The 144,179-nt window shown below is 42.0% G+C and overlaps 3 protein-coding genes and 2 non-coding genes across 6 annotated transcripts; 4 read left to right on the top strand and 1 right to left on the bottom strand.

Moving 5' to 3' along the window:
- Positions 1 to 66,017: 66,017 nt before the first annotated feature.
- On the bottom strand, positions 66,018 to 107,973 carry USP12 (ubiquitin specific peptidase 12). The gene is made up of 9 exons (XM_068930185.1): positions 107,676 to 107,973; positions 90,571 to 90,651; positions 83,170 to 83,383; positions 79,468 to 79,694; positions 74,412 to 74,488; positions 74,101 to 74,184; positions 71,079 to 71,276; positions 69,186 to 69,264; positions 66,018 to 67,100 (listed from the first exon to the last, which is right to left on the bottom strand). The coding sequence occupies exons 1-9, from the start codon at positions 107,721 to 107,723 to the stop codon at positions 66,999 to 67,001; spliced, it is 1,110 nt and encodes a 369-aa protein (XP_068786286.1). The 5' UTR covers positions 107,724 to 107,973; the 3' UTR covers positions 66,018 to 66,998.
- Positions 107,974 to 126,186: 18,213 nt separating this feature from the next.
- On the top strand, positions 126,187 to 131,233 carry RPL21 (ribosomal protein L21). Of its 2 annotated transcripts, none has more exons than XM_068930183.1 (6): positions 126,187 to 126,383; positions 127,414 to 127,494; positions 128,121 to 128,182; positions 128,759 to 128,871; positions 129,528 to 129,678; positions 131,098 to 131,233. In XM_068930183.1, the coding sequence occupies exons 2-6, from the start codon at positions 127,428 to 127,430 to the stop codon at positions 131,185 to 131,187; spliced, it is 483 nt and encodes a 160-aa protein (XP_068786284.1). In that variant the 5' UTR covers positions 126,187 to 126,383; positions 127,414 to 127,427; the 3' UTR covers positions 131,188 to 131,233. The 2 variants fall into 2 exon arrangements, with proteins under 2 accessions (XP_068786284.1, XP_068786285.1); XM_068930184.1 differs by having other exon boundaries at positions 126,202 to 126,401.
- Positions 128,480 to 128,556, top strand: LOC138065871 (small nucleolar RNA SNORD102). The gene has a single exon (XR_011138916.1). It is a non-coding gene; the product is annotated as a small nucleolar RNA SNORD102 (small nucleolar RNA).
- LOC138065884 (small nucleolar RNA SNORA27) lies at positions 128,918 to 129,051 on the top strand. The gene has a single exon (XR_011138929.1). It is a non-coding gene; the product is annotated as a small nucleolar RNA SNORA27 (small nucleolar RNA).
- An 8,148-nt stretch (positions 131,234 to 139,381) lies between the features above and the next one.
- On the top strand, positions 139,382 to 141,534 carry RASL11A (RAS like family 11 member A). Its single transcript, XM_068930182.1, has 4 exons — positions 139,382 to 139,714; positions 139,790 to 139,846; positions 139,923 to 140,002; positions 140,642 to 141,534. Exons 1-4 carry the CDS (start codon positions 139,594 to 139,596, stop codon positions 141,092 to 141,094), a joined length of 711 nt encoding a protein of 236 aa, XP_068786283.1. The 5' UTR covers positions 139,382 to 139,593; the 3' UTR covers positions 141,095 to 141,534.
- The last annotated feature ends 2,645 nt before the right edge of the window (positions 141,535 to 144,179 follow it).

The raw sequence follows: 144,179 nt of genomic DNA, 5'->3' as shown, positions 1-144,179 counted from the left end.
CAGCCACGGCCCTGCGGTGCGTTTCAGCACTGTGCCTGCTTTAAAGGGGTATAATACTGAAAAACCCGAGTGAGCAAGCTGGCTGGGTTTGCACTTGAAAGGTGTGCGGTGGCCCTTTGTGCACGAAGGTGGCAGAAAGGAGGAGGGCAGAGCTGGAGGTGCTGGCGTGGCCCCGGGGGAGCCGCTCTGCGGAGCCCCAGCGGGGCGGCTCTCTCCGCAGGATGGCAGCATCCGCCCGCCCGTGAGCATCAGGCACCGAGCATCGCTCCGCCAGAAACGATCTCACTGCCACTGCTCTTTAATCTCTGTTTTTCCTTCAAAGGTAAATGTTTTATTAGGGGGAAAAAAAAAAGATTTCACCTGCATGTTTTGTCATCTACTGATAGAGCACAATTTAAAGCGCTCTGCAAAAAGGGACTGTGTAGTTCAGCTGTCAGCTACTGTAGTATTCTGCATGTTAAAATTCAGGGCAAACAACTGGAAAAGGCTTCCTTTTTATGCAGTCAAGAGCTAATTGCAGGCTCTGACTGGCATTAATGTTCCCTTCGTTGTTATGCTTTTTTTTTTATTACACCTGCATTTATTTTGTGCTACAGTGAATTTCAGTAACTTCCAATGATGTTATAGAAATAACATCAAATATGCCATTGTCCTTGTCTAAACACTATAAATCTCTCTTACTGGCTCACATGGTAGAGCTGCTGGATTGCAAAGCATTTGGCGCAAGGCTCAGACTCCCAAAGCTTTCATGTTGGCTAACGCTTAAGTGAGTTGTCCCTTTTTGACAGTAAGAGCATTTGTCTTGAGATGAAGACATTTACCTTTAGGTGTCTCCCCATGCACTGTTTAATGTACCCCACAGTCAGCACAGCTCTAGCTACACCAAGCAGCTGAGCTGAGTGAGCGGTTCAGGTACTAGCCTGCTCACTTTGGGGTGGGCTGCCTTCCTCCACTGACTATAAGGGGAGCTTACAGACTTAGTTTGCCTGTAGCAACCTGTAGGCAGACAGCTAAAATTAGGGGATTTAAGTGTAAATTGACCCCCTCCTCCCATGAGGCTATCTCAGGACAGGGTTGTGTCATGTTTTTTACATCCAAGCAGGGCAGGGTTGGGCAGGGATGCTCCCGCACTTGATGCACGGTGTGCAGGTCTTTCCTAGGAGCTGCTATCCCTGGTGCCACACATGACGTAAAATACCAGGCAAAGCTTTTTTCTTTCACAGGTAAGCCTGCACCAGGCAGATAGGCAAAGTCCAGCTGCAGGAACCCAGCAGCTCCCCAGCCACTAGGGATGGTACAGAGCTGAGAGAAGACAACACGGTGCTGCCAGGTTAGCATTGAACCGAAAGTGGGCGCTACTCAGCCAGGTTTCCTAATTAATTCAGAATATGAGAGCGGGAGAAGGGTCATAGAGGCTCAGCCCAAGGCTCCATCCTGCCACCTCCTGCCTCCAGCAGATACTGTAAGGGGTAGATGCCCAGGGAAGACTAAGAGCAGGCCAGTGCAACGTAGCGCTGCCCTCTCCCAGCCTCTGTTATATTTTAGCTTGGGGAATGAGGGTGAGGTAGGTCTCATCATTTCTTTGGTCCTAGTTTGAGCTATTCCACAGCTTCCTGCAAGAGCCAAGGGGAAGCACTAGGCACTTTCACAGGATGACTTGTCTGATCTGAATGTTAAAAATTCAAGTTGTCACCCAAAATAAGGTGATAACTCAGATGCAGAGGTTTCCATTTGGCACATACAAAACCAGGTGAGATGGATCCCATCCTTACTGAATTTAGGGCTCAAAAAAGGCACCTGCTTCTGGTGGCTACTCTGTTTTGTGCTGCATGGTTCTCTGTCATTGCTGCTCGTTGATATTTTTTAATATTATATGTATTTCAATGACAAAGTGTGCACAATGTTATGTTTAAAGGATCACAGAGAACGATGAATGCCAAGAAAATAGTAGAAGTAATAGGTAGCTGTTCTTAGAAAATGGGATCTGATGCTTCCTTGAAAATTTAATTATCATAATCATTGAAATTCAAACAGGATATCAGAGAAAATTTGAAATGACATAGCAAAGGGCACTGAACATGCTTCAGCTTTTTTATCATAAGCTACCTGTTGAGTCACGGTGATCAAAATTGAAATCTGTTCTCATTTGCATGACTGACTTTGAATGTCATTCTTTCCTCTTTGTATTTGCGAAACACTTTTGAGGCATTTTAGACCCCCTTGCCTACTGAAGAGACAAGCCAGATAATTCCAAAAATGGTAGCTGCAAACCACAAATTACATGTAGATTGTAATGGTTTGCGGTATTACTGTGCTGCTTCCTAAGACCATGGACTGATTTAGGGGAAAGCTGGGCCAAAGCTGGGCCACCAGCAGACTTATCCTCCCTCTTTCTAATCTCTCCCTCGTTCTTCCATAACAGTTTTTGTCTGATTCCTGTGTCTCTGCTTCAGATGGGCCTTGTACACTGGCCCACTACTTTATTTGCATCTAGGCCTGGAGCATAAGCATCTTAATCTAGGCTGGGGGGGTTGTGTTTCTTCGGAGGGTGCCTCGTACACTGGTAACAGAAAATAGAGAACAATTATCGTCAGTTTATCAAATCCGCTACATAAAAACTGCAGTATTTCCCTACTGTATTGTACTCATTGGTATGTCACTGCAACGCTCCCTTCCAGAGGGCAGAGCACAGCTCAGAGCACTTGTTAGTCCCTGTAACTAGCCAGTGAGGAGCAGCTAGAAACAAATGATTCCCTCTGAAGTAGGTGAAGGGGAGATATGATTTGTTATTGTAATAACAAAGATTTATAAAGGCTTCACTGTGCATAGAGGGCAGTATTATGAGACACAGCAAGGCATTAGTGCAGAAGTTCCCTGTGCAATGTTCCCCCGTCCGTGCACTCAGGGCTTTGGGCATTTCCAGCAGCCCCCGTGCAAGGCAGGGGGATGCAATGATTTCTCTGCCACCAACAGACTCAGCCAGCAGCCCCTGAGCAGGGCAGGGAGTGCCGCTGGTGCTGGCCCTTGGCACTCACCTGTTTGCTCTCTTCCTTCCTCTTCTGCTTCGTGCCCTTGAAAGCTGAGCCAGGCCAAAACCTCCGGCTCTATAGATGCTCTTTCCAATCACGTAATATAAAGCAAGGTTCTGCTGGGAGAACACTCTTATACCTGTCTCTGAGCTAGCTGCATTGCTCCAGTTTTCCTAACCTGATGGCAGTGATATAGAGCTAGAAAGAAATCGCATATGAATTCAGTTACTGGGAGCAAAGGGCAGCCTGCCCCTGAGAGATGTGAGCCCTTGGCAGGGCCAGTGTGGTGGCTCCCTGTCCTGGGGACGGCTGCGGTGGCCACGTTCTCCCCCAGCTTCCTTTAGCTCAGGGGCCGGAGCGCGCAGCTTCATTTCTCAAATGGCTAATGCTGCCTAAAAGTAGGTGCCGAGACAGGACAATGGAATATTATTCATTGCCTGCCTGAGCAGCGGTGCAGGGCTATCTTTTCTCTGATATGCAGAATGTTTTTGACCTGTATTATAACCTCTGGTTTGAACTTAGAGGTAAGTATGGTCATATTAGCACTGCGCCAAAGCTCAAAACCAGCTAGTGGCAGCAGTGATGCAGCATTTCACAAGGACAGATGAGGCTGTATTACCCGGGCAGCCGGGTCTGACAGACCTCACTCTCACTCTGGTCCAGGTGGGCCCCGGGGCAGGGGACAGCATAAAACCTGATGAAGTCATATTGTCAGAAGCACGAATAGAGCTAATTCCAGATACTTGTGTTTACAGCCACACCAGTAAATTTAATTATCACTTTACTGGGCTTTAAGTGAGCTGTAAGACTAATCTAAATTTAACTTGCATTGCAGGGTCGACAGCCTCTTTACAAGCTTCCTCAACAGGCAAGTGTCAAATTAGGGCTATATCGATAGATAAAGGAAAAAATAAAGCCATTGATGGCCGTAGATTTCCCAGCTGATATCTTTATGCTCTGCTATAAAAGCCTATCACCGTTAATTTAAAGAAAGTGAAGACTATTGACATCTCTATCAAACACTAATCATTAGGAAACAACTTGAACTAAATACAATTTGAACCAAATAATGTGCACGTTTTATTGAGGAGTAGCAACAAGCAAACAGACAGCAAAACCTTCTGGTATTTACACTTCCAGATAATGTGAGTCATTAGTTTAGGACCAGATCCTGTGAAAAGCATGTAGCTGGACTCCCTCGGGCTCTGGCAAGGCTGTGCCTCTGGAGACAGTCTTTTCCATGGAGAAGCATTGCCAGCCCCGGAGCTGTGGCGTGGAGGTGCGTAGGCTTTGTTTTATAACACATTTGTAAGAACGCATTGCTCTGAGTGTAAATCCTTCCCAGTGCGGAGACGACTGTATCCAGCCACCTGCACAGAGGGGTGCAGGAGAGCCTGGGGGCGGCGGGCAGCTTTCACCACCGCCACCTGGCAGCGGCAGCAGACCTTTGTGCTCCATAAAGGAACTAACTTTGGCAAAATCCTGCCCGTGGACTTTTGCACTGCTGCCATTGCCGACCTGGTGAAGAGGATTTTCCGGGTCACAAGGTCTGTGAAATAAATCAGAAGCAGAGCTCTGCTAGTGCATCCCCCATGCTTTGGAAGGCTGCTCTGTTGTGGGCAAAAGCATCATGAGGACCCCCCCCCCCAGCCCTCAGTTGGAGGATCCCACGCAGCTCCCCATCTCCTGGCCCTCTGACCTGGCACTGCACAGGACCCCTTCCCACCTTGCCATGTGCAGCGGGTTCCAATGTCTCCGCACAGGATCCACCGGACCAGGTCGATTCCCTCAAACATCACACAAGGAAGGGGGCAGCCCTTGTCATGGCTGCGTACAGTCATCCTTGCATTTTGCTCATCCTGTTTTCTCTGTCCTGGTCGTTTCATTAGCAGACAGGATCCACGCTAAGTCACATGTCTAGTCCAAGCTAGATGTCTAACCTCCCTGCATAGTCAATGGAGAGAGATAGGTTCCTCCAGGGGGTTATTAAACCTGGTCTCACAGGATTTGCCCTCAGGAGATGCCTGCCTTTCTCAGAGCACTCAGATGACTAGCTTAAGGCTAAACACCTATATTTTATTTGACTAAAGTTAGCCATCTAATGAGATCAATCTTCCTTACCTGTGGAGAACACTACCTGACAGACATGAACTATACAGGTCCTAGAAATAAATTCTCTCTTTTGGCCCTCTTTACAAATACTCCTGTATAAGAAGATATCTAAGTCTAGCAATGCAGCATACCCAAACTAAACATCATACATTTCTTCACACCACCCCTTTACCACAAATCATTCCTACTTGCTGTACTCGTGCCATAAGTTCCTTCCCTTTGCAGAGCTTATGGGCCACTTCTGAATCTCATTTGCTGCTTATCTAGGGGGGCTAGACAGAAAAGAGATGTTGTTGCAGTCCTGGAGCTTTGCTGAAGGGCAAATCTTGTCCACCCAGGGTATTTGAAAAAGCTGAGGTAAGAGGGAGCTCCCTGTTTTCTTCCTTCTAGTTATCTGCAAATTCAAAAGGCAAGCAGCACTTGTTGGAAGCAATGTCCTTTGAGTGAACTCTATGCTCTGCATCTATTTGCATTGCTGAGAAATGCTTCTTATCTTTTGGACTTTCAAACCACCCAGCTTAAAGAAATACTGGAGTGAAATTATAGCTGCTGATGATTAAAGTACTATATTTAGGCTTCACTGTAGTTTAAACACTGGCTTATGAACTCCGAAATATTTTTTTATGCAAACTCCATCCACCCCCACAAAACAGAGAGTTTAGATACCTTATTTGCTGCATTGACTTCAACAAAATACAGAACAATTTTGATTGTATGTTACTCTTAGGGGGTAGCCTGAAAACTAGAATTCACCAGGGGAATACAAATAGTCAAAGAAACTGGCCAGTGAGAATATCCTAGCTGTAAACTTCATGGCTTGCCTACTGATTTTTCTATTTATGAAGAACCATTTGGCTTCAATTAGCTTTCAGGTCGTTGGGGTTTTTTTCCAGCAAGACCCCACAAAATTTCAGTCATGTGAGACACACCACCCAAGGTGAAGTGCCTCAGTGGAAATCCAGCTTTGAAGGGATTTAGTCCTGGGTCTCAAGTAAATATTTTAGGTAAAACAATGTGGATAAAGCCCTGCTGAGCCAGCTGACCTTGAGGAAGTCAGACGTTGTGATTGTCTGAACTTCACTTATCTCAAGTCCTCTGTTATTTGATGTGGGATTATATTGTCCACCTTAAACTGAGAGATGGGATTCTGTGTTCCCCAGTCAATCTAAGGTGCATGACCCACTGTCCACAGCTAAATTTGGAAAGGCAAGCAACCCACTTCTGTATAACAAAGTGTTTTAGAGATGTAAATTGTTGTATGATCGAGGCTGTATGATTAAGGTTCATATACAATTATGAAGATGGAGAAGTATACAGAGGAAAGAAAGCTGGGATCATTTTGGGCAGAAGCTGAGCTGAGAGGTAGTTGGGGAGGCAGCGTGAGCCCTCCCAGGAGCTCACAGAGGCTTCCGAAGGGCTACAAAGTTGGTTAGGGCACTAGAGCAGCTCTCCTCTGAAGAAAGGCTGAGAGAGCTGGGCCTGTTTAGACTGCAGAAGAGAAGACTCAGAGGGGATCTCATCAGTGTATACAAATATCTAAATGGAGGGTGTCAAGAGTCTTCTCAGTGATGCCTAGGGACAGGACAAGAGGCACTGAGCACAAACTGAAACACAGGAAGTTCTGTCTGAACATGAGAAAAAACTTCTTTCCTATGAGGGTGACAGAGCACTGGCACAGGTTGCCCAGAGAGGTTGTGGAGTCTCCTTCCCTGGAGATATTCAAAACCCACCTGGACACGATCCTGTGCAACGTGCTGTAGATGATCCTGCTTGAGCAGGGGAGTTGGACTACATGATCTCCAGAGGTCCCTTTGAACCTTGGCCATTCTGGGATTATATGATTCATGCCTCAGGGATCCTCCTGAAGGCTCTATGAGTGCTACCAAAGAGCAGAATAGCTATTTTAGGCAATTCTATGATGACTATTTAGCAGTCGCCTCTTAAAAGCCTGTTGACTCTTCCCTCCATCACAGGAATTTGGAGATTAACAGCATCCCATGCTTCTCTCTATCCCAGCTGTCCACAGGTAAGCCCAGCAGAAGAGCAACCTTCTCGGTGACCCTGTTCCTGGGAGACGCACTGGATCCATCTATACTAGTATATCAGATGGCCCATGGCGAGTTCTCTGACCCTGAGAGCAAGTATCATGGCCTGCCCTGAGTCCATACAGCTGAACTCTCTTGCTGCCCTCCAAATACAGCTGTCACATCCACAGTGCCTACTGGGAATTGTCCCTGGGCCACACTGTGTCTTGAACCTTGCTTGGGTGCTCTCTGGGAGGGTGATGGTGGGCAGTCACACAGTATGGACATTTGTTGGCTTTGTACTCAAGCCGTGGGCCTATTTAGCTCACTAGTACAGACTTAGTCTATGCAGCAACTCTGTCACTGGCTATCACCCAGTGGAAAGGGAAAGACACATCTGCCCCAGACTTCCAGCATGCTGATTTTTTCCCTTCTCCCAGGCGGATGGAGCCATGCACACCTATTTCAGCCCGTTCCCCACAAGCTGCTTTTGGAAGCCTTGAGACACCAGGTATTCCTCCTAATGCCCCAGCTCATGGTGGCAAGGGATTACATGATATTTTTAGTCTTCTGGTCATAGAGGAGAACATGAAAATGTAATCCAAGTGGTCCATAAAGAAATCAAAAGCATGGCTGCTTCTGCAGCTCCTGCTCAAAGGCCTGTGTTCTCCCCAGGATGTCTTAATATTCAAAAGCAAATATTTACGGAATCTGATTTTGAGAGTCTGGTTTTCAGTCACTTTGCATGACCATTTAATTATCTTGGAGCAGAAAAGACACTGTGAGAACCAGAGGTATCACAGGACTCGTTCACACAAGGAAGTTCATGCATAACAAGCAGAGGTGTGAGTTAACAGTCCCAACACCCATTTTGCACTAGAGGAGGAAGCTTCTCTTCTGCTTGCTGAGACAATCCACATGACAAGTTAATACACTGGAAACTCTTACTTGGAGTTACGGGGCTATAGCTTCCCCATGGAGACTGATCAGTCCCTCCCCATGCCTGGCTTAGTCCCAGTCTTCACTTGAAGACCAGAAATAGAAAAAAGGCAGCCATCTCTGTCTAATTTGCCCCACTCAGGAAAAAAAAAAAATAGAAAAAGCAACTCTTGCCTAGCAAATTCTTCCTTCTCCAGTAGTAAACATGTGTAAACTGGTGGTCCCCAGCCACCAGAAAAGTGTTAGGCTCTAAACCCTGCATCTACTTTCACTCTTCTGCATGCTCAGAGCTGTACTTAGATCTGCTACAACTTTTTCGGCCGTTGTCTGAAGTTGTGCCCGGACAGGGAACTACTGGAATGGTTTGGCCAGAATGGGGTTAGCTGCATGGCAGTGAATATGGCCCGTTATTCACCCAAGGCCAGGGCAGATGAAGGGAACCACCCAGCCGTTTCAGTTTGCTTTGCCTTTTAAGGTGAACCTCTGTCAAATGAATACTGCTATAACTGGACCCCCTTCATTTCACAGATGAAAACATGACAGTAAGTTGGCCACAGGTATCACAAAAAAGAAGAGTATCATCAGCTGTCAGGTCAGACTGAACACTAATAAGCACAAATTGGACAAGCCACGTATGCATTCCTAGGCTGAATGATGTGGCCAGCAGGTATACCAGTGGCAACACAGCTAATTACTTAAGTAAAGAGGGCAAACAGATATGAATCGGGCAAAGAACAAAACGTTTAGGCCAGCCAGTACTGCTAGACAGTTCTCTCCTGGGAATCATCAGTTGTGTGAGCACAGATTTGCAGCTCAGCAGGCCCATAAGCAGGTGAGATAAGAGATAACAGGACACAGGATCTAATCAATAACCCATTTACCACAGTAGTCTTCCTAGAATGGAAAGGCAGAACTGGAGCCTTGTTTGCGAATCATCAAACTCACAAAATGAAGCGCTTTCCCGTGGTGACCCACAGGGTAAGTTCCCTGCCTCCAATGCTCTACAGCTTCCTGGGCTTCAGCTAAACTTGGGGCTGCAGGTGGCCAGGCAACAGGAGACAAGTCTTGGTTTAAGGGTTCATTTTAGCCATCTTGCGAATTACAATTCAGAATAGCACTAAGTTGCATCTACCTGCCACCAGAGGATATCTTGCTGCCTCACAGTCCTCTAGTACTACCCCCATGTCAGAGATGTATTAAAGTGGCTTTTCACAGCCCTGGCATGAGGCAGAGGGAGGGTATATGACTTACACAAAGCTGGGCTATGACTTCAAATTGAGGATTATTTGGCTTGAATATCTAGGAAAATATGCCATTGCTGATTTAAGCTGGAGTTCCCAGTATTTCAAAAACACTACTGTACGTCTGGAGGGTTGCAGGCCTAACAGTCTGTTATGTCATACCACTGATTTCAAAGGTTAAATTTAATGACAAAGTGAATACTGAAGAACACTGAATAGATATTCCTAAATCCCTTTTCCTCCACAAAAATTTCTAATAAAACATTTTCATAAAAGCAGCAATAAAACAAACGGTATGTTATATTTATAATTAATTTTCAGCTTATGAAATCACCTCATGAATGAAATGTTTGTCTAATTTTTATGAGAGTCAAGAAGTGAGAAAAGATAATGCCAGTGAGAGGAGACCAGATTTATATAGTGTCTACTAGTTCTCTTTCATTCTCTGAGCAGCAGGAGGAGATTAATGATATTGTCACAACAACATTAATGATGTTGTAAAATCATAAGGACAAAGAGAGCGAGGATTTGATAAAAGTGAGATTTACAGCTGCATCAGTCAATTTAATTATCTTTTACTAGGCTTAAACTAAGCAGTAAGACTAATCTCCATTTGACATGTTTTACAGGGTCTGCAGGCGCTTTACAATCCTCCTCCATCCAGCAATGTCAAATTATGGCAATATTGATAAAAGAGAGGTGTAAATGGTTGTCTAGTCAATCCCAGAACCAGTTAATATCTTTTTTACTGCATTGTAAAAGCCTATTACTCTCAAGTTTTGGAGTGAAATTTGTAGACAGTAATCTGAGTTGATAATGTTTAGAAAACAAGTTCAGAGAAGATAAAGATCCACATCCACCTGCCTGCACTTGCTATAAAAGGCCATGCTGGCTTTCCCTGCAGAGGCTTTTGCTGCCTGCCTCCAGCCTCACAAACACCTGCCCAAAACGGTGCTGGTTCACCCTGTGCTTCTCCTTGTGTAACTCAGCTGGCTTCACTGGGAATAATCCTCTTTTACACTGCACATGAGGAGACTCAGGCCCAAATGGTATCAGGGCTCATGTATTATCACCAGTACGTAAGATCTTGGTAATGCCCAAGACCTGCTGCAAACAAATGGGAATAGAGAGTCCCAGCCCCCAGAGTCTTTTGGGGCCCATCAGCAACAAGAAACCTCATATGTCAGGGAAATCAGGCTATCGTTCCTCCGAGAGCTTTCTGCTAATTTGGACAGGCTGCTGATTTTGGCAGCTTGTGTAGCATTGCTGAAAGGACTGTGCGACAAAGCAGAGACTGGCCTGAACTACTCTGCCAGTATCATTTCTGACTGGTCCTTGGGGCAGGCCAGAAGCAGGAGCAGGGGCTGGTGGAGGCCCCTTGCTCTGGTGGGGAGGGGAAGCACCCATGGTTCTGCCCGTGCCACTCAGCCACACATGGGTGGCAACCGCACTATGCAGGTCCTTACCTCGATTTCCAGTAGCAGCAAACAAGCTAAGTAATTGGATTAAGTAATTGGATGCCAAATGCTAAGTGTATAATGGGATATTTGTCCTTATTAGTTCATGCAGAACGATGATAGATTACGCATGTTAATTTTCTGTGAGCTGTTTTTAAAAACCAAGTCCCTCAGGTACTTCAGGTCGATAGATTTGATTTTTTTACTCTCCATTACTTTGTGGAGTTACTTATACCTGCACAAAGCAGGTATAAAACTCAACCATTTCCGTCTGATAGACTGTTTTATGGCTGCTGAGCCCTGCCTTTCCACAAAGGTGTCTTGCTTTGAGCTACAGAGAAGCAAGCTTTTGGAATCCGGGACAGCAGAAAAATGTTTAAATTTCCAGCTTGTTTTTATCTGCAGTTTCCAGTGTAACTGAAGAAAATGTAACTTAAAAAACAGCCAACAGCTCCCAGCAAACTTCTGGCAAACTGGCATACTTCAAGCCCAGCTGGAGTCACTTGTTTGGTCAATTGTTTGGCCAAGTATTATTTGACACTCAGCAGCTCAATCTTTCATAATTAGCTCAGATTCTCTTTCTCTGTTCTCTAAGCAGAGCAACATCAGTCTCATCTATCAGCAGGTATGGCTTGCAGTGAAGAAATAGATTTGCTGAAATCTGCTGCAGGCACTGCACCTGAGAACTTAGTGTTGGAAATTTAGTTTCCATTTTACCTTCTTGATTTCATACTGTTGCCTGTATTCAGGGTGCTGTGGGCTAACGTATTGCTTTGAGCCATCATTTCTGCTGGTCAAACACTTCTGTATGGAGTTTTAGAGCTGTTATGGTCTTATTAATGCATTTTATGTGACATTTTTAGACCAAGCAGTTAGTCTTCCCATGAAACAAACTTCTGAATTCAGACCTGCCCTATGCTGTTGAAATATGGTTGCTCTGGTCATGAGCTGTTTAGAAAATCAACAAATTGAATAACTGAGCCAAGTGTTTCTACTATATCTTATTTTTAGCTGTCTCAAAATGTTTTTTACCGAAAATGAAATAATTCTCTGGAAAGAAACTAAAAATATTTCTCTTGTCAGGCATGGAAAAGAGACATAAAAATCTTTGATAATTTTCCCAGAAAGCTTACAGCAAAATTGCTAACAGAACTCCAGTCCTCTGACTTCTAGCTAGGTTTGACACATACTATGGCCCTGCCATAGTCTGTTTTCTTTAACTTGCTTCTTCGTCCTATGTTATCATGTGCATTATATGTACTCATGGTACCTATAATGCTGTCCCGACAGTGCCAAGCTGCCCCCTTGCACAACTGCTCTTAGGTGGTCCAGGGTGAGTGGGCCTGGGTCTGCTTTGACCCTCGGACCGCAGGATCCTGTCGCTCTCTGGTGGAGTGAGCCATGGTGGGAGCGAGATGCCAAGGAGGGCCCTGGAGGAGGGTTGCCCAGAGAGAGCTTCTGCCAGCACCTGCGGCTGCTGGACGCCTCCAGAGAGGCTCTCTCCTCAGACACCTGTCTGCAGATGGAAGCAAGCTGGTGTTCAGTAGTGGCTGGAGGGAGGGCTTGTGCACCAGAGCTTTAAAAAGTTGGGAAGTCTGCAACTCCAAAGCAGGTCCTATTAATCCAACCCTACCAATGATCCCCTCAGTGCTCCTCTGTCCAGGGGAGTCTCTGAAGGAGGGATTTCAAAGTGGTGACTTGCCCTAAACCAGTAACAATCCCAAACTTTACTGTTCAACGAATCTCCATAAGGCCTAGGGGGAAGGGGTGTAGAAATTGGCAGAAGGTCCAAGTAAGATCTTCAGGATTGAGCCCCCAGTCATAGAATTGCTCTGTCAATAATTCCTGCAATGTGCTTAGTGCAGGAAACAGGGAAAAAGTCAGTTCAGGATTCTTATCCACCAGATCTTATCGGAGTGGTAAATCTGGTCTTTGATCCTTTGTCAACAATGCACAAAGTTGGAGACAGCTGCCACCACCCCACTCAGCGATGCAGTCATCAGGGTCTCATAAAACATTTATGAAACCTGTAATAAACAGGCCTGATAAGGAGCAGGACGCTGGGTTTCTGGAGTCAGCAGCTTCTTGGGGAAGAATCCTCCTCCAACTCCAAGGCTCCTTTGTTTAAATAGCTAACACAAGCCACCAATTGCACCCTGCCATAAAAGCCGGGAGCAGGGAATTTTCACCAGCCCTAGTGACTGCTGAACTTGTCTGGAATGTACCAGCTTGCACCATTTGCCTTTCTGACTTGCCTATGCTAAAGAAGGAGGGAGAAGAGGGAAAAAAGAGATAAATGAATAAAATTCTAACTGAAGGAGGAAAGAGAAAGTTATCTACAAATGGACAGTGGGACTGTGTTCAAAATGAGGAAGAAATGGAACTTGGAGCTGAAATTTTTTTTTGTTTTATTCTTAGACTTGATGAATTTTATGAGATTCTCTGGCTTTGGTTCAGTGGCAGAGCCTCGGACAGAAAATAATGAAATTTAGCTGCTGTTCCCACCTTTGCCCGTTACTGGAATGATGACTGGACAAGTCACAGCCCTTCCCTCTGCCTTAGTTTCTTGAGACAGAAACTAAGTTGACCTGCCTTCTATGGATCCCTGTGCCTATGCCTTCTTGCATTCATCTTCTTTAGCGACTAAATCCCTAAGAGAAATTTAGGTGCCCCAAGCGTAGAGCTGGTGGCACAGCTCTACCTCTGTCACCCCAGCTCTACTCTGTGCCCCAAGAGTCCCTCCTGAGGCATATAAACCTCAAGAATATGGTCATACTGCCGTTGGTGCTGTGTAATAATTTCCACCTGCTTCAACAACATGGGACATATCTCAAAAGCAGGATGCCCTCATTCATACAACAATCTACCTGAGCCACTACACAAAGTAGATTTACCACTCTTGCTGCCACCCTTGATTAGCCACTGGGTTATTATTTCATGTTCCTTGGAACAGTATTAGCCTGGGAGAACCAACACTTTCCCAGCCTGGGAGAACTAACACTTTCCCAAACACAGGTCTCCTGGTCAGAGAACATATCCCACGGGCAGTGTACTGTGGCCACGCTCTTCTGGAGACTCAGAGAGTTTACTAGCCAGGGCCACTGCATGCCAGCTGGCCTCAGTGCCAGAACAGCTCCAGGCCATCTTAATTCACCAGGGCACTGATGACCTCCGTGATCTAATGCTAGGCTACAGTTAGACCATGATGTGCCCTTTATTTCTGACCCAATTAATTATTGGCGACATGGTTTCAAAAGGAAGCAGGAAGAGTGCCTTTTTTCCTCCTTGCTTCTTCTCCAGCATAGCCCAGATCTGGGTGGTTTGAGAGAGATTGTGGAGGGAAAAAAGAAGCTATATAGTGGCTGTCAGGTCCAGGAGACCAGGGAAAATTGTGCTCATACAGCTTTCACCAGATGCTAGTATGAAGCCAGGGATGGGGCCACTCCTTCTCCAGCTGGATTTTGAGGAGGAAACAGCAGCTGCTCATGCACACTGTGCACAGCTGGCCCTGCCAGTGGGTGCAAGGGGTGGGCTGGAGAGCACCTCTTGGCCTGTTGCCTCAATAGGCTCCTGCCTCCCACGTGGCTGTGTATCACCACAGCCAGAGTAGAGGGTTTCTGGGCATATTCAGCAACTGAACCTTAAGTGCCTGGAAACTTTACGTACCAAAGGTTATGTGGCTCATGATGTGTAGGGATGTTCAGGGAAAGGATATTCAGGCTGAGCTTAACCCCAGCATGGCCCATACGAAGCTGTTCCTCTGTCACCCCAGCTCTACTCTGTACCCTCCTTTCTCTGTTATTGGACACATCCTTTGCCTATGTGTTCATTGAGTCGGTACCCTGAGCATCATCTACTCAGATCTTTCTAGATCAGTCTGTGTTTAAATCCCACCATTTCTTCCTGTATTGTTTCTGTAAGATCTAGCCATTCCTTTACCTCCACACAGATATGCTATTCATCCATGCGCTCGCTAAGTTGAGGTTAGGTTCTCACAATTTCTTCTTCATTCAATAAAAGCCAGCATTGTCCTACTTACATGCAGTCAAATTGCTGCTGCAGGGAGTGTCTCTCCCAGCTTGCTCATTCACCCACATCTTCTCCATCTTTCTGCTGACAGTTCTCATGGCAAACATGAGCTGCTCGTATTCACATCTAAAGCCTGTTTGGACTTAGCTAATTGCTCCTAAAATGCTTCTTACCTATCAGTCCTGACTCTGCCCTGAGAATAATTCAAACACTCAAAAACTTAACAGCCTCAGAAAACTACTTCCACAACCCCTCCCTTTTTGCTTGGGGTTAGCTCCCTATAAACATTCAACTCATTTTCCTCTGAAGAACTATAACATTTTAAATCGTTGCTCAGCACTTTTTCATTGCCACCTTGTATTATTTGTCCATTCACTTTTTCTCACCTTGGTACAGACTGCTCTGTGCTAATGCAGTGCCTAATGCAGTGCCTAGCACAGTGCAGGTAGTGCCTAGCACAGTGCAGGTAGTCTGCAACTGGAATTCCAGACATGCCTATAACACAAGTAACAGTAACATCCTGTTACTATATCCTTTCTTTTTTCCTGGTGGCCATGAAAGGTTAACAGACACAGACACAGAAGAAAAGATAAACCCTGTTCTGCGTTGTGCTGATCCTCATAGAAATGGATAAGAAACCCCTTCAACCTTCTTTTCAGATGGTTAGAATAACTAATTACTTTTCTTAAGGAAAAAGATTGCTGAAATGATAATCAGATAGACTAGATAGAGCCAGATAGATAGACAGAGTCAAAACAGAAGCAAAGAACACAAAGAGATCCTTAACATTGCCTTTCCATTGACCTAAGTTGACATTAGTGAAGAATTCTAATGAACTTTGTTTTCCTGGCACTGGGAGGTATGTCTCAACAGAAATAGTTCTGGGCTCCCAGTATAAGAGAGACATGGAGTTACTGGACTGAGTCCAGCGGAGGGCTACTAAGGGGCTGGAGCATCTCTCATATAAGGAAAGGCTAAGAGAGCTGCGCTTCTTCAGCCTGGAGAAGAGAAGGCTCAGGGGGAATCTGATCAGTATGTATAAGTATCTGAAGGGCAAGTGTAGAGAGGATGGGGCAGACTCCTCAGTGGTGCCCACTGACAGGACGAGAGGCAATAGGTACAAACTGAAACTTGGGAAGTTCATCTGAAGCTAAGGAAAAACCTCTTAACTGTGAGGGTAACAGGTTGCCTAGAGAGGCTGTGGAGTCTCCATCCCTGGAGATATACAGAAGCCATCTGGACAGGGTCCTGAGTAACCTGTCCTAGTTGACCCTCCTTGAGCAGGGGGGGTGAACTGCGTGATCTCCAGAGATGCCTTCCAACCTCAACTATCCTGTGATTCTGTGATTCCGTGAAGCACCTGGATCAATTTCTCCTGCTCTGAGAGAAATAAGTTCTAGCTTCCCCTATTTTAGCCACAACTTATATTAAAAAGGAATAACACTCTGGTCAGTGTATCTTCAGTCCTCTACTGGCTCAGATAAGAAACTTTATTCTTTTAAGAACCAAATTTCTATTACACCTCTTTAAAAATTCTGTTTCATTTACATCTCAATAGCATATGGAGAATTCGCATTGTTTTTGTCCGCATTTTCTAGGAATGAAAGGAAAGGTTTTCATCTTATAGATTTCAGTATGGACTAAATCTGAGCACATACACTGCCGTCTGGATTAACACCAGAATTACGACTCCAGCTGACTTACTCCAGCCACTTGTCCTTCATCTGTCAATAAAGCCACTCTTTCTGTCATCACAGATAAGAAAATCTTTTAGTGAGGCAGAGCAGCTGTAGTAAATCCAAACTCACTTACATTTTCAGAAGGTGTATCTGAGAGAAATGAGAGCAGCCGCTTTAGGGCTATGCTCTCCCAGAAAGCCATAAGCGAATCTGAATTAAACTAGCATATGAGGAGTTGAAACCCTGTCCTGGTTTTACACTTGGAAGCCTAGCTTGTTATCTGCAGCAATGCCCCATGAATAATGGCGTATAACCAGTAAAAAATGAAATATATCACAGCGAAATCATTTCTAGGTATCAGTTTAACATAATAGCACATAAAAAGAAATGGATACACATAAAAAAAGGATGTATCAAAGTGTCAAGGGCACATTAGGGAGAGTAATATTTTTAGCTTTTTTGATTTGAGGTCAGATGAAAAAGTTGTGATTTTAGAGGTAGTTCCCAGTTAGAAAGGGAAACTGCTGATAGAAAATGGCATGTATGTGCTGCTGTACTGTTACTTACACGGGAGATTCAAAACCTTGCTTTCCTGAATGCAGGGGAACTGAGATGACAAAAGATAGCCTACATTCGCAATTCAAACACCCACTTCCAGTTAGCACCAAGATCAAGCCTTTCTCCCTTTAACGTCATGAGGCCACACTTCCATCGTGTATTCTGGCTATCTTTGGGGGTTTTTTCAACAAAGACAAGAAATATTACTTGGAACTCAGATACACATAATAATGGTGTAAATAGCTGGTAAATCACCTAACCTACATGCTTTTTTGTTTGTTTTTGGTTTGTGTGATGAAATATTCGTGAATTTAGGGTGCAAGTCACTATCGTTTCTGATATTTGATTTCATAAAGAAGCTTAAATCATATAGACTACACCCTACCATAACAAAATGTATTTACAGCTACATATTTATTTTATTGTGTGATCTCCATGAGATAAACAGCTGTGATTTTCTGACTGGTATCACTGTATTATTTACCTATTAAACTACTCAGAAATTTGGTGGTACAACCACATTTTCTGCCCCTGTAAATTCAGTTTTATTTCAGATGATTAAAAGCACTAATAATAACAAGAAATTGGTGTGGGAAGAATTCCAAACAACAGAAGTAGATACAAAGATACCTTAATTAGGTATATGTTATCAGTTGCTTGTAGCAATAAAGTACTAATTCAACCCTTGTGTATAACCACAAAAGAAAACTGTAATAAGTTTCAGATTTGGTAATAAAATGTTACTATATGTTTGATCAGGTGATAAAATAGCAAATATTTTTTAGAAATATATAAAATAAAAAAATGCTTCTAATCTAAAATTTTACTTTACATGCAACATTTTGAATAAAAGTTCGGCTGGTACCACAGAGCGGTCATTATTTTCCTGTTAGCTATGGTGATTGCCTGAAGTGACTGATGGTGGTGGCTATCCTGTGCATCACATTATTTAGGTGACCCAGTTTTCTTCCTTGCTTTGTTGCAGGTAAACTCAGGACAGAAGAGTCTCTGCTTGCTGCCATTGGATGCAATTGGTCAGTTAACTGATCAAACGCTGTCACTTTGTTGTACATAATTACTTGTGTGACTGTCCCTGTATCAGATTATGTTACTTTACTGAAAAAAAAAGGTCGTCCTTTGAATGTTCACATGTTATCTAACACCACTTGGAGGGATACAAGCAACGCACTTATTTTGTCGTGTGTTGGTTTACCAAAAATATCACAAACGTGGCATTTGGTCCACACAATTGCAAAGTCTAATGTCCACCTTCCAGCATGAGCAACCTTCTAGTGACCCTCAGTGGTCTGAAGGGGGCCCCAGGTCATGAAATCGTAGCTGAGCAGCTCTGCAGTGACTACCAAGCCTCATATAAGGAAAGGCCTTCGTAATCCCTGAAGCCCTTTTTCCCCTATCCAAATGAACAATATCTTCCTCTGTACAAGCCAAGAGCAAAGGGCTCTGCATGCACCCAGTTGTTTCGGTTCCAGGGCTTGCTCTCGGAGGAGAAAGAAGGGTTTGCATTAACTAATTTAAGGACGAGGACAGGAACCTCCCACTCTGAATAGCACGACTCCAACAAATCCACTGCAAGCAGGTGCTTCCGCTTCCATTGGGGAACTGTAGCATGGGGGACAAATGGGGAGGTAAATTATCTGCATGAAACATCCTGTGTACAGTAATGAGGAGATATGCATAATGAGCTGCATCAAGAGCAGGATGTCTAGAAAAATTAGGTAGGTACAAAAAAGTAGGTACAAATTCTTCACTGCACATCCCTACAGCATGTCTTCTGAATACTGCAGAAATGGGTGGTGCTAAGGCTGTAGTCCGGGGACTGCTGATGCATCCAAGGGAGCTCTGTGCACAGCAACTGCAACAAGAAGGACTCTTACCTAGGACTGGGCAATGATGGTATGGGTGTTTTCTGCATTATGACCAGGCAGTTTTAGAAAATGAAAGTGCTATGTGAGTAAGCATTTATAGGAGTCCTATAAACCAGAGGAGGGGAACCTATGCTATCTATTAGTCATTTCGTTAGTCTTTTCATCTCTTCTCCTCTCTCCCAGTTTAAAGAAAACTGCTACTGAAGTTTCCCTTATGCCTTCCTCCGTATCTTTCATTGGCTTCTAGACTTTTCCGCTACTAATTCATGCTCTTCTGCTTCTCTTTATGATCTTGCATTGTCTTGACAAGCCTTTAGCTCTGCTATCGTATTTTCTCCCTCTACATCCTTCATACTTGTCTCTAATTTATTTTTCTACACTAAATGCTGTGGGCTACATTTAGGCTTTCTGTTCAAAGACCTTCATTTAAGTGTCACCATGGAGTGAGGAAGGCAACAATGTCTGGCAGCCCTGGAGGGCAGTCTGGGCTGCTTGTCACTCTCTTGACCTTAGACACCTTTGTGATCACAATAACTGAGCTGGGCACATACATGAGGCAACACGAGTGCATCTCCATACATCGTGTACCAGGGTATATATATACCTGCAGTGCTCTCTTCTGAGGGGCACAGAAAAGCAGTATGCAACCTCTCTTTTGCACCCTGGGCCAGCCCCTCCACTAATAAAATTTACCTGTGGCATCACTGTGTCCATATGGATCAATACCAAGAGAGGAGCAAATCTGATTTTCCCATGCCCTCGGAAGTTTTAGTACAGTGCAGATCCTTTTCTGCTTTGCTTTGTGCTGGGAGGGACTCTGTGCCAAATCCTAGCAAAAGCTAAAGGCAAGGTTAAGGTATCAGGAATCAGTGTGGTATGTTGTTCAGCCAAACACTAGCACTTTTGTTCTGCTGTTGCACAGGATGAGGATTAGGAGATCAGGTCTAACCCAGGACTTGGTGTTACTGGAAAAAAACCCCAGCCCTCTCCTCCAGTCAGAAGAGGGGAACAGTCCTCACAGAGATATTTTCACAGGGACTTCATGTCTCCTGTCCCATAGGGGTGGACTGGACATTTTCCTTCAGAGAGGAGGGTTTCTAGCCTTTAGGAAGACCTCAGATCATGACAACTCACAGAGAAGTGCATGGCAGTTGAACGCCTTTGGTGCACACTAACACACTACTGTCCACTCATGGGACAGCTCCATTTTCAAGACCTAGGGAAGGCTTCAGTGATAGGTGGGGCAAAGTTTTCTACCTGTTGTGTCTCCACTGGACATGTTGCCTTTTCTTAGGCACCAGAGAGATGCTGGAAGTGGGCTTTTTTTATGTTCTGGAGTGTTCTTCATGAAACAGCTTTTAATTTGCCTGAATTGTTCTCTCCTGGGCACGTGGTGCATTCATACACTATTCACTGTAGTAAAATAAGCCTTTACTGAACATATATACTGTATATCTTAAGGATAACTGCCTAGGTAGTTGGTGAAAAGAAGTGGAACTACAAGCTAACTATGTTCATTATCCCTAATGAGTGAGGTTTGCTTGTTGCAAACTCCTGAGTAATGCGGAAGAAGCTTATAGATAAATGCAACTGAAGTGCTTCATCCCCCAAACTTTCAAAGGGTTTCCGACTATGCTTCCAGACAGCTGGCTGTAACTGATGAAGAGGCTTTTCTCAAAAGTGTGCTGTGTGTTCCTTGTACCAGTTAGTTCCACGTGGTTTCATACGCCACACAATTGTCAATTCTGTAAGCACTGGGATTGGAATTGGTGAGACACCAGGGATTCTCCTACTGTTTCACAGATGCATAAATTCAACAGAACCCTTACCTGCTCTCATGAAAACGTCACATCTTCTGTGTTTTGAAGAAAGAAGGATTACAGTAGATAGCATCCTGATTATAGCACATACTTTTCTGCAATGGTTTAGCCTCCTGGAAACAGATAAACCCCTTTAACAAGTTTCTGCCTTACTGAAGATAATGGGAGTTTTCACTATTAACCTTAGCAGAACCAGCATTTCATGGACTGTGCAACACCTTGTGCTCTCTGGAAGCTCCTACAGGAGTCTAATTAACATGAGCAGAAAGCAAGTTTGCTGAGTCTAACTAAACGATATGCTTGGTGTTGACACTGGGTTTACTGTCCATTACTACTCATTCATGCTTACCCATAACTCTGTGAATTATGTAGGCAGCAAGTAAGTCAATGGACCATAAAATCTGGATATATGGAGATAAGACAGAATCTCAGAAACTTTACTGGAGTGGTGGTGGAAAATAAGCACATGTCCATTTCTTAACACCTCTTGATAAACGTAAAAGCTCAAATTGAAAGATCACTGCCTACCATTTATCAGAGTAGAGGGAACATGCTCTTCTGTAGCCTCTCCCATGTTGGAAATAGCTGACTCTACACACTCCTTTTGACACCACAGAGATTCCTTCTGTGTAATACTACACATTAAGGATTTGTGCAGAGGGTGATTTTCATGACTTTTCAGTAGTGAAAAGAAGGAATCATTTTCTTTATTAATGTCCTCCTGAGAACGTGTTCCAAAGAGGAACTTCTTTGAATGGCTGCACGGTCCTGCTCTTGTGTCACAGGCTTCTTTGCCAAGCAAAGTTTTTGAGTTCCTAACTCCACTTCTTTAAATTTTTTTCCTTGTTTCACTTCCATGGGATTTGAAGGTGGAGAGTATACCCGGAGAGTCACTCACCAGAAAGGATATGCAGGAGCCAGTAAGACACTTGCTAATCAAAATGATTGATAGCATGCTTCTGATTCCTCTCATTTGAAATTATTTAGAATTTAGGAGAGTGGAAATAGGACGGTACTTAAGTTCAAAATGCAAGGCTTCAGCTGAGTATCAAAGGCTTCAGGAAAAGATTCCAGAGTCCTGAAAAGAGTAAGAAAATAAATGGACCTCTAGGAGAAATCTATTCAGTCTTGTGCTTGAGTCTTGTAAGATTTGAGCCTTCATGTGTTCAGATGCAGCAAGAGTTGCATTCTTTTTTTGAAATTAGCTGTAATACTCCTGGCAATTTCAATGATGGGGCAGAAGGGCTAAGGTGGGTATGAGCTACAGAGTACGTGTATGCAGGGCACATTACCAGGCACTGTTACACCTCTTCACGCACTTTTATATTAGTCCACTGAAGAGAGAAATAGACACATTTGTTGCACCGTGTCGTTTTACTTGCCTGCTCTTCTGTTCTGAATCCATGTTCTTGCAAACACAACTTCCATATGACTGTATTTTTACCCAAGGAAAATTCAGCAGGTTACTTCCTCTTCACCCCGCGTCCCCTGGGCCACCCACTCCCACTTGGCTGATAGAAGCAGGAGTTGCTCCATTTTCCCAAGAGGCCAAGAAGTACAAATGGGCAGTCCCACAACGTGCCGTATCACTGAGCTCTGAACTGCGGCCAGTTGGCTGTCTGTCAGCACGCAATCCAAACACTAGCCAAGGCTGTGCTGGCTGCAATAAACCCTTCAGGGCTGCAAAACAGGTCAGAGATCTCAAAGAATATAGCTCTGCTTCAGTAATGATTAACAGGGTGGTGGCAAAAGTCCCTGAGGCTTTGGCTGGGTCTATGTATGTGCATGTACACATGTGCACACACCAATGGGAAAGTTTATCTGTCCCAAGCCAGAAAAATCCTTTGCAGGAGTAAAGCCTCACTCATGGTGGGCTATTCACTCCATAGATATTAGGATTGAGCCTTCCTGATTTTCTCTGGATCAGCAGAGAGTTCCCAGCTGTTATATTTCAAACAAAGAACTGAAATAAGGATGAGTGACCAGACAGGTCGCCATCTCTCCAGCTTCTAACGAACACATATGCAAGCCCAGATTCCAGTTTCCAGTTCACAGATGTAAATCTGAAATTGGAAACTATTGGAGTTTTTTTTTAATTTACAGCCATTTTAAAGTAGAATCTGCAAATCTGACCTGAACTGATACAATAAAATCCTTTGAATGCTGTGTTAAGCACCAGTGCATATCCTAAAACCAAGTGATTACCTGTCTCATTGTTAATTTCCAAAGTGAAATAATGTACCAGTTACTTGTGGTTCCCATGTGAATGTTTATCTTGTCCTTAACTTATACTTGTTACATTTTAGAAACATAAAGCTTAGGAATTCTTGATATGTTTTACAAAGCACGCTATTACGCCTTCCTAGAAAATAGATGTTTAAAAAAAAATTTAACTGTGCTAGATAATCTGGCTACCCTTTGTATATAAAAGTGAGTGTATCTGTGTATACATACACTCATACAATGGATTTATAATGGTATATATGTGCTGTGTTGTTAGATGGGCAATTAGAAAGAATAACATTCATGAGCTATGAATAATTAAAAGTACCTCTTATCAATCTCCCTGTGCTCAATTATATCAAAAAACACTCCAAAAAGCAAAACACGGGGCAGATGATAGGAGTGTGGCGGAGACAAAATCCCCTTCTGACCCTTCTCAGTTTCCATTTGATTTGGAAATCAGCAAAAGAGACAGAGAGACATTACTGTGGTTCAAGCCTAGTTCTCTTCTGAATGATCAGAGACATTCCTACTAGTTCTTTCAGCTGAAATTGCCAAAGCATGGTTTTAATAGATTACCTACAAGCTACACGAGACACCCACTGACAGCCTTTGACAAGCGGTAGGCTCCGTACTGCGTTTCTGAGGCACCTAAAGCAACCACCAAAGTCTATGGGGAAGTAAGATCTGCAAGGAATGCCAGACCAGGGCCACTGTAATCACTGACCGTTTCCTTTCTTTGGCAGGATCTTGACTGGCAATCTGATCCTTGCAGGAGTTTCCTCTATCCCAAGCCAGTGTCAATACAGAACAAATGGCTAAAATGTAAATGTAGCCCACAAAACTCCTGAGTAAAAGTGGATAACATTCCTTGACCTTCCCACTCGTAAAGCTGCTTTACTTCCTCCTCTAAAATGAAGATTAGTTGTTATATAGTATTTACATTAGTTTATATGGCTACATCCTCAAGCCTTTTATTCAGCTAAGCAAGCCTGTGCCAAAGCCCAGGTGCAGGGCTGCAGAGGCAGTGGGAGTTGTGGCCTTCCGCAGGTCTCACCTGCTTTGGCATACGCTCCTGCTCACGTGCTGGAGGAGCCGTTGTGCAGCCCCTCACCCATAGACACCTCCTGGATGCACCTGTGCTGTCGAGTGGTGGCTTCAGTAGGGCTTCTCAGGCACACGTGTTCACTGGACTGGGACCTTAAGAACACATTCATCTAGTCTATGAGTAGACTAGCCATCTAAAAGTCAAGCAAATTGCCTCAGGAGAGCCATCAGCACCTCCAGAATCACTTCTACCCTATGAAAGCTCCTCCAAGGAGACTGGCTGAATTTCCTCTGGCAGTACTGGGGTCTTTCTCCTGGCCTCTGAGTGAGACTGGAAGGCTGAATCCAAAGAAATGCTTAGGCAATGATTGTTAGGCCAGATGAATTCATCCCCATGAAAGACCATTGCATTTAGCTCAGGCAAGGGGGCTGGGGGAACAAAAAGGCAGCTGAACCCAATTTCAGTATGAGAATATTTTGGTGCATATTGTTAGGTCTTCTTTTGCATGCATATGAAAGAAAAAGACAATAGCTGAAGAAGCAATCACTGGAATTCACTCTAGTTCTTCAAGTGCTTGCAGCAGTATAAAAAGCAACTGCTTAGAAAAAAAAAAGGATAATGTTGGTGTAACATGGAAAGGAAAAATAAGCCTCTCAAATTAATATAATGCAGGCACTCCATTTATTCTGCTCATTTTTAACAGAAATGCCAGGAAATTTCTTTATTCTGATGAAAGAATTTAAATACTGTAACAATTTTCTCTTTTAAATAAGCATTCTACAAGGGACCTGTTTTTTTAACAACTGCTTACTGATTTATCTCTGAGGAGATAAATAGTTTAATTTGCTTTATGGTAGTATTTAGATTAATTAGCTGGTGCTTGCATGGCACACTGAATACACAGAGCATTATACATGCTAATATCTTCTGCAGAAGTCATTGCATGCAGCTCAGTGCACCTTTTGGATATGTCATACCCAATGTTCTGAGCTCCGTTCTTTCCTTTGTCGAGGATCAAACAGATGTTTCGAACACTCTTAACTGACCACTTCATTGTTCTACAGTAATAACACTGGGAAAACGTAATGTTGCCTCAGATAGACGTTTTTCGCACATCTTTTTCACACATCCTGCATCTCTCCCTCGGTCTTTCATTATGATCTCTGAGAAGTGGCTGAATTATTTAATTATTTATTTCAGTTATTTGCTAATTTCTACTTTGATGTCAAAATATTTATTGATGATAGCACCTGGGGTGTTAGGTCCTGAAGTAAAAAGGATGTTGGGATCTTCCTGAAAGCAAGATTTTAAATCTTATCACGTCTGATTTTAGGGAACTATCCTCACAGCCTCATCCTTCCTTTCATAGCTGTACTTAATGTTTTCCCCTTGCTGCCTGTATTTTGCATTTTTCAGCCTCTTCATTTGCTTCTTAGCAACACATTTGCAAGGCAATAGGGCCTATATTTTTGTCATTAAGGCTCAATATTCAGCACATAAAGACACAAGCACACAGTTTTCAATCTAGCTTGTCTTTATGTCATGGTGGGGGAGGCAGCTAAGGAGGAAATAACAATGCATCAAGGTGCCAGAAGGATTCAAAGTTGGTAACCTAGGACCAGAAACAGTGAAACTACAGATGCATCTCTGGCCTGTCTAATTTCTACGGAGAATCTGAAATGGTGACCTTTCCCTCTGCCTTCCTCAGATGCCACTTCATAAGAGGCCCATAAATCAGTCAGCCAAGGGTCCAGGCGGAGGGTTTATCCAGCCAGATGCAGTGTCTACATTTGAGTCAGTCACCCTAGGCTTCCTTCTGTAGTCCATGAAGAAAAACAGTCCTGTCCAGGGTACAGCTGTTCCCTTCCTGGAGCACCGGCATTTGCAATGGCTCAGAAAAATTACCGCTTCAAAATGACCTTTTTCTCTTCAATTGCTCAAGTGCTGAATTTCTTCAAAAGGCCTGAAGTCTCCTCCCTTTCCAAATAACTCACTCACTGAAGGCCTTGGAGGTATGTTCAGGTCACTATCAGCTACTGGGGAATTCCGAGTGGATTCCCATTTCCCAGGCCATCACATTAACTACTAGATTTTAAACTATTCTGTCATAGCTCTCTTCTTCCTGTCTGATGCTGTTCCGTTTTGTACAGGTCAGAGCCAAAGGCCATAGGCTATACGTAGGGTGCACAAGGGACAAAAGGACTGTCTACATTGGTTACTAGTGCTTTCAGCAAAGAAGGAATGTGTCCCATGGTCCTGTTCCCTCCTCAGTATTTTATCCAAAGGCTGCTCAGTGAAAAATACGGAGTTATTAAAGTTGGATCTGGAACTGTTTCATTGCACCCTTTTTCTTTCTTTCTTTTCTTTCCTTTTTTCTTTTTCTTACCTCAATGGCAGGCAATATGGACCTTCTGGGAAGACAGAGTGGTGGTCTGGGAAGTCTTCAGGCAGGGAGTGCGTCTCCGTCCTCGGGCTGTGCCTTACCCACAGAACGGGGACAGCAGTGTCAGGTAGACATTAAAGGAAGGCATTGTTAGGGTTCGGTTTGTGGTTCCTTAACCCTTCTATGGCACTGGTTTCACGAATGTATGGTGTCTGGAAAGAAACCTAGGGAGCAGCTGTCTTTGCTAGCACAAGGAGGGAAAAGCTCTGCTATAGGTACAAAAGTGCTTCATTTTTTTCTCATTCCATCATGGCATGTTTCAATGACAGCCATTAAAGGAGAAAGTCACTCCCCCACGGACAATACAAAGAATCTGGGAGGACTTAGGGATCCCACATTAGTATGTATTCAGGCTGCCATGTCATACAGACAGTGAGACAAGACTTCATTTCACACAGCTGGAGATTTTTCCTCACATGGCCCAGGCCCTGCATGTAGCCCAGATATGGATCCAGCTACTGCGTATCAGTAGATGTTGTTGGTACTGTTTTTCTGTGCAGAGGGCTCCAGCCTCCACTCCTTGATACTTCCTGCAGCCCAAGAGCTGGGGCCATGGAGATGACAGGGAAAACAAGCAGCAGCACTGAGGAGTGGATATGGATGCTGCCTCTCCCATGTGCTTTACAGACCCCGCAGCTTGGCTTCTAAACTAGGAATTGTATGTCCACCCTTTCTTCACATGGCCCTGTACTGGGAACTTGAGGCAGGCACTTAATATTGCACTTATCTGCAAAGGCCAGCGCAGGCTCTTTGCATTTCATTGTAGACACTTGGCGTTTGCAGAGTGGTATGCAGAGGCTTAGCCCTTTGACTCAGATTGACCTCTGGTGTCTGGTTCAAGGGAGCCTTAGAAATGCGGTTTGTCGTTCTAAGGATGTGTCCAACTCCTCCCACCTTTAAATTGTCTCTTCCCCAGGGATTCAACTGATATTCTTGGGTGTTCAATACAGATAGATAGCTGTTTGAGACTTATTTTCCTTTGTCTGCCAGGAACAGAGAAATGTTGTATGAATTGCAGCAGCTTGTTGCTTGCTCCTAACACGATAGTACAGAACATTAAAGTGATCGCTATAGCCGAGCTGCCTTTTTTTGCTGCATCTTGCTGTTTTCCTAATGCATTTCAGTTACAGTGCTTCAGTCGCTTCCTTCTGTTAAAGCAATTGATGTAGCATTTCACATTCTTGTTTCTAGTGGTAATTTCAGGCTGTGACAGGGTGCTGTGTCCCTGTAAGGAAGAGAATTTGCTCACTCTCCAGACCTACAGATTCCTTCCTTCCGCTCTGGTGTCTACTATGGCCTGTCTGCTCTGCATTCACACTCCTTTGCACACAGACATGCTCTCTGTGCAACTTAGTGTTGTGGGGTTTATATACTTTCCAAAATTTCCTTTGGACTTAATGAATGGTACACATTGGCCTTACTTAGCATTTACACAGCATTATAGGCAGGAGACAGAGGATATGGCTTTACGGCTAGGGAAGATGTGGAGAAGGCTGACAAAGGTGATCAAAGGTACAGAATGGCTTCTGTGCATGGAAAAACTAGATAGAGAGGACTCTTTAGCCTGAAAAAAGAAAAAGGAAGTTATGCTAGAGGGTTATAAATTATAAATGACATCAAAAATGAAGAAGGAACTACTCATCAGCCTTTTTTAATACAAGAACTAAGGAGAATCAAACAAAAGCAGTAAGTGGCAATTTCAGGAAAAACAAAAAGAGATCTATCTTTATACAGTGTGGAATTTATACAGCTGCACAGTGTACAAATCTGTGGAGCTCCTTGTGACAGGATATTACAGATGCTAAAAATATACACTGGTTCCAAAATGCACTGGACAAACTCATGGAGGTTTAAATCCATGGAACTGTCTTAAATACAAAGATGCCAGAGGCCCTTGAGCCATAGAATGCTGGGTGATGGAAAAGGTTTTTTTTAAACATCTCCGTATGCTTGTTTGTTTCTTCTACTTTTCCTTGTGCTGCTCCTATTGGTCTTCTCCATTGTGGACGGGCATCAATGCAACCTTAACAAGGTTAAATATCCTGCTGGAGACTGCATGCATGCTGGGCTAGTTAGGTCTGACGTAGTATGCTCATTCTTACCTTCTCACCATCATCCTTGGGCCATCCTGGCTTAGTGACAAGCAGTGCTCAGTAATATTAGGGACTGGGTCAGATAACTCCCATCATACTTCAGCTTTGTATTTACAATTATCTGCAGGTAACCACGCTGTCGAACACCGGACAGGATCAAGCTGCATTCTGCAGCTGCTTGCCTGTCAAATGACTGGCTCCTTGAACCTGGAGACACTATGGAAGGGGAGGGGGAATACACTCCCCTCAACCTCTCCTCCCATCTCCTCATGCCAGGAAAAGGAAGTGCAAGGCTTTCACTACGTCATTTCATCTTTGCCTCTCCATCATCTGCTTTTCTCATCCACACTGTGTTCCAAAACAGCTATGCACATTGACAGATATGACACAGATAACACCCACTAGGCAGGCAGATTTTAGCACAAATGATCAGTGACTGGTATCAGGCAAGACAAAATTATCCTGGTTCTGCCCAATTAACTGAGCAGCTCAGAGCTACAGTGGTGTTTTCTTTCTTTCCCATTTCCCCTGACAGCTAATGCTCTTTGCAATACCAGCAAAATGTCAGCAACCCCATTATTATTTTACCCTAGCACCAGCCTATGATCATAAACTCTTAATCACTAAATCCACTTCAGTTTGGCCTCTATTGCTGGCTTCACAATCCCACTGTTTAATACAAATAATACAATGTAATTACTGTGTTGCCTGAACTATCCCTGTCAGGGCTTTCAGTGCAGCTGCCCCACAAATCACAGCAAAGCAGTCCAATAAATATTCAATAATAGTAAGTGTAGCTGCTCCCCACCAAAAGGAGCCTTGGGTGACATCAAGAAATGTGAGGACTCCATCTGAGCCAAGCAGGCTCATCTTCTAAAACATCATAGAAAAAAAAAAAAAGATTATGCAACAGGGAACAGGGAAGGAGGGATGAGACATGAGAGGGAAGTGAGACCTGCTGCTTGTCAAGTGACCAAAAGGGACAAGGTTGGAGCACAAATTGCCATGGCAACGAAGTTCGGAAGACCTCAGCTGTAGTCAGTACTGCCAGAGTGACGCTGTGCTTCTGTTTGATTTATTAATGCATTTGTTGAATTGATGTAGCCGAGTTGAACAGAAATCATAACTTTATTTTGAAGGGATATAAAACTCCTCTTAGCCTTCCTAAACAACCCACAACACATGTTGGCCCATAAAACAATTTGTACTCTCTCATTCATTTCGGGCATGGGACAGACAGCCCAGTAGGCAGGCAGATATAAATCTATGGAGCCAGGTTTGCTCCATTCAGGATTAGGCCTGCTTCTAGGTCTGGACCTTTCTGTTTTTTTACTGCAATACTGGCCACCCAAGCTGGCAAGTGGAGCTGTCAATATCATTGCTTCACTGTAGGGCAAGACCCTCTGCTTTTAGTTCCTTTTGACCAATGTGCTACTTTTGACACTGTCCTACCTGGGGTGCTCCCCGGCAAAGGAGGCGAAGTGGTGGTAAGGAACATTCAAGGCTGCCTCAGGAACTGCACTCAGCCTTGTGAGACCTGGGCCTCATGAAGCTGGCTTGCCTACAGACCTGTCTTGCAACTGACTTACTGCAGTATTGGGGAAGACGACTCCTGACTGAAGCTCTTCCTTCAGCTGCAGGGTTAATCAGAGCTCTCACTTGGTGAGAGCTTTGGTGTCCACATTCTTTGGTGTCCAAGAGGCCAAAAGCTCAGCTACAGCTGTTCACTCAGCAGAGTTACCTAAAACGGTCCCTGTCTCTACCTAGCTATCTACTTCCATGACATTTATAAAGATGTGATTCTCTTTGATAGCTCTATCCCACTGCTGGGATGGATTGAATTAGCATTTTACACTCAACACAGAGAGAGCACAGCCATCTCAAATGCTCTGCTCACACGAATCAAAATGAGGGTAATGGGTTGTTACCAAAAATTAACTTCCTAATTCGGAGATACATGAAGTGGAGCCTCATATGGGTCTGTTCTAGTTAGGTATCATTCAATATGGTCATTGATTATGGGTATGGTGCAATAAGGGACGCCATTATAAAACTGGCTTATGTCAGCAAGCCAGAAGAGCTTGGGAAGACAGATTATGGTGTGAAGTGATCTAGACTGACTGCAGAAAAAGTCTGAAATCAGAATGATGAAATACACTGAAAACAATATGCAAAGCTTAACACTTTTGAAGAAGACAACTGAGGGTGATATGGTAAGAGGCTCTAGGCAATTATCAGGTCATAAATAGTGACCATAGTCTCCATCTCTCCCAACAGGACTAAAGGAATCTGGGATCTGTGAAAACTGTGGGACATAGGAACACTTTCCAAGCTCTAGATCCAGCTGCCATGTCCCAGCTGCAGCCTGTGATGGGACCTGGGTACACCTTCCCTTCACCCTCCGATATTCTGGTTTTGGGAGGACGGTCAGGCACAAGGGACAGGGATGGAGATGTCCCATGTGCCAACAGCTCCCGCGGAGAACTGCTGGCCCCACTGCTTAGACCCAGCCTGGTGTGCAGCGAGGCTTCGCTGCAAAGCAAACTACCTTTTGATATTAGGACATCTTTTCCCAAGGTTACAGAAGACTTGCAGGAAATTGTTGAATCCAAGCATAGACCATATGTAGGCCCATGGAAGGCCTTTGAAAAACATGCTAGAGAACCTTCTCTCAGAAGTCATCCAAGCAGATGGGTTACACTAAGTTATCTCTTTCAGCCTATTACATTTGACCTCTGATTAGTAAAAGGCCAAAATTGGAGCTGTACTGTGGCCTGAAAAAGGTAGAAAAGGTAGAAAAGATTCTCATTAGTCATTTTAAGAGCAACCTCTAGGTACGTGCTACGTGTTACGTGCTGCTGCCCGGTTTATGGTCATATTAGATCCACGTATTTTGTTTGACAGGATATCACATCTGTGCATGTAGAAAAGCAGTATCTGGCTGGGTAGCATCTTCATATATTTTCTTCTTTTTTTCTTTCCAGAAAAGTAGCCTTTTATTTATAAAAAAAAAATCAACCCCCCCAAGCCCACTGCTCTCAACTTGCCTCTGACTTGAGGAAATGGTGATAAAGCTGGGAACTCATCTGTTAATTCTATCAGTGCTTGGAAACCAAATACCTTGAGGCCTTAAAAATTCCAGCATCAGATAGGCTAAATAGGCAAATAGATATTCATGAATGAGAAAGCTGGCAAGAGGCCAAATGTTTGGTATAAAAGTATTCCAAAAGAGATTGTCTTTAATAAGAAACAATTATAACATGTGACCATAGCAACAGCTAACAGAGATGCAGCATGGAAAAGGTAAATATTATCTTCAGCAGATGGATGTTTCCCTTGTCTTCTATTGAAATTGAATGCTGAAAGACTAATATCAACGACTTGTTCAGAAAATTCTTATCTCTGAACCCCCTGCACACAATTCCCCTGAGCCTCAGAAAAGCCTTTTTTCACTCTACAATGTGAATGCTATTTCACAGGGATGTATTTGTGTTAGTTTTTAGATAGCAAGCCTGGGAAATCTGCAGGACAGCAAGGCTCCCTCTTATTTGATCTCCTGGTGTTTCGTCTTTCCTTCCTCCTCAAGGAGATCCCCGCAGTTCACTCCTTCAAGTGGCTGTGAGCAGGGATTTGGTCCCTAAGTCTCTGCTTGTCATCTCCAAACTGGTGAGAAGCAGGGAGATTATGCAAACAGAAAAAGGGAATTCTATGAAAAATAAATAATACAGCTGCTTGTTTAGCTCAGTGTCACATTTGTTCCTTTTTGAATGAAAGAGAGTAGAGGAGTTTCTTTTCCTTCTGAGAACTGCAGCCATCAGCCATGGGGGAAAAACTGTCCACTATTTCCATACAAGTGGAGAAAAACTGTCCCATGGGCAAAATTAGGTCCTCCAAGGCTTTGATTTCAGTATTTACTCCTCCCTTTTGATTCTCTGCATGAAGTATTTCCAGGTGACCCTGTGTGGGTCAATAAATAATACATCATCCTCTAATGAAAAAAACCTAACCACGTCAAAGGCGCCTTTCAGTCTGAGGCTGGCTGGAGTTTATCTCTTACCTTCAACTGGCAGTTTAGAAACATTACGACAATCAGATAAACAGAAATGAATAAGCACTTCGATGGTTCAATATCTCACTCCACAAGTGACAATAAAAACCTCATAACTTTTCAAATGGCACATTTATATGTGCTGCATGCAGAGGAAGGGAACTTGGCCCTAGGAAGTGGAATGGCAGTGTCTACTGTGCTGACCCCAAGGAAGTGGCACACACTAACCACACTCACGTAACACATGTGCAGCTTAAAGGGAGAGCCCACAAATGAGTTCTCAACAAATGGTTAGGTCTCACCCATAGAGACTGTGCCTCTACAGACAAAGCAGCCAGTGTTTTTCTTCTGCAAACCTCAGCAGGCTGCAGAAAGAAAGGCTTCCCTTGTTCGTACCATTTTACAGGTAGAAAAAATGAGGCAAACTTGTATTTGTGGCAGGATACGACCAGAATTCATGACTTGTGAACTTGTGAACTGCGATTCAGCTTCTGCATGGGTCCTGAATTTGTTCCTCCTTATGAGTTGCCTGATTTCCTACGAGACTTGCAATGGGAGTTTTATAAAATTTCAAGGAAAAATGCATAGCTGCTTCTAGTTGAAATGGGAGGTGGTGAGTTGTAATAGGCTACAGTTACCCCTGGTATAAGGAAGAGAGCAGCTCTGCTGCAGGAGATCTGCAACAGCTCTGACAGTGGTAAATTGCTTCTGTGTTACAGCTGTGTTGCACACAGACATGATGGTTTGAATCAGAGGATTTGAGTAAGTCACCACTCTCCAATAAGTGCTTCTAAGGATTAGTCAGGAAGTGTATTGGGCCAGTTCTTCTGCTGAAGTAACTTCACTGGCTTCAAGGGATCTACACCAGAAAGGTCCTCTGGCTGTATAATTGCTAATTTCCTTGCTAACCATCCTCAGTCAGAGTCATCATCTGTACTGAAGAAAACATTCTGCATGTTATATTGCAAAGACAGTGTTTTCCAAAGCACTCTTCAGGTTTAAGAGGCGGGAGGAGCTGGTAACTGGTTGAATGTCAATGGAGACTAGGATTTTCATGTTTAGACTCAGCGTCCAGATCTTCTCTTGCTAAGTGATGGTACGAGGGCAGCCGAAGGCCAAGACCAGGTTTCTGTCCTGTGGCCATTCATCAGCATTGATGGTCTGTCCATATCATACAAGTGTGTATGGCACATAATTTCGTGTTACAATATAGGATGTAGGGACTAATGATGAAATGTGAAGTGTCCTGGAGGTGGTATGTTATCGAGAGTCTCAAGTCCCGTATTTAACTGTGGAATATACTATATCAGCATAAATTTCCCTTACATGTTGCTGTCTGCGGACCTCGGCTCCGACGTGCCGGCGCACGTCTCTCGCATGGAAGAGGCGGTTCAATAAAGAAGGCCGCTAGCTTTTCGCTTCTCACTCGGATTTGTCACCGCAGATAATCGAGAGAGGTCACCTGTCATAGTAGTACCTCACAGGAAACCGAAAGGCTGCCGTGCCTCCCATAGCCGGGCACCATGTGCGCCCGGGGAGCTCATCTACCCTTTGGCCCGGGGTGTGGCGGGGAGGCGGGGGGGAACCAGCGCCAGCGCGTCCCACAGGGCACGGGGTGCACGAGGGAGCCGTCCTGCCCCACCGCAGGGGTGGCGTGTGTCACGCAAGGCCCGGTACAGCCTTTCGTGGGGCGAGGACGAGCCGCGCGCAGGCGGCACGCAGCGCCGAGCGCGCAGCGCCGAAACCCGCCTGATCGCAGCGTGCGGGGGCGCGTTGGGGAGGGTCGCAGCCGCGATGGGCTGTGGGTTTCAAGGTCAAGCCCAGGACGTCCCAAGCACCAGGGCACAGCATGGGTTTTTGTGAGGAAGCAGAATAAAAGCTGCGTTGCCCGGCTCCAGGGCAAACAGGTTTGCCCGCTGTGAAAGCAGAGCAACTCCCCTATGACTAAGCGAAACTTAAAAACAATCCGTTTAAACTGAGGCAGGGCACCGCTCTATGGCGACCCCGGCCCCGTCTTCTAAACCCTGTTAATATAACTGGGCCGGACATCGGTTTAAAATGCGTCAGCGCAATAAAGCGGGGCCTGTTCCCTCCCCGTCCCCCCCGGCCGCCGCCAGCCGCCCCCCGCCGGGCGGTGGCGCCCGCGGCCCAGTCAGGGCGGCGGGGGGCGGGAAGGCCGCGGCAGGCGCCCGGCGGCTGCGCGCCCGCGGCCCGCCAGGTGGCGCCGTCGCACCGCGCCGCCGCGGGAGGCGCCCGGGGCGGCGGCGCCTCAGGCGGCCTGGCCGCCCCGGCCCCGGCTCAAGGGGCGGGCGAGGACCCGCATGGCCCTCGGAGGCCTCTGAGGATTGGGGGGGTACCACAGCCTCAGGACGGGGGGATTGAAAGGGGTCTGGGGTTCCCCCCGGCCCGGCCTCCCTCAGCGCCCCGCGCAGTGCGGGCCGCGTGTGACCGTGGTCTCGGGTGGGCAGCAGGTCGGGTGGCTGGGGGAAGCCGTTTTGTTTCGTTAGTTACTTCTAGTGGTGCTCTGTGCTGCAGCGCAACTGGCCGGCCGTGGTTTTCGGGAAATACCAGCCTGCGCGCGTTCGTACTGGTCAGACTGCCTCTTGGCTGGTGGGGCTGCACCCGCGCAGCTGTCAGCGCAGCTTGCGAGGACTGACTTCTGCGCCGGCAAGCGAAAGCAAGGTTTTACTTCCTACTGGCTGCTTTATCCTGTTTTAGGTTAAATCTTATCAGTTGTGTTGGGCCTTTAAAGCTGCCTTTCAGGCCCAGAAATTGTAACAAAGGCTTTGTAGAATAGGGTAGCGGAAGCATTAGGAAATCACCCAAGACATAGGCAAAGCCTGGGATGGAGCCGGGTTGTCGCAGTCTGTTTTCTAGCCCTTGTGGCAAGGCGCAGCTTGCTGAAAGTACAGCCCTCCCTGCAAGGTGGCCGGTGGTGTCCCCCGAGCTGTGCTCAGGCTTTGTCTGGGGAAGGGCTGGGGGCACAGGCCAAAATGACACCAGGGAGCGAGCAGCCCGTGAAGCAGCATGGGCAGCCGCAGATCAGTGCTCGAGCCCGTGGCCTGTTTAATTTACTGCGTAGCTGCAGCTAGAGACTCGCCCTCAGTGAGGCACGTTCAGGCAACGGCCCTGCTAAAGGCTCCCTGTGCCAAAGTCATGCCATGCCGTGCATGCGCACGAGAACTGTTGGTCATCCTGAGCTCTGCACAAGGAGCTGGGAAGAAGCCAAGTGGCATCCCCTGCCCCCCGGGAGCTGGACCTTTGGAAGAAAAGACCTCGTCACTCATGACTCAGGAGTGGCTTGTGAGAGTTGGCCAAATTATATGTGCACACCCCAGTCCAAAAAGGGTGGTACCAGAGTGGGGGGAGTCTGGGGCCCACACGCCTTTCTCTCTTCCATTGAAAGATAGCTAGTGACAGGGTTGCTCCACTAGCTGTGCCTATACAAGTGAACTAGTTAATATATGAGTAAACTAAGCTGGGACAGAGGCCCAAGCACCGTTCTGCAGTTGTCCGTATTGTTGAAACACTGGTGTGTGCTCTGGCGTGGTCTGTCTAATAGCACAGGCCAGAACTGATCCAAATATGAACAGCATGAATGAGGTTATCCTACTTTGGCTCACTTTATTTATTAGCCTTAGCGCCTTCCCTACAAAGCTTGGGTCTCTCCTGAAGCCTGTAGAGACTGCAGAGACCCCCTGGAGCAATCTGCAGGGACGTTACACTTGACTGTTCTTTAATCTTCCCTGGCAGATGAATAGGAATTGCTTGTTAAGTGAGGTCAGCAAGCATAACAACCCACAGCTTTAATCAAGGGGGAAGATTAAATCTCTTTCATAAGCTTTATCCATACTCTGCAATTAAAGCAGGCCTCAGCTGTTACTTATGGTCCCCTGTTAAGGATCCATAGTGTCTCATATGCAGGGTACTTGTGGATAGGAGTTCTCACTGTCTCCACGTTATTCTTCCAGCCATGTGTTGGTGTCTTCCAGGTCATGTCGATGTATATCCCTCAAGCTCTCAGATACACCCACCCACCCCCTTTCCTCCATCCCCTTCAGGAAAAGCGGGAATTTCCTCTATCAACCCAGACAATTTCAAGCTGCTTGCAAGACAGTGCCTCTCTCCTATGTCTCTGTGTGGCCCTCCCCACAGCACCATGTTTTGAGAGAGCTGAGTGAGATGGCGTGGAAAGCTGCCAGCACCGCAGCTGCTTGCCAGGCCCTGGTAAAGTGGGAGGTGGCTGTGCCTTCCCTACCTAAGACACAAAGACCACGAAAGGCCTCAGACATGACTATGATATGTTATCTTTGCAGGTAGTCTGCCCCTTTCTGGAACGGGAGCTGTTTTATTTCTGTACTGTGCTGTATGTGATGTTTCTTCTGCTTTGCCTTCTGCCAGCCTGCTCTTTGGTAAACATGACATGGTGAGTTCTGGGGACAGTGCTACGAGACTGATGTTTCTGAGGTTAGGGGAGTTGACTGCAGTCCCTGGAGAAAGAGATGGGAAAGGAGAGGCAGGGAGAATAGGGATACCACAAAGCTCTTCTCTTGCATCCTTTTCTTTCCCTTCAGAATTTGGTCCAGGAAGATCTGCAGGGTTTTGCCATTTGTCTGAGATCTCTGGAAATCTCAGAATCCTTTCAAAAGTAGTTACTTTATCCTTTCTGTTGAATTACTTCTGAACCCTGTCTTAGTCTCTTTTGCTCCTTTTACCCCTTACCTTAGGAATGTCTGGGATTTGCAGGACGTGACATACAGGCAAGTTCTGTGTAGCACGTGTGCCTTGAATGTGGTGTTTCTGTTCATGGCTGATCTGTGCTGTAGCCTGACACATCATGAACATGCAGGGCATGTCAAGAACAGGCCTCTTGGCTTAGTTATGGGGCTTGGGACAGCCTTCCACCTGCCAGACACCTAGAAAAACTGGGTGACTGGGCAGCTCAATCAGGCAGAGCCATGCTTCAGAGATCATGTGCGAGGAGCATGTGTTAGACCTGAGGTCTGTGTCAGGTGGCTGGCCCTGTTGGCACAGAAAAGTTAGAGACGGTTACATGACATTTGCAGATAAAGTCTGTGAGCTGTTGAGCTCCCAGGCAACACGCTGTAAGGCACAGGCATGTGGCTATCCCAAAGTAGGGTGAAGGAACAGAGAGTGAGAAGATGATGGAAAGTATAGAGGCGATTTAGATGATGCCAGAGGGAAAGGGACAGATGGGAAGAAAGAAGCCTGTAAGACTGAGCACAGAGGTAACACGGACACGTGCACAGACACCCACACATATAAGTGCGCTCTGGCTGATTTGATGGTGAAGGAGGAGAGAAAGAGAATGCCAGCTTTTGCTGAAAGAGGGAGAAGAATGAGGAAGTAAGAGAAGGGGAAGAAGGAAAGTGTTGAGTCCAAAGGGGAAGACAAGAAATGTTTCTCAAAAGCGAACGCTGCTGACCAAGACTGCGCAGGCACAGAGAGGCCATGGGGAGGGCAGGAGGTGGGAATTTTGAAGTGAGGTGTCCTAGGGCTCAAGGAGGGAGTAGGTGGCTGCTGTTGACAGATCAGCTTCCCAAAAACTACTTTCTACTGTGAAATGTTTTTTTGGTTAAACAAAGGGTAATTTTGTCTGAGAGGAAGTGCCAGAATGCTGATATATAGGCCTGAAACACTCTTTTACAATGAACAGAGGTCCCCAAACTCCTTTCCAGGCTTTCCTGGCACAAAATTAGACCAACACAGCGAATGCAACTGCAAGTACGCAAGAGACCCATTTTTGTTCTCAGGAACTGGGAGTCTTTTCTTGAGAATCGTAAAAAATTATTGAAGAGAAAGCCTTTTAAATGTTATAATATATCTTCCTGCCAGTGCTGAATTATTCTTAGAGTGCATTCCTATAGCTTTATTTAGTTACATTTTAAAAGGCCAATAAAACAGATTCGCTGTATAATCCATCTTCCAGATAGCTCTGCTGATATTCAGCTTAAGTTTTAATTTGCAGCTCCCAGAGGTGTTTCTTATCCTCTTTGAAAAGATTTGAGCTTGTTTAAGCAAAAACAAAAATGAAATGTATAGACTCATAACTGGATTCTCAGTAATTTTGAATGTTAAATATTGGCAACATACTGCCATTTAAATTCGGTCTGATGCAAAAAGTAGCTAATGTACAATAACAGCTTTAAAAAAATATTCATTGTTACCAATGCAAACAATAGAAAAATAACCAAACAAAAGAATCAGTCATACTGTGACTCTCAGGTTGAGTTCTTCAGAGAATCACCCATTAGCATGGAGATTACCCTGTGTTTAGTACATTGTGTATCCTGGACTTTGAAAAGACCAAGAATAAATAGGCTTAAACTTGAATAAGTTTGGACTGGAAATCAGAAGGTTTAAGAGTGCTCTGAAATGCGAGAGTCTAGAGCGCAATCTTCCTGTATGAGTAGGAAGAGCAAAACCCAAGTTGTTTTAAGATGTAGCTTGAATGATTTATGGAAAGGATTATGGAATTCTGTCAGCCATGACAGCAGGGCACTTGTAGGCATCTGCTTCTGGATTCACTCAGATTTACTGATTAAAGAACTGGTTTAGTCAAATAAGGAATAAAATGAACAAGGAGTGTTTCACTCTCTTGGGAATTGCATGGAGGTCGCATTGGTAATGGAGAGGCTGGCATTCCCCAGGTGTTGTAATGCTCTTACCAATGCCTTCTCTGTAATTTCATACAGTTTTTATGAAAGTAAAGGGAGTAGTGTGTACAACCCCCTTCCTCCCTTTCTTCCTTCCGTCTTTGAGCGCGTGTCAGCAGTAATTCCACTTTACTTAACCCCCGAAGCCTCACATGAGGTTCCAGCAGGAATGTTGCATGCGGCTGCGTAGATGTGCAGCCAACAAGCTACCACAGAACCCGCAGAGGATGTCTGAGTGCTGGCACCAGTGCTTCCTGACCGTGAACCCCATGCCCGCTCCACCAACTGATGGCAGAGATATCACTGACTGCAGAGGAAATATTAAGACTAGCCAGTGCTGGGTCCCATTCCAATTTCCAAGAAAGGAGTGTGCTGTACTGATTTACAAGCTGTTCTTCATCTGCTTATCCCATCCAAGCCAGCTTGACCTCTTCTGCCCCTGCTGCCTCCAGTCTGTCTGTCTCTTAGTATCCCCCCCCCCACACACACACCCCTTTTATCCATGCCTAAACTTCTTACTGTCAGGCGTTCTAATGATGATATTATCCCTCCTTGCTTCCTCTGTGCCAATAGGAGAAACATCAAAAGTGCAGGACTGAGTGGTTTTCCGGCCTCTGGTCTGTGCCTCCATGGCACCGAGCAGCTGAAGGAAGCTATCACAGAGGAAGTCCTGCTCAGACTTTGACCTGTGGATGAGGCATGGGCCACTAACCCTCAGAGATGGTCTAGGTGCAGGATGGTCAATGCACCAGGGACATACCAGAGCAGAGCAGGCTCCTGTTCAGGCACCTGTAGATAAATTCTAAGAAGTCTCTGAAGAACATGTGAGAGTCGAGAAATCAGAGGCTTATAAATTGGACCAACATTGATGATTTGCGTTGTTATGAGCCCATAAACTCTACTGTTATGTCTTGCGGTGTACAAAACAGTCATCTGCAAAACATTTCCTCCTAATTTAGTTCTTGGAAATGGCTGAAACACCACAATGCTATTATTAATAATAAGCTCAAGGCAGACCACCTGTGTGGGAAGATTCAGTTAAATCAATGGCTACTTTGCAGTTGTAGTGTTAATGAGAGAGCCTTAGCATCATCTAGAACGTACTTTGAAGTGATATCTACAAGTCTGCTAGGTAAATCAGTGCCATAATGCTCACTTCATCCTTGCCATCCACTAGCAATGAGTCAGTAATAGCAATTACTGAAATAAAAAAACAACTTAACAACCTTTTATTAAGTCATCAAGAAACACATTTTCGTAAGCTGAGTCACCCCAGAATGACTGTCCTTCTGACTAAATAGGTTCTTATGCCACAGTCCCTGCTGTAGGATCCCCGCTCCTGAGATCTTTCTGCTGCCTAGTTCATTAGTGGTTTGTCCTTTGCTGGTTTCTGTGTGTAATGAAAACTGAGGTGAGGCTGAGTGAAAGATGTGTTTGCATTTAACACCAAACGTGGTACGATTTGCGGTCGTTGGTACCAATTGTGTGAGGGCCATTTTCTGGACAGGATTGGGAAAGGAACAACAGAAGGAAAATGAAACTAGTTCAATCCTATTTCTTTTTATATTTCTCCAAGATGAAACACAGCACAGTTATTAACTTCCCAATAGAAACAAGGTAAGGTGTCATAGCTTGATCTGTTGTCAGTGTAGTTTACTTCATCCCCTCACTAGTCATCTGAAGAGAGACCTGCCACAGCTCAAGACAGTCCTTCAAAGCAAGAGTGGGGTTTCCCCAGGTAGAGACACTTTCTGTCATGAGACTTTTATTTGTGTCTAAATTCATTAGCTTCGACTCTATGCTGACTTTTTCCAGGGTAGATATTGGATTCAGGTGGGCTTGTTTGGAACAGATGGAGCCAAAATTGCTCAGCTCCATTTCCAAGGATGAAATAAGGGGAACTACCATAGTTCTCAGCAGTACCACCTTCAGAAAACCTGTTCCTGGAGAAACTTTTGCAAGCCCTGAGGCTGCTAGTTGGCAAGACTTGCTTGCCAGGGAATCTGTACAGCTTTGGCCAGCTTCAAAATCTCATTTTGCACTTGTCTGGCAGAGCCATCTCAGGAGTCCCCATCTCCTTCCTCCCTGAGCCTGCTCTTTTTGGTCACATCTCAGCAAAGCTTCATCCCCCCCCGTACACACTCATGGCTCCCCCTTATCACCAGAGTCGCCATCCCACACAACTGGCCTTAAGCTTTGAGCCAGCAGCTTGTCCCCCTCCTAGGGACTCTTTGCCCTGACTGCTGCTGATACTTAAGGTGTCTAGAAGGAGTAAATGATCTCAGCGCTAAGCAGGGCTGCAAGCAGGGATATGAGGACAGCTCTGGGAATGAGGCGGAAGACTGGCTAGAGTGGCTGGAATTGGAAGACAACGGCAGGCAGTGCCAGAGAACTGGGGAAAACAGAGGCGTTGTTGGGGTGAGCTGCGCAGAGAAATTAAGTACCAAGAGCAACGTGATAGCTGCAGGATGCTGAGAAGGGATGAAGGGACCACTGGGCAGAACTGGGGGCTGCTGGCAGTTATTGGCTTGAACAGCCTTCAAGGTCATGTTTTCTAGCTTCTTAGTAGCCTTAGTGTTGTTTTGCCTGAATGTTTTTTGGTATATGTCATTTTTGCATAACAAATTTTCCGAAATGATCTTTTACAGTATTTCCTGTAAGGCTTATGGAGGGATAAGATGTACTTTCAACTATAGCATGCATTCAGGAGTGCTAGGATTCTCTCTGCATTTCTAAATTCCTCGAGCAGTGGCCAGATCAGGAGGGTTAGAGCTTTCGAAGAAATGATAGAAAAAATGGACTAACCTTGTTGTCACCCATAGAGAAAAAAGTATTAAAATAACATCATTAAAAGCTCCATTTACTGATTACACTTTATTTGTCGGTATATAGAAATGTAGAACTATTGTTTATATCAAATCCACAGCACTATGCTCTACTATTAATATTATATTATCATGTAAAGTGTATGACTGAAAGTTATCAGCAGCTAATGAGAGTCTTTTTCAAGGCAGAGAAATCTCCTTTTTCTCAATTTTTTAACCCATGCAATGAAAATATCAGCAGAGTCCCGCAGTTGTGTGAACATCTAATGTGCACTACTCAACCAGATCTGACTCGGTATCAGAGATTTAGAAGCCTTTGCTCATCTAAAAGTGCAGAAAGGCACTCGGTGCTGTTTGCAAAAACCATAAGAGACCCTGCTCCCATGGACATGTATATGATCATCATCTGTGTCTTTAAGTAAAAAATATCCTTGAAAACTAAGCCCTTGGGCATTATAGCACAAATGCCTGTTTATCTCTATTAATTCTGGTTATTCAGGAAGGTACAATTTGACCCACATTGCCTGTTTCAATATTGGAAGTGTTAGTTTCAGTACATGTGTTTTAACTGACAATTCTTTTATTATTATTTCCTGTGAGCAATAGCAATGATCATAGATGCATCCAGAGAGGGTAAAGTACTTTGCAGAATCATTATGCCTCACAACATAGAAAAAGGAGGCAAATAAGCAAATCATATTCAAGTCACAGAGCAAGTCATCCTTGTGCTGCAAATAGAGTACCTCCTCTGTGTCACTTTCCACTGCAAATCAATGACCAAGAGCCTCCTTTTTTTCGCACTACTGCTACAGCCCTGTGAAGTATCTTAGATGTGACCCTGGCTTGCTGAAGCTTTGTATCAAAAGGGAGAAGCAGAAGAGAGGCACTGTAGGATCCTGTTGTTGCCTGAATAGATGTATTTTATGTACTGTGGAGAAAAGGTCTGCTCTGAGAGTGGGGTAGGGGGTTTTGCTTTGGGGCAGAGCCTCTGGCACAGCCCTTAACTTTTCAGTTCCTTGTGACGTAGTGGAAGCCACTCTGAGTTAGGCACCTGGTTGAATCCTTGCAGCTGGGCTTCTGAGCCAGCCCTCAGGAACTGCTGAGAACAGGATGGTGGGAGCTCCCTGTGTCGGGAAGGTAGGGCCCTGACACACAGAAGAGGGATAGCTCAGGGTCTTTCCAGCCTTGAAACCTTCTGGACTTCTCTCTCAAAACAGAAGAAGAGATGGAGGGGGGTATGGCTGTTGGCTTTTAGCAGTATCTGGGTAATTTACGCACATTTTCTTTTGGGGATGGGAACTCATATGAGCTAAGTCCTCCTGGGTAAGTGGCCTATGCTTCCGGTTTCAGAGCGTGCCACGTACACTGGGGGAATCTTGTTCGGTGTCTCCCGCTGAAAGTGTTTTACTTTGCAGCAGAAACTTAAATATCACTAGGCTGGCAAGAAAGGCAAGAGGAAGCATAGCCCTCTCCCCTAGAACTTTGGTTGATTGCCTCAAAGAGATACGAGTGTAGCATTAACCTCAATGAAGTTGAAAGTATCTGTGAAATTTCAGGCAGTCTCCCCCAGTCCCACAACCTTGATCTTATGCCAGTTAAAAAAATTCTTTGGAAAGTTTGAGACTAATTAGTCAAGAGATCTGGGAAAATCAAAGGTTGCAAGCTACGAAGTGACTTCACATCTTGAACATTTCCTAACTCTGAAACAACTTGGTCAGGGAGCCACAAGCTATGTGACTTCTGAAGAGTTGCGGGCCTTGCCTGAGAACTGGGGGAACTAGGAGGTCATGGCAGAGCAGAAGGGCTGTGAGATCATTAAAGGTCATTTTAAAGGCACTGCAAACCTCAAGGCCACACGTTGGCCCTTGTGAATGGCATTGGGGGTTGCCTGAAGTGGGCCAAAGTATGAAGTGCCAAGTAGTTTTTAGGAATGCTGCATTGTGAAAGCACCTCTTATGGGCTCAGCTGTGAGGCGGCACAAAAGAGTGAAGCTGCGAAGGGGCACCAACACTTGTGGCATTGCCTGGAGGTCAGAAAGAAGACAACCTGGCGAAGGACGATGCAGAGCTGGCAGCCCACACAGGCAAACGAGCCCTAGCACCCAAAGGTTTAAGCTAAGGAAGGACTTCAAGTTGCTTATGTAATTTTTTGTAAGGTTTCGTTTCTCAACAGATCACACAATTAATAGTTTATTAAATTATGCACCAGGACTTCACTGGAGGAAAGTGTTTTCAGTGAGCCATCCTTAGAGAAAACTGTCCCTTTCTGTGAGCAGGTGGCACTGGACTTGTCCCTTTCCCACCCTGGTTACACACCTGGATTCCTTCACAGCATTTCTCTCTGCTTAATTCAGCCCAGGTCAAACAAATCTTAACTAGTGTGGGAGAGAGCTGGCAGGTCACTGAGTGTGTTAGGTAAAGCCCAGCATCGTGTAAATAAATCTCTGTTGTTGCTTAAATTAACAGTTTTTTTCTATATAAGCGAGAACTGTACATCTCCAATAGCTTGTCGTGAAATCACAGCCCCTCCTGTTTGTTTAATACAGTAGGGCTGCTTTAAGTCTGCATCTCACATGCTTCAGAGGAGCTGTGTATATTTACCCAAGGAAGGATCTGCTGTTTCTGCACGACTCTAGTGGGTGATTGTATTTCTGTACTGCTTCACTTTGTCTCCGTGGGCTGATTTGATGAGGAGAGGAGGCAGCAGCATGGGCAGAAGGGAGGCTCCAGCTCCCAAAACCTGGGAGAGCTTAATGTGGGGTTTTCCGTTCTCCAGAGGAATGAGGGGGGAGGTGGTGTGGGAGGATGAGGGAGGCACCCCTGCTGATAACCCCTGAAAGCCCAGCCCCAGCCCTTCTGCCCCTGCCTGCTGATGGCTGTTCCCCAGCCCTAGCCCCCTCAAATAGCCTTGGCCTGGCCCCACCATCTCTCCACACTCTCCTCCATCCCTGCTACCTATCTACTGCCTGCAACAGAGCTGAATTTGTCTGCACAGCTTTGAGCCAGCTCTGGCCTTTCTGAAGCTGCCGAGAAACCATTCCTAGCTGAATAGATGTGCTTATGAAAGTAAAACCTGGATCCCTAAGTGCCAGGAGACATAGCCACAGTTTGAACTCCAGTGGCTTGTGAGCAATGCATTTTGCACCTGCAGACAAGGTGACTCTGGGCTCAGAACCCAGAAAGCTCAAAGTAATATTTTCTGCAGAGCATCATATTCCTGAAACAAGTGCAGCACCCAGTCTTTGCTGATTCTTTTTCTTTCTGCTAGTGAAAATTATTATTTAAAAAACAGTTTTGAAAAATTCTAAGCAGATGAATGGAAGAAAAAACCTTCTACCCATGACATCAGCAAAACAGATACAAATAGAGAGATATCAAAGGATTGCTGCCTTCAGCTACACACTTCAAGTACTGCTGACGTCAATCTGGGGCACATTTGAGCCTCCTATGCTTTGCGTTTAGAAAGCTGAAGTACATTACATATAATTGGTTCCACCTACATGTAATTTATTGAGGGGAAAAGCAACAAGATGCAGATTTTCACCATGACTATAGGCACAAGGCATATTCCCGACACTAGTATTTTTCCGGCAAACTGGCCTTGGGAGAGTGCCCACAGGGGAGTGATCGTAGGAGCTGCCACAACTCCCAGCCACCACTCTGGTGCTTCCTCACCGAACCCAGAGGCCGAATTTGGTACATGCACGGGAGGGAGTGCATACCCAGAGCCAGCATGTACAACAGTTAGGGAGGGTGGTCCAACATCCACTTGCATTTTCAACCCAGGAGCTGAGCAGCTGGTATCGTGAACATTTCAGGTTGCACAAGAAAATAGGATACTGATGAAGAGAATCTTCCCTGTTATTTCACTGCTGCCCTGGTGCTGATCACACTAACACACGGACTCAGCTGGTTGCCAGGAGGCACCTGTGGTGGACACAGGAGCAAGGGAGAGGGCAAGCCCAGGGGAATTCAGAGCTTGGATCCCAGGTCCCTGTAATTCAGCTGATAACATTAGTAATGGAAAACATATATCGAAGGCCCTTTCTGATGAGATGTGTGATTACTGGCTTCGTCATTCTAGCAAGACAACAAATACTAATAATAAATACTATTACCACAGTATTTGCAGCTGCACGGCTGCCATCCCAGCAGTCAAGTCAGGATCCCATGCGAGCTATTGGGAGGAAGACAAGGAGCAGGGCAAGGGGCAGGCTGCCGTTCTGGCAGAAAGGAGCAGAGACTGCTGCTCTTAGCAAGAGTATTGCAGCAAGAGGCTTCATGCTAACACAGAGCTGACAAAAGCTCTGGCTTGCCAGTGCTTCCCCCCTCCTGGAAGGTCAGGACACAAATGTTTTCCACTGTTTCAGCACCTTGCAAAGCCTCCACCCACGTCCCTCCAGCAAATTTGTGTAACAAGAGTTCATCCGGTTCATTCTTTGTTGTGCTGTGCAGTACTCCCCCACATGGAGAGGTTAGTGCTAAAGGATTTCATAAAATTCTTCATGTTTATCTCCATATTTTGAAGAAGCAAATGCCCAGTTCTCCAAAGTGGTCCCAAAGATGTTATTCTCCTGGAGGGGTGGAGGATGCTGAAGCAGGCTGTAGGGAGGATAGCATAAGGACTCTATCTTCTCCCTGGTGGGCTGCTCCCTCTGGTTTAGTTGTAGCAGACTAGTCCACTTATGCTGTTTCATTTTAAGCTGTTCCTCCTCTTTCCTCTCTTCAGCTGCTCTTTCTCCCTTTGGAAGAGCACCCATGGCCTCTCTCTGCTCCCAACAGCAAGAAGCCTTTCACAGAGGAGGCGCAAGCGGGGGGGATTCAGGGAGCCAGCAGGGAATGCGTTGACTTTGCTGACAAGCAAGTGTTTGAGTGTTGTTTCTCTTTGTCTTTGTTGATTCTGTGATCACAAAACCCCCCCAGCTCTCCATGGTTATCTACAGTCTTCGGCTCTCCAGTGCACCCACACCAGCACAGACAGCTTCTCCTTCCCTTCACGCTCCCCTTTCAAGCAGCCTCGTATGAATGGGTGCTCCCTCACCCTTTGCATGCTCCAGCTCACTACAACTAGCTGAAGAGGAGGAGAACGGAGGTTAACACTGAGCTAGTTGTTGTGTTGATTGAACCTTTTGCTCCAAGTGCATCTTGTGACAACTGATGTCAGTCTCTAGCAGACCTGTAAAGAATGCTTTGTGTAATATGTACCAGTTCATCAGTACTGGGACTCTGTGAGCTTTGCTGAAGCTAGCAGGTGGTACAGGTAGGTTGGACCTTTAGAAATTAGGTCTTGTACTGTTTGACTGTATCTGAAAGTAAATTGGCCTGTATCTGAAGACACTAGGCAGAAGAGGGAGGAATAAAGTTACGTTTATGCTGAATCTGACCTCCTAAACCAAGCAGGATAATGTGAGAGGCGCAATGTAATATCTTTGCCTTAATCTTGCCTCCTACAGACTGAAATTTTAAAAAATGATTTGGAAAAGCTTCTTATAGGTCTCGCTGAATCATTTACTTGTCTATGCCTTAAAGTAAACATACTACTTGAGCTAATCTAAGTTGGATCTGACTGGCTCTTCAAGGAACTGAGGCACTTAGGATTCATACTTTCAGCATCTATCCTCTCTATGACTTCCCCAGCGGAACAAAATACACTCCTCGGTGGCACACACAGAGCAGGCAAAAAGACTCAAAAGCAGAGGTCTGAAAGTCCTGCCTTCTGAGCAGGGAGCTGCACCAAGCCAGGCAGTACAAGTGACCCAAGTCTACCATCCTTTTCAAAGGCTCAGGCCCTGCTGTAAGCCTGTGGGGCAATGCCCATGACCACGCTGGACTCAGGGTCAGACCAGACTGCCTGCAGCGGGACGGGGAGGCAAGCTGTGTGTCTGCCTGCATGCTCCTCCTGCTGAATGGGGCCATGGTACCAGAAATAACGCAACCATGCAGAAGGAAACCAAGAAAGGGGAAGTCTTCTCTCAACCTACTGGTTTTGTCCTCTCAGCTGGACATGTGGAGTCTGGTTCCTGGTCTTTTTATATAATTTTCACCTAACAGGTAGAAAGGACTCTGGGAGAGAGGCTACCATTGCCTTCAAAGCTGCTCCCACAAAGAAAACAACCAGCAAGCAAAGCCTCTTGAAGGGTGCAGCTCTGTGGCACCAGGTAAGAGTGCTTTGAGCTTGAAGCCCTCTTCATGGCCACCCCCAATGTCTTGGCGCTGCCTGGACAATCATTGGGTCCCTGGTGAGCGTGGGGGAGGCAGCCATGGAGCTGCTCAGGCTGGGATGCATGAAGGAGGCAGAGGGGCAAGTGCTGAGGAATCGAAAGGAGATGAACTTGTAGTGTCAAGCCAAGCAGATGACTGAGATCACACATTTTAAGGCTCCGTTCTCAGCATTTAACTGTCAGTGTTCCCAAATACAATACAGCAGAGCAGGGAATTAAACCTGAGGTCCTCTGGTGGCAACATGCCCTGTTGCAACTTTAGCTCTGCACAGAATTCACGTGAGAAGTGCCTCGCATTCACTGCCTGGACTCTGCGTGGCCTCAGCACCTGGTGTCCCCCAAGCCAGCACGCACGCTCCCACAGGGACCTTGTCAGGCTGCTGGGAAAGGGATACCCTAGCACTGCCCAGAACCTGGTGCACTTGCGTGGCCGGGAAGTCAGCACCAGCAGCTGCCTCTCCTCTGCTTGCTCCTGGTGCCTGGAGAACAAGGCCAGGGAAGTTGGGCTCACTGCCACCCCAGCTTTCCAGGCAGGAAAGCTTCATTCCTGCAAAAGCAGCCTGTTGGTCTGCAGCAAATCTGATCCATGCTCAGGTGATCTCAGGATCCTCTTTCAAGTTTTTCATTTAATTGCAGATCAACTGCATTTGTGCACGGGTTTCAGTATCACTGTCAGACCTGCTTGCAATTTAGCATTTTCAGTACAACCTGGCTCAAACTCTCACAGGAAAACACCACTGGCAGCTATGTGTAAAGTGCTGTCTGTGCTACCAGCATACCCACTGCTGCTTATATCAATCAAGGAGCCTTTTCTTGTTTTCTTTTCAGCGTTTCTACCTTTGAATAACAGGATCCTCTATATCCTGCTAACTTGCTACACATCAGTCGATTAGCTGAAACACTGGTTAACCACAAGGACCAGAGGCATCCCAGTGCTAGCATGCCCATCTAATAGCTAGACTGTTATTCCAGGTTCCCTCTGATTGTTGCCTGGAGAAGTTATCCTTCTTTTCCCGGTACTTCAGTGCAACTGTTGATTTTTCTAGAAGCATTCACTAAATGAGAGGGTCATATTTGTTCAAGTCAAAGAAGAAGAGGAAAGTTACCTTTGCTAACACCGACGTGCAATCTTCAAACTCATGGGGAGTGATGGAGAGCCCCATCCCCGGTCTCTGCAGTGCAGAGTTTGCCCTGAGCCCTGCTTCCCTCCCAGCCGGTGGCAGTGAGCCGAGGGGCTGTTTGTCTTTCACTTGCGTTAGTCAGACATATGCGTGGGGCTGACGTAACGGTTACTGAACCCACTAATGTAAACCATACCAGGAGGAGCCTCACAACATGGCAAGAGAAGATTTATGCCTGGAAGTCCAAGTAACTGCCTACTCCAAACAAGCAGACTGTGAAAGAGTGGGTGAATAATTCATAATATTACATGGAAAGATATTCATGGACGCAACTGCAAAATCTTTTCCATGGGTTTCTCATCAGCTCTAAAAATAAATGACTGCCTACTCAGTTCTTTTTGCCTTTGCCTTTGCAGCTGTAATATTTGCGGGCTTTTAATACATACATTTAGCCTCAAAACAGGAAGTGCAATTTAATGGGTTAGATGAGCTCCTAAAGAAATACAAACTATGGCCAGATTCAGCTGCTTCAGCTCTCTGCTCAGTGCAGCCAAGTAGGAAGCAGAGAGGGCTTTCAGCTTGGTGTTTCCCCAGGCAGTAAGGCTGCAAAAACAGAATTCAAACCTGGAATATGGTAAAGTGGTCTTGGAGATAGATGGAGCCATGTTATTGCACTTGGATACAGATGCTGACCTTTATTCCAGCTGCATCTTCCACAGCAGAGTGCTAGGAGATAAAGTCAGGTTTAAACTCCTGGGATATTTGCTTATACCAAGAGTATGTTTAGTTTAGGATGTTTTTTAAGGGAGTTAGTGACTAGCAGAGCATTACAAGGCAGACTAACTAGAACTAAGGCCCTAGCACTGGTACCAGAGCTAACATTTTAACATCTTATCTGGAATCAAAATCACCTGTGATTGTTTACTCCTGCCCCACCTATGACCACCCTCCCTGTGCTGAGTTTTAGGGGTCATTAGTGGAAGCTTCTCAGAAAAGACCCAATGTAAATGTAACGAGAGGCTGTAAATAATCAGTAAAAATGAGCACTGGTGTGTGTTTTGATAGAGCTACTGGGGGAGGAATTTTTTTTTAAAGAGAAGATATGAACTGGGATAGAAATAAAATGAGATTCAGCCTAGAAAAGCACAGTCCCCCCTTTACAGGGGGAATTGTGTTGTAATAAAAATCTGAATTATTTGAAGAGCTTGAGGGGCAGAAATTTTAAGGCGACATCCCTGGGATTTGGGGCTGAGTCACTGACACTTGGCACGAAGTTGCTTTTTCCACCTTCAGCTCTCAGATATGGTTTTCACACCCCAATATCTCAACACAAATGAAAAGTATGAAAACTTTAAAATAAATAACCAGTGGAAACATTAATTTGTGTCTCCTTCCTTTACTCATCTGCCAGCATGCATGAAGTTGGAGAAATATGGGGGTCTTCAAGACACCTGTCCCTTGCTCAGGTTTGGTTCAAAAGCTGGTGGAGAAACAGCAAGGAGGGAAGGCAGACAGGCAGACCGGGAGCACAAGATTCGGTCCCTTAGGACACACAGCAACAGCAGGGAGTGTGAGGCAGAAAATCCAGGGAAATCTTTTTCAAAGTTTGGTCTATCAGGTGATGAAACCTCTCTGCAGAGAGGATAAACCACTTGACGCAGCGTGTGGAGATGCTTCCCAAGGACAGCACAGGCATGGCAGGAGGGCAGCCGAGATCTGCATTTCTGAACCAGCAGGACACAGCAATTAGTCACAGGGGTCCAGCGTCCCACCAACACTCACTGCCTGAGGTAAAAAGCAGTCTGCTTGGCTCTTCAGACTCCCAGGCTAAGCATCGCTTACCAATCTGCCTGCACTTACTGATAAGGACTTTTTTCTCGCTTTTATAGGAAGTGTCAGGGACGAGGTAAATGCATTTGCCTCTAGTTACAGACCTGCCAAGCTGGACAACACAGTCCTCCAAGGCCCTTGGCTGGCCACAGCAAGGCTGGGGCCAGGGGGTCCTGAGCCCCTGTCATAGACAGTGATGCTGGGGGGAGGGGGGGTGCAACAGGCCCTTGGACCTCCTGTTAATCAGTGCCTCGCAGGGCACCCTTGCGGGCCAGACAGCTCCGTACCACCCTGCCGCGCTGGCTTGGGCAGCTCTGCTCCACTTGGCCTTCGGTACCTGCCTTTTCCCTTCGGTGACATGGAAGATGACAATGTGAGCTAGAAAAGAGAGGAAGATTTTCTAAACAGAAGCAGCCATTTTCCCTTCCCCTAAAATTTTAGCAATGAACATGGACTATTTTTACTCTTTGAAACCTCCCAGTCGCTATATTTGTCTCGTTAAAGCTACTATACATTGTAAATATGAGTCCCCAGATAACATGTACTCCACAAGAAATTTTAAAATCACGACATTGACATGTTGAGGATTTCTGACTTGGAGGAAGTTTCCAACATTTGTGTATTTGTTCCGAGCTGAAATGGAAAGGAAATAAAATCCAAATATCTAAATCTCTTCCAAGCTGGTAACATCCATTTTGCCCAATGCACCAACCACCAAAGCAAAACAAAAGGTTGCTTTAGCTAGGACCGGTGCCCAGCATCTTCATCCCACCTACAAATTAGAAAGTGCAGTGTGCTTGTCTCTGCTTGAATACCAGGTAATTAGCACATCCCTACAGTAATGCTGCACAGGCACCAGCTGGAGTGATAAATTACAGCTCAGGAGCTGATTTCCCAAACAAGCCGTGGCACGCACGCAGCCCAGGCTAGCGCTGGAGTCCGTCCAAGCAAGGAAGCGATGCTACTGACATTGGCTGTGGGGAAATAACAAGTGCAGTTTTCCGTAACTGTTTATGAAAAAGATAGCATTATATTTTTGTGTTTCCATGTAATTGGAATGAGTCCGCTTGACTTCACCAGAGACTGGTCTTAGACGTACAACAGCTTAAAATTGATGAGATTTGCCATAACTTTAGGTGATTTTAACTAAATGTCACTTTACTTATTCATCAAGGCAGATTTGTCAGAGGAAGAATACCGCATTTTGAATTATCACTGCAGAGAGGGGTGCTCACAACTGTGCTCGGATTTTTACTACCTAATTAGCAGCGTGCTGGAACTGCACCTCCTCTCATTACTTGCTATTATAGACTCAATTCATTTTGTAAAGAATTAGTGCAATGTTTATAAAACCCTTCCTTGCGAGTTCGCTTCTTGGGCTTTTTGCTTTGCTGTCCTGTTGGCTTCGAAGCCGTTCACCCTGGAGCTCACTGGCAGAGGGCAAGAGCCGAAGTTTTGTTCCCACAGGGAAGCAGGGGGCAGGGAGAAGCACCCTCCACGGTCACCTCCGAGGTTAGTCCGCTCGAGGGAGCGCTCACAGCACTGGCCTGGGGAGGCAGCTGGCCGCGTCCTCAGGAGTGGCAGCACCTCCCTTACGTGAGGCTCAGCTGGTCTTTCTCATCCCGTGAGCAATTGCTGCTCCGCGGGTGACTGGGAAGAAAAACACCTCTCTTCACCGAAAAACCAGTATGTAGAACTGGAGCACTGTTGGGACTTTAACGATTAACTATCCATCACAAGCACAAAGACGCATGCTTTTCAGGGATCCATCCCGCATCCATTCATTACTTGTAGTCTGACAAACAGATTCTCAGAACTGGTTGTATGCTTTTTGTTATGCAGAAAGTGGTCCCTTAACAAGCACTTTTTATCCTTGCGGAAGTCATGAGACAGGCTTGCTGTTAAAACCAGGAGCAGCAGTGAGACAGCTGTACACATAAAAGATATGGCAACACATGGAGTTTGTTTTATTGTGACTTTTCTTTCTTGCCTTAGCTGGCAGCTGGTGGGTTTCATGGGTGACATGATGAAATAGCCGTTGCGAGGGTTTCTGCAAGCTACTTGCCTTCTGGTGCGCTTCCCACTGGGGCAGCACCTGGAGCCTGTCAGCTGGAGCCGCAGCAGGGTGGACGGGGCGCTCCGGCCACTGAAGCTGCTTTGCCGGGAGCCCTCTGGAAGACCCTGGGCCTCTACTGCAATTGCAGAATTACAGAAGCAGAAAAATCCAGTGTTCCTACTGTGCAAGACAAAACATTACAATGGCAACAGTGTCTCATGAAGCCGAGAATTAGGAATCTCGTAGATTCCTAATTCCCATAGATCCTCCTCAGAGAAGGAAGAAAATAAAAGAATCAGGAATACTACTGAACTAGTATCACAACATAAAACATGCTGTTTCCATCACTGTCATAGGAAACACAAATAGGAATCTGACAATAGTTAGGAGCTCAACAGTATCGAATTCCTCCTATTGGAATGCCTCACATCTTCCACATAAAATGATTGTTATGACTGCCATGCCACAGAATAGAGGGCATCAGCCCCTCTGGGCTCATGCTGTCGCAACAGAAACTACTCATGCAGTTCCCCCTGCAAACTACGGATAAGATCATAACTCACTGGGAAATATAAACAGACAGGAGAGGTGCAAATTGAAAAAGAGAAAACGATGATCAGTATAATAAGCAGCACATTAGATGCCCCTGAATCCCTTGGCTCTGTTTAGGCATTATTTTACAGGTGAGTTTCAGGGATAATTTTGCTTAGGAAGAAGATAAGGAAAGAATCTTGCTGATGTGTTTAGTTTACACATGATTGATTTTTAAGCAGAGCTCTCATACTATGCATAAATGGAGATGTAGGAAAAAGTACAGTGAATTTGCTAGGAAGATTAAGGTAAAATTGTTGTTGAAGCAGGAGCACACAGAGACAAGCAGTAGACCACTGATAAACAGGAAGACTTATAAATAGAGCAAGTAGCTTTTGTATAGCACAATAAAAATATTGCACAGGAGACAAGGCTTCCAGGTACCAAAACAGCATAAGCAGTAGTGTCCTCTATGGTAAGCAACTTCAGCTCAGGCTCAGGCTGCAGGGTAACTTCCTGTTAGCTTAAGTCTGTGAAGCTTAAATAGCTTAAGTCTGTGAAGCAACTGCAGCTATCAAAGGTGGGAATCATAGGTCACAAAACAAATAGTGGGGTAAGAGGTAGTCTAGAATCTCTAATAGAAAGCTGAGTTTTTGATAAGCATCCCGCTGCTGAGCCCAGGCAAGGAGAGGCGAAGCACTTTCTCATTTGAGAGCAGAAGGAACAAGTATCAGACTGACACTGAAGGAGAGACAGAGGGGAAAAAAGAACAAACCAGGGCCTGGAGATGGTGGGAAGAATTGGGGCTGGGATCTGAGGCAAAGGATGAGGGAGGAGCGGAGAGTGCAACTGCATGGGCAGAAAGATCTGTCCTTAGAGGCAGGAAATGTTAGGAGATGGGGAGCAGGTCATAAGAAAACTGACACTTGCACACACAAAGCAACTGGGACCAGAGTCAGGGAGAGGGAGGTGAAGCCAAGCATGGGGAGGGAGAGACCAGGCAGCTAGGAGGGGAGGACACTGCTGGCTAAGACTGACCAGACACACGAATACCATGAGAAGGCTGAAGGCTGGAAAAGCAGTGAGAAGGGAAAGTGCTGAGTTCAAAAAAGGACCCTAGGAAGAAATACTAGGAAGAGAGACCCTCAATGAAGAGTCATATGTGATACCACTTAGAGGTGTCACACAGGAGTAGCTGGATGAAATTTATGGCTCTGTGATTTACAAGAGGTCACCTTATGTAATAACAGTTATTTGGCTTTAAAGCATTGAAAATGGACACCAGGCTCTTCCCAATGGTGCATGGTGGGGGGATGAGAGACAACAGGTATTAATTGAAGCAAGAGAGGTTCAAACTGGGCATAAAGAGAAACTTTATTTTACAGTGAGGACAGTGAAGTAGATGCACTGGTGCCCAGAGAGGTTGTGCAGTCTCTGCCTTGGGGGTTTTCAAGACCCAACTGGACGAAGCCCTGAGCAACCTGGTCTGACCTCAGAGCTGACCATTTTGTAGAGGAGTTTGGACTAGAGACCTCCTGGGGTCCCTTCACATCTGAATTGTCCTATGAGCATATGGAAACTCAGTTTTGGAAAGAGAATAGTTTCTGCACTAGCATTAACTGTCTCTGCTTAATTCCCCAGGGTTAAAAGCAAACAAGCAGTGGCATAGAAAAGCAACCCAAAAAATGGACCATCGGAAGGGAGGAGACTGGAGCAAAGAAGGGTTAAGTAAGAAACATCCTCCTCCAGCCTAGGGAATCAGGGTCACCTATTTTCTTCAGAAAATCTCTGTGAAGCCCACTCACCACCTCACACGGTTCATTGCTTTTCACACCAAACTGTTCAGAGAATAACCATCCTATTGCTTGCTGTATTAGCTCAAATTTCAGTTTTCTGGGGACAGATTTTAAAGTTTCTAGTCCTCCTAGGGACTGATATATTATCAACACAAAGGAATTCCTCTGCTTCCCCCTATTGTCTTTTATTAAAATCCAGAAATGAATGAATGTTATTACCCAAATGCATGTTATAAACCCAATCAATGTCACTAAGCTCGTAAAGTCAAGCATGCAAAGGGCAGAAATGGGAGGAATGCAACCTTAATCCTGTCTCTTCATGCATATGCAGTAACATCCACTGAAGCCACCATGGTATGTGAACACCTTGAACAATCACAGCCTGAAGATATTTACATGGCCTTAAACCTTCATGACTACCCAGTAGCTTGAGCGGGCTAAGGGCTCCACTTTTGCAGAGGAGGTAGCCCTTGAAACTCAAGAGCCCTATGATGCCTGGGCTCTGCACTGCTAAGCTGAGAGCTTAGATCTCAGCAGACTGGAACACTGAAACTCTTGGGATCTCCTGCCACCAAAGAGTCCACATAGCAAAGTTGCTCCAGAGTCCTAAAATCTGGGCTTCCCATAAATCTGTCAGATGAGCTGGCAGACAAGTAAACAGGTTGCTCTCTTAGCTCTACAGCTGTTTCACTAAATTGGTGAATGACATTTCCACAAAACGTTTCAGTTTTCATAAATCATCAATTTCTGACAAAATCATCTTTGCTGAAAAATTCCCACCCCGTTGTAGCTCTGCAGACACAAATGCAATATTGTTAAGTATTAATAGGAGCTGTCTCTCTTCCAAAAGTGCCAGACCCCACTCCTGTAAATTTTACCCCGGCCATTGCTAGTTTGGGTATCTCCATTACTGTAGGTTTCAGTCGAGAGAGAAAGGTTAAATTTGAGAAACTTCAGGCACATTCCATGAGAGCTCTGAAGACCATGAGTAGCCCATTGGATTTGAGCCAGTATCTTACGGGAAGCTAGCACTGGGATCAGAGCGCTGTGGTGCTATGTTTACTGCTTGGTAGGTGGCCCACTGCAGGCTCAACAAGCTGGAACTTCTTCAAAGCTCCCTCCTGCAATTCCATTGTTTGCCCAAGCAAATTGCTAGATTTTGCTTTTGACACCGAAAGAGAACAACATGTTTCAATAGAATTAGATTCCCTCTTCTCTCAGAGCTGCTTGTGCAGCCCTGTTTTAAAAGGCAAGCATCACTGGCATGAACTTTACTTTTCCTCACAACACCACTCTGAAACAAAGCATTCCTAACACAGAATTAGCCCTTAGTGAAATTCCAGGTGAAAAATACGTAATCAACATATTATACATGGAGTTGTCTTGGAAGGAGTGGTTTAACTAGTGTTCGAATTCTGCAGCGCAGTGCAGAATTCCTCCTCCTGCAAGATATGTATAGTTGCTTGTGGAGCCCAAGAAACAGGTCCAAAGTAACTGAAGTGACAGCAGAGTCTTTTAGTTTCTTTACTCTACGTTGCGTGGTAGTAACTAATCGTTAGTCCCAGGGTAAACTGTGAATTGCCTTTTCATGAAATCATGATTTTGGATAAATCTGTTCCATCTCAATAGTGTTTAATTTTGCCTTCTTCTTGAATAATATGGGCAACATTAATCATTGTTTCACAGTTTATAAAACTGAGTACACACATTGTGTACAGTAGCCAGTATTTGCCCTTGTTTAACAGTTCTAATCCAGCAACAGAAACACTAGATTTAGTTCCTATTCTCAGGGCTCTTTGAAAAGAGCATAAGATAGACATTAAGGAAAAGCCAATATTTACATCTAATAACCAAAGCATAATTAATCAAAAAAAAAAAATCCAGTCAGACAGCCATTTTGTAGCTCAGAATTGCACTTTATTAATCATCATCATAAATGTTTATTTCAGTATTTTTAATCAAAGGCATATACAATTTCACAAATTCCATGTATATTTTAATATAATTGCCATTTTTAAATTTAGTTAACGGGGGCTTCTCAAATACCATGTATTCTTATCAAAAACAAAGAGCCTCAGGTCAACTGAACAACAAACCAAAATAATAATACTTGGAGAAACGTGCTTAATTCACTCCCAAAGATCTAAAATTCTATACATAGGAGAGCTCTTAGTGAACTATGAATGAACTAATCTTAACTATGTTTGGCTTCATTCTTCAACTCAATTGCAGTTTGAAACTCATTCATTTGAATTTATAAAAGAATCTAAATTTATGGTGGAATCTTTTCTGCAAGCCCTGAACGCTGTCTGAAGGAGCCTAGATTAAATTCTTGTGAAAGATATGTGCAATTCAACTGAATGCAGTAAACTTTATAGCGAAGACTATTCAAAGACTGTTTTAAAAGACTATTTAAAGAAGATAGAACTTTTCTCCCACACTAAATATGTGAGAGCTGTTGCTGTTGGTATTTTTGTATGAATAGCATTAATCATCTATATACACAAATTTGTGCTAACATAGGTTTGAATATGCTTTGCTATTGTGCCATATTTAAAATATTCCTAAAGCTTTGACCATTGCTATTATTAGCTTATTATTCTAAGAAAACTGAAATAGGGTTTAAATGATGCAAAACTGTTTTCTTTTCAATTATATGGATTTTCAGTGCCATTACATGAGCCGGCTCCTTCGCCTTATGTGAAGCTAACGAAGATTTTTATTAATAAATCAGGCCAAAATTGTCAAGCCTATGTAAAAAGATAGGCTTCCAAACCTGTATTAGGTATCTACATAAAAATGACCTATTAACTTTCAAAAGACACTGAAAATATGCCCTTTTCATTTCAGGGGACTTTCATTGTTCAATGCTTAAAAAAAAAAAAAAAAAAAAAAAAACAGAAGGGTAGTTTTTTTAACTGATATTGAGACAATTAGTTTGAGGCACTTGAGTTTCAAAAATTTTTGTTTTAAATACATAGTCTGTCTTCCAGTATAAAAGTAACAGTTTGAAAACATCCATGTTTAGAGATAATGCAGAGTTTAAGCATTTGCATGCCTACATTCAACCTATATCTGCATAAAAATGTAAAAATGTTTTTCATTCCTCCTCACACTTTAGGAGAAACATCAAAGAACTGAGGAATCTGTATAAAAAAGCCTCCTCAAGTTGGCCGTTAGCAAGTCAGTGATCTACATATAATAATGTAGACATCCACAACAGACCAATCTGCCAAATAAATGGAATACTAATGTGACAGCTGACTTCTAATCTCCAGATCTTCCTTATTATAATTAAAAAACTAACAGCAGCAATGGGAAATCAACATTGATATAAGCAGACTTAGAACGTGAACTAACCAAAATTAATAATTTGCAAGTAGTATTTCAGGAAACTAATAACCACAAAACTTTAAACCAATTTTTAGGAAAGGTCATGAATATAACAACATTGTTGCCCAGTTTCTTCTTACTTATATATATATATACACACATTGTGCCACTAGGAGGTCATATCCTTTGAGAAGAATGTAGGCATGAATCTGCCTTCCACAAGGTTGATTGGAACTACTTTTTCCTTCTCTATAATGCCTGGAAAACCTCTCAGATATGTAACGGTGTCATTTTTTCCCCACATCTTTCCTTGCTTTTTTTTGGTAGTTGACTTTAAATGAAGAACATCTCCAGCCTCAAAATTCACATAGACTTTGCTTGCAAAATGGGAAAAATGCCTCACTACTATTCATTTTACCAGAAAATTAATTTGCACTGAATCAGCATCTCCAGGATGATGCTCAGGAAGAGCTGTTGCTTCTTAAGGATACAAGTGCTCTTAAGGACTATTTTAAAGGTTTGTTCTCTCAAATATTCAAGATCATAAACTTTCGGCACTCCTTGCTTCTGCAGGAATTACTTTTGCACTATCCCACCGGTGGTCCAGATCCACAAAGGTATTTAAAATATGTAACTCCTATTAAATTCAATGATAAATTGTATTTTTTAAATCTCTCTACATGCTGACCCCTGCAATCTTGCCCAGCCCTTGAGGGAACTAAACAGAAAACACAGTGCTCTTAGTTCTTACATAAATAGCCATGAAACATCAGGAAGTGCTTTCTATCCGTGCACTGCCAACAATGGAATTTGCAGTCAGACCATGGCTTAATGAGCTAATCTCCATGAACAGATGCTAAATGCCCCTCAGTTAGAAACCACCAAGCAGAGCAAGTTAGAACAAGGATTACTTGAATATAAAAAAAATGCAGAAGTCCTAGAACCTGCTGTACCTGCTGCACAGAAATAGAAGAGCGGATAATGTACTTAACATAGCCTTTTTCCCAATTTTACATCCAATTCTGCAAGGAACACTTAATAAGATAGATTTTATGTACTTCATGTATGGGCAAAAGTGCCAACTTGAGCAGTGGCTGTAATGCTAGGCTGTAGTGGAGTGAGTGGCAGGTAAGCAGGAGTCCTCCAAAAAAGATTTGTGACAGCTTTCTTAAACATACACAAATTTTCATGAAGGCAAATACTGAACCAGGACTGGATTATTCAGGACTCTGGAGAGTGATACTCAGTGTTCTCAGAAAGCTAAGATTTCTTTTCTTCCTCAGATACACAGCAATTGTTTTTTCACATTATTCCTTCTCAGACAATTTCTAAAATTGAAGTTGACATTTGTGCAGTTAAAGAGACTAACATTAATATGCTATAAGTATTATCATAGTTATGTTCTCTGTGAAAGTCTTAGTTGAATGAACAGCTGTGTCTTCCGATTAATTTATCTGACGTACAGCATAAACATTAGGATATATAATTTTTTGGACATGCAGGCCCCTAATAAAGACTGTCTTTAGCAGCCTGCACAAACCTTAGTTTAGTAGGATGCTCATTGTTTTTAGAAAATTTTGAACTTTTTTTTTTTCCAATCTCACTCTAATCCTCATTAATAAGCTTGAAATATCCTAGCTAGTTCTATTTTTAAGTTACCAAGTTTAGCCAAAACGAGCATTTTGTGGCTTTCCATGAGTAACAGTAATTGTTAAAGAATGTAAGCACCAAATTATCACGCCAAACTTGTATTAGGATTCCCAGGTTCTTTTTTAACCTTTTTTTTTTTTTCCAAAATATATTATCTTGTACAAAATCCCACAACGAGCAAACACAAAAGGTAGCTTAGAAACTATAGTTACTTTTGTCTTGTTTCTCCTTGGTTATTTAATGAATTTTTCTGTATAAAATATATAGAAAAAAAGATGCTAGCAGATGTTCTCTGAGATATGTATGTGCAGAACATGCATTTTGATCTTTGACTGTAGTCCTTCCCCCTAATACTTTCTAATCCAGAAGAAGTTATTGGAACCTTAGAGCAAAAAAGTGAATGAATACACAGCCTATACATATCAAACAATTGCACCTTCAGCTCAGTCTGCTAGGGACAGCCAGGAGTGGTCAATCTCAGCAGCTTTCACATGCATAGCAAGCACAGTTCTGTTGAATGCAGTTTTTCTTTAGATATTCATTGTAGGTACTTGGCAGCTGCTCTGCATATATCATGGATGGAGGTTCACCTTAGCAACACTGTTAGCAATTTGGGTCCTGCTAGAATACATTGTAATTACCAAAGGTAGCAACACCTCCTTGATATATGGCTCGTCATGGGTCTTAACATAACCTGTTACTCATTCTGATAGACCTCTGTGTAAAAAGTCCTGTCTCCACATCTAAGCAAACTGAAAAACAATGTGAAGGATCTCTTTTATAAAATAAATCTGTTTCTTTGTTCAAGTATTTTCCTGGTTCTGTAACCAGGGAGAAACTTATTTTAGGGAGAAACCTGGAATGGCTTTCTGAGTTGCTTTAAAGAGAGGAAGAAAGGGATGCAGTAGAGATTGTATTTGCTCAATCCTGTTACCGCAAAAAAAGTCTTTTTGATATTGAAGAAGAGCAGAAAAACTTTCACTACGGCAGCATGAGGATTAGAAGAAAAGAAATCTCCAGATCTTCTCAGTGCAAAAATCTTACACATTGATCTTCTCTGAAGCACAGTTCAGTAAATTAGCAAACACTGCCTGTAGCTATGTATCAGCAGTCTCCCTTCACATGAAAGAAGCACAGAGAAGACTGACATGAGATAACATTAGGATAATCCATTTCTAGAAACACAAATAAATGTATACACAGGAAAGTATGTAACTGGAGCTGAACATCATTAGCAGTACCTTATATGAGCTGATTAAAGCAGCCACTACCACAAAGTATTCTGTATTTGTGAAATACAGAATTGAAATAACAAGCAGTGAGATTTTTCCAGGCATCTATGAATACTGAATCACGTAATAATATAGCATGCTAGTAAAATATTTGGATTTTTTTTTCTAATTTAAAAACAGGAACAGAAAATACAAAAATAAAAATACTCCTAGTGAATAGCTGAAAACACTCTGTAGATCAGACCATTAAAAGATTATATTTCATTTGACTGACACGTATGCATGGCAGTTGGTCTGAACTGTTTCTGGAAGAGCATTTAGTAGTGCAGTCGTATCAACTTCATAGATTTGTATATAGATGGCAGTTTCAAATATAAACTTAAATAACAAATTAAACACAAATACTTAGAAAGAATCTCTAATAAGCAACAAAAGCCAAGAGTATGGCAGGCTGCTTTGAACAGACTAAATTCCCCAAACACCAGAAGTCTGCATTAAATGCCACATTTTATCTTTTAGAAAATGCTGCTTCTATATCTAGTGTGTTAATAAATAACTGGAAAGTTACTTCTCTTAATTCTCTGAAAAATCTGTGCAATATATTTTCTGTCCTGGATTCTATAACCTGTGGAATGCAGATCAAGGACACAATTTATGATCCTTCTCTAATTAAGGCTCCCTAATGCTGCCAACAGAGAACTCTGCACAAACAGCTAGGTATACAGTATCTCTGTCCTTTTCTGAGACGTTAAAACCTCTTATGCAGGCAGCAATTACAAGCCATTAGAGGGAAAGAAAGAATGAATATAATTTATTTGTATTTTTGGGAAGAAAGTGGAAAATATTACTCAGCTCATTTCAAAACTGGTGATGTCTGCAAACAAGCCTCCTTATATACCCAACACATTCTTAGAGATGTTCCCCAAAAGGGACTCATCAACTGTAACAGCGGATTTTTAGTTTAGATTAAAAATTATCTCTCACTTCAGAAAAAAATTATTGAGAAAAGGCAGACAGTTTTCCAGATGTTTCTGAATACCAAACTAAGTTTATTTTTGCCTCACTCCATTCCATCATTAAAACTGAAAACAATAGCTTTCAGAGATCTCTGTATTTAAGAAGATGAAGCATGTGTTTGCTTGCATGGTATTTGACCTGCATAGTTCAGTTATAACAATCAGTCAGCAGCAAAGCTGCAGCAAAATGAACAGCTCTTGAATACAGATTATGTAGAATATGAACGGAGTACTTTGGAGGCTGAAAAGACTTACGTATTATACAGTTCATATGATACTGTGAGAGGTCAGACTTTAAAGCCTTACAAGAAAATTACAGAAAAGAAAACATGCATATTGTATTATCGGGGGGGGGGGGGGGACTGAATTTATAAAACACAAAACCTTTAGAACAACCCAAACAAAAAGGGGGGGATAGTGAACATCTCAGACTGTAAAGCCATTCCTTCAGAGCAAATAAACCACTTATAGATTATTTAACCATTTAAACAAAAGTCACATAAGTATCTGAAATGTGATACTGCAACCAATGGATTAATGTTTACTGAAACCAAGTCTTCTCCTCTTACAGATAAAGTTAATTGAAGAGATATGGGTACTGCTGCTGTAATCTATTCATATACTTAAAGGGATGAAAGCTAGTTTCAAGTAACTATTCTCTTTCTTTTTTTTTTCTTTTTAAGTTGCCTGAAAGAAAGAAAGAAAAAGATCCTATGTGGATGTCTGAAGGTGTAGAAGAACATCTGAAAGGGCATCAAATCCCTATGTACTGACATCTGAATGTCACCTAGTGATATCTAAATCTGATTTATGACTGATTTTTGAAAACACAATTTAATTTTAGCCCTGAACGCTACCTGAAGTCACTATTTCCATGCAATCAAAGGCCATGGATGTGGTCTTCTCAACTACAAATACGGCAGGATATGAGCTGTTTATAAAACCAGAAGAACAGTGTATGTAGTGTATACTTCAAGTAAAGAATGACTTGCTACGGAATTTTACGTGTGTAACCAGCTGCATCTTTTTCTTCTTCTGATGCTGGACTCCAACTCTTTGGTCAGTCTCTCACCTATGTAAGTGCTGTTAACACTTATCTCTTTCCTTTGCTACTCCCTCCCTCAAAGTGGGGATCCAATAAATCCCTTAGGTAACTCAGATACACATCTTATAGCAAGGTACCTTTCTGAGGAAATGAAAGTCAAGAAAGAATGGTAAATGAAAACACTCCCTCATCTCTACCTCAGAAACTAACAACTTAAAATCTAATTCCAAAGTACAGTACACCGAAAACATGAATGCCACAGAACAATTCTCGTAACAAAAGATCTAGAAAAATACATGATGCAGCATGGCTCAGGGTAGTTGTCTTAGTGCAGGAAATTCTAGATACTTTTTGTACATTTGGGAACACCATAAAGCACAAAAGGTAGCTGACTGACCATTAGGGATCTACAAAGGATACAGTACTTACCTTTAGAGAACATACTTTATTTAATAGAAGTTTTTGCTCCAATATACAAAATAGAGGACTGTAGTCCCAATTAACATTTACATAGTTACACAACAAATCATTTCCACCATTTACAACAACTGACAGCCCTCCCACACTCCCCATTGTATTACAACCAAGAAATAATTCTATAACGCTTTACATACTAATCAGTTATATTTTGTACTTCTCTATTTTTCCCCCCTCCCTTTTTTAAAGTTGCAGTTTCTGATTTCAATTTAATCAAGAAGTCTGATTATTTCAGCTGCACTGGAAGTAAAATGAAATATATCATTTGGAATACTATCTCAAAACCCTTATACAAAATAAAAGTCAGCATTTTATAAAAATACCTTGCAGGAGTAAAACAAAATATCTTGTGGCTATCGGTGAAAACAAAAATGTTTTAAATAGTTACGTTATAAAATATTTAGCTACTAAACTCTGCTTTTAACTACATCAAAAAAAAAAAAAAACCCAAACAAGAACAGATGACCAAACATTTGCCAATCAGGAAAAAGTAATAAGACGATTTTTTCCACAATACTGTACCTTTAGTATGCAAAGGACTTCATCCTTCTAACATGCACCATTATCCAACTGCTTTCACCCTTTAACCCTTTCTCCACTGAAAGTTGAAACAAGTTTTAAAAATAATTGGAATCCTTTAAATCCAATCTGTTATATTTGTATGCATCTCCCATAATATTCAACCTTCTCTTTACAATGCTGGTAGTTTAATCATGATATATAATTTTATATAAAAGAATTATAGCCAAGCCAGAGCTTTAGAAACTTTGCATTTTATAAAAGAATTTGTTACAGTATGACAGTTGTTAAATAGCCCGATTTATTTAGTGACCCTGTTAAAGATTTGTTCAACTGAATGTATAGGTGAAGTCATTTCCTGAGCTAAAAGATACAGGTAAGTAAATAGTCAGTTATAGCAGCAGACAGGAGACATTCTTTCTAAAAGTTTAAACAGTACCAATAAAATAACCTCAGAAAACTACGATAATGTAAAAACTACTAGCTGAAGAGGGGTGACAAAGACATCCAAGGCCTGACTGCCATAATCTGGAATGTGTATCCCATGATTCTCCAGCAATTACATTCAACTACTGTCAGACAAAAAAATATAGTAAGTGGAAGAATGTCAAATCACAATAGTTCACATTTATTACATATAAGGTGTTGGATCAAGATGTAATTCTTAATGCTGCTTCATAAACCTAAAGCAAGGTAAACTGTTTAGTTTCAGAAAAAAAACACCCTACGGGCCCTAAGCATTGTTACTACTTTTAAAGGAATGTGGTATCTTCAGTTTCATGAAATTCCAAGCTTATTTCTTTTTATTACTCAGACATATTTTACATTTGAGGCCTTGGGTTGTTTTTGAGACAGTCACCCATGGCACTGGTAACTGAAGTGGATCCATTTTCTGGAGAGGGAATAATATTCTGAAAACTGTTTACTTTGATCCAGGTCATTCTAATTTGCTTAGAGTAGGAATCATTAACAAATAATTAAAGAACTACAAAGACCAGTAAACCACCACTGCACCATCATTTTCTTATGATATGCATTCTTAAAGTCTTCTATGTAGTAGTTTGATCTTTTTTTTTTCACCCGCTAATGAAAAGAGAATATTCTAATTTAATTAAATAAAGTAGCACACTCAGACACCAGTTCCTCCAGAAGGAAATCTCTCTTCCATGATATTCATTTTAAAGACATTGTAGGCATTGTTTTTAGAATTTATACTGGCTGTTTTTTAACACTTAAAGATAATTAGTTTTAATTCAAATCAATATAAAAAATTTCAAATACTTGTTAGAATAAAGGACAACACACAGCATCCTAAGAAGTTACAATAACTTATAAATAAAAATAAACTATTACAAACCAAATCTTTCCCCATACGGAGATGAAAAGCCATAATCTGGACTGATTGTTCCCGATCATACATTATAAATAACGTAAGCTTCTTCAGAGAAGCAAAACATACTTGCCTCCCTGACACCAGTTTATATTTGCAGTTAAACTACTACCATCAAGAAGGCAATTGTGTTGGGCCCAAACATATCTTCTTGCTTACATACTAACCCTCCCAACCTGATTCTTTCCAACTTAAATACAGGAAATTATGTTCACAAAAAGTCCTTTACTTTTTATACAAGAAGTCTGTATAAAATATCAGAATTCTAATACTCCTATTGCACTAATCTGGCAGTGCAGTTCGAACCTGATTCAAATTCCACTGAAGTCCATGAAAAGTTCTCCAGTGACCTTAACAGGGTTTGAATTAGGATCACAAAGGTAATATTAGCTATTGAAAGCTCCTGCAAGAGTGGCTGGTATCTCTCTTTTTGCTTATGGGATGCAGTGGAGATGTGTAGTCAATATGATACCTGAGCAAATAAAATGAAAATGATATGAAGTTTTAAAAAATCCCAAATTCTTTGCTTAGTTGTGTGCAAACTCTGCTACTGCCCCTGGAGCTTCCTGCATTACTTTCTTCAGTGCTTGCTCCATTCCAAGATAGTCAAAGAAGGGAGGCATAAAAATCTTTCTTCGCTACAGCTCCCCCTCAATCTCGGGACTGATAGAAGAGGATGTAACCAGACTCAGAGTTCTTTGAGATGTCTGATGTCAACCCGTAGAATTCTTCAATAGCTTGTGCATCAATTTTCTGTATGCAAAGGCCCAAAAATTTAAAGTAAGAATATCTTATATAACACATACATTACATTAAGCTCCACTCTTAAGAATTCTTCTCCATATCAAACAAAAATAAACTTTCACTTGTTTCAGAAAGTAATAAAATCCAAGTAATTCTTAAATCTTTTATTTTTTGGCTTCCCTCTCTCCCATCAAGTGCACAGAGGGTAACATATATTTATGGTTTTAGTATTAAGTGAACCTGTTACAAATGCAACTTTTGGTGCAGTACTTGAAAAAAAGATTATAAAAAAGGAAGTTTTAAAGAAAATACTATCCTACTGAAACTTTAAAATCAGTATGAAGAATGTATGTACAGACTGTCATTACTAAACTAAACAGTGTAAGCCAATAAACTGCAGATGAGAATAAAGAAAAGGCAGGGAAGGAAGACTAACTTTTTCTAAGCTTGTCACAAACAATGCTTGCCTGTGACCATATTAGGCTGAAAAGCCTCCTATAACCAAGGTTTTTGGGAAAGATATAAAGCTTCTAGAAGGTGAAAAGAGTACCATCAGGTTTTTACTGTCAGTATCTTTGTAAACAAAAGAAACTGAAACTAGAAGTAAGCTCTTGTCACATTTTAAATCAAGGGCAATTAGGCTACAAATAACGAAAAGGGGGAAAGATAAAATTTCCTTCACTTATGCAGACGTCACATTTAATCTCATTCCCATTATTTGGGATGAAAAAGAAAGTCATTCAAAATTGAAGAACCATGTGACTAGCAGGCAGTGAGATATTTTAGATCTAAGAGCAAAAATATTCTTTCCTTCTTCTTCAGAACAACTAAGAGAAAAAAAATATATTACTGCCAAGATATTAATATACTGCAAGAATCATTATTGCTTAGAACTGGAGGGATTGTCCCTAATGTTTGTGAAATGATATGACCACAAACTCCATCTGCTCTCCCTGTAGAAAAGCAAACTTTTGACCCTATGAAGACATTTCAATTTACAGTGTATCTTGGTAAGATACAGAGGCAATCATTTTACTTTCCCTTGTGTGAAAAATAGTCCTTAACGTGGCTTGCAAGAAAGAAGCCCTCAATACTCTTACTTGTCCTGCCAATTAACACAGCAAGTCCAACTCCTGCCTCACACATTTTCCTGCTTTTTAATTATGCAGTTCAATATTGTACGAAAAAATATACATCATTCATTTTACAGGCTTCATTAATCTAAATAAGGTCAGAAGAAGAATCTGGACAGCACAATCATACCTCTGTTCACGCATAAGCCTAGACAAGGGTGGGCTGCGAAGGAAGATGACAGAACAAGCAAAAAACCTGGGACAACATAAAAGAATAGGGACACCAGCAGTTTCTGCTCTTTCTCTCAAAGAATAAAATATAACTTGTTAAACTGAAAGGTGACAAAGTCAAAATTGGTGAAGGGAATACTGCTGTTCCAAGAAACTAGTTAAAAGTAATGTACGACAAGTTCTTGATAAAGATTTAGAAACATTTTTTTGAATAATAAGAGTATCTCAAAGTATGGTTAATATTAATAAGATAACCAGAAGCAAAAGGCTCCTGTTTCTAGGGTTAGCTTTTAAGTTTTAGGGTGAAATCTCAGAAACCTGAAGTTTCTGCCTATTTTGATATTCGTTTCAGCTTCTACTGAAGCAATCCAGGATATCTGACAGAACAGACAATGTGACTAATCCATTACCTTAAATCATAAGCTCCTAAAAAACATGAACAAGTGATTGCTCCAAAAAATCATTCCAATTTCCAATCAACTTATCTATACCTTTATTTGCCATATATTCTGGCCACAGAAGTAGCTTACTAAACGAAGGAGAAAGAGGCTGGCCCTACACAGAGAAGCTTTTCTCAAGAAGTGTGAAAACCAAGACACAATTCAAACTATTGTAGAGTCACATGGTAAGGTGCAGCCCTGCACTTGCAGTTACCACTGATTTATACTGTGGTTAAACCCTCTTTTCATCAGCATACCAGTCCTTTTACTTTAAGTAATCACACATGCACGGGAGATACACGTGCTCCGGTGAGGAGGAGGAAAAGAGGCCAGGGTTACATAAAGCTTACCTCTACAATATCATCATCAAAAAGCAACCAAAAATCATGACTCTTCACTATTGCAATATAATGTCCTCTATTAGGGCCACTGTAAAATAAAATTAAAAAAAGAACATAAATCATATGTATGTATAAAAGTATTTCATTAAAGTGTTTTTTCTTTACATTTAGCAACATTTAACAATAATTAAAATAAAAAACATTCTGATGTTACAAAAGGATGGACTAAATTCCAAACCATTTCTAATCTTCATGAAGAAAAACCATGTACAACTGCTGTTCCCCTACAGCCTCAGTCAGGAATCACTTTAACCGATACACAAACAAGCAAAAAAAAAAAATTCCACTCTAAAGGAAAACTGAATTAAACTTACAGCTCAGACGTCCGAAGAATCCTCACAGCAACAAGAAGGGCTCCCAAGTAAATTAAAACAGTTCTAATGCACAGCACTTTATGTTATGACAGACAAGAAATTTCTCTACAACTGTTACAGAAAAAAACCTTTGTCCTATATCTTAATGTGTCCTGTATTTTAATCAGATTTCAGCCAAGGAAACAATACACTTTCAGAACTATCTGAACCTTACAACTGAAAATGGACAACTACTAAACAGTTCTGGAACTCCCTTAACTGACTAATGGCACTTACGCAATTTTCCTTATGTCTAGAGCAGGGCGGGAAGGCTACCATCTGTGTGTATGACATGTATGTGTACCTGTCCATTTCGAGGGACCTCAAAAAGCTGGAAGAATGAGCTGACAAAAACTTCATGAAGTTCAACAAATGCCAAGTCTTGTACCAGAATAACTCCATGCAACGGTACAGGCTGGAAACCAACTGGCTAGGTAGCAGCTCTGAAGAAAAGGGCCTGTGGGCCCAGGTGGTCAGGAAGCTGAGTTGTTAGTCAGCAGCATATCACTTTGGTGATGGGGCTGACGCTATATACGGCTGCACTGTAAGAGTACAGCCAGCAGTGAAGTGATTGTTCCCCTCTATTCACACTCTGGGGCCCAGAACTGGGCATGGGATTCCCAGATGGGGCCCTGTCAGTATAAGAGAGAGATTGATACGCTGGAGGAAGTCCAGTGGTGGGCCACCAAGATTGTCAGGGGCCCGCAGCACGAAATGGATGAAGAGAGGCAGAGGGAGTTGATTTTGCTCGGCCTGGAGAAGATTAAGTGGGAGAACCCAACTCCTGGCTTCCACTACCTAAAGAGGAGTGGTTATAAAGAAAATAGAGCCAGGCAGAGCTCAGAAATGCACAGTGAAAGGACAAGAGGAAGGGGTCACAAATTACAGCATGGGAAACACTGACTGGATATAAGGGAAAAAAAAATCCACAGACAGAATGCTGATAGACTAGAATCCACAGCCCAGCGAGGCAGTGAAATGTCCTCCCTCAGTGATTTCTGAAACTCTGCTGGACAAAGTCCTATGCAACCTAATCTAAAGACAAAGTTAGACCTGCTTCGAGGTTGAAGTAGCTGACCTTCCAATGTAAGTTATTCTGTGATTCTAGATGTTCATTCATCATTTTCCACTTAGGGATTTTTTAATCTACTTAGTAAGTAGTTTGTACTGCAGCCCTGATGTTAAGACTTAAAATCATAAAAATATTTGTTCAATATAGCAAAATCTAATACAAATCTACTAGTCATACTTTGAAAGCAAGAAAACAAACTAATCAATAAAATTCATTCTTCAGAAAATGTTGCTCAGCTCTGTAAAAGAAATACTAAAGGAAATGCGTTATAAAGGATTATCTGTTCTACAATATTTTCCTTACAAAGAGACTTTTTTTTTTGAAGAGATTTTTAAATGCCGTTAGAGTTATGAACTTTTTTAAAAAATACAGTTAAGCTCATACAAAGATCCCTTATGTGAAATACACGGTTATTACCTTCCACAATGAACTACCACAGCAACAAGGTCATACATTCTGTCAGGATTGGTGGCATCTCCTGAGGTGTTAAACAAACGAAGCTCTAAAGGAAAAACTACTCTATAAGAGAGTTTTGTGTATCGATGCAGCTGATCCATGTATTTAAATCTCTTCAAATGGAGAGCTAGAATCATAGGCAGCTTTTTTACTTTCATCCTGAAATTAAAAAAAAAAAAAGTCTAGTATTTCCAAAATCCAGCACAAGTGCTGATGTTGACAATCAAAAAACCCATCTACTAAACTCTAAAAAATTGTGTAAGCATTAAAAAATACTCAGATGATCTGCTATTTAATAAATATTGAGCACATCCTACATTGCAAAGCTAACAGCAGTTTGTGCTCTTGCTTAAACTAAGGGTAGATTTTAACAATTGAGAGAACTGCAAATATATTTAAAATAATAAGCTAAATAAAGAGCTGTGATCAACTCACTTAATAACTTGGGAATAACAATCACATAGCACAGAATTCAATTTTTAAACATATCTCCCTATAGCTTTCCTGAGTTCCCAAAAGCAAAACCTACAAACCACTTCGTATACAGTGGAGGTGTTGCAACAAAGTCGTTTCAGAGATCCTGTTCCATTTGAATTTCCTAATAAACTGGTCAAGACAAACAAGCATTATAAACAACACTATTTTGTTATATATGTTACTGCAAGTTTTTACATCAAATCGTTCACTTAATATTCAACATACTGTTATTCACCTTACCTCACGTTACCCAAACAAGATAACGTTAGACTCTTGCATAGCAGTTTTGTGGATGTGTTCAAGCACTACTTTACAGAAGTAATAGCTAGAAAGTGTGACTATAGCTTTACTGAGGGCTCACTAGCCCCTTTCCCTAATTTGAGATATTGAAACCACACCTCAGCGCCTACAAGTCCTCAGGAGCCAAGCACAGCTGGCATGGCAGTGAATACAGACTTCCACTCATTGAGTGATAAATTTGCCCATATTAATGGCGCACCTAAGCTAGAGTGCTTCTTGGCATAGCTAATTGCCTCAGATCAGTACTGTGCTGATTTTGTCAAACTGTCTTCAGCCCCAAAAGATAGCTCTAAAGCCTCAACAATACAGCCTAGCTGAAGGTTTCACACATGTCTACTAAGACTATATTCTTGGAAAGTCAGCAAATTTGTCTGTACAACAATCCTTTTTCAAAAGATAGAGGTGGGGACAAAATCCTTGGAAACTCACCTTCTTTCCCTTTCACTCATTGAATTTACAGTGATAGCAGGAAAACCTATTAGACTCGAGTTTTCTCAATGGCCTACAAGGGAACTGGCAAATGAGGAAAAAAAAACGGAGAAGGGCAGATAGATGATAGAAGAAACTACTTTTAGGGAGAGTTAATTTATTACTGAGACATGGACATTATTTCTGGCCTATTTCAAAGAAAAGACATACATTTGTCAAAGGTTCTTGAACTCAGAATGGGTAGTGCTAGTAATACATTACCTTTGGAATAAGTAGCAATTTATGGAAAGTTTTAAACAACAAACTCCCTTCACTTGAATCTACTATCTCTATGCTTCTGCTGAACCTACTATTTTGCATTAGTGTTTGTCCATGCCCTGCTCTTTTTATATATCCTTCTTATTTAAATTCATTGTAAAAATTCAGTTCTCTTACAGCCTCTAACATGTGAAGGTAAACATCTTTTCAAAATGAAAGTCCTCTTCTTGTAATACAATTGTGTTTGACAACAGGAGCTCTTTTGCTGGTGAAGAAATCCATTATACCACTTTTGCTGGTTGAGTAGACACTATCACAGATAAACTTCTTATCATAGAAACGGAAGAAAATCAGGAACATAGTGAAACTTGACTTAAGCCCCATATGAAAAGCAAAACACAAACAATAAAAGCTATGTTTTGCCAATACAGCAGCACCTACATCATAGGTTTACGTCAACACAGCTTACACTGGTTGGGGATCACATTACCTCCCACACAGCAGAAGAGCTAAGCCAGCAGAAAACAACAGGATAGACCTGGCTTCGCAGCCCTCTAATACACACCAATTAGTAAGCTTAGGTAACACGTCAAGGTAGACTTTGCAGAAGAGATGCCAGAAGACATGCGGTTAATCTATGGTAAACTAAATAACCAGCGGTATAACCAGTACAGCATGTCAATGTTCCCATCCCTTCAACTCATCTATAAGCAGCCAAATACTTTCTCAGGTAATAAATACAACACAGTACACAAAATCATAGTTGTTCAAAGATGTAAACAAGAAGAAAAGCAATATTAGACGGGCAAGAAATGTTTGTGTCCCCCCCCCCCCCCCCCAAAAAAAAAAAAAAAAAACAGAAAAACAGACTCGGGCTTCCATGGATATTTTGCTACTTTTCAGGAGCACTGTCAAGCAAAAAGTTTAGCACACCTAATTACATATTTTTAAGAAATCATAAACTCAGTTAACAAAAATATAACATTATGAGCTTCATTCTGACTGGATCAGAAAAAAAAGCAGTATGAAACTGTCTCTTACAGCAACTGTAAAAATTAATCTGCTTTAACCTGTTTACTCCATCAGTTGTATTAACCTTTCCTATCTTATCACATTTCCAGGAATTACTTTATTTAATTTGTCTAGAGAAAACCAAATTTAAAAAGTCACGTGAAATTAGTGATTTTTCATCACTAATCATAACCTTTGATTAGCCACTGTTAGTTCTTAATGCTGTTCTTTTCGGTTTTTTGGGGGGCTTACGACCATTTTTTTTCTCCTTTTTAAAATAAATCACGATCAAAGGCCTCCCAAAATGCTTTACATAAATTCTTTTTACTCCTGCAAGTAGGCTCATTGAATTCAAGCAAGAAGAAGGCAACAAAGTTTTTTAATAGAAGAAGAGTCAGGATAATTAAGGGATAAAAAACCCTCTTCCCTGCCCAATACACACACATATACAAGGAAATATAAGAATTATTTAAAGGTAGTGGTTTTTTTCCTCTGCGATTTGATGTACCTTTTATGTGCTTCTTGCTTACTGCGACACTCTTCACAGTAATATTTGTATTCACTGCACAGAGTTTCTGTATTGCTGAAACCCCTAAGTGTAAAAAAACCAAAACATAAAAAAGAAAAGCTATAGACACTAGTTTCATATTGGAAATATACAGCCATTTTAAAAAGTTATAAACATATGATTTTTACATTCTAAGACTACATAAGCCAAAAATTTGTTTAGTCAAATGAATGTGAGTTTTTATTTTTACTTCTTGCTTTCTAGGTAAAAGATGAAAGACAAATTAAGAAACTTCAGATTTTTGTATCTACCTTAAACAATGAGTGATGGAAGTATTTTGCTCCACATCAACTGAAAGGTCTAAGAAGTCTTCATCTTTGCTGCTTATCTGCAGGAAAAAAAAAGGTCTTACTTATTACAGAAAAAACTAGTTACTGTGATTTACCTCATTTTTTCAGCACAGTTTTCTTCTGAGAGAATGTATCTTTTACCTTAGACTAGCCTTTAAACAAATTGTGACAAGTGGCTTTTGTATTTAAGAGGTTTATTAGATCTCTGCTTTTGACTGGAAAGAGGAATATGGAAGCGTATATGTGTCTGTGGGAGAAATATAACGCCACTTGTCACTTTGTTGTGATTTCAGCTCATTAATATTAACGTCAAGTTCTTTTTATACCTTACTCTTTTGAAAGGAATACAATCTCTGGGATTCTTCTTCTCTGTAGTGCACTCACCCCTGCTCTTCCTTTATGATTCCCTCTTACTGGAAGATATGTATTTGCCTACCAAGCATCCCTAATAGATAGCACTCATGTTTTGAAGCCTATTTCTGGATGGAATCATCATGCCCTTAAACGAGCAACAGAAATTTGTCGGTATATGAGAGCTTGTTACTTGGTCTGGCAGAGGCAGAATTGTGCATAGCTACTTCTTACAAATACTAGAAAAACAATTAAATTAGAAAATAAAACTGTAGAAGCAAAGGAGAACTTCCATTACAAGTCCTGAATGGTGATGGGTGAAATCCACACAATAACCCTGTTGTTAAAAAGGTTTAGGAAATACCAAACTGCAACCTTAACTTTTGTATGGTAGTGTTTGCCCTCCATAGCTAAAGATATTCAATGTCACTGATGAGAACATTTGCTGCCTTGCACGACTTCTAAGTACAAAAGTGAATGCTTTTAGAAAAGATGCCCGCCTGCAGTTTCTTGATGGAAAGGGCAGAAACTAAAGAGCTACAGGAGAATGAATATAAGCTGATCTTTAAGATATGTGAGATTTAAGTTCCCTTTTCAACTTAAAATAAAGGTAAATTTGAAAAGTTGTTCTTTGATTATCAAGAGAATAAGTAGCATGCAATTATTAAAGGCAGTATACATGGCGAAAAATAGAAGAAAAAAGGTGGTTAGGACAACTATTTTTGAGAATTATCATCACTGGAGAATTCCAAAAACTTACAAAATTACATTGAAAGTTTCTGCTAACACCTGTAACAAGACTAGGGAAAGATTTCTCCCACTCTTCTGCAGGTAATCTGTTAGAGATATGTGTACGTGTACAGAAACTATGCCACTAGGCCAGTATACATCACTTCTACAGTATCATTTAAATGCTGAAGGGTATGGTTAGACTTCTAAATGGATCACAGAGTATCTATGAAAACTTCCAAGATGTTTTTAGGATCCAGAAAAGCCACCTGCATATTCAGCCTGTTTTTGAAGAATTGTTCCTTACTATTGTTTAGGCATGCAAAGATGAATAATTCTTCAAAATATCCCATTGCAAACCACTTACAGAATTATCATACTTGAGTTTGGAACATTAAGAAGTCTGAGTGAAAATCATCTCAGCCTAGAGATTTAGAACAGCTCAAAAAGGATCAGTAGTTCTAGAAAACACCCTACTGCAGCCTTCAACTAGAATTAAGGAGCCCTGTGATCAGTGTCATTCAAACATTCAGTTAATACTTCTTTCTCTTTTGGTCTAATCAAAGAAAATTTCTTGCAACAACAACAACAACATTACAGACAGCTTTAACACACGTAAGTTCTGGAAGGGAGGGTGGGGAGCAGAGAAGAGGATAGGGATGTGTTGTCCTTGGTTAAAAAGGAGATTGATACTGAAACCAGAAGTTCGCAATACAAATTCTTCCCATCTTAATGATGATACTGACGATGCTGCCTTCAAGAACTTCTCTCAGGTTAGCCAGTCCACTGAATACTTAGGATGATTAAGAACCATTAAGGGTTCTATTGAACCTTCTTGAAAGAAGAATAGCCGAGTCGACTTTTTCCATCTATGCTGATAATTTAGAAATCGCTATTCTTTATTTTTCAAGACTCCTCCGTTACTAATGTTTGAAAAGTTATCTTATGTTAACTCAAACAGTTTTAGTTGAAAAAACATCCTCCATTCTAAAAAAAACCCAAAACAACCCAAAAAACAAACCCTCTTGTCTAGAGATTCTATTTCAAGTAGATACCATTGCAAGTTCCTTAGGCTAGAGGGGACTTATCTCCAATGCTCTAGATTTCAGTTATCTATACAATGAAAAAAGGGGGGACATAATCAGAAAACTTCATCACTTGCAGAATCAAGCCCTGATGTGTTCAGAAAGCCATGTGAATTCTCCAAATACAGTGTGAGCATCTGAATAATAGTGAAGAATTTAGGTGTCCCAGCATTCTGGCTACAGTGGATGGTATGCTGTCCTGACCTAACGGACATAATCTGCACTCACACAGCTCAGCTGTAGTCTGATGAACAATGCCACACAGAGCACAGAACCCAGAAGGCTAACACTCACCGAGTCTGTATTTCTTTCAGATTTTAATTTCTCTAGCAATGTGAATCAGCTCATTGAAAAAAAAATCAGCTCATTGTAACCATAGGGTCCTATGGGTGCTAAGACAGAAACTATTTTTAAATGAAGCTGAAACAAAGGGCATGCTTAATCTTGGGTTTAAAAAAGGGAGAGGGGGAGAACTAGGACATCGTTAAGGCTTCTGTGGTGCTCTTAGAAGACAGACCACTGAGATTTTTATTCTTAATGCCTTCTCTAAGTTATCTGAAGTAGAACTGAGATAAAGCAGAGTTACGTGCCTTGCAGGGCTGCATTAAAACTGCAAGACCATCAGCTGAAGACAAACATTCTGAATATCAGTTTGACGCTTTTGACCTAAGACCATTTCCTCTTTTTCCTTGACACAAGTACTCCCCACATTTAGCTATTTCAAGTATTCAAGCAGAATCTTAATTAAGTCAGTTACATTATTGTCTGGTTTCCTATTACTCTTTTCTTAAATCTTGAGGAAAACCTTTAAAAACCAATAAATATTGCTGTATAATTTTTATCCATTAGCCACAAATTTCTACTACTTCATCATACTGCCTCTCTATGAAGGAGGGGGAAGGCAACATAACAGTGAATCGCATTAACAGCATGCAAAGACAACTTACAATCTGTTTTGTAACTTATTTATGTTATAGCTTGACCCAAGACACAAATATTTGTTAACATGAAGTAGTTTGGGCCAGTTAAAAGATGATCAATCACACTTGGAGAAAAGATATATTGTATTTTATATTTAATTACACATTATATTCCAAATTTAGACTAAAAATATACCAAAGTTACTGACTTTTCCTTAAAAGGAACCAATTCAACTTTTATTGCTGTGTAATCCTCAACATAAACTCTCAGGAGTACTTGAATATAGGTCAAGTTATGTCTCGAAACACTGAAAGACTCTAAATACCAGCAACTTCCAGTAAACATTAAAACAATCACATATGCTCACTATGTTTGAAAATAAGACACTCGTCACAGTAATATTAGGTCTAAATGTCTATTTAAGTGCCTGTTTTCAGGAAACTGGTTTTCAAACACACAGAAGCTGATACATTGAATAGACAGAAGGTTATGAAACAGCTTCCAGATGATTACGGCTTGAAATACAACGGCCCAAAATATATTAAAAAACAATATGTATTAAAACATTGTGGCCTGGAATATCGTTTAAAATGCAACTGGTCAAGGAGGCACAGCTGTAAACTGACATAGCATATCTTGTTCGGTAACAGCGCACAGAAAAATAGAGCACTGCAAACTAGAGCAATATTAGTAAAACTCTCAAAATTGTGATAGGTCTGATAACTAATAAAGAAAACTGGTGGTAAAAACCATACTAGCCTTCAGAAGTTGCATTAAGGACTGAGAGGAATAATTCACTGACATAGCAAGGAAAGGTAATGATATCAGCTCATCCTAAAAGACTAAGTGAAATTCATGTTTCAAGAGAAGAAAAAAAAAGATTCAGTTTGAGAAATAAAAAAGAAGCAAGTGACAGAAAAAAAAAGAGATGCTAGTTAGAAATCAGCACCTAAATTACTCAAAATATAGTGGTTTAATTGAAGTCTGCAGTTGTATTACCGATGACATTGGGAAGCTGTTTTCTTTGACAAAGAGAAGTGGAATTTCTGTACGATGCAGGAAAAGAGATATGAAATATATAGATTTAATCTGATTAATTTGTCCTTTCCAACATCACGCTGAAATAGGTTCATTACCTAATTTCTTTAAGGAAAATAGGTATGAAGAGTCATACAAAAAGTATAGTCATTTAGCTTTTTACAATATCTAAAGCACAGACCATAACACGATTACTGTAATTTTCAAATTATTTTTCTCAAGTAAAATTCAATTATAAGTTTTTCTGAAACATGTTCTTTTTCTTATTGTGGATCAAAGAAAATTTTAGGATAGCTCTTTTTCAAAATGGGCATTTATTTCTTATGTTATAGCAGTACAAGAATTCCTGTGGAGAGAAGTTTAAGAAAGAATTACCTTTCCTGCACCAAAGCCACATTCTTTGAAAATCCCAGTCTAATGCCTCAAAGCCAAAAGCCAATCACAATCTCTTGATTTCAATGGCTTTAAATTTAAAAACTAGAAATCTGAAAACTCGTTCAGAATACCTATTTCCAGAAAGCATGACCAAGTGTGACATTAAGTCATTAAGACAGTAAGTTTGAGAAAAAACTCCACATCTCCAAACAGCAGGCTTCATTGCTCTGAGAAATATATCAATTTAGACTTTGCTAAGCTAAATTTTGAAATTGGTTATGACCACACTGGCAATATTCAATTGGGCATTTTCCTAAAAATTGACCAACAGCTTTTTCCTAGAACTCATGCATTAGCTGCTGAAATAGTCTCAATAACAAAGAAAAAAAACCAAACACGAACGTTCATACCAACATTAGATTTCCAAAGAAAGAAATCAGTCCAATATGTTAGTTTGCTGAGATAATTGAGTTCTGAAAACATGAAGAGTTTGTTTTACAGAGTAAATGCAGACTTACAGTTTCACAAGTAAGACATCTAGTTTCATTAGTTAATGTTCCCTGAAAGATTTCATGAACCCAGGTTGGGTCTGGTGGACTGTTATTTTCATTGTCGATGTTGCCATTAGGTAGGCGACCATTTTGTTTCTCTTGTTTTCTTTCCTCTTGTAAGATATCCGCAATTGTATTTAATAGATAGTTTAAGAATTCGTGTGCATCCTGCTGCATGTAGTTATCAAAAAGCTCTACAAGATAAAGAACAGATTTTTTTTAATTAGTTTGTTAGTGCTGTAGTCCAAAAAAAAAAAAAAAAAGGCAAAACCCCCCAACTTTCAAAAATCACTCTTCACTTCAAGTCTTGAATCATACATGACAATCTAACACCATCCTAAGATGAATACTTCACAAACTAGGAAGTCAGCTTATATTTAACACAATATCTCAACTCAAAACAATTACCGGGAGAGTGAACCATTCTGCAAGAAAAGTAAGGCATGATTCAACTACCTAAACATAGGTGTACCTACAGTGCTATCTGAAATGTTTGGCTTATGCAGTCCAGCCTCCAGATGCCAGTCCTCACCAATTTGGAACTCTTACGGGTGCTGCGTCATATCAGCCAAGCCTAGGTCAATGTCTTGGATAAAACAGGGCATTTCAAATGGCATTACATGTTTATATTTACACAAATGCACTGAGAACTTATGAGAGGAAATGTTTCACTGTTTATATGTTCTATCAGAGGAAGAATATGAACAACAAATACTAAAAACATTGCTTTATTTATTTGCACTTTTAGGGTTGTAAGTCAACTGCTGTTCTGTCACAAGCACAGTGTCATTAATACTAGCAGTGAAAATAAGATTAAAGCAAAGATCAAAGATATCGGTAATTTTTAAACAACCATTTTCTTACTCAAAGCTCTAAGTAAGGCAGAATCTGTAGGAGCCTTGCCAAATTAGTCTAAAGACTTAGCCAAGGCAACAGCAAACAAGCTTCTGATTAGGACTTCAAGCAATAGATCTATCTTTTAAAATCTGAAAAATTGCTTCTGGAGGTTGGTATATGTAGGCACCTCTATTACTGCTGGACTTGTTAGCTAGATATAGATGGATCCACCATGCTTCTTGCTTGATGTCTTCAGTTAGTCAACATAAGCATAACAGTCTTAGGATTAATTCAGTTGAGGTGGAACAGTTTCGGTGGCACATACTTGCAATGTATAGCAATGCTACAGATTAAAGTACAAAGTCAGACTCTCATTCTCTAAAGTCTATTCTCTTATTTTTGTCCAAAATTGTACCATCCTGAAAACATTGCCTACTCAAGATACCACCTTGAAAAGTCCTCTGCCTCCAAAGGAGGAGATTAAGAAAACTACAAAGGCTATAAACCAGGTGTAGTAATAGCAACTTGTTCTCTCTTCTGAGCAGGAGCTGGCACAAGGAAATTTAGTTGCCCACTGAAAAAGCACCCTATATCACTGGCTAGTATCATGCAAATCTTCTGAACGTGCAATTAATTCAGTTAATTATAACTTGCAATTTGCTTTTAGTTCAAAAATATACTAAGAGACTTGCCTTCCGTGAAGGCATAGTTCCCAGGACTGGAAAGATGAGTGCAGAAGACACTCAGTGCAGCCTGATTTTTGAAGTGCATATTGGGACTACATGGAAGCTTTACTATCATTCACTTGATGCCATCTAAGGGTATACCTCTTCAAATAGAAAAAAAAAAAATTATGAACAACTAGTAAAGTAGGGAGAATTTGATGCTAATCTAACTCACTTGGAGAGGTTAAATAACAAAACAAGTCAGTCAAGCCTATAAACCAAATAGCTATTTAATGAACTGCTACACTGCTTTTGAGTAGTAAGAATAGGCTAATTCTGAATTTAGTCAGCTGTAACACCTTCAACTGAGTAAAAACAAAACAGGAGCTGCAAGTCTCTTAAGGTAAAACACTTACTTCAGAAGTTCTTCGGGGCTATATGCCCAGTCAGTAAACTGACATTAAGTATAACAGAATGAATTCCATGCATGACCTGGCTATTGTTCATTTTATGATTAGAAGAGTTTTGAGCAAAACTAACTGTATACCTTCAGCTGACTTCAAGCTGGCACCTGCTTTTTAGCATACTAAGCTTTATGATTGTTAACATACGAATACTGGACTCAGACTCAGGAAATAAAGAATAGCAGGTTTGTAGCGTGGAACATGTGAGGATTATGTTCTCAGCCATCACTCAGAATCACAGGATTCTGACCTGTGTAGAATCTAGAGCTGGTATTGCATACCCATCTGATTTCTTTTTTTATCTAAATCTTACTTACAACCCCAAATTATATAGCTTCATGATAAACACTTAATAGCATATAATGTGTCCATGCTTGACAATTTAGCCATTTAATTCTGTAAGAAGGGCGAGACCATCATCATTAAAAGAAATCTAAAAAGCCAACAAGAGCTGAACTTTCACATCTGATCTGCCATTAACATTTTCCAATCACCTTTTCCTGCCTAGAATTCTACTGTTATGTCATAATTAAGCATTAAGAGGTAACATTTTTCTAAAAAGAACTTAATGGCTCCCGTGTTCTACTTTCAACTTTCCATTTGAACTGACCCCAGCACTTGCTGTGGTTAGTTAATATTCAATATGATTAATTTGGTCTGTAAATGCATCAAAATACAGCTATATTTAGAAAAATGTCATACACTAAATATAGTAATCTGCATAGATAAGAGGCTGCACATCAAATCAGAGCTTTTTTTAACATTGCCAATGTCATTATTACTATTTACGATGTGCATTTTATGGGAGTCACTTAAAATTAGGAATATCTTTGTAATATTTTATTCTTTGTTTTTACTTACAGAGATGGTCATCCTAACATTTAAAATTTTTTCATTTTGAATATATGCTCTCAGAGAGATTACAACAGTATGACTATTTTTATTGTAGCAGTGGTAAATATGCTACCCTATACTATTTATTTAAATTTAATGGTTACTTTTTAGTAAAGTTTAATGTCATAATTTATTAAAAAGTACCCAAATCAAGTAGTAGATTACAGGCTTTCATTTATATTTTAATATAGAATTATTTTCTAAAACATTTTGATTGATACTGCTGATAAAAAAAAATAAGAAATGTTATAAATCTGGGAAATCTCTAGAGATCTAGGATATCTGTAACACAAATAAAATTAAATAAAGCCACTTACTGCTTTTAAAATGCAAAAATTCTTAAAAAAAAGAAAGTTGGTCAAGTATTGCATAAATTCTCACTGAATTTCAAAACATGTTTGTTTTTAAAAAGATAGATTCTTGCACAGACATCTTACTGTCCTTTCCACACACCCAATTTGATAAACTAATTTCTGCATTCAAAGAGTAATGTTCTTTTAAATACAGAATAAAAACTTTGCAGTGAATTTTGCTTGTAAAATCACAGTTCTTACAGAGGCAAAATTAGCAAGCAATTTCAGAAGCAGCCACTGACAATACACTGAGCTCTACGTGAAGAGAGACAACGATCCTCTCTCAAAGTGGCTCCAGGTTTACATCTTTATTCTAAGGCCAACTCTTTTTTATACTGCAGCACCAAGAACACTTTTTATACTTAGCAAATACACAGGTGAATTACTCCACTATTTCAGCTTTGAAATTAAATCACAAGTGATATGATTATTATATGAGAGAAAGAAAAAAGTTACCATTTTCTTTTCGTAATCTTGTTATAAATTTCTTGGGAGGTATTACTCCAACTTTTTTCTTCTGAGTGGCTATACTGTGGAAAAGATCAGCTAAGCATGTAAGGAGATTCTCTTTTTTTCTTGGTTGACTCTTGTATGCTAAGACTTTGTCTCGAAATGGACGACAAAAATAAAGTGCCTGAAGAACTGAATTGCAGTAGCATGTGTTCCCGAACTATAAAATAAGAGAGAGATTTATTAGCTTGCATTGTATTACTGTAGAGATGAAAAATTAAATCCAAAGTACAAGAAAATGCATGAGCAGGGACAAATTTTCTGCAAGTCATTTCTTCTGGATTTTAAGACAGTAAAGCATATTTCTGTTTCACAAAGGACAAGTACACTGTAAGCAGAAGAAAGAAATACCTTGGTAAATTTGAACAATGTTGTTTTGTCTTATTTATAAATTTAATTTATTAATAACACTTTGCATTAACATGGATCAAAATGTTCAGCAAATACCAACAATTTTGTAGCTCCCAAAATATGCCCAGAATTACACAGAAAGGTAAAAATATCTATCCATCTACCACGACAGCCACAACAGTAAAGAACAGGCACAGCATGACCTTGTACTGGGAAGAAACTCAGCTGTAAATTGAGATAGCTTTTCAGACATTTCAGAAATTGGATTCTCCAAATCTTATTAGTTGAGATCAAAGTCAGAAATAACTGCTTTACCCTTTTCCTACAGTCTCAATCCCCACTTCAAGGTGACAAGGTTCACATTCAGGAATTTTCTTAAATCACTGAAATAGTGTTAGTTAGGATTCAAAGCCATGGCACAGGTGGTAGCCTCAAAATTGAGACCGAAAGAAAAAGAATACACAATTTGGATATACGTATTTTGAAAGGGGCAGACCCCTGAATTAAAATGGGGGAAGAGACAGCTAAAAAAGCGTTCATAACCCTCTTTGTACCAGAACACTCCAGATGTTGTTCTTCTCCAGACTCTCTCCAGGTGTTAGGCACTCCTTCCCTCCCCTTTAGTCTTTTGATCACTGACACTGTCTCCAGCTAACCTCAACACTAGAAACTTCCACATCATCTCTATGAAGGCATCGAGCGCTCAGTGGATAGAGTTCCTCTCATTTCATACTGCTCTCCTGCAGTGGAGCCCATTACCTCACACTGAAAGTGTCAAAAAATTCTTTATAAGGCCTTCAGCGAGTAATCCAGCCTTTCAGCGGCAGTCACTCAGCCTGCAAATTGAAACATTTACCTACTACACACATTCCGTAAAATGTAAAAGTAAGGCTCATATTAAGGTTTTATATAAAAATATTAGCATATACCAGTAGCAAATTATAAGGCTATATTGCAATGGGGTCACTGTTTTATAGGAAAAAGAGTGCAGTTAGAGGTATTTTAAAAGCAGATTCTTTCAATAGAAAAAAAGGATTGAAAGCTTCTAATTCTAAAGAATAACAGAGAAGTAACTGTTTTTCACTCTCTCCCAGTTGAGACAATGACCAACAAGAATACTATATATAATTTATGTAGAAAAATGGCATGTAAATAATCATTTTTCTTTTTTTTTTTAGTTAAAGAAATATGAAGAACTGTTCTCTAAATACCCAAGATGCACAGAAAGAATAAGTAATTAAAAAAAAAAATGAAGAGAATACAAATTCTTAAGACCTGCATATTAGAAAAGTGAGGAAATTAACACCAATTATTTTTATTTTTTAAGCTAGGGAGAATGCTTATTTTAGCTTCTTTGTGGCCCAATTCTATCCTCAAGTAGGTCACTCATTTTAAGAGGAAAATTTTTTCTTAAAAGGAAGCAAATAAAGTCACACAGTAATTTATGTCAAAACATTTAATAATGTAAGTTATTTATGAGTTTATAATTAAAAACAGCCATATAAAAGATAATTATATTAAAATGTTAAGAAAGTTCTTAATATCAAATCAAATGCCAAAAAGCGCTATAATTTCTGCAGCAAGCGCCCAAAGATAAAAAGGCAGCAAATAAAAAAATTTCATAACATTCCAATTTTAAAAGGAAACAGTCTGAGGACAAATTAATTAGAATGGTAAACATGTAGTGAGAGACAACCAAAACGCAAAGCGACAAAGAAATGGGAACACTGAGAGAAATTGAGACGATTAAGTTTAATATGATTATAGGTTAACTTATATGCCTGTAGATAGGAAATAAAAGGAGATTCAGTTCTTGAGAGGTTTTCTCCAACCAAATTCAAAAAGACAGTAATTAATAGAAGATTGTTTGACAACAGACTCATTAAGACAACTTCACATTGCATTGCATTACTTTGCATTTGTTTTATATCTAGAGCATCAATCTTCGTAGCTTCAAAACCTAAAATCTTTTTAAAATGTAAGCTTATTATTATTCAAAAATTATCATGACGTTGTTATATAGATAAGTATGGTAAGATTAGCATTTATTACCTTCCTTTCTATCTTTGCACAAAATACAAATACAAAAGCACATCCCTAATTTCAGAAACACCCAAGACCTTGTTCCAGTCTCCTTGTCCTCCCACCATCTACTGAACACTCTCAGTCTGGGCCTTTTTGACCTCTACAACATACATCACTTCCTAATACTACTTCTTTAATCCTTAGCTCTCCTGCCAACCTGAAGAACAGACACCTTCCTTTTCTGCTCACTTTACAATTAGCACTGCCTCAGAAGCACAATACTTGTAAAAAGATGAAAGCAACACACTGTATAATGGGAAGTTTGTAAGCATAAGCTGTATGCTTTGTAGTGACAACGTAAAGCTCCAACCACTTTGAGACATGAAAGTGTACAGTATGGAAAGCCCATCAAACTATTTAAAACAAGAAGAACATTTAGTTAACTAAATGCTAGTTAACTCAACTGTTGGAAAATGAAATGCTTGTGAAGTCCTCCTCAGAGGAACAGCAGAAGACAGCAAGGAACACCACCACTGTACTTTTGTATCTTAAACTGTCAATCTGAACTCCTCTATCTCAGTTAGGAAAAGGTAATAGAGACTGTGTACAGTGGAGTTGTTTTAACTAATGCTTTCAACTAGTTTATTGCCGTCCTCCTTGTTCCTGTGAGGCTCATCTTAAAACATACATATTTAAGAAAAAACAAACAAAAAAGTGTCTTTTTCTTGTTCACAATGTTGTTCTGCTCTAAATTCTGAGAAATCAGATTATTTTATTTCACAAAAATTCCGCACACTATACTTTCTCCCCCTACCCTTTTTTAAAGCCCAATATCAAAGTTACAACACCCAAGTCTGCCTGGAAACAAACAAACAAAAAAAAACACAGAAAAAAGAAGAAGAGACAATCAGGAAAGTTGCAACAATCTGAACTCACTGTGAACTGCTTATGACCTTACAGTTTACTCTTTTGATGCAATACACAATAGGAAAAAGAGTTGTTTATTGACCCCTACAGATCTCCGAGAAGAAACAAGAGACCTACACAAACTTAGATCTGCTAAGAATACTGTTTTGGTATACCAGGATGGTTCCTCCTAGATCTGATACATCACTAGCTCTGACAACTTTTGTTCGTTGTGATTCTTCCAAAATACACAGATCCATTGCAGGAGACTGAATAATCAAACTTTCTGTTCTGGAAGTCTGATAAACTCTGAAGAAGGATCACTTTATGAGATTAAAAATGATTGCTATTTGATACTCATTGGATACGATCAGGAATTTAATTTGTGAAAAACACTGATGTTAAGAGTTTGCATTACTGAATTTTGGAGGGAAAGAAGTGATATGCAGACCTGATTGTCCATGTGTACTCCCATGTTTTCTGTGCACCAAATTTCTCAAATTCTCAGCTGGTTCAATCAAGATGAATCTAACTCCTATATCTGACACCCATGGCTGACATTTATAGTAAAATGGGAACTAAAAGATGCTTTTTTCTATCTGTTTACAAGTTTCCAGAGCTACTTAAAAACTGCAGTAATATAACGGTAGTGCGGATGCTGCACTTTCATAGTCTTACCCAAGTCTAATTCTCATGGCCCCACACTCCTTTCCCATGCCAGCTGCATAATCCTCCCTGTTACCCCTTCTGCCAGCACTGTAGTTTGTCTGCCCTGGAACTGAACCATTTTAGCTTACTCTGCTAGTAGAAAATTATTCAATCAAGGCAAAAGAAAAGGGGGAGGGAGTAGTTTGGCACCTAAGTAAGCCGAAATGTCTTAGTACAAGGACAGAGGTGGCCAGAGCTGGAGAAAGGAGTAGGTCAGGACTGCACAGCAGCAATTTGACTAATGAAGCCTACAACGGTCCCCAAAAAAATTTTTAGAGAAAAAAAACAACAAAATGAGCTATATTTGGAATGGTGAGACTACTCTTTGATAAGTATCATCAGACATATAGTATATGTATTATTGATGTGTAGCTTACAGATTTGAGCCACGTCTACAGACAATTGATATTTTGCTGAATCTCATCACTAAAACCTCTATTCAAGCAAGAAAGCTTTCTCTGATCTGATATCAGGGGTCACTCTTGTGTTCCAGCTCTCCAGATGATGTTAGCAATGCTAACGTTATTTTTTTTTTCTTCATAGTTAGCACTTGGCTTGACATGCAGAGAGAAGGAATCAGCAGCAAGCCTGAAATACACTTTGACTTGCCCCTGACAGGGTAATTAGAATGAAGTGCTCATGTCTAGCATTTTTAGAGGAGTTGCTACCTCAGATAGATGGTCCACAATGATCCTCAGTTTAGTGGATTCAAACAGCAGTACTTCATAATAATAACATTTTCATATTACCATGCATCTTAAATATTTTCTGCTAAATTCATGAATGGTATTTGTCCTTTTAATTGTAAGCCAAGTTTTCTATTTAGAGCTTTCATTGACACAATCAAACATCCCACTGACCATCTGTTCTTCCACATGCTTCCCACAATTGCCCTTTCTTAATTCTTCTTTTACCTCTCAAATTGTTCTTTCATCATAGCCTCTGAGTAATTCCTAGATTTCCCCAAAAACTTGGAAAGGAGATAAGAGGATCCTTCCACCTTTTCTTCTTTTACATTATATCTGGATAATCTCTACATTTATGATTCACAGATCTCTACTACAGAATCATCATCTGTATCTAAAATCCTGTCCCAGACATCACAAATGACTAGCTATCACACAGCTAGAACATAGCTATTGATTTCCACATCATATGGTCTTTCTCAGTTACTGTGGACAAAATTAGGACAAACAAAATTGATAAATGAATTAGAAAAAATTAGTAGTAAATGTTAATTACCCTCTAAAAGGCTCACTTCCTGTAATTGCTATGAAATGATTAAATAATTCAATGGAGACAAAATTTGTGATTGCTATCACTTCTCAATCTAACAGTTCATTACTCCTAATTATCATCAGCTCTGCCATTCCTTCTGAATAGGAAATTGGCCATCTGCTAGTAAAGAGACTGCTACCTTTCCCCTTCCTGGCAGATTTGAATTTTGCAAGTTTATTACACATGTAATGGCATCCAGATAACGTATTAATAAACACAATCAGTATAACGGATCCAAAAACCATTCAAGCAACAGTATGATGGAATTGCCTTAGCCAACCGCTGTACTTGAAACACACAGCATCAGAGTGCCACAGACTTAACAGAATCTCATTTCAGCTACAATTCGAAGAAGTTTGGTCCATAAAACTTCATTGTTTGAAGCTAAAATAAGAAACATCTATCGTCCTGTTCTACATAGGAAATTAAAAGAGTACCTTGAGATACCTGATATCATTTGAATTTACACGGCTAACGTAAAATTGGAATTTATCTGTAATATGTGATCTGCAGGTTGATCTGGCGTTAGTTTGTTTAGCGTATGAATATTTGGGTCATTTTAATAAGCATTTCTAGAGACACACAACCACAGAGGAATAGAAAGGCTTAAGCTAAGCCACTGTTCCAAAAATGTTGAAGCATAATTAAAAAACAATACCAAGACAGGAAAAGGCTTTTGCACATTACCATAGTTCAAATTTTAAAGTGCTACTCTCAAGAGAAAGGGAAACGGTCATTGGAATTCGTCAGAGAAGATTCACTTAGGATATCTGACTATACAAGATTATTATGAGGATGTTGTAAGTTTTCAGGTTTCTCTTTTGTATTTTCCTTCCTTCAGATACATTTATATGGCAAAAACAGGGGATACATTCAAGTCTAAAAAGGGACAGTGGGACCACAATCATATCAACCAATATCCAGGGCACAAGTTAAAGTTAGCAGTTTTTGTATGTATAAAAGAAAAGTAAAATAAATAAAAGAAATGCTACTCAATTCATTTGGAAACATGCACAGAGAGGCACGACAAATCCTCTGGACTGGGATAAGAGACTAGGAAAATAGGTTTATCTGCCAATAGAGTAATGGATTTGAGAAAAGGTAAGAACAGCTTTGAGGGAAATGAGTTTACATGCTTAAAATGAGCTATGGAACTAACAGCAAGTGTTAACAGTTCAACTAGGGTATTTCATCTTTTTAGAAAAAAAAAAGCCACATTTTGAAGGTATTTCAACCTTTCATGAGAAAGGAAAAAATTAGTAATTTAAGTCATGGGCAGTTGAGATATATCTAAGTTAGCTTAATCAGTGAGGATTTTTACTAACTAGATGTATATTGGGAGTGCAGACTCCAGAAGCATGTCAGTGCTAAGAACACAGAGGTGGAAACATATGTTGCAAAAGAACAGTATTATAATTCATTAGTTTCATTAACAAAAGTAAGATGATGGCTCCTGTTAAATCAACCTGTTTGTAATATGTACTTTCTGAAGCCCCGAAAAAGAAAACTATTTAATAATTGATTCCAGATAGAATCACGAAACTTCTAAGATACACTTTTCACAGGTAATATCAGAAATCGGGTATTCTGAGAATGCTGAGAACTTAAGATGGAATTAAACAAGATTATATTTTTTCAACACTTCTTTATCCCCTTCAGGGTCTTTTTTTTTTTTTTTTTTTTTAACGTTTCAATACAAATGACAGACAGCAATGCTTCGTATCATCTATGATTTATCATAATTTTTTACTTTAGTGTATTTATTCACTTAAATTGGCATATTACCAACTGCAAGCTGTATATTCCAAACACTTTTTTTTAAAGATTTCTACATTTTTATAGCCAGACAGTGATTTAAACAAAGAAAAATAGCCTATAATAAATCAAATGAAATAAAGTATTAAATAGAGTCCAATTTCAACAATTATTTCAATCTATTGAATACTGAATTCTATTTCAATACATTAAATATATTAAATATATCTTTCAGTTTTTAATTATTCACTCAATCAAAATCTTGTTGTTTAGCAAATTCACTTGTGGAATTTCAAAGCAATCAAGTTATGCACTGAAACTTACATTAACCAAACCAAAATAATGCTCATTGACTGGAAATTGTTCCGGACCAATCTCTTTCTCCAAAGCTGAGGCATTGGCGCCCTAGAAAATTAAAAGCAATAAAATATTAGTGTTGCAACTATGTACACAGCGAGTTTAACTACCTGAGAAAGACATTCTGAGTTTTTTTGCAGGGATAAATGACTGCCTCTGAAATTCTAAAATGCGTAACTACAGCCATGAGTGGCAGCTCACACACATCGCAGGCATATGAAACACAGTCAATAGCTTAGAGTCTGGCCGCAGGAAACATCTGGGGCAAAGAGACATTGTTCAAGAATCAGCTGTTTTCTACAATGCGTACTGAGATACAGTTATGCATTTCGCATTGTATTTCAATCCTAATTCTTACATTTGCATAGGTTTACAGTTGCCTGGCTCAAATGTTTTTATCCTCCAAACAATCTTCCTGTTTGTATCCAAAAAGGATGGAGAAAGCAGAGTTTATGTCCCAGCTCAATAATCATACACGGCAAATTAACCAAACATATTTAGTTAGTCCTATTTCTTAATGCAAAGACAAGCTATTAGGCAGGATGGTATTAGCCAAGAATGCAGAAAAATCGGTCCTTTAAGTTTTCTGTTGATTTACACTCTCTAGTTGTTTAGATTGGCAATAAAATCATTTCAGATAAGTTTGAAAGTAGACAGGTCCTTCAGCAAGTCTTCTGTTCCATATATCTTAGATGCTCATAATACAGAGAAGAACCTAACACACTTCCAACACCAGCAATTATTTCAGCATAATCCAAAACCCCTCAGAGATTTGTTTCTAAGTATGTTCTACTCAAAAACATTCTAAGTATGCTCTACTCAAAAACAGTGATACGATTTGCATGTACTTTCACGTAATTACACTGTTTTGGTGTGCTGTATTTATTATTTTCAGAGTGCAGTTCCTTGAATAACAATTGCACTTATATAATACTGCAAAGCAGATGATACAAGGTCAAATGGTGAGCTTCTCTCTACAACGATAATTCCTACACTGTTAAGAAATGTAGATTGTTCACAGGAAGCAAAGAGATGAGTCTGTTTCACTTGCGCTAAAACTATATGATGTTCAAAGTACTCTGTTAAATACCTTGAAATCTGTAAAGTTAAGGACAACACAATGCAGCAAGTGTTGGCGTACATTAGAAATGCTGCACACTTTGCCCAACAAATGTGTTGTTTTGATCCTCAAAAAGAAGGCAGAGAAAGTAACTTCGCTTAATCTAGTTCCAACATACGACTTTTGCCTGAACTGGTGCAACAAACACTTCATTTCAAAGGAAGGAGAATGAAAAGGTGTGAAGAGGAAAGCATAGCAAGATAATATTTTATCCATCAACAGTTACATGTAAACCAGTTTGAACAAAAGCATGACATTCCTTTTGAAAAAAAACTGAAGTCGTTTTCACAAAGAGATTATCAGCATAGCACACACAGCCTTCATTAACATAAATAAAGTATTTAAATCCAGTCTTTTGAGGACTAACTACATCGTTCTTAGATTTGCCTACTAGGTATAACAATACTTTTCACATAGGATAATAAACTGTTGTATTTAAGTTTCTCCACGGTAACCGGCTGTGAACACAGCCTTACCCGTGACAAATAACTACTTAAAAAAAAAAAAAAAAAAAAAAAAAAAAAGAAGAGAGATACACCACAAGCCTCTGCTCTGGAAAACTCAGAGAACAAAAAAAAAAAAAAACTTTCTATGAAGTTTCACACTAACTGCTTTTAGAGAGAAGCAATTGTATCCAAACCTAAATCTCCTTTGTTGCATATGATATTCATTGCGTATAACATGTATATATTTACACAAATACATACACACATGCCTATGGTCTATCAGACTAATAAATGAGCATGAATATTCCAATCTAAAGTCAGGTCCAATTGAAGCTAAAATAGCCCGTACTATACAGCAAAGCATCTTAAGAAGATATAGGGCTCCTTCCCAACAAGTTCTTCCTCTACACCAAACATATAGCAAATGGCATTGGGCATTAACAAAATAAAAGTTAAATCAAAATCACAAAGCGCATTAAAAATAGTGCTCAGCATTTCACAGATTAATTACAGACGGGGCAAAAGGGACAGAGCTAAAATCATGAATGTATCAAAATGCATAAAATTAAAATAGAAACTATATTATGTGATATCTACTATGATGTGATTGCAATACTGCAGAACTAAGACTGATTATGCAGTCTAGCCCAGTAATTCTCAAACTGGAAACACATTGCCAAAGGCCCACCAGGAGATGGCAACTTTAATTAGAATAGAGCCAAAGATAACATAACTCCGTATTTCAGATGGTCAGTACAGCTCCACTCCACTCACAACACGGTCCTGGCCACTTTCTCATCAGTGATATTCCCTGCAGTTCTCCAGTATCATATAGCTTTTCTTTTACTGAGGACATGGCCATAGTGCTTACTACTTTAGAAGCTGTTCTCAAATGGTGATCATGGTGGTAAGGAAAAGGGGAATAAGCCCTCATTTAGATCAAAGCACGTCACGACTTCCAAATATTTGATTTCGCAACCTTAAAACAAAATACAATTGAAATAGAGCCATGAGCTCTGGCAAGGTAGATATTTTTTACAAATAAAGTAAGGGGGAAAAAAGTAACAGAGGAGGCCTTTTACGCCCTACTGTTATAATCTCCAGTTCATTAAAAATAAATAAATTTAAGAGCAGGTTTTTAGAAAATGCTCTTTATTTTCAAAGCCAGGATGGACTAGCTGCTTTATTCTGTCTTTGGAATGAAGAAAATTATGGTGTTAAACTTTTCTGGTGTTTCTGTTTTGTACGGACCCAAATACAATATTTATATCTCTAGCATAATAATGATCCTGACTGGCCAATAAGTAAAACACACTACGGTACTCCTATACTGTTACTATTTTCTGATTATTCAAGGCTGCTATTCAAGGCTTAGATTTTCACTTAATTTCAGAGCAAGGCATTATCTATGTTTGACTATAACTGTTTATGTATGTTTTATTAGTGCAAACCAGCATGGCTATTTTATACCAATAGAAAAGCCCCGTAACTACTGAGACTGGCCCCTACAGCTTTCTTTCGGTCTGTAATAAAATAAGTTAATACTCCCCTCGAAGTAACAACTGATACTGTGCCTAGTGTGTTAGTTGCAGAGAGCGGGGACACAGTATGCAGCTGGGTCTTGAAAGAGTATGCTAAAACGCATGTTAACATGTGATACAAAAAAGCTTTTTTTAAAAGCTAACTATCCTTTGCTAAGAAAGGTTTCCCATTCCGCATTACAGTATGTATTATCACTACCATTTGAATCTTCCAATATGCAAATATGGATGTAAAGGAAGCACAGTGATACCACCAACTATAATGGTACCATTTGATCTTTTGGGCAAAGGGTCAGCAAAGCTTCGGGGCAGAAGTGGAGTCTATCTCCTACCAGCCAGACTAACTGGGGTTGCAACATAGACTTGGCAGACTTCAATCTAGGATGCATGCTGCAGAGTATAGAAGTACTTCCTCTGGCTTTTAACTGTCATATGGGAAGATCCCAGAATGATCCTCTTCCCCTTCAGGCCCCACTGAACAACCTATACAATAGGTGCTCAGTCCCCACACAGCATCTTAGCTTTGACATTGTGCAGTGCAAAGAAAGGAACATCATTAACTCTGGTTAGTAAACCCCAACTCCATTTTCTCTACCTGCCTGAGTGGAAGCACAGGGACCATACAGAAGTTTTATCCCAAAATTTTAGAAGTGGAAAGAGCAGACGCACAACACAGATCAAACAAAAGCTAATATCTACCACAATACATTGCATTATGTTACTCTCCTTCCAGCCCAGAGATAATTATACTGGCTCAGAATACATGTTTGTAACAGTTAACACAACATAGCTTTATAAAGCGAAGAGAAAACTTCAACAACTAAGGTGTGTATGAAGGAACGTAATACGCAGTCTTAAAACACAGGTAGTTTGGCTTATTACAACTTACACTGGAACAGATAATAATGCCAAAACATAAACTGCATTTGATTTAGCCCAGCTGAAACGTGTTAAAATAGCATATGGAAAAGAACACTACAATGTAACAGATGTTTGAAAAGATCAAAATGTTGACTGTGACCTATTAAACACAGACTATTTCAACACAGAAAAAAATACAGCAAACACATAAATCCAATTCCACAAAGAAGCAAATGTGAAGTTCTCTATATACTAGATGATAATTGTAAGGATATGTTACACTGCATTGTTTTCAAGTTGCACAGTTTGCCAAAATGTAAAAGAATATTTGGCTTTGTATGAGCTTCAGTTTTGTAAGCTACTCTGTTCTAGATGCTACACATGCGGCTATGAGTTTTAAAAGACAAGTCTCAAAAATGACAGTTTTATTTTGTTTTTAATTTTAACACATTAATCCTGGACAGACTTCAAGATTTGTCTAATTTCTATTTATTATTGAACATGATCCTGGAAATGATGTTAAAGTATCAATGGTTATAAAACAGTATTCTCATGAAATAAATGATTGTTTTTATTTCAGTTTAACGGAATCAAAGGCCAGAAAACACAGTGGGAGAGGAAAACATACTATGTTTGTATAATTAAGTTCAGTTAGATTTCCCTAATTTGCAAGTTTCATAAATATGTATTTTCTCAAAGTTCAAAAATAAACAAAGAAATTGACCCAGGTATATTTCAATGGGAAAGGAAAAAAATGGTAAAGTGAACATAAAAGCTGCACTTGTTGCTCGTTTTTTGATTTTTGTTTTTTAAGCCTGCTACAATAATAAAACTGTTATCTACTATTTCCTGACTTTTACAATTGTCTTTTTTCACTGCTGCAGACATCGCACTATTTTGGTGTTATGTGTAGAACTAGTACTCTTGAGACAGCTAACATGCATAAGCAAATAGGTGCAGATCTGTAAGGCAAATCAGTTGGTGCTCATGTCCTGACATACGCATTATTTGAATTTCGGAGGTTTTTCACCAGTCTAGTTCCACTTGGCTTTGGCACTAAACACCTAGCTGTGACTGAAGTACGTTGCTCAATTTCATTTTCTCCAAAAGGAATCTAATTTGTGCACTGCAAGACCACTCTAAGATGGAAACCAAACTGTGGTACAAGGGGATGTCTGGAAGAAGCTCTTCAGAAGTACATACGCTTTATTTGAACTAATACACTAACATAAATATACCCACTCTATAGCATGTGTCTCAATAAATAATTAGCCAGTCTATATTAAAAATACTACCCAAAAACATGTCAGCATGCAGGCAAACAATAGCAGCTTTAGTGTCCTACCTTGTCATTATCATCCAGCCTAACTGAAAGCATTTCTCTTAAAAAGACTTGACCATAACCAGGCTAATATGTTTTTAAGATTATACCGGTGTTAGTCCTATCTTTTTTGAGTGCAGCTAACAGAGATAGTGAACAGATGCAACAGTTTGCCCAGCAGCGTGCGCAGAAGGGACCTTTGTCTCCTGTCATAATAGTGTACACTTCCTCAGATATGGTTATGACATGCCACAGAGCACATTCAGCAGTAGCTGTTGGAGTTGCGCTGTCAGCTGTGTCAGAGGCTTCCAACTCAGACAGACCTGGCAGCAGATGCAGCTCTGCAGGTCTCAGGCTGCAGGGAGCGCCTCAGGCCTCTCTGTGAGGCTGGGGCCAACAGTCAACTTTTCCACAGCAGGCGTGCTGCTATTGATGAGCTGTGTCGCCAGGTAAAGGAGTTATGGGAGGAAGTAAGCAGGCTGTGTAGCATCCAAGAAGACGAGCAAGAGATAGATAGGATATTATCAGAGACCTTACAGCTACAAGAGTCTCAACCTCCTATAGCAGTAGAGATACAGGTGGGCTCTGTGCCATGTGGAACAGTAAGTCATAATGACTATGTAGAGGATGAAGGCTAGAAACTGGTCACTTCTCATACGAGGAGAAAGGCTCTTGCTCCTCCTGAAGACTTACAGTTGATGAACAGGTTTAGTGCCCTCCAAGCTCAGGAGGAGCTGGGCATGGCTTCAAGTGAAGCAACTGAGCCGACGGACCCTATGCCACGCAGGAACACCCAAAAGAAGCAGCAAGCGATTGCTGTGGGTGACTCCCCCCCACAGGGGACAGAGGTACTCATCTGCAAACCTGATTACTTGCCTAGAGAGGTTTGTTGCCTGCCAGGGGCTTGAATCGGAGAGGTCATGGAAAGACTGCCAAGGCTTGTTCACGTATCCGACTATTTCCCACTGCTGCTCTTCCACATGGGCACCAATGATACCAAAGGCAACCTGAAAACTAGCAAATCAGATTTCAGAGCTCTGGGAATGATTGTCAGGGGTCTGGGGGCCCAGGTCGTTTTCTCCTTGATCCTGCGAGTGAAGGGGAAGGATAGGAAGAGGAGTAGACAGGTTCTCCAAGTAAACAACTGGCTGCGCCACTGGTGTTGGCAACAGCGTTTTGGTTTCTACAACCATGGGACCCTGTTTGAAGATCAACAACTGACTGGGAAATATGGGATCCACCTCACTAAGCAGGGCACATGTATCTTTGCCAACAGGCTGGCCACCCTGGTGAGGGCTGTAAACTCAGGATGGGGGAAGGGGAGAGTTATATGGACCAGGCAGTCAGCAAAACAGGGCTCAAGTGGGGATACTTCCAGCAAGTGCATGCAGACAAGGAAGTGCCTACAAGACAAGACTATGGGGAATCCTCTTGCACCCCTCTTGGGAAATCAGCATGCTCAAATACCTCTCTGCAGTGCCTGTACATCAATGCGCGCAGCATGGGGAATAAGCAGGAAGAATTAGGGATCTGTGTGTGGTTGCAGGGCCATGATCTCATTGCAATTACAGAGACATGGTGGGATAGTTCGCATGACTGGAATGCTGTCAGGGATGACTATATATTTTTTAGGAAAGACAGGCCAGGAAGGCGAGGTGATGGAGTTGCCCTTTATGTGAGGGAGCAACTAGAATGTATGGAGCTCTGCCTAGGGGTGGATGATGAGCAAGTCGAGAGCTTACGGGTAAGGATTAAAGGGCAGGGTAACATGGGTGACACTGTTGTGGGTGTTTGCTACAAGCCACCTGATCAAGAAGAGGAAATAGATGAGGCCTTCTATAGACAGCTGGAAGTAGCCTCATGATCACAGGCCCTGGTTCTCATGGGGAGCTTCAATCACCCTGACATCTGCTGGAGGAACAACACAGCAAGACAAAAGCAAGCTAGGAGGTTTCTGAAAAGCATTGATGATAACTTTTTGATACTGGTGATGAGGAGAGGTGCGCTGCTGGATTTTGTACTAACAGATAAGGAAGGATTGGTTAGAGATGTGAAGGCTGGGGGCAGCCTTGGCTGCAGTGACCATGAGATGTGGGAGTTCAGCATCCTGCGAAGAGGAAGAAGGGCAAAAAGTAGAATCACAACCCTGGACTTCAGGAGAGCTAACTTTGGCTTCTTCAGGGACCTACTTGGAAGAATCCCATGGGATTGGGCCCTAGAAGAAAGAGCGGTCCAAGAGAGGTGCTTAATATTTCAGGACCACCCCCTCCAAGCTCAAGAACGGTGCATCCGTATGAGTAAGAACTTGAGCAAAGTTCTTACTTTGCTCAAGGGGGCAGGAGACCTGCATGGATGAACAAGTAGTTCCTGGCAAAACTCAAACATAAACAGGAAGTGTACAGTAGGTGGAAGCAGGGAAAGGCCGCTTGGGAGGAATATAGCAACACTATCAGAGCATGAAGGGATACGACGAGGAAGGCCAAGGTCCCTTTGGAGTTAAATCTGGCAAGGGATGTCAAGGACAACAAGAAGGGGTTCTTCAAATATATCAGGAAGACTAGTGAAAATGTGGGCCTGCTGCTGAATGGGGTGGGTGCCCTGGTGACGAAGGAAACAGAGAAGGCAGAGTTGCTGAATGCCTTCTTTGCTTCAGTCTTCACTGCTAAGACCAGCCCTCAGGAATTCCAGACCCTGGGGACAAGAGAGGAAGGCCGGAGAAACAAAAACTTTCCCTTGCTTGAGGAGGACTGGGTTAGAGATCATTTAGGCGAACCTGACACCCACAAGTCCTGATGGGATGCACCTACAAGTGTTGAGGAAGCTAGCTGATGTCATTGCTAGCCTACTCTCCATCATCTTTGAGAAGTCCTGGAGATTAGGAGAGGTCCCTGAGGACTGGAAGAAAGCCAACGTCACTGCAGTCTTCAAAAAGAGCAAGAAGGAGGACCCAGGAAACTACAGGCCTGTCAGCCTCACCTCCATCCCGGGAAAGGTGATGGAACAGCTCATCCTGGAGGTCATCACCAAGCATCTGGAGGACAAGAAGGTGATCAGGCATAGTCAGCACAGATTTACTAAGAGGAAATCATGCTGGACCAATCTGATAGCCTTCTGTGATGGAATGACTGGCTGGGTAGATGAAGGGAGAGCAGTGGATGTTGTCTACCTGGACTTCAGCAAGGCTTTTGACACTGTCTCCCATCCCATCCTCCTAGGCAAGCTCAAGAAGTGCAGGTTAGATGAGTGGACAGTGAGGTGGATTGAGAACTGGCTGTATTGGCTCAGAGGGTTGTGATCAGTGGCGCAGTCTAGTTGGAGGCCTGTAGCTAGCAATGACCCCCAGGGGTCAGTCCTGGGTCCAGTCTTGTTCAATGTATTCATCAGTGACCTGGAGGAAGGCACAGAGTGCACCCTCAGCAAGTGTGCTGATGATACTAAACTGAGGGGAATGGCTGACACACCAGAGGGCTGTGCTGCCATTCAGAGGGACCTGGACAGGCTGGAGAGGTGGGCGGAGAGGAACCTCCTGAAGTTCAACAAAGGCAAGTGCAGGGTCCTGCACCTAGGGAGGAATAACCCCAGGCACCAGGACAGGCTGGGGGTTGACCTGCTGGAAAGCAGCTCTGCCGAGAAGGACCTGGGAGTGCTGGTGGACAACGAGTTAAACATGAGTCAGCAGTGTGCTCTTGTGGCCAAGAAGGCCAGTGGTCTCCTGGGGTGCATGAGGCAGAGTGTTGCCAGCCGGTGGAGGGAGGTGATCCGGCCCCTCTCCTCAGCCCTGGGGAGGCCTCACCTGGAGTGCTGTGTCCAATTCTGGGCTCCCCAGTACAAGAGACACATGGCACTCCTGGAGAGAGTCCAGCGGAGGGCTGCAAAGATGATTAGAGGGCTGGAGCACCTCTCCTCTGAAGAAAGGCTGAGGGAGCTGAGCCTGTTCAGCCTGGAGAAGAGAAGACTGAGAGGTGATGTCATCAACGTGTACAAGTATCTGAAGGGAGGGTGTCGAGAGGATGGGGCCAGACTCTTCTCCGTGGTGCCCAGCGACAGGACGAGAGGCAACGGGCAGAAACTGAACCAGAGGAAGTTCCATCTGAACCTGAGGAAAAACTTCTTGACTGTGAGGGTGACAGAGCATTGGAACCAGTTGCCCAGAGAGGCTGTGTAGTCTCCTTTGCTGGAGAAACATACTCAAAAGCCGTCTGGACACAATCCTGGACAATGTGCTCTAGATGACCCTGGCTGATCAGAGGTATTGTACTGGATGATCTCCAGGGGTCCCTTCCAACCTCAACCATTCTGTGATTCTGCATGGGATGAGGGGCGGCATATCTATCCCGTTCTAGGATACACAGTTGTTGATAAAGTTGAGAGGTCATTGTTCAGTAGTTTGCTGTAAAATACTTTATATTTTATAGAGTTGTGAATTTCCTGTGTAAACCCACAAATTTTAGTTTTTAAAAGAAATTTTCTATCTCAAAACTTATATTTGTCATCAAAATTCTAAAGATCCATTTCTCCCTTCATATATACCCTATGCCAGATTCTTCCCTGCAATGCTGTCTGCCTTCCCCAAGGAGTAAGGAATAAAGATGACAGGTGCCTCACATAACCAAGTCATGTTGCATAGGTATACATAAGCTGAGTTTCTCAAATATGGCCTTAGCTATAGGTTAGTAAACAAAACAAAACAAAAAAGTAAAATAAAACTTTTCCTGGTGACTGTAACACATTAAAAGTAAATAGTGAACTTTGTAACGGGGAATAACAATGTTTTCCTCAACAAGAATAAAACATTACTGAATTCTGTCACAAAACATTCCGAGCGCAAAATTATTTATAATTTGTAAAAATAAATCTCAGTAGTAAAAGCACTCATTTAATTGTGCTTTCACTTTTTTTGCCAGGTATTAGAAGATTCTTCCTTGTCTGTCCTACTAGTGAAGATGAACATCTTTGCATAGCTTATTCTAAATAATGCACAATGCTGTGGCTGATGAAATCTTCTATTAAAGAAGAAATACATATTTCTACTCTTCCAGTCATGTTTAATCAGAATGTGTAAATTCACATTTTCCCCTGCACTTATACAATCAGCTTTAAGAACAAACAATATAGCTATATTAAATCAGTTTACATTTGTTGTTTCAACAGCAACCAAAATAGAAATGCACTTCTTATGATGCATTTCTTGCCCAGGAAGTAGAAGTGAAATATGCTGAATGAGCTTCAGTAAACCCCATTGCCCATTTATTTGCAAGAAACCATGCTTCAGTAACACCCATCTTCATAGATTTAACTATGAAATACTTGGATTCTTTCAGTTCATACATTTAAAATAATTTAAAAAATGATATTTTCTTAACTGATTAGTTTAAGACATAGTTGCATGTGATTGGCATACACAAGACTACAACAAAAATTATTTTTAAGGAGTACAAAGTAAAAAAATGCTTGGTTGTGCAAGGAGGATGGCAGTACAGTATAAAATTACGTTCTGTTCACATTTTGAATGTCTACCACACCCATGTTTTTCAGCCCGACTGAGCATATACACAAAATATTTTCCTTCAGAGCAGCTATATACTCATACTTCCTATAAATAAGTCCATTTTGAATACTGACGACAAAGCTAAGTTAGCTCACATATGAAGCAAGGACTCCAAGATTCAGAACTCTGGGCTTTGCTCTTTCATCGAATGCATCCACGCAAAATATGCAAAGACCTAATGATGCCTCTACACTTCTTCCCGATTTGCTGCTACACTTGAAACGGACTTTGTCTATTATCCTCAGTGCAGAAGGAAGTCAACTGCATTGCTAAAAACACCATCAATAAGATAAATAATACTTATCTTGCATATTTCCAAAAAACTCCTGGGGTAACATTGTTTATGCTATCACATGCATTTGCTTTAGGTTCTTCCAACTAAGTGGATTTTTGCCAGCTTCAATGCAAAACATTTCGTAATGACACTTATTAAGCAGGTTCCCGAAAGATAAAAACTATTACCTTCATAGATTTTTAGTTAAAGACTGAATTATACTAACAGACAACATAGGAAGCCTATGAAAGGTATTTAAGAGGATCAGAAGGTGACCTACAAAAACTTTCACCAACTAAAAATCTGTATAGACAGTTTAAAGCATTATACTCATCTTCTAGAAATCAGAATTACTTGATCATCCAGAATGAAGAGCATAGAAGAAATATAAGAACACATTTGCTCAAATGGCTTCATTCATAAACTGCATACTGTGATGTCTTTCATGTACTCTTTTAAAAGTTCATTTAATCCACGTAATTCCTATTTGATAAAAACAAGTATGCTGCTTTTGTAACTCACAGGTTTCATGGAATCATTAAATATTTTTGAGTTTATGAAAAATGGTAAAAGTGTTTTCCAATTCAGATATATTTTTGCTGATACATCATTCTGATAACACCACTAGAAAAAGATTTAGGTTTTTGGGAGGACTGAAAGAGTAGATAGGACCTTATTTGAAAGATATCATTTGTTAAACACATTTAACTTTAGCAAACTTCCTAAGCTGGGAAAGGAAAAGTTATCAATACATGGCTCCTCTTCTCTTCAAAAAATTTGAAAAAGGAAAAGAGAGGACACCAATTAATGAACGGGTATTCTTTTAATACATTTTTATAGACTCATCCCTACAAGTCTTAACGCAAATTAGTTGCTTCACTAGTTTTAAAAGCAAATACAAAGACCATGTAAATATGTAGGTTTTGTGTATTAATAGGCTCAATTAATCCCACTGAAGTACCTAAAAATTCTCATTGTTGGCAAGACTGGAGTCAAAGTTTGTATTTCAGGATGTTTTCATGCTCAGAATGTATATACGTATAGGTATAAAAAGAAAAAAGGGCATTTGCATAATTTAAATTATTCTAGCTAAATGCCACTATGAAATTTTCTATGCTGTATGGTATAACTACTGCTTTACAGCTACACAGCTTCAGGATCTTTTTTTTGCTTCTGTGTCTCATATTTGACATTTTTATATTTAGACAGTCAAATTTGTATTTTGATGTAAACTAAAAAAAAATTTGTATAAATTAACTGGAATATTTAAGTGTCACAAACCCAATATTTTAAAGAGCAAATGTATAGACTCATCTTCTATTATCATATTGTAACAGGTTACATCTATGAAAGTAACGATGACAAACGTCACGATCGTGCCTTGAGTCTTAAGGTCGTATTCATTGTGGGAAGTTCTCCTGATTAGAACGCCAACAGATGAGCTCTGGTGAACCTCCCTGCAGTGGTTTAAGCTCTTACCCCAACTGTCTAACACATGCTTCTCCAAAATTGAATGCGCTTGCAACAGAATCACCACAACAGAACATGTGCCTACACACTCCAGTACACTGATTAAGGTGGATTTACACCGATTAAGGTGGATTCAAGTCATGATTCCAGAGCAAAATGGAGTGGCTGAGACACAGCACATGTTCCTTCTTGTCAGCTCTGCTACATGAGCAATTCAGACAGCTGGGTAAAGCAATGCTGTAACACCATTATTTTCTCTGTAAGCACAAATCAGAACCCTTACATGTGTTATTTCAGTCCTCTCATCTCTTGCTTTCTTTTCTATTGCCTGCTCACTTTGAAGCTGTTTTTCCACCTGACTCTTCTGTCCTTGCTGCAACTCTCAATTCTCATTCCTTCCTGCATGCCTCTTCCTTCCACTTTCCTATGGAATCTGTTAAACTGATCATCAATTAGCAGATGGCCCAATTAGAAGGGACAGGAGTGAATACATGATAGTCATTTCTGGCTGACTCTGGCAAACTTCAATTTACATTAAGAACAGATTTCACAACCAGGTTTGAAAACCCTATTGTAAACAAATAATTCCTCGAGCAGTAATGAAGTTCATATATGTATACCTGTCTTATAGCTAACTGTAAATATAAGCTTTTCTTGCAGTTAAGCATTTTTATAAAATTTCTTTTATACGGCCTTTGAGATACCGTGTGCACTGCAACCTTACGTCAGCTGTGCACTTACAGGATCTGTTTCCTCTTACCAGCCTTTCTCTCCCATAATCTTGCATGAAGTTAGGAATCTTTGCGATCTCTTCAGCCTCGTCAAATGTGACTGAAATAGGCAAAAGGGTACTGGTGGCATAGGGAAACTGGCAGGAAAAGGACAATAGTCAGCTGTTCAACATGACTCCCTAAGTCTTATTCCTTTAAAAAAACAAGCCTAAAACCAAAAATTTGGATTTTAAGACATGCACAGTCTTCTCATACAGAATGCACTGTTACATTACACAACCCATATCCAACTACAAACTGTGTGTTTAATGTCATTTTTCAGTGTCTGATTTAATCACTGAAGACATTCTGCAACATTTCAAAACAAAGTACACTGGCCTCATATGTAAGACACTTGTAAGACACTGAAGCAAAGGATTTTAATATCTAATGCCTCAGACTACAGATTAGCATCACTTCTAAACTGCTTTAAACTTTTTCAGCTTGCGCTAACATAATCAATCAGTTTCTAGAAGAAACACCAAAAAGCAAGTACTACTACTACTACAACTTCCTTTTGTACATCTGAGTCTGACATACTCAGACTGCTGTCTTTTAAGGCACAATGATCATTTCTACTCTTTACTTCAATCACCAAAAGACTTGATACCTTTCAGCTGCTAACAAGTGTTTGTTAGATTCTAGAAAGTAGAAGCAAAAGTCAGAATCTCTGTTTTAAGATGAATATAGGTTGGGGCACATCTTCACTGCAGTTAGCATGGGTTACTTTACTATTTCCTAGCCAGACATAAAACCCCCATAAAATTCAGTCAGGTAAGACTTTCACTGCAGTTTAATGCATGAATGAGGGTAAAAGGCCAAGTTCTACTTTTACTGCAAAAGCATAAAAAACAAAAAAAGCTCATTCATTTTGCAGCAAGAATAATGGCTACATTACGCAAGGGAAGAGCTTCTCCCCAATCTCTAGCCTTGTAATTAAGTCTTAACACTGCACAAAGAACCATGGGAATGGTGATTGTAGAAAAAAATAAGTCCATGGAAGCCCAAAGATGGGATACAACAATAGAAGAGAGTCTTTTAAGAAGGTCTATAACATCACTGCTATGAACACAGGAGTACAGATCACTGAACTAATGAAGACAAGATCATCTGAAAAGGCACGTGGCTAACAAAGTAAAAAACCTGGATATTGCTCTTCACTGTTCCCACACAACCTGCCAGTGCTGTAAAATCTAATGTGTTACTTTCTAATATTCAGGGCTTGAACAACAAGGATAAGATGCATAAAATAAAAATGAGGCAGAAGTAGAACTTGAATTTGTATACAAAAAAGAAAGTAATGCAGGCCTGAGTTGGAAGAGCTTCTTCAACATAGATCGTTCCCAGGCAGCTGTTTTACAGACTGCAAGTGTACATATACGTTAGGTTTGTGTCAGCACAAATCGTCTCTGGACGACAATAGCCTGTTACTGGTTTTGTACTAACCAAATACAAGAAGAGAAGCAAAAGCTTCAGAGTTCTTGTAAAAGGCATGGGGAAAAGGCAAGAAAAACCTTGTGAGAAATTGCAGAAAGTTACCTGGGAGTTTATCAAACAGTAGTTTGACACACAGAAGAATTGCCAGAAAAAAAAAAAAACCCTCCATATTTATATTCCTTTTTTTCCACAAAATATACGCTTTAATGTGCTTGCTAAAATCAAAAAGATCTGCCTGACCATAACCACACTGTTCTAAACAACTTCAGAGTAAATATCAAGTCCTTTTTAGCACTATCCCCACTGAAATTTTTTAAACACAATCCTACATTATCTATTAAGTATTAAAAAAGATTTTACTGTGAGTATCCCTTGCTAGCTGTCCCACCACACAGCACTACTAAAGCTCAAGCATCAGAACGACACAGGAAAAATTTTACATTTGGGAGTTTTTCACCTCAGTGCATATGGTTATGACTGGACAGACAATACCTAACCGACATCAGAATTTCAGCTTCATGGTTATGGACACTTCAGTTAATTGTAAGAAGATTTTAATTTGAAAAAAAAAATGTTTATGGATTGGCATAAATCGTTTAATGTTATTTCTAATATCCATCCATATATAATAATCTTAAACTAGCTGCTTGGCCAGTTCAGACCTATAACTTCCAAACTGTCTATAAGAAGAAGTGTAAGCTGCCACACTAAACTTAAATCAAGGAACCAGCACTGAAATTACATAGTCACAAAGCTGATGGCCAGCTGTGGGTGGTAACATGTTAGCAAAGAATGCAACAAAATGAGATTGTTCCATTCTACAAGGATCAATTGCATTGTCTCCTCAACAGCCTCACCTAAAATACACCTACTTCAGAGAATGAAAACTCTTGAAGTACATGGTACAAGTCCTACAACATTTGACCATATAAGAATCTTGGTATACAGCTCATGAGTACTAGAAGCCTGACCCTCCAAGTTCAAATGAAAAGATGTGATCTCCTATATCACAAAAAAGCTAGACTGCAGCTGACTAGCAACCACCTCAGCAATCTTAGCCCATGGACGTCCAGTCATTCATTTAAAATACTGTTGCACCACCTTTGAGATGTCTGCTTGAGATATTAAAGCTTCTTTGCAGCACGATTTATGAAAATCATAAAGCAGTTTTCAATTATAAACTTGCAAGCACGTCCCACTGTTTGACAGTAATGTATGCTATAATCCCAGTTCAGCAAAGTAACAAACTGGATGACAGAGTGCATTTTTTTTGCCCTTAACTATCTCTTCCCTTCCTCTGTGGAAAGATTTGGGAACCAGAATTTGTATTTGTTCATGGAACGGCTAGAAAAGAGCACAGATGCAAGATCTTTGACTATGACCCGCCAACAAACCTCATCCATGACAAGTAGAAACTATCTACAGCATACTTCCTTCTTTAAATTCAGCATTCCTACATCAGTGAATCTATTGACATCCCCATCCCTCTTAAAAAAAAAAAAAAAAAAAACTCTGAGAGCCTTATTACATCTGCACATCTGCTTACAGCTCTAATTTCTAAGGAGAGAGTGTAATGAGAAGCAATCACTGAAATAAGCCTCCTATCAGGACCCGGATCGATGCAAACAATTCAAATTACACGCAAGTGCGTGGAGCGTGCTTGGCTGAACAGATCACACAGGATGCTAACACTTTTCCGGGTAACTAGAGAAGCACCCGTCTGCTAATACGCAAGGCAATTAGAGCCCCACAACAACAGTGAAGTATTGTAAAAGCGGGGAACAACTACAAGCTAGATCAAGGGACGAAGGGCTCTTGCAGAAACCCTGTCCTAAAAACACACCTGCACTAAGCAACCCTGAACTCCGGCCAATGTTCTGAAGTTCCCCCTCCCAGCTTTCGGCACACTTTAGGGGGAAAAGCTATGTTGAATAAATACCCGTTTCTACCACGTTCATAACCAGGATTCCCCTTCACACCCAGCCCAGCCCAACCGCATCAGCGTCTGCATCAAGACCTTTCAAATCCTATTAACCACGCTCCGCTTCCGATCCCCGCCCACGGCCGCGGGTGGACACCTCCTGGCCGCTCGCCCCGCTCTCTCGCCACCCCACGGCGCGGCGCCGCACCGCCCACCGCCCGGGCGCTGCGCAAAGCCGGCCTCCCCCGCAGCTCGCGCCCGCCCCTCGCGCGCCTCCCCCTCAGCCCTTCCACCACCCCACACGGACGCGCCGCGCCCCCACCCCGGGGGCAGCCGGCACGACGGCCCCGGCCCCTCACTCACCATGGTACAGATGGAGGCGATTTTGGAGACTGTCATTAGGATTTCCATCCGCCCAGCGCCATCTTCTGCCCAATCACAGCGCCGAGCCGAGCCGAGCCGGGCTGGGCTGGGCTGGAGTAGGAGGGCGAGGCGAGGCGAGGCAAGCGACGGCGGCCGCCCTCGCCGCCCCCGCCAGCCCCTGCCGCGGGGCGCACGCAGCCCAGCCGCCCCAACGGCCCCAACGGCCCCAACGGCCCTAACGGCCCGGCGCGCGACTCCCGGGAAGCACCAGACACGCACGCACGCACGCCCGCTCGCTCGCTCAGCCCCCGCCCCGCGCGCGCGGCCAACACAGCGCGAGCCCCCACGGCCCGACCCCGCCTCCCGCCTCCCGCCTCTCGCCTCCCGCCGGGCCCTAGCGCCGCCGCCGCCGCACCCGCCGCCAACCCCCCGCCCCGAAGCCTCGGCACCGCCTCCCGCCCGGCTCTCTCGCCCCGCCCAGTTCCTCCGAGGCTCTGGCCCCGCCCCTCGGCCCCCTCCCCCCGCCCGCGGCGCTGGACACGCATGCGCGGCGCGGAGGGGGCGGGGCGGGAGGGCGGGGTTGTCGGCTGGGCTGGGTGTCCTCTTGTGTGCTGGGGGGCGGAGGTTTCCTCTTGTGAGGAAACGGAGATGAGGAAAGGAATTGGAGGGAGGGGGAGGTGGCTGATGTAAGTTCCTTGATACAAGTGCTGAATGACTCCCGGGGGGGAGGAAGGAGTTACCTGGAGGCGAGGGGAGGGTAAATAGACATAATTTATAGCCACACAGCAAAAGCAAATTAAAAAATGGAACTGGACTTTTTGCCTCCTACCAACCTTAATCAGTCTAATGCCAAGGTAAGGTCAAAGTGACTTCCGTTGACAAGCCGTAGTCTTGTCAAAACCTTTCCTCTGGAATCGCTCACAGAAAGGGGAGGAGGCGGAGAGGCAAACAGCCCTGACAGGGGTACAAACGCCCTCCTTCCTTCCTTCCTTCCTTCCCTCGCTTTGTCTCTAGACTGGCAGCTCTTGGAGTTCAGTGAGTTTGGGATTCACCAACCTCAGACATCTGCAGAATAGAAGCTGAGCTGCAAGGTAGTCATCTGTATCAACGGCTTAAGGTGCCCGCTCTCAATAGGAGAGGAATCACTTCCTAAACATGCCCGTTCCTGTCTGCAGACTGTAACGGAAACTTGGATGACCACGTCAGACCATGTTGATGTCTGCATTATAGAAATCTAAAGTTGGCTGTATTCTACCTTTGTGAATACTTGGGAAATACCTAGCAGATTGTGATATAATATTATTAAAGAATAAAGGGTAGCCACGTAAGGCATATATCCTGAAGACATCCTTGCACTGTGAAAAAGATGTGTTTAATACCTATAAAATTAAATTATGTAGTTGTTATGAACTTCAGAGGTAAAACAGTCTTTAAAAATGCTTACAACTGTATTGATGGAAATATAGAATAACAGTTTTCCTTCAGCTAAAACGTAAAGAATCCGACTTTAAAATGTTTTATAACTGAACTCTTTATTGAACCTGAAATATACTCAAGCAATTCTTTTATGCAATACCTGAGGTGTAGACGTGCACATTTCAGAAGTATAGTATTTGAGAAAATTAATGCCTCTTGGATAACTACATTCAGAAACTGTTGCCACAGAAACTATGGGGGAGGATAGCATCAAGGGAATGAGAAAGAAAAGAAACAAAAGAAGTGGATTGGCCATTTATGAGCAAAAAAGGGAAAAAGGTCATTCGTCCCACGTCCCACGAGAAGTGTCAAACCGTCAGATCTTCAGCAATTCATCTGCAATTCAAAGCTACAATATACATATGTAATATGATTCCTTGCAGTATTAAACACGTATGCTACAAGAGATATTCCTGTATAACCCAGAGTGGACAAAATATGCAAAAAATGGCACAAGGAAAATATGACAGCATGCTGCCTCCCTTGAGCAAAAACACAAAATGTAATTACACTTTGGACAAGTTTATAAGATTATCTGAAAGATAATTCAGTTTGGAACCAATTATATAGCACCAAGTGGGATTGTACAGGTCGTAGAAAACTGCAGGAATCTTAAATAGCACTCAAATGGAAAGTCAGAGATAGTCTTTAAGCTTCTTTCTATCTGTGGGTTAGAGAAAGAAGACAGGATATACTTGGTGTGAACTGTGCTTTCTGTCTGTAGTTCCAGGAGACAAATTGGAGGTGTTGGTATATTGGGCCATATTTCAGAAAGAGTGAGGGAATGTGTGACTATGTTAGCTGACATCTGACAAGTGTGGGGACGAATCTCAAAAGGGAATCTAAAAAGAGGAGCTGCGAAGATGTTAAATTAGTAACAGAGAGCTTGATTAAAAAAAAATGCTATGTAAACAAACAAAACAAATGCTATGTCACAAACAAACTGAGCTCATGCTGCATAGAATGAGGGGAAATACTGAAATACTTTCTCTACCATTGACTCTACCATCTCTCAAAATGATGAAAAATCTGAGGAAACAAGTAAGAGAATTGGAAATTCTCATTTAATTCTCATCATTAAGCCCCCTGAGGTGATTGGAATTATTAATGCATTCAACATTTCAATTCTTTGACCTGCTTACGAAAAATATGAAGTTTGTGTGAAGGGAAGTTTGTGTGTGTGTGTGTATGTTTGTGTGTGTGCGTGCTTGTGTATGCTTGAGGAGATAGAGCTTTAAAAACAGTTTGGTACAGAGTTACTATAATGCATATAATGAGTATGCTAAATAATCCTATCTGAGAAAAATATCAGTGATACCTTGTATCAGTGGGGAGAAACAAAATCCATCTGACAAAGTGAGGCAAGAGTGTCTTAGCCAACTGGCTGGCCATCCTGGTGTCGAGACCTTTAAACTAGCAACAATAGGTGAGGGAGATTATGACCCACAGTTAAATGAGGAAACAGTGGTTAGGGGTGGTAAGGGCACTGAGGAAGGGTAGTAGCAGAGTACGGTCACTGAACTTTAGGAGAGCTGACTTCAGCTTGTTCAGGGAACTGCTAGGTGGGATCTCCTGAGCAGCAGGTTCAAGAGGTAAATGAGCTCAGAATAGCAGGAAAGCACAAGGGCGGTCCATCCTAATGCTCAGGAAAACAAGTAGCTTATATCAGGAGACTGGCTTAGCTATACAGAGAAATCATGACTGAGCTCCAGTGTAAAAAAGCATTTCTTACTGGACATGGAAAAGACAGGACATGGAAGCAGGGATAGATTGCAAAGGAGCAGCCTTGCCTGGGCATGTGGGGTGGTGTTAGAAAAGCCAAAGCTTACCTAGAATTGATGCAAGGGCCGTCAAGGATAATAATAAGAGTTTCTACTGCTACTTTAGTAGTAAAAACTGAATAAAGAAACGTGGACCTGTTGCTGGATAGGGTGCGTGATTTAGTGAAGCATTTGCAGATAATGCTGAGGTACTCAATGCCTTCTTTGCCTCAGGCTTCATCAGTAAGTTCTCCCAGGACTCTGCTTAGAGGCAGGGTTCAAGGAAAAGAACTACCAGCAGGGGATGAAGATCGAGTCAGGGATTACTTGAGAGATCTTGACTCTCCATGGGGCCAGATGGGCTGCATCCAAGAGCGCTGAGAGAGCTGCTTCATGTCCTTGCAAGGCTGCTCTCTATCACCACTGATGCACCATGGAGACTGGGGAAGGTCCCTAGTGACTGGAAAAAGGCAAATGTTTCATCCATCTGCAAAAAAGGCCAAAAAGGATGATCACGCAGAAGGATGATCTGGAGAACTACGGGTTGATCAGCTTCACTTTGGTCCCTCGGAAAATCATGGAGCGGGTCCTCTTGGAACACATTTCTGGGCACATGAAGGAGAAGGTTACTGGGAACAGTTAGCATGGATTTACCAAGGGTAAATCATGCCCAGTCAACCTGATTGCCCTCTAGAATAAAATGACTGGATTTTTGGACAATGGGAGAATAGTGGATGTCATTTGCCTTGACTTAACCAATAATTTTGACTGTCTCTCACAATGATCTTGTATCCAAATTGGGAAAATACTGCTTGGAAGGTTAAAAAGCTGGTTGAACAATCAAGTTCAGAGGGCACTGGTTCATGGGTCGTGCTCTACCTGGACGCTGGTAAAACATGGAGTACGGCAGGAGTCTGTCCTGTTTAACGCCTTCACCAATGACTTGGAAGAGGTGATAAATGTACTCTTGTCAAGTCTGCAGATGACACCAAATTGGGGAGGGGGATCACTTGATATGCCTGAGGGCAGGGCTGCTACTGAGAGGGATGTAGATAGACGGGAGAAACAGGCTAACAGGAACGTTATGAAATTCAAGAAGAAGAAATGCAAAGTTCTGCTCCTAGAAAGAAAGAACTCTGGCACCAGTACAGGCTGGGGACAGCCTGGCTGGGAAGCCACTCTGCAGAAAAAGCCCTCAGGGCTGATGGGCAGCAAGGTGACCATGAGGCAGCAGTGTGCATTGGCAGCAAAAAAGGCCAACAGCGTCTGGGGCTGTATGGACAGGGGCAGAGCCAGAAGATGGAGGGAAGTGATTGTCCCCTTTTACTCAGCACTCGTTAGATCACACCTAGGTTAATGTGTCCAATTTGGAGCTCTCTAATGCAAGAAAAACGCAAATCAACTGTACCAAGTTCAGCAGAGGGTCACCAGGATGGTCATGGGCTAAAGCATTTGCCTTACGAGGAGAGGTTGAGGGAACTGGGCTTGCTCAGCTTGGAAAAGAGAAGGTTTCAGCAGGATCTTGTAGCAGCCTGTCAGTTTTTACAAGGAGGTTATCTAGAAGATGGAGCCAGGCTTTTCACGGTGGTGCGTGGGTGGGAGGATGAGGAACAAAGGACTTAAATTGAAACAAGAGACGTTCCAACTGGATATAAGGAGAAACTTATCCATGCTGCAGTCAAGTATTGGAAGAGGTTACCCAGAGCGGTTCTGCAATCTGACTGGATAAAGCCCTGAGCTACCTGGGCTGACCTAAGACCCAGCCCTGCTTTGAATAGGAGATTGGACTAGAGACTTCCTGAGGACCCTTCCAACCTGAATCATCCTATATTTCTTTGGTTCTAAGCGAGATCAACAACTCATCTTAAAGAATAATTTACTCCTTTTTTATTACTTTTTTTACTACTTTTCTGTAATGTGTCAAAATAGCAGTTATTTCTGGGGAACATTCACTTTGGACACATGCTGGAGGTCCCATAAGGCAAGTAGCAAATTGTCACTGGAATTTATAGAAATCATAGTTGATAATTGTTTAATACAAACCATTCTGCTACCAGCAATTGGCTTCTTTTTTATCAACTTTATGAAGAACAAAAAAAATTGATGGTGGGAGGATAAGACTTGGGGCTGGACATCAATGGTTGCCTTCTTATTAGCAACCTGTTCTACATTCATCCTGAGTAGATGTAAAAAAAACTACTGTTATTTGCATTGGCATAACCTTGATTAAACTTAGCATCAGTGCTTGGAGTAGTGAAGCCTGCAGGCCTAAGCTTGAACTTTAACCAAACCTGTGGGATACTGCTGATAGAACAACTGCAGAACCAGCTGGAATCCGCCCTCAAAGATACAGAACACAATGGACAGAGGTATAGGTTAACCTCTGGATAAGATAAGGCACTGTGAAGCAGGAACATAGCAACCATCCTTGGATGGAGACATGAACCAATGAAAAGGGTAGAGACCACCAACTCAGTGAAGAAAACTGGAAGAGACTGTCACTGGCAGGTGGGGAAATAAGACTGTAAGGAGTATAATTAACCTAGAATTTCTTTGTCATGGGTCCCTCTTCGGAGGCCCCCAGCTCGAGCTGAAAGAAACGATCGTGCGAGAGTCTGACTCTGACTAAGTGGTGAATGCCTGGGGACCTTTGTAACAGCAGAGGACTAAGTGTACTACCACCTCCCATCTACTAATCGACCTATAGTATTGAGAGGATGCATTTTGTTCCTAACTTACTGGGAAACTTCTTAAAGCTAAAGAAAATTTTGGAAAAAGCTAAAAAGAATAACATAGAAAAATGTCAACAACTATTAGATATTGTTAAAGAAGACTTTATTAGACAGACAGATATTATTAACCCCAGTAAGAAAGAAAAAAAAAAGAGGGGGGTATAAGCCTGTCTTGACTTAGTAACAAAGCAAATGAAGCCGTTAGATATTGAAAAGCATAGCAAAGGGGAAAAGGCAAAAGAGTCATCAATATGAACTAAAATTTTTGGATCATAGAAAATCACAGCTGCAAGTCAAAGACATAAAAAAATCCATGATTTGCAGAGCTAGTGTCAGTAAGAAGATGTTTCCAAGTATGTTGGGAACAAAATGAATCCTGTTAACCATTACTAGATAGAGATGGTAGAACTGTTAAATAATGATCTAGAAAAGAAGTTTTCAGTATATGTTTCTATCCAGCATTTAGAAACAAATAAGACTGCGTATTTGTGCTAATGATTTACCATTAGGAAAAAATAAAAGCATTCACAAGGATAACTAGGATAAAGATTTTAAAATTAATATTCTAAATGTTGAGAGGAGCTATTGATGGATTACTTCTAGACCATACGCCAGTCAATGTTGTCAGCAATGTGAAAGCAAAACTTATGTTCTATGAAGAAAAAAAAAAAAAGAATGGCTAAATGGGAAATTAAATTACGGAAAGGATTATCATAAGGATCTGTATTGCCTGGTAAATCTATCCCGTTCAAATACACTGTATTTTAATATAGGCACAAGTAGAGTTACTCAAGAATATAGTGTGCAGGTCAGGCCTGCAGAGATGGAGGACGGTATTATGGAATGTGGTGATGGAAATTGAGAGTTTCCAGCCTAATGTTACGGTACAAGCAAATAACGGGATCCGTGACTATATAACCAGGGACATGGCAAGTAGAAAGAGAAACATTATTTCACCTCTGTGTATGGCTTGGTGAGATTTCTGTGGTAATATTGCATTTGCCTCTGGTGTCCTTATTGTCAAAAGAATGCTGAGAAATGATTTGAGACTGGAGAAAATTCTTTGCCGAGAGGGACTTAAAGAGTGCAATCTGTTTGGCTTATCAAAAGAAGACTGAAAGGTGGCTATAGTGCTCTTTAATCTAGCACAGAGAGAGAAATAATAAGAATAGCTATCTATAAGCTGAGGTCAAACAAATGTGAAGTAGAAATTATACGCATTTTTTAACAGTGGAAGAAATTAATGGTTGGAATACGCTGCCAACAGAAATGGTACATCCGGTATCTCCTGAGGGCTTCAGTTAAAGAATAGATGCTTTTCTCATATGAATGCTTTAGATGAATGGATAGAATTAATTCTCTTACAGTCTCCAGGACTTTATATTTGTTGTTGTTATTATATAATATTTGAATAATTGTTATTATATAATATTTGAATTATCGTAGCACCTAGAAATGCAAGTCAGGGTCCAGAACCCACCAGCTCCTTAATCACTCTGCAAGACAGAGAGAGAAAACCCCATTCCATCTTTTGAAGAGCTTATACTCCAAAGGAACAGACACCAATAGACGTAGAGTGGCAAAGAGACAACATCACAACTGCAAACTGCTGCTGCTCATCCTGTGCCTCTCTTTGTTTCATAATCTTATGGTTTGGCAGGAGCCCAGCTTACTCTATGGTGTGTGGATGGGCTGGCTTTAGAAACTGAAGTGTAGGCTTGGTACAGGTATGTTTATGCCTCTATCATCTGTCTGTAACTGCAGATGGTTTTGCTGAGTCTGGGACACAGGAGGTTTTCACTAACGTTGCTTGACAACAGAATTGGTCCCATCAATCTGTTTTCCCTCTCTGCTTACCAGTGAATCAACCAACCAGTCAGCCTGTTGCTGTAGTATCTGAATGCAGCCATGCTGCATCTGTTGTTGGACTACTATAAATGATTGTAAGATTAAAGAGTAAAAGGACTGCAGGGTAATTCAGGTGTGAAGGGACCTTTAGAGGTTTGTAGTGCAACCTCCTGCTCAAAGCAGTGTTATCTGTGAGATCAGACTAGGTTGGTCAGGGCTTTGTACATACTTTCTTACTTGTTTCGGAAACTCTAATTTTAGGTCCAGACATGATAGCAGCATTTTTTTAGTCATTGCAAAAATACCATCTGAATTCACCATCTGGATTTTTATTGACACATAGCCCAGTGGAGTCATCCATTCTTGTCATGACATAAACGACAGCCTTGCTCTGGAAATACACCTTATCTTCTGGGCGACTGGTGTTACAAGTTTTGTTCGAGGAAGTAATAGAGAATGAGACATAAGTTTTCCCCAAATTGTATTTTGTATTTCCGAGAAAATGTGAAGCTCTATGTAAATTATACAGAACTTTGAATCTTAACAGATTATGCGAGTGAAATTGGATCCTTCTCAGGGACAGAAGAGACAAACAGGAAATATATTTGGAAAGTCATGTCATAGCAAACCATCTTCTAGTGACTGAGAGTTAGTAAAACAACTACATTAGTAAATTAATCTTTGCAAATTATGTTCAGGGTACATTTTCATAAAATACAGCTATTTTTGAAATAGCCGTACCTGTTGTCTGGGAGCCATGACAGCTGGGTGGACGAATTGAATATGGGAGAACTCACGCATGTAGTTAAAAAGGTGATATATTTTATTCATAGTTTCGAAAGAGTAAATTCAATCTTAGTTATAATCATAAATACAAAATTAACACTATGTATTACTACCGAAAATATGCAAATGATGCAAAATTATAAAAATTATAACTGTAAACTATTATAATTGTACAATGCATAAATAAATATTATTTAATTCTTTAGCACTTTTCATCAATACATCTCAGAATATTTTATGGAGAGAAATGAGAAATAATTCTTATTAGATCGATTTTATGAACAGAATAGGTGAAAGAGAGTTCTATGGTAGAGTAAAGCTTGTTCATGATGGTTTTTGCCTTATGCTCATTTCAGAAGACCAAAGCTTCCTCAGTAAGTGTGGCCTTATAAAAAAAAAAAAAGGCAGAAAGTAATAATTTGTTTCTTACAGAGTTCACACATGAGGATATTTTGATACTTTCACTTTCACGGCTCAGCTGATACTGGGCGTCTTGCCATATATATAGCTGGCAAATGATTAACCTTTTATTACACAAAAGACTACCAACATTTGAAAAGTTAAAAGAATAAAAGAGCAGGTAAAAATTATACACTACTCAACTGAATATAAATTTCTGCTAACAGCACTTAAAATATACCTCAGTCAGAGAGGTGTCCAATATGACTGTAAAATCGAACATAGGAGAATTTAGTTTTGTTGAAAATAACAGTAGATTTCTAAATTGTTATCACTACTTCAGCCTTTACACTGCTCAAAGGAATTCTGGCTGAAAATAAGTCATAGTTCTTTCTATAGATAGAAAAAAGACTCCACTTGAAAAATGAGAACCCTTTTGAAATATTTGGTCATATTCTGCAAGAGAAATGTGTATAGCTTGGGTCCCAGTGAGCTCGATATGAAAGGATGCGAGCTAGATATGAAAACAGTAACCATGCATTTTTTTGACATTACTCTGAACAGCTGCAGAGTTCGCTGCATGATCCTTTGCAGAAACAGGGCCACAAGTATATATGGAAATAAGGTTGTTTAATATTGTAATGAAATGATTTGAATTGAGTGGATTTGATCCTTAAGACAGGCACCAAGGGGACCACTGTATTGACTAATTTCAATTTCTCCCTAGAAAGAAAACCTCACAAGTCAGTAACAGTTCACATGTGAACTTTAACTTGGAAAATCTATTACTAGAGGTGAAAAGTACAGGACACTTCAGTCTTTGTGTTCACTGTCACAGTATCACGTAAAACTTCCCACCGCAGCCAGTGAAGCAGTATTTTTATGAGCGTGACATCATTTCTCCAAAAATAAGATTAGCTGTCATATAATAACAATGCTGACTCACCATATGACAACAGGCAGCCTGCAGGTAAAGAGTCTTTATATCATTTCAGTCTCCCCACTAATCCATTCTATATAGTATCAAGATGCAAAGGAAACTGAGGAGGAATTAGGTATTCACCACCATAAACACCATGCATATAGCAAACAGTTACATAGTGGAAAACCTGATTAATGAGGGGTAGAAAAATACTGGAAACAACTTTGTGTAGAAAACAAAATTGTTAAAGAACATTTACTGTTAATAGCCTATGTTTTCCATGACACAGATGGGTAGTTCATTATTTTTGTTTTAATTTAAACATGTGTCACAGTTAGCAATATTTTGTGCTTCCGCAGATCTAAAGCTATTGTTGAAGTGCATGTTGCAATCAGTTCTCAAACAATGCTCTCTTTGTGAGTAAAAACAAAAGTAGAATAATTTTGATTTCTTCTCCTGGAAGATTTATACTCTGGAAAACCCATAGTTCCCTTTATAGTTGCAGATGGTCAGTTAAATGCTCCCATCTGGTTATACTTAGAACTTAGTTTTCTCTACGAACAAAACAAAAAGAAAAACTGCTATAAACATAGGTTATCCCATGAGCAACAGAACTAAGCTTAACTTCCTATGGATTTGTGCCCTGAGTCTTCACACTGCAGCGACCTTGGCATCACCTCTTCGTCCCATACGACCTCATTTCCTCCTTCCATTTCCCCTCTCCACTTCCTCCCCCATTTCCTCTTCTCTACCTGCAGTAGTGATTTCGGCTATTTCCCCTCTTTCCTTTGCCCTCTCACTTCAGCTGCCTCTCTCCTCCATGTCCCCTCTCTCCAAGTTGGACAAGAGCACCATAACCTGTGGCTGGCTTGCAGCAGCACATATTTTGCATGTTCTATTTAAGGACTCCATGGCATTCTGCAAATATTAATGAATCAGCAATAACCCTGCTTGGCAAATGTGCATTATTATTCCCATTTTGAATGAGGAAAAGTTGAGGTATAGCTTGGTGAAGTTGATTGTTTATTAAATTCTCAATTTCCGTTAACTCACGCTTATGTTGTTCTTTTCTGGCTGTACATGTTTGATCAGAACAGCTCTCGTTGTCTCATTGACAGAGTTGTCAGAGCGTAGCCAACGCTCATTATCTTATCACAAGCCTCATGATATGTGATAGTTCCCTTGGAACCACAGTTACTGGGGTCAGGTGACGAAAATGGCTTGAGAAATTCACCTTTCATTTATTATAGTAAGTTTCTAGCTTGATAAGCTAGAAAACTCCTGAAAAATGTGATGGCAGAGGACTGAAAATGTTCAGAAAGGGTGAGAATAAAATGAGTTCCTTTTTATTTAAATATGACAAATTTAAAGCATTTGTCTCTTGTGATATCATGGGGTCTGTCTCATGATATGTGAGGCTGGACTGCAAAAAGGCAAATCAGTAATGGCTGAATCTGCCCAAGCACAAATTCAATCTCTGTTATAGCTCCTAGGAAAGAGCGTATAATTGGGATTATAATCAAATATGAAGTGTTTTAACGCAAAGAACAGTATACCTTTCAGTCCTGTAGTTTCTGTATTTGATTCTTCTTTCCTTTTCTTTCAAGAAGAGGCTTAAAGGTAGGAGAGGATTTTCTTTTAGCATCCAAAGGATAAGTACAACTAGAGTAAGACAATAACGTTTGCTGAAAGATTGTTACAGTCTGCTGAATACTTGAGTTTACAATAACTCTGGTTATTTCATGCATTATTAAAAAGGGCATCTGTAGCACTGATAAAGCATCTCTTTATATTCATAAAGAACAATAAATTTAATTTGGTATACTTTGAAAATGAAATTAAATTTGTGTTTACTGGAATCCAGCTAATGCTAAGCAGAAAACATTCCTTTACTCGAAATAAAACCAGCAATATTTTGTAAAACCATTCCTTTCCTTCCAGCAAGTTTCTTTGTCATTTTATGAGCAATTAAAAACAGTAATGTTAATGGCTCTGATTAGAATAATCAAAGAGAAATATAAAGGACTACCTCAGATATCAATAGACAATACAATTTTATAGAGTATTTAGATAATAGAGAATGATTCCACTAAAATTTTTACTTTACACTGTTCTACTCTTCCAGTATGTTGCCTTCTTAAATTACAGCAGGTAAAGTTGAAAAGTTAGAATCACAGATTCACAGTTTCTGGCACCTCTGGAGGTCTCCAGTCCCACCCCCTGCTCAAAGCAGGTCCAGTTACATGAGGTTGCTCAAGGCTGTGTCCATTCGGGTTTTGAATAGCTTCAGGGATGTAAATGCCACCACCTCTCTGGGCAACCTGGTCAAGTTTTTGACAACTTTCATGTTAAATTGTTTTTCCTTGTATCAAGTCAGAAATGTCACACATTCTAACTTGTGTCTGTTGCCACTCCTTCTTATCCAGGATGCACCCTGGAGGGTCATCTGCCCTCATCTTCTCTACATCCTCCTATGAGGTGGTGGAAGTCTACAATAAAATCTCCTCTTTGCCTTCTCCTCTGCTGGCTGAACAAACTCAGGTTTTTCAGGTTCTTCTCAAACGTCCTGTGCTCTAGCCCCTTCTCCATCTTGGTGGCCCTTTGCTGAGGTCCCTCTGGTATGTCCATGTCTTCTGCATCCTGGAGGGCCCAGAACTGGACACAGCACTCCAGATGTGGTCTCAGCAGTGCCAAATGGAGAGGAATAATCACTTCCCTTGACCTGCTGGCTACTTTCTTGCTACTACAGCCCTGAACGTAGTTGACTTTGTTTGCAAAGAGGACACGCTGCTGCTTCATTCTAAACTTGTTGTCCCTCAGGACCCTCAAGTCATTTTCTGCAAAACCACTTTCCAGCCAGTCAGCCCTCAGCCTGTCCTGTTGCATAGGGTTATTTCCTTCAGCCCATTTCTCCAGCCTGTCCCAGTCCCTCTGAATAGTAGCCCTGCCCTCCACGATATCAACCGCTCCCTCCAGCAAGATATCATCTGCAGCGTTGCTGAGAGTTAGCATAAAAATAACTTGTTTTATAATATAGTTTCAGTGAGATTTCAGCAGGGCAAACTCAAGCATGTCATTGTTGTAACCGATCTTATATATGATACTTTATGTCAGGTATTAAATTTCAGCAAGAAAACTCATATTCAGCTCTGCTTAAAGCTGAATATCTGCCCTCCAAAATTAAGCCTGTCTTGAAAAACCAATTGCCATGGGTTGAGCTTCTTTTAAAATTATACTTTCCTGCAAATAAACTAGTCACGTGGTGGCAATCAGACAAGGGAAAGGTCAGCTAAGTCTGACCCTTGCCAGTGTGCAATTTTTCTTACATTTGTTTTGCTCTGGCCAATCTATTTTAAGCAATTAAAGGCCAATTCTGTCCACGTCTGTTTATTCCTTATAGACAAAAGTTCTTTGAAGAAGCAGAGAATTTTCTCTGAGTAAAAACATTAGGATTTAAGAACTGACTTTATGCCACTCAGATCACTGACAGGCCTGCCATTCCATGAGGTTAGATTCAGAAATTTTACTCCTAGTTCGCAGCTAGCAAGTTAAAGACAATCAATGGAAGATTTACAGTCAGTAAACAATCTCAATCCCAGGAACTTCATATTTCATGGAATGTAATTATATTCAGAAATAACAGGAAGTACCTCATAGATAATCAATACACTGTAAGTAAGCTAACTGGGACTACTGTGTACAAATCTCATCACTGATATTCGACAGAAGTGTGGGAATGGAAGCAAACACATAGAGCCTGTTATGTATGTGAAGGCCGCAAGAGCCTGGGTTATTTAGCTTAGTGAAATGAAGGTGTAAAGAGGATATCATTCTTCTGTGTAAATAATTGAAGGAAAAGGGGTAAACATCATTCTTCAAGCTAAAAGTACACATACATTACAGATAAGTTCACACATAAGCAAATGAACAGAAAACAGCAGTATGATCCTAACCAGTAAGCCAGTACTTCTTAAACTACAGTTAGTAGCTCCCTAGGTGGTTGAGGAGGGCTCAAAGGGGATTGTGAAAGATCAGAATCCTTTTTTTTCCCATATATTTTAATGATTAATTACATACTAACATTAAATTCATTATCAAAAAAAAAAATCCCAACAAAACTCCCAAGTTATACAGATTTACTGCTGGCAGCAGTTCAGTTCCTCTATGAAGAGGAGTGGAAAGCATGGGTAATTACTGGCTGTGCTAGCCAGGGGATGGCTAATCATCTTAAGTGAAAACAACTAACTATCCAGCTAAGCTGATGCTAACAATAGGAGGAGCTTGTTCCTGGCTAGATGGGCTGGACTCAAGGGAGGTTACACAAAGACAGATGACTTCAAAATGTAATTCCACTTACAAGAAGATTGAAAAAACACTGCATTAATGAAGTCAGTTTCCCGAAATGCCACTCCATTGGTAAGGGAGACAAGGGAGGAGAGGGACACTAATTACTTTTAAAATGAAGTTTGATAAATTTATTTATGGATTATATTATTTGGTATCTGAGAGAGGCTGGTCTAAGGTTATACGGAAGGTTCTTTATAATCCTGTGTTCCTACTACTGTATGGTCAATAATGTAGTATACAGTGAAATATATATATACACCAAGAAGATGCAAAAGGAATACTATTGCAAATTAAGAATTTAGGAGCACAAGACTGTACCTGTATATGTACACATGCACAAGTAGATTGTCACATTATTCACATAGGCAGTTGAAAGAGAGAATTGGTTCAATATTTCACATTTTATGTGGCGGGGTCAGGGATAGTAATGGAAATAAGGTCATTTGTTTGGCTTCAGTATAAATCTACCAGCATCTGGTAACATTTTGAATTAGCAGTTACTGTATAAGTAACACCAGCGTAACGAGAAGTTTCACCAATATGTGTGACTCATTAGGCACCATCACAATTCTTGGTCTGGACGTTTTTTGCCTTTTAATTTCTCTCAAAAGCACATTGTCACTATTTCCCATTCCTTTCTCCATTACCTGTCTGTCTCACTGGAAATTCAGCTCAGTTATTGTACCTGTACCGACACTTGCGCAATTCCACAGTAAGCTTATTCAAGAAGCTCAGCTGTCCAGTCATTTTTTGGTGGGTGAGGGGCTGCTTAGCCCCAAATTTTTTGCATTGAAATGCCCATGAAACTGTGTTCTGGCTTACATTTACAGAATGGGTTTTGTGGCTCAGGAGTTTGATTGATGACCAGAAATAAAAAGGTTGTTAGAGCTAGAATCATTGAGGGGATAAACAAATCTATGAAGGGGCACAAAAGCATGACCGTGAGATGCCATAGTAATGTTGTTCTTTTGGAAAGAGTGAACAGTGGAACTACAGGATCAAATTAAGAGATGATACAGGTGACTCTGGATAGTAACTTTTTGATCAATATAATGGGGTAAAGGCTGCACTTCTAAGGAGTTTTGCCCAGTGTAACTGACTAACTTCACAGTCTTGATTTCCAGTTTACAGAACTCAGGTTCTTTCAGCGCTATCCCAAGAGGAGCTGCAGATTGTGATCTTTTTTACATAACACATAATCTCAGTTACTTGTTAAAATTTTGCTCCAGTCATAATCAGCTATCTTTTTTCATGTAATGAATGCATTATGTAAAACACAGCCAAAACCTACACCCTACTGAAGGCGAATATAGTTTATTTTTCACCTCAAAGCCCTTTATAGACACTCATTAATTTAAATTCTCCCCCTACCCCCACTGAATAACCTAACACAAATGGAATGTCACACTCCAGAACTCAGGCTGTATCATTTGGTCCTTTGAGCTTAGGAGCGAGCCAGATCCCACTGTGCATCAGTGAAGGATTCCTGACAACCCCATGTGCAGAATTGTCATAGCTCATTTATTCTTTGGAGAGAACTGCTGGCAAGACATACGCTGCAGAGAAGTGGCAAAAACAAAATGGGGCTCCCGCGAAGAAAATCTCAGTATCCTGACTACGGAAACTTGGTAATTGGAAATATTGTTTTTACACAGTACTTTCGAAAAATGAAAAACAAAGTGATGTTTATCTACTCCTCTGACCTGTAATTGGCCCTCCCACTCAAGTTCCTTTCCCCAGCCACTTTGGAACGTGCTCCCTTTCGAGTTGCTTTCCCTCTCCTCCTCTACATCCAAGCCAGGCCATGAGTTCATGAAGAACTGAATTCCAAGGGAATGTGAATGCACAGGGAAACTGTGAGATCAGGAGACCAAAATGATTATCAGTGAAGTAGGGTTGGTTCTCCTGAGACAAATCTTGTCAAAGCCTCAGAGTTTTTGTTTTAACTGCTACTGCAACAATAGAGTTCCCTCTTTGCAGAACTCCTGTAGAGACATTACTGACGAAGAAGGAAGGCCATAGAGCGTTGGTAAATGGTCTTGGGCTATCACAGCGTAGTAAGATTCTCAAAGCATATTAATGGGTGGAGCACCAGGCCAGATCTTTTGTGGGGTTCTAGGTCTGCATCTGAAGCTGGGTGCTGCCATTCCTGTTCACCCTGATCTCAAGGATGGGGTGTTTCTGGAACAGAACCAGCTTCTTGCTGCAGAGCCTAGGGGTGAAATTGGAATTTGGATCATATAACATCCAAAGGGGAAGAGCAGTCTAGGCTCGGTATTCGAGGGGAAGAGGCTGGGCACATGGGGTATGGAATACAGAGCCGTAGGTCTCCTCTAAGTCTGCCTGGCTGCTAGCTCTGGTTCCCTGGATGCTCACTCATCCCAAACCTTGCACAGCCATATGTTTATAAAGATAAGGACTTCTTTATCTTATGTTAAGAAGTCCTTTTGTGAGTAACATACAAAGGCTTTGCAGTCTTTAAGTGCTTAGCAGGCCACGGTTTTGGGAAACTGGGTAAAATGTTGGTAGATAGGATGGACTTCAAAATCAGACACAGACAGCAAGGCCAGTGGGGACAAACTCTGTGGGGACAAATAGTGACACATAATTGTTTCTTTGAAATGCTGAGCTATTGAAGGATCCTAGGAACGTGCTAACCAAGATAAATTTTACGAATAAAACAATGTATTGGAGCTCTGAATAAACCTGTCATGTAATTTATTCTGAAAAAGAGAGATGGGGCAAATTCTGAATGTCTTACTTGGCCTCAAATGAAGCAAAGTTCAATTAAACTCACAGTTATTGCTCTTTTATGAAGTGTACTTACATGCTATGTATGTGGAAATGAGTTTCCACATGTGGAGGTTCTTCCCCATTCTTTCCTGCTTGAAGTAGAGAAGATTTACTCTCTGTATAAATCATTGGCAAGAGTACAGGAGTTCAGCTCACTGAAAATGCCTATCTGCCTTTATTCTGAAATCTGTATCTCCGTTGCTAATATTCTTCCCCTCTGAAGAGGTGTTCAGCTCGGAGGTATGTTCACACTTGGAAAAGGTTCACGGTACCTAGGCTGCATGTACACTAAATACCGATTTTCTCTGTGTAGGTATGAGGTGTCATAAATTTTGGGTTTTCCATGGGGCTGAGCTGGAATACACACAAAATGTTATAACATTTTATTCCAAGAGATTCTGTGTGTAGACAGGACCTCCGTCTGTCATAACACACTCTAGCTAGCTAGTTTTGCAAGCAGAACCTGGTAATGTATTTAGTACTCCCTATCCATTCTTGTGATCCATAAATATTACTCTAGCTTTCAAATGATGACAAAAAGAGCTTACACCTAAGTTTTGCAAGACAACATTACAATAGCTGTGAAGCTATGCAGTGGATCAATTATGCTTCTATATGCTGCTTTAAATAATCATCCCTCCCCTAAATTAAGTAAGAGCTTCTTTCGCTCAAAACAAAAATTCCTGTAGTACGGCAACTTCTAGCCAAGACAAGTTTTGAGCTGTCCCTACGTGTTGAACTCAAGGGAGGGAGGCCCTCTTTTGACTCACTTCTCCTGCCTACAATCAGCTTCCTATTATAATTCCTGCTGGCACTAATATTCATGGTGCACAAACACAACGAGTCACGGCTGTCAGTTCTGGGAGCTGCCAACAAGTCCACCGCATTTTCGGGCACCACACAGCTGATGCAACCTGTGGCCACAGAAAGACTCTTTGCTCAGTATCTGTACTTTTACCTATCTTTGTGAAAACATCTGTCACACAAATCTGTGATTATGGCATTCAATAAAAATAATGAAGAAAGAATACACCTCCAAAAAAACAACAAAAAACCGTGGCCAGCCTCTTCATTTCTGAATGCTGCCGAATTCTGTCGTTTTGCATCTTCCGCAGTGTTTTCCCGGCCAGGACTACCTGGATCTCAGCTCAGGCAGCCGTGACTGGTGTATAACAGCGGCATGTCCGAAAATAACTTCGCAGCTGCTGTATTTTAGATTACCAAACGTGATTCCTCAGGGGCAGTGAGCTAGCCGCTGTAGGGCAGGACACACTCCTCGGGACCCCAGACGGACCTTCATCTCCTGTCACCCCGCCCCCACCCCCCCCCCGCCCTCAGCCCTCGCGCTAAGCCCGCCTCGGCCCAGAGCACCCGCCCTTCCCCGCTCCTCGCTCTACCGCACGCACAACGGCCACCGTTGGGCGTCGGCCGTTGGCCGTTGGCGGGGCGGGGCGGGGCGGGGCGGGGCCGCCGGCGCGCAGGCGCGGGCCGCCTCGCGCCGCAGCGCTCAGGCGCGGGGCGGGCAGCCCCGGGAAGGCCCCGCTGTTAAGGGCGGCCGAGGCGCCGCCCCTCTTTCCTTTCGGCCCGAGCCGCCATTTTGTAGGCACGCGGCGGAGCCGCGCCGAGCCCTGCTCGCTGCCCTCAGGTGCCTCGGCGGCCCCGGGTGGGTGGGCGAGCGGGCGGGCGGCGGGGCGGGCGCCGCGCGGCACCGGCGGGTGGCGGCGGCGGCGGGGGCGTCGCTCGGGCCGGACTGAGGGAGCGGGGAGGCCGCGGCCTGCAGGCCGCGATGCGGGCCGGGCCGGGGCAGGCCGGCGGGCTGCCGCGGCGGGAGGGGGCGAGCCAGGCGGTGGTGGGCCGCGAGGCGGGGCCCGCCGGTAACGGCCGGGCTGCCGGGGGTACGCGAGGCCGGAGCGAAGTGGCGGCGGGCCTGGGGGCTCCTGTATTGCGTGGAGCGCAGCTCGGAGTTAAAAAGCTGCTGCGCCTGGAGCACAAGCGCGGTTGATCGCATCAGATGTAGCAGTGCGTGAGAAACGTGGTGGGGGAGATGCTGTCTTTGGGGTGCCCTGCGAGGACAGCTTGGGGGAGCTGGGCTTGCCCGGCCTGCAGCAGGGATGGCTTTGGGAAGACCAGACATCAGCCCCCAGTGCCTCCCTTGCGGGTATTGAGGAGATGGGGAGGGTGCTGAGGAGACAGAGGCAGGCCTTGAAAGGGGCACGTGGCAAGCGGACAAGAACCCTACGCTGAAACAAGGGAGGTTTAGGCTGGATAGAAGGAAAAAATTTTTTCATCGTGGGCAATGTCGAGCTTTAGGACATATTGCCCAGGGAGGCTATGCAGTCTGACTTCTTGAAGTTTTTTAAGACTGACAGGATAAGTCTATGAGCCAAAGCCCTGTTCTGATCTCATAGTTGACCCTACTTTACAGAGGAGGTTGGTCTAGTTGACTTCCTAAGGTCCTTTCTGACCTGAATTATCCAATGATTCTATATCAGTATTTTTTTTTCCTATGAGCATCTGAACTAATAGTGTTGTTTGATGTGGTCCTGCAGGTCAGAAGTGCTGCTGTTCTGAGTAGGCTTAAAGACTTTTTTTTTTTCAAAAATGTCTGACGTTATCATTGGTCAGACTTTTAGTGAATGAGCCAATAACTCTGAATAATTTGCATTAATTTTCAGAGTAATCAGCCAAAATGACAAACACAAAGGGGAAGAGGAGGGGGACACGTTATATGTTCTCAAGGCCGTTTCGCAAGCATGGTAAGTATATCTTGTAATAAGCGCACTGCAGTAAGTTACTGACGTCTCCTGCTGGATGACAGCTATCTCTAGGTAGTGTTGGAGAACAGTGGCTTGTGACAAAGGATATGTGACAACTGAGACCGAGAAAATTATAATAAAATACAAATAAACTTCAGTAGCAGCTCTGATAAGTTATGTATTGCTATTCTGATTGCTTGACAGTAGTAACAATACTAATTCTGTCATTGCTTCAAAATGAATTTGAAGGGGGAAGTAAGGAGAACGCTTCAAAATAGCTATAAGTGCTCGAAACGTACAGTTTGTTGCCCCTGAGCAATGGGCAGTGATAACAACTATTCACAATGAAGAAGAAGTAAGTAGTTGGAGTTAATAGTTGGCTCCTGCATTAGGGAAGAGATTGGAGCTGTGAGTGTTCCTGAGTTAGCTGATGGTTTTTAGAAATCAGTAGTGTGTGAAGAGAGAGTTACTTGGGAAAAATGACTGGAGTAATTTACCTATTTGTAATTTAATTTAAATTTGAGGGTTTTTTAATGAAAAGCTATCAAATACATGAACTACCCTATTTTACTTTTTTTAGTGAAATTGTAAGCCTGATAAGTATCCAAATTTGTATCCCTTAACAGGAGTTGTCCCTCTGGCCACCTACATGCGCATCTACAAGAAGGGCGATATTGTTGATATCAAGGTACCATCTGCAGTGTAGTGTAATCATTTTCAGTTCCTGGTTTCTTGATGTAGCCTTTCATATTACTCATATCATGTCTCAACAGAAGTATGTGCTATTCACTTTTGAAACAATACTGGAATAAAAGTGCTGCTGCAGTGACAGTAACACTTCAGTGTCACATAGTATTGTATGTGCAATATATATATTATGTTATGCTCTGGTGCTGGGGGATGTGTGTATCTTGTGTGTTTTGTTTTGTTTTTTTTTTACTTTTGGAGAACTACCCTGTTCAATAATTAACACCTGACATTCTGGAGCTTGATGATGATTGTCTCCTATGATTGCTTCACTAAAAGTAAAATGATCAAATCATTTCACCGGCACTGAAAGCAGCCAGAATTGTCATAGGATAACGTGGTAGTCTTTTGATATAAAATACGTTGCTACAAATTTAAAGGTATGAATAAGATAGGAATATTTTTAAATGAATCTTGAGTAGATGAATGCTTTCCCTTAACTTCTGAAATAAAAGTTTGTAACATTGCTTCTCCTTTCTTCTGAATTAAAGCTTACACTTCATTCTTATTTTAACAGGGTATGGGTACTGTTCAACAAGGTATGCCACACAAATGTTACCATGGCAAGACTGGAAGGGTATATAACGTTACTCAGCATGCTGTGGGCATTATTGTAAACAAGAAGGTTAAGTAAGTAATGCAGTTTTGTTCATTGAAACTTTTATATCTGTAATGGCACCCTCCTTCCACTTTGCCAGTTAGACATTTTTTTGTCTTGATTGGTCATTCAAGGTGGGTAAAGTATATATCCTTTTTATAACCCAAGCAAATGGTGATCATTTGTCTTGGATCCTGTCAGAGGAAACAGTTTTGATTCTTCTGAGTGGCGCTTAAAGCAGTAGTACCTAATAGAGATTTTCAGCCAGCTACCACATTTGTACTGAGACCCATTTTAAATTGTATCTTGTAGCCTGTGTTCAGCTGGGTCAGTTTAGTCAGAAAAGGACATACTCTTTTTTTTTTTTCCTCCAAGAACTGGAGAGAGTACAGTAGTAACAGGTGATCCTTCTGTAGGCTACAAGGTTAGAACTACTTATTTTCCAGAGTTTTAATCTTCAGCTGTCAGCATATTGTCATGTGTTAGTATGCTGTCAGTTAAATAAATTATGTCTCATTTGCATGAAGTCTTATCACATCTGCAGCAATGTATTCTGAACTGATTGCTGTTTAAAGAAAAATGATCTGTAATTGACCTTACGGAGTTACTTATGTGATGGTCATAAAACCAGCTTTGAGATGATCTTTTTTGTAAGTGCAGTAGGTTAAAACCCGATTTCTTTTCTAAGGGGTAAGATTCTTGCCAAGAGAATTAATGTGCGTATTGAGCATATTAAGCACTCAAAGAGCAGAGACAGCTTCCTGCAGCGTGTGAAGGAGAATGAAAGGAAGAAAAAAGAAGCAAAAGAAAAAGGCATTTGGGTTCAGCTGAAACGTCAGGTAATGTTTTTATTGTCGTTGACACATTGTTGATTCAGTTCACTGGAAAAAAATGTACTTGAACCAAATCAGTTGACAAAAATGTTTTCTTCCAAAACAGCAGAGGGTTATGCTATAAAGTTAACTTTCTGTCTCCCTTTTAAAAGAAAACGTTAAATGAAGCTGCTCACATCATTCTGAAAAATCTTGGTCTATGACACATTGTACTGGAGTTGTTGGATGCCACCACCTTAACTGTGTTCCCGTCCCTTTTTAATTTTTTTTTCCACTTCACTTTAAGTAGGGTGCCAGCATGCAGTGTATCTGCATCTGGTGCCTTATTTGTGTCTGGTGCCTTATTTGTGTCTGGTGCCTTATTTGTGTCTGGTGCCTTATTTGTGTCTGGTGCCTTATTTGTGTCTGGTGCCTTATTTGTGTCTGGTGCCTTATTTGTGTCTGGTGCCTTATTTGTGTCTGGTGCCTTATTTGTGTCTGGTGCCTTATTTGTGTCTGGTGCCTTATTTGTGTCTGGTGCCTTATTTGTGTCTGGTGCCTTATTTGTGTCTGGTGCCTTATTTGTGTCTGGTGCCTTATTTGTGTCTGGTGCCTTATTTGTGTCTGGTGCCTTATTTGTGTCTGGTGCCTTATTTGTGTCTGGTGCCTTATTTGTGTCTGGTGCCTTATTTGTGTCTGGTGCCTTATTTGTGTCTGGTGCCTTATTTGTGTCTGGTGCCTTATTTGTGTCTGGTGCCTTATTTGTGTCTGGTGCCTTATTTGTGTCTGGTGCCTTATTTGTGTCTGGTGCCTTATTTGTGTCTGGTGCCTTATTTGTGTCTGGTGCCTTATTTGTGTCTGGTGCCTTATTTGTGTCTGGTGCCTTATTTGTGTCTGGTGCCTTATTTGTGTCTGGTGCCTTATTTGTGTCTGGTGCCTTATTTGTGTCTGGTGCCTTATTTGTGTCTGGTGCCTTAGCAGAACTGCAGCATCCCTGGATAAAGATGACTGACGTCCTTGGCTGTGAACAAAAGGACAAATGCTTCCTGTACTGACATCTCTTCTAGGGGGTTACTTGTCTCTATTGCAGGCTTTAATTGATTGTAGAAGCTCTCTTGTCTTTGGATGGGGTGAATTTAGCTGCAGTAGTTTCTGTTCAGAGAAGAATTAGTAACTAAATTGTAGAGAGAAGAAAATGACTTCATGTTAACTTGGATTAGTGCAAAGAGGAAAGTCTAGGTTTCTGTATTCGGCAATGTTAGAAAGAGTATGTGACTTTCAAATAATTTTAGTCTTACTGCTAGTCTTTGAAGCAAACTGTAAAGAGACTAGGAATGATGATTGCTATATAAGTTTATATAATAGTGCATTAAATGTTGTCAAAATGAAATCTTGTGTAAGATTTGCTTTGAGTGTAAGTTTGAGTTCTTTCTCTTTTGTTTGCAGCCTGCTCCACCAAGGGAAGCACACTTTGTGAGAACCAACGGCAAGGAGCCAGAGCTGCTGGAGCCAATTCCCTATGAATTCATGGCATAATATAGGTTTAAAAAATAAATTAAAAGTCTGATTTTGGACAAGTGTATGTGGTTGTAGCCGATTTCTTTCAATAGTTTTTGGAACAGATGCTTCAGAAGACCTGCACTTCCTTTTATTGAAGAGTAGTTATTTGACTTGCCTGTCATGGTGCTGGATCACTAGATATTCTGCAGCTTTTGCTTATCAGTTTAGTAATTTATATCAACTGTAAATGTTGGACACTGAAATTTGCTAATGCTCAGTGATGATCATCCTTCTTTGATTACCTGATGAGGTAACATGAGAGGACATGGAATATTTCACCGGCGAACTGAGAGCATATAGCAAGAGTTGTACAGTGTCATTCAAGGACTTAATTTTTATGGGAATAGAGATAATGGGCTTCAGATAGCAGTTACTATAAGCCTTTGGTGAAAGGGCCTCAGATTAATACCAAAGAAGATTTGATGCACAGTTGTGGAAAACAACCTTTTGAGAAATGGCTGTGGGCACACTTCTGTAGTTCATCATTGTAACCCCTAAAAGAGGGATCCCCAGGCCAAGAAACATCCTTAGGGAAAAGCAGTAGTTTAGAAACAACTCTCTCAATTCAAAATTGCTTCTCTGGCATTTTTCGTTGTTATAGTCAGACTGCATAGCTGAATACTTGAATTTTGTGTGGAAAAGATGATTGGATGTCTGTTATTATCTAAATATCTACCTCGATGCTCTAATGCGTTCTTCCCACCCCATTGATTTTATTTTAATACATCACAAAAAAGAAAATACCATAGGAGAGTGAACCCAGTGCTATGTGCCTAGTGTTTCTTAATCAGAAAAACTAACTCATTAACTAATGCTGTGTATGTGTGGTTTTTTTTTTTTGAGTTGTGTTTGAAATTGTGTAAAGGTTGCTAAAGAACCTACTTACTTTGTTAACTTTGAAAATACATAAGCTCAACCTTAGCTCTTTGGATATGGATGATCTTTCACCTTCCTAGGTGTGATGTAAGACACTGCTTAGCTACATCAAGTAAATGATACCAAACTAATGTCTACCTGTAGAGAGGGTAAAATACTAAAGAAGCTAATGGCCTCAAGCACTTTGTGGGTATTGACTAATGAAAATTATTGAATAACCAACTGTAGGAAAACTGATTGGTTTGGGAGTAAGAAACGGAGAGACGATGAGGCTTGCTTTTCCCTTAATTCTAGTTGCTTTAAGCAAAAGTATTGAACTGTATGTACTGATTGCTTATAAATGAAGGGATTAAGCCCAGTTTACGGTTACCTGACATTGAATTGTGGGTGCTCCCATTCTCATGGAATGCAGTTTTTGGATGTAGAAATCTTCCTCTGGCTTGGCCTAATATTTAAGGGTGAGAGGCTTTGAGCACCAGAGGTTCCTAGTCACAGCAGGTGTTTCTCCAGACTCCCATCTCAGACTATGGAGCAGGCAGGATAGTTGGAATGACTTTGAAACTGGCTTGAAGAAGATGGAGCAAGGCACACCCATTAGCAGGCTGATAGGCAATCTTAGTAACAGTTCTTGTATTTTGGCATCACATGTATTAGGTGTAGAGTGCACCACAGTTCTCTGAAGCAAGGCTGATGAATGTGTCTTAACTGTCACTATTGTGGCTCATTCATTTAAGAGCAAGTGGGGCTTTCTTGGGGCAGCTAGATGTGCACATTAATGTATAGACCTTTATCAGCTTCTTTAGCCTGTAAACTTTCACAGCAAATTAAAATAATTGACTTGCAAGATGAGTCTCATTTTTTTTCTTTAGGCTTAGCTTCTTGAGTTAAGTGGAAGGCTTTTTGGGCAACGATCTTTGGTATTATGAGTTTTCTGCTCATGCATGCCTGTGTAAGTTATTTTGGTTCTATGTTTTGTATTTTTCTGTCAAGATAGAAGTGGTTTAGCCTTAGTATCATGATGAAATTGTTGACTAACTAGGAGTAAGTGGTGGATTGTTGAAAATAAATTCGAAAGTCTAGAGCTACTTAAAATGAGGAGAAGACAGTATGTAGTTCAGTCTCATTTCTGTGCTTCTGGAGACCCTGTGCATAGCAACAGTTTTCCATGTGATTGGTCTTTGTTTTCAAGGTCACTATGCAGACAGTAGAAGCTCATAAGCACATATTTGGAAGCTGTGTGAAGGCTGGGAGGAGGAGGAGGAAATTCTTTCCTTGGTCAGCGTTCCCAGAAATGACTGAAAATGAAATTGGGTTTGTGTGAGAGGAGAATAATCTTTTTAGGGTTTCTTAATGCCTGAAAAAAATGCAAATTGACTAATGATTTAACCTGTTATAGGTTTATAGACATGACCTTTTACTCATTTGCAGTGCGCTGGGTGCTTTTCCTGGTAACCCCAGAGGTTTGCAGAAGCACAGCTCAGATACTTGCAGATCTTGGTATGTGCTATGGAAGCTTGCTTCCCATCTGCTTAGCTGTCCTGTTTTTGCACAGTCTTGACGAAAGAGGGAGATCTGTGAATTGAGAAGGTGCTTGAAAACCTGACTGTCAGGAGATCCTCAGTCACAAAGTAGCGTCTAAACTGAAGTGCATCCTTCTTTATGTAAGACAATTTTAAATAGATACAGAACTTCCTGAATATTGGAGGGGAGAGGAGGGCATGGGCAGGTATTCTGTAATTTAGCACCTATGCCTCTCTGGGCATGTGAAGCATTTTTCCTTAGTGGTTGTAGCTGTAAGTTCCTGCAGTCTTCAGCACACTCTATATGGGATATTACACATTAGACCCCAAAAAGAATTGTGACTGTAGCCAATACTTTGCTGTTCTACTCTGAGGCTGTGCCTAGCAGGCAAAAACTTGTAGCTAGCATGCCAGCTACATGCTAGGTATTTCCTTTGTCTTCATATTGTGACAGAATTGAATTTTGTCTCACTCCCTGATACTTTGAATTGTGACAAACTTTGTTGTGTAGTGTTTAAAGCTATAGGTGTCCCTTATAGTTAGGCCACAGCCTGAGGGCTAGTGGAGTTCAAGAATCTCTAGTTCAAAGACCAGTTTCTCAAAAATGTTATTACTGTATACTGCCTGTCTTTCAGGCTGTCTTCTAGCACATGCACTTCATAACACCAGAGCTGGTGGTCAGGTTCCTGCTATACATCACAGGTGGGGAGTGAAGTGCTTATAAGTGGGATTAACTCAGCTTCAGTGGACTAATGGAAAAGACTAAAATGACAGCTGTGGTTTAAGTGTAACTCCATTGGGGATTTACTGTCAGGGAGACAGTGTCAAAATTGCATAGCTAAAACTCCTGCTCTTAAAATCCTAGAGGTTACAGTGGTATTCCCTTTTGCCGAATACTGTGTGTTTTGGAAGCAGTGCAGCTCAAAATCTCCTAGTGGTTTACAGGTATTAATCCTATACGCACACATCCCAATGAATGCTTAGCTGCTGAGCTGTGGCATGTTCAACTGTGGGGTTTGTTTGTTTTTTCCTTTTCCTCCTCTAACTGTTGTTGAAGCCATTGTGCTGTTGAGGCATACTTAAATGTTTGCAGTCACCTGCTCTGTGCTTGTCTTACCAAATTGCCTGACAGCTCTGTTCCTAGGCCAGGCCCTCAGAGGAGAGATTTGATTAAAAAGTTCTCCCATGTCCTATCTGAATACACCCTCTGGGGAGGAAGTGAAGAGAGCTTTTTCTCTGGCTGTCTGGGGTGAAGGTGGATCTAGGGGCATGATGGATGTGATCTGAGAACATCTAGTAGATGGGGGCTGGTAGGGATTTGGTGAAATCTCTTCTGGTAATAATGGAAGGACATCATTTATATGTCCTGTGATAGTTCTTTATGGGCTATGGGACTTTCTTCTGAGCTGTTTGGCTGTTTGTCAGCTTCAGCCTCTTTAGCATATCACTCACACCAAGGCCTGAGTTTTCCTGGGGGCTCTGTAGTCAGTATTCGTGCGCGCTAATTCTTTGTTGACCAGGAAGGATCCAAAAAAAAAGCAGAGAGCACTGGGGAAGAGAAGCCATGTCTCTATGAAGGGACTGTGGGCTGAGGATCCCAGCAGGAAGTAGATGAAGCAAACAAGGCCTAGTGGGGTGAGAAATGTGCAAGGACACTCCCTTCCCCATTCCTGGGGATGGTGGTGGTGGGGTGTCAGGTAAGCAGCTGAAACAAAGACATTCTTTTTTTAATCTTCCTGTTGTCTTTATCACATGGGGAAAAGATTTTGAGGTTTCCTTCCCTTTCTTTCTCAGCCCAATTCTAGACTTGGTAGGTTCATGACTGTCGTAATCAAAGGGACAGCTGGCAATGCCAGACACAGGTACCGTGCTGGGGGGTGGCCTAACAGGTTGCAGAGTATGCCAAGAGCTATGTATACAGCTGCCAAAGAAAGTGGTCCTTTCTTGTTCCAGCCCAGGGAGATGAGCTCTGCAAGGCACAGTGGGCTTCCTTAATTCAGGGAATGTAGAGAAAGAACATGGTTATATTGGGCCTGGACTTGTTGCTATCTAGGCAGCGCTTCCTGGCTGGGATGCAGATACCGTGTCCCACAGTGCAGGAGACATACTACTGCAAATGATTTTTTTTCCCTTGCTTAGAAAGAGTACCAGCATCCCCCCTGATTAAAAGGGTGGTGCTATGGAAAACTCAAATTATAAGCATTTCATGTGAGGCCTGCTGATACGTCCATTAATCTACCTCTGGAAGTGCTGCCAAGGCCTGGGTAAGAATCAAGTTTTAGCCCTTGGGGTTTACATAGTCATAACCATCCTGGGTTAGGTACTGAGTGGGGAACATTGCTCCCATCAGCAGCACCTGTATGGGTCAGGAACCCAAAGAGTGCAAATATCTGGGTGATGTTGCTGATGATTTTAATTCACTCTATTTGGATAATGGCCTTTGAGGCCTCAGTCACCATTTTGCCCATCCCATGGGCATGCCCCATTGATCAGTCATCGTCCGGCAGGAACTGGGGAATGTTAGACTTGTCAAGAGTTAACAGCTGCACTTGTGTACATGGGCTTTTGCTCCTGAAATTCCATAGGAGGGTGGTGCAGCTGTATGAGCTCACAGCAAAGGTCTTTGCCAGTGTTCCTCCACATAGAAAAGCTTTGCACCTGCTACTGGTTATCCCACATCCTAAGGATGCTAAGGTCCTGCCAACCTGGAACCCAGAGCTTCTAGTGGACTGCAGCATCATCTGGGACTCCCAGGAAAACATTGTGCCCATCTCTTTTGTTAGAGAAAAGGGGACCCAGAGGCTGTCCCCGTGTCCTTCCGGAATGGCTACTGCAGCCACAGGGGTTAGTCCCCTACTCCCTCCCCCAAAAGTACCTAGTGTTGAATGGCATCAGAACTTGGAGCAGGGAGGTGATCAGGCAGCCAGACTGAGGTGTCAGTGGGAACACAAGTGGGACTAAATATTGTTTCTGTGAGAGAGGCCTAATGTAGGTGATGGGGATGGCAGCATGTGCAATCTGCATGGGATGGGTGAAAATACAGCTTCCGAGGTGGACCTGGAGCCAAGAAAGCAAAGGCTTCTTGGGGTAGCTTTGAACTTCTTTGGGAATGTTCATCCCCACAGGATGATAACGGATCTAATCTGAAGTAAAGCCACTGAACCACACATGGTGAGCAACCTCAGCTCCAACTACTTCAATTTCCTCCTGATCTAGTCCGTTGCACCAGAGTAGTTGGTGATGGAGACGTTTCCAGGGAGGAGCAGGCCGTGAGTTCCTTCACAGCTTTTCCTACCTAGTCAGAGTTGCAGTCATCTCAGCATGACACCACTGGCTTTCTTTGGGGGGAGCAGGAGCGGGCAGGGGATGTTTTAAGCAGGAGACAAAGCAGCATGAGCGCTATAGCTTCCCAGAAACAGGATGAGTTCCTCAAGTTTTTGGGGACAATGTTTATTAATACTGCCACTTTCACAACTTGGCACTTGGCAAATCATCTGCCTGGAAAGGACTCATTTTAATAATGTTCTTTCGAGAGCAAAATGAAGGTACTCTGACAGCTCTTTTATAAAGAAAAGCATAAAAACAGCTTGTGTTTGCACTGTGTACAAGGCTGAAGACAAGTGATGATGCATGACAATGGGAGCAGATGACAATAACATTAACCTCTGGGAACCAAAAGCTTTTAGTGATAAAAGAGAAATCTTAGTTACAAAAGAAAAAGGATTCACTGGCATGATGGGAATTTTTGAAGTAGAAATTTCAGAGGCAGTCAGTTTGCAAGGTTTAAAAACAGCCTTGATACTGTAGGGGTTCTTAAGCACTGAAGTAATAAAAATAATAAACTGCACTTATTCCACAGTATTTTTCCTAGGCATTACTTTAACTGCTGCTAATTGGCATGGTGTTAACTACTCTGAGCCATGTGTGACCCTTCACCACAAAGTAAAGTGGTATCTTTATCAGGTAGAAAACGTACAGGGTTGCTGAGGCATAAGGGGGAAAACTCCTTCAAACAGGGCAGAACAGTTTGCTTTGGGCAGCTGGTTGGTTCTTTGGTGGGTGCAGAGGCTGAGCTGTGCCTCTCTGCTCTGCTGATGCACCGTGCACCCAAAAGAAATGGAGAGCAGTCCCTCCCCATCCTTGACCCTGTGGCACTGAGGATTTGCTTCTCCGGAGCATCTTCCTGTGCTCTAGTAGACCGGAGCTGGCAAATGTATTCCAGTGTCTAGTGGCTCTGACCTTGTATTGCCGGAAGGGACTGGGACTGAAGCATTTCCCAAGATGTGCCTAGCAGATAGGGTATCCGAACTGTTGCACAGACACAAGCAGAAAGAAAGAGGGAGGACAAGGGAAAGTAAGAAAGAAACATGACCTGTTGTCAGTATGTGTGTCTTCTGAGAGCTGTAGCAAAGGCTCCCCTGCAAGGGGAGTTAGGTGGCTCTCTGTAGACACCTGCCTGCTCCCCATATGGGTGACCTGGCAGGACTCTCCCTGACCCATGTTCTCCTCTGTGTCTCCTTCCTTAGAGGCCAGGACTCTGTGAAGTGCTCATTTGTAGCCCAGCTGCTGTCAAGGTTCAAGTCAGCAACCTGCATGCAGCGTCTGGCACCTTCTGGGTGCCCTAGGGCATCTGAGCTGGGCAGATGGGACACAGCAGCTCCAGGAGATCCATGTAGCCAGCAGCCAGAGCCCACTCAGCACAGCCCAGTCGACCCTCAGCAACCTAAATTTAGCCAGCTGACCTGAACCCTTCTTCTTCACAGGTAGGTAGTGGAAATGCCTGGAAACAGCCAGCTGCAAGTCCAGACCAAGGGTAGGGAAGAGGGCAGGTGAATTTAAGCCCCATCCTAGCAGCTCAGTACCCACCACGCACCTCCCGAGTGCCCTTCATGCCCAGGTCCACGCAGCCTGGCTGGCGCGGAGTTGGCTTCCCTGCGGTGCCGGACAACAAAACCACAAACCCTGCTTGGGATTTGGACACTGACGGTTGGCCCTCCTGGTCAAACTCCTTTCAAATACCGTGTTACTGAAATCCTCCATGTTGTTTCCCACTGGCTTGTGTTATCTCTGTAACAACATTTAAAAGACAGCCCTTTAAGGAATTCTTTGATCTTGTAAATGCTTACATGCTTGCAAAGCAGCATGCTGCAGCAGCAATTTTACAGAAGCCAAGGCAACCGTTCACACAAAAAGGTTGAAGCACAAACACAATTGTTTGCAGCTACTAAATTAAGCCCCCATGATGGAGCACCTTTCTTTTCTAAAACTTTGTTTCACTTTAAAAAACAAAAGGGCCTAAGTCAAACCTCAAGGCCAAGTGGACCATTCCAAATCCGAGTGGAGTGGACCACTTTTACTTGATGTGCAAGCTTGGGTTTCAACAAGGACAACAGAGGGATGAACCCATATATGACAAACAAAATAGTCTGAGATGAAAAAAAAATCGTTTTCCCCTTCTTTTCCTTTTGTGACTTAAGAAACTCACTGTGGGCAGAACAAGTAAAGCAGGTGCTGGTTCCCGGTGGTGGCACGCAGTATGTCCTCGCTCTCGGCTTCCTTTTTTTAGCAATGTAGCCGAATTGAAACTTTCTGTGCGGTGAAGCGGTGTGCGTGTAATTGCACCAGCAACGCGAGGGCAATATGGGGCAGATGCACAGAGAAGAGGCCTTCCCCCACCCACGGCTGGCAGCGGTATTTTTCTCCCCTCCCGTCCGGTCCCCCCTTCCTCGTACGTGGCTCCCTCGTGAGCCAGCGGCGGGCAGGGCTCTCCCAGCTGCTGGGGACAACGCTTGGCTGCCTCGGCCCTGGGCTGGGGCGGCCGCGGAGCCGCCCCGCAGGCGGCGCAGCCCCGTGGGGGCGGCAGCAGCGTGCGCGCAACGCCGCTGCCGGCGGAGCCTTTAAAAGCCGCGTGCGGCGGCCGCCGGGCGCCGCCGAGCCGAGCCGAGCCGAGCCGAGCCGAGCCGAGCCGAGCCGAGCCGAGCCCCCGATGCGCCTGCCCAGCATGTCGCAGCCCTTCCTGCTGGCGCCCATCGCGGAGTGCGCCCCGGGGCCGCCCCGCGCCGAGGTCCGCCTGGCCGTGCTGGGCGCCCGCGGCGTCGGCAAGAGCGGTGAGTGCGGGGCGCCGGCCGGGTGTCCCGGCGGGAGGGTGTCCCTGCCCCTAACGCGGCCGCTCTGTCTTGCAGCGCTGATCGTGCGGTTCCTGACCAAGCGTTTCATCGGGGACTACGAGCCCAACACAGGTGAGGCCGCCGGGGGCGGCGGGGGGAGCCCGGCCGGTGCGGCCGCAGGTTTTCATCGCCGCCCCGTGTCTGCCAGGTAACCTCTACTCCCGGCTGGTGCATCTCGAAGGAGAGCAAGTGGCCGTGCAGATCCAGGACACGCCGGGCTGTGTTCAGGTACGGGAGCGTCCCTCGCTCGGCCGCCGCCATCCCGCGGGCAGCGGTAAAACCCCGCGGCTGCTTCGCCGGGCGCGGCCAGGGGCCGAGGACCGGCGCCCGGGGGGCGTTCGGCTGCCGCTGCCGAGGACTTGCACGAGCAGGCGTTTGACTGTGAGGAGGACGTGCTGTGAAGCAGTTGATGCGGTTTGCATTTAACCGGTCAGAGGTATCTATTTTTAAAAAATAAAAATTAACTCAAAACCCTGTCGATTATACAGGATTGTGAACTTTGTGGCAGGTTCTGCTGTCGACCTCTTTTCCTGAGAAAGCCCTGAGCTGTCCTTAACTGTGTGAAGTACTGAGAATAAAAAAAGTTGAACTGCAGTGAACTGCAGCACGCTTAACCAAGTGATTCAAGAACAAGCATTAGAAGTCCCAAATTTTTGGTGTGATTGCTTAAATTAAACCAGTTCTTCTTTACCACTTAAGGGCTCAGCTTTTGAGCCTAAGTTCCCTAAAAGGGAAACAGCCAGGGTTAACATCTCCTAACACTGAACTCACATTTCTCTTTGGACCTGTTTAAACAGTGCTGTCTATGATGCAAGCCTTATATTTTCACGACCCAATGTGAAATTTTCCCTCTCTGTCATATTGCAGGTGCAAGAGGACCCTGTGCAGGCGCTGGATGCTTTATCTAGATGCGCAAAGTGGGCAGAGGGCTTCCTCTTGGTCTACTCCATCACAGACTACAGTAGCTATGAGTCGATTCGACCTCTCTATCAACACATCCGCAAGGTCCATCCAGACGCCAGGACTCCCGTCATAATTGTGGGAAACAAAGCAGACCTTCTCCATGCCAGGCAAGTACAGACAAAAGACGGACTACAGCTGGCGAATGAACTGGGCAGCCTGTTTTTAGAAATTTCCACGAGTGAGAACTGCCACGGTGTCTGCGATGTTTTCCAGTATCTTTGCAAGGAGGTCAGCAAACTACACCACAGCAGCAGCACGGACAAGAGACGGTCATCCATCATCCCTCGGCCCAAATCTCCCAACATGCAAGATCTAAAAAGACGTTTCAAACAGGCTTTATCTTCCAAAGTCAAATAAACCCCACTGATGAGATCCTGTGTGACTCAATAGACTTTTTATTTTTGTAAACCAGTTAATGAAAATCTTTATTTTTGTACTAATGCCAGCGATGTGAAAGTAAGTATGTTGAAGTTTGCAATTTTTTGCCATTTGCTTTAGTTTGATTTTTATTTTTATTTTTTTACACAAAATAAAAAGAATGCTGCATAGCAACCAAGTAAAAATCTCTGGTGGTTAGAGAAGGGGAATTTGCTATGAGACTTTGACTCTGTTTCTGTTTTGGTCTGGGATTTGCTGTTTTAGTTTGTTCAAACTACTTTTGTTCTTGGGCCTGTTTCCTACTTGTAAAATTGGGATGATGATGTAATACTCACCTGCCTTTATAAAATACTTGGAAAGCCTTGCATGGAAAGCTTTATATGGAGGAAAAAAAGCATCATTAAACATGAAAAAATGAACCTGGCTGTAAGAATTCTGCTTATAATAGGGTCTCTCTCTCTTCCTTCAAAGACTCCTGTTTTGCTTGTATTTGTAACTACCTGAGTGATAAGCTGCTACACGTTAATTCCAACTTTTGATGAGTTGTGCTGCCTGCTTTATAGATCTATCCCACCAAATTAATCTCTTGAGCTCAGTGCTTTTAACCTGAGGATTGGGTTTCTCCTGCAAATCATCGTGGGCCAAAGTGCTCAGCAATCTATAACGGTGATGTGCGTGGGACTGCTGTCGCTATCTCGGGAGATGTATGATAGGAGGGACTGATGCGTAGGTTCTGTTAACAGAAAATAGCTGCAGTTAAAAGGAATCATATTTTTATTTTCCCCAGTGCAATTTTGTAGCTATTCAGAGACATGGAACACTTACTTCATGTAAGCTGCATGCCATGCTAGAATGGTTTTAATAACTGCTTGCTAGATGTCTAAACATGGAATGTGTTTTGCACTTACCAAATATGCCTCTGAGGTATGTGCTGCAGGGAGATTGCTGTTCTGTGCCAGTATCTGCCATTTCAGTCTCCTTTGACTTCAAGCACTGTGGGCCGTCTCCACTCCTGATTTGTGGATGAAAGTCGTGGTGGTGGTGGTCATGGGAAGTGGGCCTGAGCAAGCTAGCAAAGTTGCTGTGTGAGGGAGCATCAGAGGCCTATGCCAGCTCTGGGTGGTAGTGGATGCCACAAGCCCTCTCTGCCATCCAGGGCCAAATGCACAACCTGAGTCCAGGCACAGTATTGGTACCTCTCCTTTTTAAAGAGCCTGTGCTGCCCTACCAAGGGGATGGTGAAAGCTGAAGAGGCACAGCTCAAGACCTGGAGGAGCAGAAGCTCACTCCCATGTTTGAAACTGGGACTGCAAACTGGGTCAAAAAATCTGAAATTTTATTAGGGGATGTGCAAAAGCACGGTGATGACTCGTGCGAATCAAAGTCCTGTTTGAGATTCATCTGAAAGATTTCTTCACTGTGCGACTCTTTGCTTAAGGTCCAGGTCTGTGGGCTCAGGGGCTTGAGGGGAGCAGGCGAAATGCAGTTAAGGAAAACAAGTACATTCTTAGCAGACTCAAACTTATTACATGGGCTATGCAGTCATGGGGAAGTTTAAAAGGGCTGAAAATCAAAGGGGTTTGAAAAATCAGAAGGGGGTTATTTATCCATCATTTAATTGTACTGCAATCAGGGATAACAAATTGTTTTTAAGAGAAGATACCACTGTGATATGATTTTGATTTTTTTTTTTTTTAACTGTAGCTTTTATCTCTGGGAAGTAGCTCGGTAAAATACAGTCTGCAGCATGCGTATTCCAGGTTCCTTGCGATGACGAAAGTTGATTCGCACGTTCAGTAGAGTTTCACCCGGCAGGTTGCTGAAGGTATTCAGCTCACAGATGTGTATAAAATACACTAAAAGGGTGGGAACATGTACTGGACCTCTCTGTATCTCCTGGCAGTTAGCAAAGGCCAGATAAAACAGTGTGAGGCAATGCCTGACCCCTGGGGCCTGGTCCCCCAAGGGAAACAGGAGCTCAGGGCCCTGCTTTGGTGCAGATGGAAACTTCAGGTCTGGCTCCAAGTTATGTTTTCTGTCCTGATCAAGCTGTTTTATGGAGTTTCTGCCTTTCCCCTGCTTCTGGCTCCTCCTGGCACCCCTCTGTCCTGCCCATGGAGGAGTCGTGCAGCACCGTGTGCTGGCAAAGTGCCCGGAGGGCTGCTCGGCGGTGGCTGGATGGGGCGATGCTCTGGGCAGCACCCGGCTTCGCTGGCTGTGGGGCTGCAGTGTGGCGCCCTTCCCCGTCTCCCCTCGCTTCTTCTGGGAGACCCTGAAGATCTTGTTATCTAGGCACCTGCTTTCAGCACCTGAGGCAGGAGGTACAAGCACCCCCATCCCCCTTGCACGCCCCCCACGGCTGGGATATTGCAGTCAGGCTGGCCCAGGAGTGCTCCAGGAGCAGGATGAGGCCCCGCCGTGGACATAGTAGAAGGAATCTGAGCTTTACCTCCCACCGGGTTTGGCAGGACACACGTTCCTGTGCCCAAAGCAACCGCAAAGCTGTGAAGGAGGGCCAGCTGCTTTTAGAGGCCTTTCATGTAAGGCTGTAGCTGAGTTGGGGCATCTCTGGATCACTCTTTTGGGTGCAGGTATACATTTTACCCCAGGAAACTTGTCCTCAATTTGGGCATTTAGGCCAGGTGTCAGAGTGAGCTGACACAGATTTACTGGCACCCAGAACTACTCAGACCACGCAGCCCTGAACGGACCGACCAAGCGCAGAGCAAGACGACTGGCCGCAGGCTTATTTTAACCTGGCGTTTCCTTCGGTGCCGGGTGAGCGTGAGACGGGGTGCACAGCATGCTGGGAAGGAAAGCTGCCTCTCCGGTGCTAACAGGGAAATTCAAAGCTGTTTTACCTGGGTCACAACCACTCACACCCTCCCTGCCAAATACTTGCCATCACCAGTTTCAAAGCCACCCCCGCACTTGGAGGCCAGGGAGGCTTCCTGAGCATGAGTGGGGCATGGCTTGGCCTTTCTCTTTGATCAGAGGAAAATGCATGTCTGTCTCCTTCCTCCCACTACCTCCGCTATGAAACACAATCGCAGCAATTTCCCCA

Source organism: Struthio camelus, chromosome 1, assembly GCF_040807025.1.
Source record: "Struthio camelus isolate bStrCam1 chromosome 1, bStrCam1.hap1, whole genome shotgun sequence".
In the NCBI taxonomy this organism is placed as follows: domain Eukaryota; kingdom Metazoa; phylum Chordata; class Aves; order Struthioniformes; family Struthionidae; genus Struthio; species Struthio camelus.
Note: the sequence above shows the minus strand (reverse complement) of the source record. Positions and strands in the feature narration are given on the sequence as shown.

Excerpts from the sequence above, each read along its gene's own strand:
- RASL11A (XM_068930182.1), top strand. The coding sequence starts at position 139,594 with ATGCGCCTGCCCAGCATGTCGCAGCCCTTCCTGCTGGCGCCCATCGCG. Across the intron at positions 139,715-139,789 it reads CCGCGGCGTCGGCAAGAGCG|CGCTGATCGTGCGGTTCCTG; the intron begins GTGAGTGCGGGG and ends TCTGTCTTGCAG. Across the intron at positions 139,847-139,922 it reads GGACTACGAGCCCAACACAG|GTAACCTCTACTCCCGGCTG; the intron begins GTGAGGCCGCCG and ends CGTGTCTGCCAG.
- RPL21 (XM_068930183.1), top strand. The coding sequence starts at position 127,428 with ATGACAAACACAAAGGGGAAGAGGAGGGGGACACGTTATATGTTCTCA. Across the intron at positions 127,495-128,120 it reads AAGGCCGTTTCGCAAGCATG|GAGTTGTCCCTCTGGCCACC; the intron begins GTAAGTATATCT and ends ATCCCTTAACAG. Across the intron at positions 128,183-128,758 it reads GCGATATTGTTGATATCAAG|GGTATGGGTACTGTTCAACA; the intron begins GTACCATCTGCA and ends TTATTTTAACAG.
- USP12 (XM_068930185.1), bottom strand. The coding sequence starts at position 107,723 with ATGGAAATCCTAATGACAGTCTCCAAAATCGCCTCCATCTGTACCATG. Across the intron at positions 79,695-83,169 it reads AAGATTACGAAAAGAAAATG|AGCTTTTTGATAACTACATG; the intron begins GTAACTTTTTTC and ends TTTATCTTGTAG. Across the intron at positions 74,185-74,411 it reads TCCATCACTCATTGTTTAAG|GGGTTTCAGCAATACAGAAA; the intron begins GTAGATACAAAA and ends TTTTACACTTAG.